Source organism: Scyliorhinus torazame, chromosome 4, assembly GCF_047496885.1.
Source record: "Scyliorhinus torazame isolate Kashiwa2021f chromosome 4, sScyTor2.1, whole genome shotgun sequence".
Lineage (NCBI taxonomy): Eukaryota > Metazoa > Chordata > Chondrichthyes > Carcharhiniformes > Scyliorhinidae > Scyliorhinus > Scyliorhinus torazame.
The window spans coordinates 65217496-65339139 of record NC_092710.1 but is presented as its reverse complement, the minus strand read 5'-3'; the positions used below and the strand labels follow the sequence as shown (position 1 = coordinate 65339139).

General features: G+C 44.2%; 1 pseudogene; it reads right to left on the bottom strand.

The window, feature by feature from the left end:
- Nucleotides 1-4338: 4338 nt before the first annotated feature.
- On the bottom strand, nucleotides 4339-98335 carry LOC140411379 (NACHT, LRR and PYD domains-containing protein 3-like; annotated as a pseudogene).
- Between the last annotated feature and the right edge of the window lie 23309 nt (nucleotides 98336-121644).

The window sequence follows — 121644 nt, the reverse complement described above, 5'->3', positions numbered from 1 at the left end:
AACAATGTTTATGCTATGAACTCAAGCTAACCTTTTTAAACCATACAGCTAACATCTTAGCAATCATTAATTCAAAAACAACCCCCAAAGACTACAACACTAAGTAAACCTTTAAGTTTTCCTTTTTAGCATCCATACGACTTAAAAACAAAACCTTTATTAGAAGCGCATCAGGTTAAAGTCATTACTGAAAACATTTATAATTCTGAATTCACCAAATGATCAAGAGATAGTCTTTTGATGGCAGAGAGAACAGCAGTACAGCTGCTTGGTCTGGCTTCAGCTCCAACACAGAAAACGAAACCAAAACACACCCTGCAGCCTACTCAAAAACGAAAGTAAAAGGCTGACAGACAGCACAGCTCCACCCACTCTCTGACATCACTGCAGTAGTAAACACCCATTATCTCACGACAGATATTTATATACACACCCATTTATAAACACCCATTTCTTAAAGGTACTCCACAATGACACAAGACGGAGGATTATGTGGCCTAAAACGTGATTCAAGGATGGTATGTTGCCTCCCTGGTGCCAGGGTCTGGAATGTCATGGACCTGCTCCGGGGAATTATGGGGAGGGTTGGTGAACAGCCAGTGGTCCTGGTACATATATGTACCAACAACATAGGTACACTAAGGGATGACGACCTGCAGAACGAATAAAGGAAGTTACGAAATAAACTAAAATGCAGGACCCCAAATGTAGTAATCTCAGGGTTGCTCCCAGTTCCACGCGCTAGAGAGAGCAGGATTAGGAGGATCAGATGACTGTGTGGCTGTGGAGATGGTGTCGCCAGGAGGGATTCAGTTTCTTGAGGCAGTGGGACCGGCTCTATGGCAATTGTGACCCAGACAAACCTGACAGGCTACCTCCGGGCACAGTTGAGGCCAATGATTGTGCAGGGGCTTTCGGTAGTTTTGTTGGGCATTATTTAAACTAGGGTGGCAAGGGGTAGGATCAGATACGTCAAACTCAGATCAGGAAAATGAAGGTAGAACATTAGTTAGTGAGGTAGAAGATCTCGTGGTAGATCTGGAACTGCAGGAGAAGCAAACTTCAGAAGTCCCCCGCAAGGGGTAATGGTGGGGTTAGACTGTTTATACTTCAATGCAAGGAGTGATACAAACACGAGACGATTTAAGGGAACAGGTAGGCAGACGGCAATAGGATGCCGTTGCTGCAACAGAATACCGGCTAAAGGAGGGGCAAAATTGACAACTCAATATCCCTGGACACAGAGTTTTCATGATGTGGAGATGCCGGCGTTGGACAGGGGTGAGCACAGTAAGAAGTCTTACAACACCAGGTTAAAGTCCAACAGGTTTGTTTTGATGTCACTAGCTTTCGGAGCGCTGCTCCTTCCTCCGGTGAATGCAGAGGTCTGTTCCAGAAACACGTATATAGACAAATTCAAAGATGCCAAACAATGCTAGGAATGCGAGCATTAGCAGGTGTTTAAATCTTTACAGATCCAGAAATGGGGTAACCCCAGTTTAAAGAGGTGTGAATTGTATCAAGCCAGGACAGTTGGTAGGATTTCGCAGGCCAGATGGTGGGGGATGAATGTAATGCGACATGAATCCCAGGTCCCGGTTGAGGCCGCACTCATGTGTGCGGAACTCGGCTATAAGTTTCTGCTCGGCGGTTCTGCGTTGTCGTGGGTCCTGAAGGCCGCCTTGGAGAACGCTTACCCGGAGATCAGAGGCTGAATGCCCTTGACTGCTGAAGTGTTCCCCGACTGGAAGGGAACATTCCTGCCTGGTGATTGTTGCGTGATGTCCGTTCATTCGTTGTCGCAGCGTCTGCATGGTCTCGCCAATGTACCACGCTTCGGGACATCCTTTCCTGCAGCGTATGAGGTAGACAACGTTGGCCGAGTCGCACGAGCATGTACCGCGTACCTGGTGGGTGGTGTTCTCACGTGTAATAGTGGTATCCATGTCGCTGACCTGGCACGTCTTGCAGAGATTGCAATGACAGGGTTGTGTGGTGTCGTGGTCACTGCTCTGAAGACTGGGTAGTTTGCTGCAAACAATGGTTCGTTTGAGGTTGCGCGGTTGTTTGAAGGCAAGTAGTGGGGGTGTGGGGATGACTTTGGCAAGATGTTCATCGTCATCAATGACGTGTTGAAGGCTGTGAAGAAGATGACGTAGTTTCTCCGCTCCGGGGAAGTACTGGACGACGAAGGGTATTCTGTCGGTTGTGTCCCATGTTTGTCTTCTGAGGAGGTCGGTCCGGTTTTTCGCTGTGGCGCGTTGGAACTGTCGATCGATGAGTCGAGTGCCATATCCCGTTCGTACGAGGGCATCTTTCAACGTCTGTAGATGTCTGTTACGCTCCTCCTCGTCTGAGCAGATCCTGTATATACGGAGCGCTTGTCCATAGGGGATGGCTTCTTTAATGTGTTTAGGGTGGAAGCTGGAGAAGTGGAGCATCATGAGGTTATCCGTGGGTTTGCGGTAAAGCGAAGTGCTGAGGTGACCGTCCTTGATGGAGACGAGTGTGTCCAAGAATGCAACTGATTTTGCAGAGTAGTCCATGGTGAGTCTGATGGTTGGATGGAACTTATTAATGTCATCGTGTAGTCGTTTCAGTGATTCTTCGCCGTGGGTCCAAAGGAAAAAAATGTCATCGATGTATCTGGTGTATAGCGTCGGTTGAAGGTCCTGTGCGGTGAGTAGGTCCTGTTCAAACTTGTGCATGAAGATGTTGGCGTATTGGGGTGCGAATTTGATCCCCATGGCTGTTCCGTGCGTCTGGATGAAGAACTTGTTGTCGAAGGTGAAGACGTTGTGATCCAGAATGAAGCGGATGAGTTGCAGAATTGCGTCTGGAGATTGGCAGTTGTCGGTGTTGAGTACTGAGGCTGTTGCAGCAATGCCATCGTCATGGGGGATGCTGGTGTAGAGTGCCGAGACGTCTATTGTGACGAGGAATGTTCCTGGTTCAACTGGTCCATGGGTGCTGAGTTTCTGTAGGAAGACCGTCGTGTCGCGACAGAAGCTGGGTGTACCTTGTACGATGGGTTTCAAGATGCCCTCGATGTAGCCAGAGAGGTTCTCACATAGGGTCCCATTGCCTGAAACGATAGGGCGGCCTGGTGTGTTGGCCTTATGTATTTTCGGGAGGCAGTAGAGATCTCCAATGCGGGGAGTACGTGGGATAAGAGCACGTATGGTGCTCTGAAGATCTGGATCCAAGGTCTTGATCAGTCTGTTAAGTTGGCGGATGTGTTCCTTGGTCGGATCTGCGGGTAACTGCCTGTAGTGTTCTTGGTTGTTCAGTTGTCGGTATACTTCTTTGCAGTAGTCCGTTCTGTTCAGTACGACAGTGCCCCCCCCCCCCTTGTCTGCTGGTTTGATGACGATGCTGCGGTTGGTCTTGAGAGCGCGGATGGCATTGCGTTGTACTTGGGTGACGTTCGGGGCTGTCTTGTAAATGTGACTGATGAATCTGGCATTGATGCGACTCCTGACGGCTTGAGCATACATGTCGAGTCTAAGGCAGCGGCCTTCCGGAGGGGTCCAATCCGAAAGCTAGTGACATCGAAACAAACCTGTTGGACTTTAACCTGGTGTTGTAAGACTTCGCACAGAGTTTTCAGGCAGGATAGAGTGGAAGATAAGGGATGGGGAGCAACACTAATGTTTAAAGAATCAATTCCAGTTGTGAGAAGGGATGATATCTAAACGAATCATCAAACGAGGGTTTATGGATTCCACTCGGAAATAGATAAGGAGCTGTCACACTAGTAGGTGTATAATACAGTGTGGCTGTGGAGATGGTGTCGAAACGAAGAGAGAAGATCAAATGCGCAGACAAATATCTACCACTAAGATAAAGAGGACAATAATATTAGGAGACTTTAACTGCAACAATATTAACTGGAGGACAGAAAACACAAGGGGAACTGAGGGGGGACATCATGCAGTATGTCCGGGAAAGTCTTTTCAACCAATTCGTGACAAACCAACGAAAGCAAATGCAATTCTCGACCTAGTCTTGCAGAATGAAGAAGGGCAAGTGGATGAAGTGATGGTTGGCGACCAGATCGGGGACAGTGATCACACTTCAGTTAGATTGAGTATTACCATGGAAAAGGACAGAGATAAAGCAGGAATAAAAATGTTGAACTGGGGGAAGGCAAATTTTGCAAAAATTGAGAAGGAATCTGGCTAAGGTGGGCTGGCCAGCATGGCCAGAGAATAAATCAGTGAAAACCCAGTAGGAAGCACTAAAAGGAGAGATCCTAAAAGTACAAAGTAGAATGTCCCCTCCAGAGATAAGAGTGGAACTGCCAAATCTAGATCTCCCCTGGCTGTCTAGAGGCATTCAGGGAAGATCATACCGTAACAGAAAGCGGATGATAGGCACAAAGAACGAAGACTGCAGATAGCCTAGACGAATACAGGACTGCAGAAACGAAGTCAAAATGAAATATGGAAATAAAAGACGGGGCACAAAAAACGATTAGCAGCTAAAGTTAAAGAAAACACGAAGATTAATGGTAAACGATTAGTAAAGAACAAAGTGGGAACTATCAGAGTTGAAGATGGGAACTTGTGTGTAGTTGCACAGGCTGTGGGAAGGTTGTAACTGAATATTGTGTCTCTGTGTTTACAAAGGAAATAGAATATACAGGTATTGTAATCCAGGCGGAACACTCTGAGATATTGGATGGGATCAGCATAACGAGAGCGGAAGTATTGGAAGAATTGGAATCCTTGAACGTTGATCAGTCGCTAGGGCCAGATGGATTGTTTCCGAGGCTTCTGAAAGTGGTGAGGGAGGAGATAGTAGACGCTCTGAGGATGATTCTCCAATCCTCATGAGATACGGGGAGGTATTGGCGAACTGGAGAAATGTAATCGTGGTCCCATTGTTCAAAGAGGGATCGAAGAAAATGCCAAACAATTATAGGCCAGTTCGTCATACGTCAGTAGTGGGAAAATTACGAGAATAAGTCCTGAGAGATGGGATAAACTGTCACGTAGAAACTCGTGGATTTGTTAAAGGCAGATCTTGCCTCACGAATTTGATTGGATTATTTGATGAAGTGACAAGAAGAGTTGATGAAGTAAGTTTAGTAGGTGTTGTATAAATGGATTTTCGCAACGCGTTTCACACATTCCCACATGGAAGATTTGTCAAGCACGTGAAATCCCATGGGATACAGGGCAATGTGTTCAACTGCATAAAAGGTTGGCTCAATAACAAGAAACATGGTGTCACGGCCGATGGCTGTCCTTGCAAGTGGTGTTCCAAAGGGATCAATGTTGAGGCCCTGAAAGTTTGTGTTGCATATTAACGATTTGGACGGGAGCACAATTTGGAAATTTGCAAATGACGCAATGATTGGCCCAGTAGTGGAGAGTGGAGAGGATAGCTATAATCCCCAGAATGATATAGACGGATTGGTGGGGTGGGTGTTAAAGTGGCAGATGGAATTAACACGGAGTAGTGTGAGGTCATGCATTCAGGGAGGTCAAAAAGTTATAGGAAGTACACAATAAATGGGAATACACTAAGAGGGATAGACGAAGTGAGAGATCTTGACGTACAAGTGCGCAGGTCCTTAAAGGCAGCAGTTTGAGTAGACGGGGTTAAGAAAACATATGTAGTGCTCCCTTTTACTGGCAGAGGTATAGGATATTAAAGTAAGGATATAATGTTGGAAGTGTATAAGACACCGGTGAGGTGGAGTTCTAGTTACCATATTCCAGGAAGGATGTAAATGATCGGGAGAGAGTGCAGAGGAGATTTGCAAGAATGTTACCAGGGTTGGAACGGTGTAGGTAAGAGGAGAGATTAGATAGGATGGGGTAATTTTACTTGGAACGAAGAAGACTGGGTGGTGACATCATTGAGATGTAAAGAAACATGAGGGAAGGGATAGTGTGGACCGGATACAATCGTTTCCCTTGGTGTAGAATTCTAGAACCAGGGGACATTGATTGAAGATAAGAGGGAGAAGGTGCAGAGGGGACACGAGGAAGAACTGTTTTACGCAGAGGGTCCCGTACCAGCCTACCCGAACAGGCGCGGGAATGTGGCGACTAGGGGCTTTTCACAGGAACTTCATTTGAGGCCTACTTGTGACTATAAGCGATTTTCATTTCATTTATTTTCACCGTGGTTGTCTGGAATTCGCTACACGAGTTGGTGCTGGAGGCAGAGACCCTAAACTCTTCTAAAAAGGACCTGAGCCTGAACCTTGCATTCTAAGCTTTAGAGCTATTGAATGAGTGTAGGAAGGTGGGATTAGAAAGGGCATCTGTCTGTCCTCGGTCTGGCATGGACAAGATGCTGAATGGCCTACTCTATGCTGTAACATTTTAGGATTCTATGAGACACAGAGTCGACGGAGCTCTTGAGGAGAGGCCATGTATTTCGGAAGGGGAGTACAGCATGTAAGAATAGTAGCTGTGACAATAACAGGGCAAACAACATTACCCAACCTCTCTTTATTCGGAAACCAATTAATCAAAGCTGAGGTGTTTGTGATTTGAAAACCCCACCTGAGAACGCCATTGCTGCAAACCCCCAAATCTTAAAGGGAATACTTGAACAAACCAGCCATAACTTCAGTTGACTGTTCCAGGATGGAAAGGGATCCTATATCTATAAACACATTTGTCGTTAATGCATGATATTTTCTATCCAGACTCTGCTTGATTCTTGACCATATTTCTGAAACTTGTCTACCCTGCGGAGTTGTAATTCTTTTTGCGTGCCTGCGAGCGTTATGTGCTTTGTTGTTTCTGCACTATTTGGTAGCTGGATATTTGTGAACATTTCAAACATTTAATAATGAAGTCTGCATCATCACCTGACTGTTTTGTATGCAATTAACCTAATACTTTAGCTGTAATCTAACGAGTCTGGCTAGAATATTATTTTCACTGAACTACGTACTGGCAAAATACATATTAAACTGGCAACTCAACTCACTTTTCAATCCAACAGTGCTACAACGAACATAAGAATTCGACACAGAAGGGAGCGTTTCCCTGGCTGACCTGGCCGCAACTTTGTTCTTTGATCTTCAGTGGATCTCAGTGTTGCAGGTGCTTTCAACTGAGATTCAATCTTTGCATTCCAAAGATGCCGTTGGTGGATTTCTCCAGCGTGTAATTGGTGCCACTGAGGAGACAATTTTAGGGTCCATTTTCTTGTTTGGTAACGAAGGCAATCACAAAAAAGTTCCTTCAGTGAAAACAGGAGAAACATTGCCGTGGATTTCCTCAAGATTCCAGCCCCTAAACGATTCGTAGAAGCCGATTGATGAAATTATTAATAAAGACTAGATTGATCGAGATTAGTGACAAATATGGGCGATAAAATGAAAATAATATCGCCGCCCTCTTTACAGGCTTAAAAGCAATGAATTATTTTAGAAATGTATGCATTGATAGATTGCAGCCCCCAATACTGCTACTGTGGCGACCCAAGCATCTCAGTAATCGAATAAAAAATAGTGACGATCTATCAGTAGCCCCTGGCCTGAAGTACTAACTTTGCTTCCCCTTGATACGTTTGTACCATAAATAAGGAACAACTCATTTTAGTGGCAGAAGAGTCGGGCACAAAGAAAGCACGAGAGATTAATTGATTGGCTAGAAAACAAGCAAATGTGACATTCAGAAACATATCTTCTAAAGTAACTGATTTGTTATTGGGAATGTGGTGTCGGGAAGGCAAATGAAAAGAAAAATAAAATAAAATTATCCCAAGGAAAACTGGTTAAAAAATTGGAAGGAATAACTTAACTTGGCACTGGAAAAATAATGAAGAGGCGAATGTAAATTGATAAGGGTACCAAAAAAAAAATCAGAGTCAAGACGAGAGAACTATCAGTCTTCTGTTTTGTCTCATTATATGAGGTTGAGATTGCAAAGTGAATGAGCCGGACTTCATATATTAAAAGTTTGTTTAGCTGCTTATTTCTTTCACTGCATTCAATCGATTGAAGCAAAGGGGATTTGGTATTTACAAGACTCGAGCCCAGGCTTTTGTTTAGGTCTATACCTCGATAGTCTTTGAGATTCTTATTTGCATTATAGTAAATTTTCTATCGGGCCATGTTTCAGACTATAAACGGTCAAACGTATTAATTAAACATCAATGAGTCTTTATTTCAGTACCTTAGCTATTTATTTCTCTTGGATATTCGGCGGGGTGGGGGGAGGGGGGAATGAACAGTCTCAAAACCTGCATGAGTACCTCGCAAGCTACTGTAGTGGCGTCATTTTGATTGCCCTACTTAATGGTCCCTCTCTCTGATGGTATCGGAAGGAAAGCAAAAGTCAAGCACCCATGTGGGTTCCATTTATGAGTGGTATAAGAACATTCAATATGGTGCTTGGTGAGAAAAATACGGAAAAAATAGAAGGCAAGGAAATCCATGAAATGTACAAAGTGTTTTGCCGGTTCTCAACCCAGCAATGAAGAACGTTGGGGTGAGGGGGGGGGGTGACTCCCTTTTCGGTGGAGTTGCATAATGGTGCAATGATTATGGAATTATCTGCTTTGGAAGTTTTAGTGAAAATAAGACGGAACAATACATCATAGAAATTGATTATTTGAAGAAATACGCTTCAGTCAGTTGGAATACAATGTGTTCCAGGTGGATTTGAATCAAAGATTTGTAGCAATAATAGTGATTAGACAGTGAAAGGCCGACAACACAGCAGACAATTCTGTTACAGGGTAGTCTGCTTCCAAAGACGGAGAAAGGAAGGGCGTCCAAAGAGGAAACCCCCAAGATAACTCAATATGTCGAAGTTAAAATGAGACAAAAAAGATGACGACAAATGTAAGGCTGAGAGCACGATAGAACCAGTACGAACACGGGTCGCACACAGGAGACCTAAAACATATGAAAGTTTCACATGAAAGGGAACATAATCATATTTTACAGTTATATAAATAGGAATAGGATAGTCAAAGCAAGGGTGCAAACAAGTAAGGAAAAAAGTAAGACGCTTTTGTGGAGGCGCAGGTACTAGATAATTTATTTGACTGTGTCTGCTCTGAAGAGTGAGGGGAAATGTGCCAGTATCGATATGAGTGGCGGTAATTCGAGATCGAATAAGTAAAGGTACTAGAAATGTTACGAGCGAAATCAGCCCCCAACTAGGCTGATCACCTGGAATGTTCGCGTGTTAAATGGGCCTGTCAAGAGGGCACGTGTGTTCGCGCATCTTAGGGGACTGAAGGCGGACGTGGTAATGTTGCAGGAGACGCACCTGAGAGTAACTGACCAGATTAGATTGACGAAAGGCTGGGTCAGTCAGCTCTTTCACTCGGGACTGGATTCAAAGACTAGAGGAGTTGTGCTCCTGATTAATAAGCGGGTGGTGTTTGAGGCGGGTGGAATAGTTTCGGAAGGGTGGTCGGCACATTATGGTCAGTCAGAAACTGGATGAGGTGCAGGTGGTAATGGTAAATGGGTATGCGCCAAATTGGGATGATGTCGAGTTTATAAAGAGGACGCTGGGGAAGATACCGGACCTGGACTCGCACAGGTTGGTCATGGGAGCGGACTTCAACACAGTTATTGACCCTGGTTTAGACCAGTCAAGCTCGAAAACAGGCAGGGTGCCAGCAATGGCAAAGAAACTAAAAGGGTCCTTGGAGCAGATGGGGAGGGTGGATCCATGGAGATTTGGGCAGCCGAGGGTGAAGGAGTTCTCCGCTACACACACGTGCATAAAGTGTCCTGCGGGATCGATTTTCTCATTTTGAGCAGGGCCTTACTGGCAAGGGGAGTGGACATGGGGTACTCGGCGATCACACTCTCAGACCATGCTCCACACTGGGTTGACCTGCAGGTTAGTAAGGACAGTAACCAGCGCCCGCAATGAAGGTTAGATGTGGGACTTTTGGCTGACGAAGGGGGTGTGCGAGCGGCTGAGGAAATGTATTCAGAACTACCTGCAGGTCAACGAAATAGGGAAATTTCAGCAGCGATGGTCTGGGAAGCACTGAAGGCGGTGGTCAGACGGGAGCTGATCTCGATATGGGCTCACACGGAGAAGGTGGACAGGGCAGAGACCGACCGACGGGTTAAGGAGATACTACAGATCGTCAGGAGGTATGCAGAGACCCCAGAGGCAGGGCTCTTAAGGGAACGGCGGAGGCAACATGCGGAGTTCGGCTTGGGAACCACAGGGAGGGCGGTGGAGCAGCTGAGAAAGGCGAGGGAGGCGATCAATGAGTATGGAGAGAAGGTCAGCAGAAAGCTTGCACAGTAGCTTAGAAACAGGGAGGCAGACAGGGAGTCAGGGAAAGTAAATGATGGAGATGGGAAGCTGGTTGGAGATCCAGCAGGGGTGAATAAGGCGTTTAAGGATTTCTACAGTAGGCTGCATAGGTCGGCACCCCTACGAGGCCAGAGGGGATGAGGCACTGCTTGGGGGGGGGGGGGGGGGGAGCTGAATTTTCCAAAGGTGGGCGGGGAGCTGGTAGAAGGGCTGGGGGCCCCGTTCGAGTTGGAAGAGATAGTGGAGGATCTGAAGACCAAGCTGTCGGGTAAAGCCCCGGGACTGGACGGGTACCCAGTGGAGTTTTATAAACATTTCTCTGGGACAGTGGGGCTGGTGTTGATGAGGATGTTCAATTACGCAAGGGAAAGAGGGGCGCTGCCCCCGACGATGGCACAGGCCACGATTTCGCTGATTCTGAAGCGGGACAAGAACCCGGAGCTGTGTGCGTCCAACAGGCCGATATCCCTGTTGAATGTGGACGCCAAACTGCTGGCCAAAAGGTTGTCCTCCAGGATTGAGGATTGAGTTCCGGACGTTATTGGGGAGGGCCAGACGGGATTTGTTAAGGGTAGGCAGTTGGTGGTCAATGTTAGAAGGCTGTTGAATGTGATCATGATGCCTCCGGAAGATAGGGAGGTGGAGGTAGTGCTCGCAATGGATGCGGAAAAGGCTTTTGATCGCGTAGAATGGGATTATCTGTGGGAGGTACTGGGACGGGTCAGATATGGGTGGGGCTTTATTTACTGGGTCAGGTTACTGTATCGGGCTCCTGTGGCAACTGTACGGACGAATAGGACAGCATCGGACTATTTTAGACTGCACCGGGGAACGAGACAGGGATGCCCCCTCGCCCCACTGTTGTTTGCACTAGCTATAGAGCCGTTGGCACTTGCTCTGGGAGCCTCACGGGCCTGCAAGTGGCTGGTACGGGTGGTCGGGGGTGGAGGGGGGTGGGGGCGTTGTTGGTGGAGCATAGAATCAACTCTAGTTAGAGGGGATGGAAGAAATCATGAGGATTCCAGGCGAATGTGGCCGGTTTTCGTGGTATAAGCTAAATGTGGGGAAAAGTGAGATATTTGCGATCAGGCGAAGGGACAGGAGAGGCGACTGGAGGAGCTGCCGTTTAGATCAGTAGGGGGGAGATTTAGGTACCTAGGCATTCAAGTAGCGCGGGAATGGGACCGGCTGCATAAATTAAACCTTGCCCGGCTGGTGGTCCAAATGAAGGACAATTTTCGGAGAGGGGATGCACTCCCGTTGTCATTAGCTGGGAGGGTACAGACGATGAAGTTGACGGGCCTCCCGAGATTCCTGTTCGTGTTTCAATGTCTCCCCATCATTATTCCGTGGTCCTTTTTTAAACGGGTCAACAAAGTGCTCTCCGGCTTTGTTTGGGCGGACAAGACTCCACGGGTAAGGAAGGTAATGCTTGAGTGGAGTTGGGGAGAGGGTGGGCTGTCGCTGCCAAATTTTAGTAACGATTACTGAGCGGCGAATAAAGCCATGATCAGGAAGTAGGTGGTGGGGGAGGGGTCGGCATGGGAGCGTTTTCAGGCGGCTTCATGCAAGGGCACCACTTTGGGGGCGTTGGTAACTACGCCTCTGCCGTTCCCGCCGGCACGGTACTCCACCAGCCCCATGGTGGTGGCCGCCCGTAGAGTCTGGGGGCAATGGAGGGGCAAGCATCCTACCACTGTTACACTCTGTCTTCTACGACGGAGCTAGTTCTGCATCCGTTTTGCCATGTCACCTCTGATCCCGTATGATTTCACATTCTGTACTAGTCTGTCATGAGGGAACTTGTCAACGGCATTACTGAAGTCCATGTAGACAGCATCCATTTCCCTGCCTTCGTGTATCATTTTCGTCACTCCTCGAAAACCTCGATCAAGTTAGTGACACACAAACTCCCCTTCACAGAACCATGCTGCCTCTCGCTAATCAGTTCAGTTCCTTCCAAATGGGACAAATCCTGTCCAAAATAATCCACTCCAATAATGTCCCTGCCACTGATGTCAGGCTCGTCGGCCTGTAATTTTCTGGATTATCCTTGTGACTCTTCTTAAACAAAGGAACGACATTACCTAGTTTCCAGTACTCTGGGCCCTCACCTGCAGCAAGTGAGGATACAGAGATATCTGGAGGCAGATGATATGAAGATTAAATCAATTTTGCAAACACGGAATAAAGCACCTGGATTGACAATCCAATATAAAGAGAACCGCGTTGATCAATATTACAATTTAATGGTAATGCTTAAAGAAGAGCTTTGAATTATTCTCAGCAATTACTGGGAGAAAGGGAAGGGATTGGTTGATTTATGTTGCCGCACATTATACAGGAAAGAGAGAGGACGCATCAATGTTCGAAATATTTAATGAAGACAGACCTATTTACACCACATACACGTTGCGGTTCACATAATCCAAATGTTTCTCCTGTTATGGGCGATGCGTTTTCAGAACCGCAAAATGTATCATGGAGTTCAACCAACCTCACCCTTTAATGTATTTGTTGATTTTCCGAGCACACAGGTTTTTCCCTAGGTATGGGATTACAATTGTGGACACGTGGGTATTTAAACACAAAACACTGTTTATTCCATGAACTCAACTTAACATCTTAAATACACATTGTATCTCTTAACACTCCTTACTTCAAAGATAACTCAGAAAATATTGCAACAGTAAATAACTCCTTAAAATGTTCCTTCAAACTTCCAAGAGACTTAACACCTTTAAGCAGTATCACATCAGGCCAGAGGATATATAATTTTTCGATAGAATGGCAGAGACATATTAGCTTGGGTGACTTCAGCTCAAGCACCTTGCTTTCTTCATTCAGCTCTCTGGAAACCCACATACACACCCACACTGCTTTCTGAAACCTGGCTTTTTCTCTTCTAAGCAGATCACAGCAAACCAGAACTTCTCGAGCTGCTGTCTCACACTGGCTTTCTACTTTTAAACTGCTCTCAGCAAAACCAGCCAGGCAATTTTTAAACTTCAAAACCAAATTGCAAAATGGCTAAACTGAGCTGAGCTCCACCCGCTCTATGATATCACTGTTTTCTTAAAGGTACATTGCTTAAACATCCAGCTCTTAAAGGCACTCTCGCATGACACCTCCCCCTAAAAAAAAAACCATCAACTTCAAGATGGTTTCATTTTTCACTTTTGCACCATCCACTAAGAAATGCACACAGTAAATATACCTTCTCGTTTTTTAAAAAAGAACACATGCAAACAGGTAGAATAATATAGTCCATTTTTCTTTGTTCTTCTTCCTCCAACCGAAATCCTTCTCGATTGGCAGTCTCTTTGAACAAAGTCTCTGCACGATCCATCCATTCCTCTACTCCTCGGCATTTCTCTTCAAATTAGATAATTAGTTCAATTTGACCACAAAGACTCTTGCAATGCTCCAATACAGGAACATTGGTGACCACAGCTTTCAGGCAGTCAAATGTCTGTTGGAAATCCGTAGTCCATTGAAATGTTTTACGTTTCTTCAGCAATTCCATCAGTGGAGTAATCACGCCACAAAACTTTTGCACAGCTGTTCGATCAAATCCACTCATGCTAAGAAATCGCATTATTTCCAGTCGTCTTAAGGGTATCGGAAGTTGCTCAAGGAAAGTGATTCAGGCTTCTCCAAATTCACTTTCGGCTAGGTTCATCACCAAACCCGCCTCCTGAAGTCGATCGATGAACTCGATACGATGTTTTAAATGTTCTTTCCATGTCTGGATGTTGGAAATAAAAGCAGATTGTCCCACTTTCTCGATGCAATCTTCAATGGTGGGATAGGTTAAGAGTCCGTTCTTGTAATTGCATTCACCCTTCGATAGTCCACACACAACCGTTAGGTACCGTCTGGTTTAGGTACCATCACTATGGGTGAGCTTCATTAGCTACAACCCACTTCGATTATGCCAATCTTCAGCATACTCTCAATCTCTCTGTTAACCTGTGGCAATTTTAAAGGATTAAGTCAATTTGGATGTTGTTTGACAGGAACAGCATGTCCCACATCTACATCATGTATAGCCGTTTTAGTACTTCCAATTTATCTCTACAAACTTGCCCATGTGATATGAATAACGCTTTCAGGTCAGTTCGTTTTTCCTCTGGAAAGTAACTTAACAAGGGGCTGGTTTAGCACACTGGGCTAAATCGCTGGCTTTGAAAGCAGACCAAAGCAGGCCAGCAGCGCGGTTCAATTCCCGTACCAGCCTCCCCGAACAGGCGCCGGAATGTGGCGACTAGGGGTTTTTCACAGTAACTTCATTGAAGCCTACTTGTGACAATAAGCAATTTTCATTTCAATTTTTCATTTTCATTTCAATTCATCCCAATTTTTAAGAATATCCTCATTTTCCAATTTAATTTGAGGTACGTCAAATTCACAGTCATCTGGATTTGGTTCGTCACTTTGAGTTAGCATCATTAAAACCTCCTTTTTCTCTCCTTCCCTTTCAAAGTACCTTTTAAGCTTATTCACATGACACACTCGGTGAGTCTTCCTTCTATCTGGTGTTTTTACCACGTAATTCACCTCACTTAATTTCCTTTCAATCTGATACGGTCCACAACACCTAGCTTTTGAAGGCTCCCCTGCCACTGGTCACAATACGTTATCCTCACTGGCAAAACTATGAATTTTTGCTTTCTTGTCCGCTACCGTTTCATCACATTTTGTGCAACTTTCGAATGTTGTCTAGCCAATACACCTGCTCTATTTAATCGTTCTCTAAAATTTGACACGTAATCCAATAGTCTAATTTCCGATTTCTCACCCACCAATTTTTCCTTAATCAATTTAAGTGGTCCTCTTACCTCATGACCAAAAATTAGTTCAAAAGGACTAAATTTGGGAGACTCATTAGGTGCATCCCTAATTGCAAACAATACGAATGGGGTTCCTTTGTCCCAATCCTCTGGATAATCTTGACAATACGCCCTCAACATTGTCTTTAATGTCTGATGCCACCTTTCTAACGCTCCCTGCGATTCTGGATGTACGCCGTTGATTTAAATTGTTTCATTCCTAAGCTATCCATAACTTCTTTGAATACGTTTGAAGTAAAATTCTTTGCTTGATCCGATTCAATTTCTGTGGGTAGCCCATATCTAGCAAAGAATTGAAGTAACTCATCCACAATCCTTTTAGCTGTAATATTACATACTGGAATGGCCTCTGGAAACCTAGTAGACACGTCCATTGTAGTCAAAAGATATTGATTCCCACTTTTTGTTTTAGGAAGCGGTCCTACACAATCGATTATGACCCTTGTAAAAGGTTCCTCAAATGCTGGAATGGGTATTAAAAGCGCTGGTTTATTCACTGCTTGAGGTTTCCCTATCACTTGACATGTGATAGATCGAAGCTTCAGGGATGTAGTTACACGGAAGAATAAAGATAGATGTGTGACTGTGAGAGGGGCTGGGAGGAAGCAGTCAGTACAGGGATCCCCTGTGGTCGTTCCCCTTAGTAACAAGTATACGGCTTTGGATACTGTGTGTGGGGGGGGGGGGGGGGATTACCAAGGGAAAGCCATTGGGTACAGGTCTCTGGCGCAGAGTCTGTCCATGTTGCTCAGAAGGGAAGGGGGGAGAGGAGTAGAACATTAGTCATTGGAGACCCCGTAGTGAGGGGGATAGATAGGAGATTCTGTGGGAAAGAGAGAGACTCGCGGTTGGTGTGTTGCCTCCCAGGTGCCAGGGTCCATGCTGTCTCGGATCGTGTTTTCGGGATCCTTAAGGGGGAGGGGGAGCAGCCACAAGTCGTGGTCCACATAGGTACCAATGACATAGGTAGGAAAAGGGATAGAGATGTAAGGCGGGAATTCTGGGAGCTCGGGTGGAAACTTAGATCTAGGACAAACAGAATTATTATCTCTGGGTTATTACCCGTGCCACGTGCTAGCGAGACGAGGAATAGGGAGAGTGGAGTTGAACACGTGGCTACAGGGATGGTGCAGGAGGGAGGGTTTCAGATTTGTGGATAATTGGAGCTCATTCTGGGGTCGGCGGGACCTCTACAAACGGCATGGTCTACACCTGGACCGGAGGGGTAACAATATACTGGGGGGGGGGGGAGGGGGGGGGGGAGAGGAGGGGGGGGGGGGATTTGCTAATGCACTTCGGGAGAGTTGAATTTAGTTCAGCAGGGGCTTGGGAACCTGAATTGTAGCTCCAGTATACAGGAGGTTGAGAGTAGTGAGTTCATGAGTAAGGTTTCAAAGTTGCAGGAGTTTACCGGCAGGCAGGAAGATGGTTGAAAGTGTGTCTTATTCAATGCCAGGAGCATCCGGAATAAGGTGGGTGGGTTTGTACCTGGGACTTCGATGTTGTGGCCATTTCGGAGACATGGATAGAGCAGGGATAGGAATGGCTGTTGCAGGTGCCGGGGTTTAGATATTTCAGTAAGCTCAGGGAAGGTGGTAAGAGGGGGGGGGGGGGGGGGGGGGGAGGGGCGGCATTGTTAGTCAAGGACAGTATTACGGAGGCAGAAAGGACGTTTGCTGAGGACTCGTCGATTGAGGTAGTATGGGCTGAGGTTAGAAACAGGAAAGGAGAGGTCACCCTGTTCGGGGTTTTCTATAAGCCTCCGAAAAGTTCCAGAGATGAAGGGCAAAGAATTGCAAAGCTGATTCTGGATAGGAGCGAAATAACCAGGGTAGTTGTTATGAAGGACTTTAAGTTTCCAAATGTTGACTGGAAACGCTATAGTTCGAGTACTTTAGATGGGTCCGTTTTTGTCCAATGTGTGCAGGAGGGTTTCCTGGCACAGTATGAAGATACGCCAACGAGAGGCGAGGCCATATTGGATTTGAACCAGGACAGGTGTTAGAGTTGGAGGTAGGTGAGCACTTTGGTGATAGTGACCGCAATTCGATTAGGTTTACTTTAGTGATGGAAAGGGATAGGTATATAACGCAGGGCAAGAGTTATATCTGGGGGAAAATCAATTATGATGCGATGAGGCAAGACTTAGGATGCATCGGATGGAGAGAAAAACTGCAGGGGATGGGCACAATGGAAATGTGGAGCTTGTTCAAGGAATAGCTACTGCTTGTCCTTGATAAGTATGTACCTGTCAGGCCGGGAGGAAGTGGTCGTGCAAGGGAACCGTGGTTTACTAAAGCAGTCGAAACACTTGTCAAGAGGAAAAAGGAGGCTTATGTAAAGATGTGACATCAAGGTTCAGTTAGGGCGCTTGAGAGTGACAAGTTAGCAAGGAAGGACCGAACGAGAGAGCTAAGAAGAGCCAGGAGAGGATATGAGAAGTCTTTGGCTTTCTATAGGTCTGCCAGGAATAAAATAATGACTAGGGTAAGAGTAGGGCCAGTCAAGGACAGTAGTTGGAAGTTGTGCGTGGAGTCCGAGGAGATAAGAGAGGTGCTAAATGAATAGTTTTCGTTCGTATTCACACAGGAAAAAGACAATGTTGTCGAGGAGAATACTGAGATTCAGGCTACTAGACTAAAGGGGTTTGAGGTTCATAAGGAGGAGGTGTTAGCAATTCTGGAAAGTGTAAAAATAGGTAAGTCCCCTGGGCCGGATATGATTTATCCTAGGATTCTCTGGGAAGCTAGGGAGGAGATTGCTGAGCCTTTGGCTTTGATCTTTAAGTCATTTTTGTCTACAGGAATAGTGCCAGAAGACTGGAGGATAGCAAATGTTGTTCCCTTGTTCAAGTAGGGGAGTAGAGACAACCCCGGTAACTGTAGACCAGTGAATCTTACGTCTGTTGAGGGCAAACACTTGGAAAGGTTTACAAGAGATAGGATGTATAATCATCTGGAAAGGAATAATTTGATTAGAGATAGTCAACACGGTTTTGTGAAGGGTAGGTCGTGCCTCACAAACCGTATTGAGTTCTTTGGGCAGGTCACCAAACAGGTGGATGAGGGTAAAGCAGGTGATGTGGTGTATATGGATTTCAGTAAAGTGTTTGATAAGGTTCCGCACGGTAGGCTCCTGCAGAAAATACGGATGCATGGGATTCAGGGTGATTTAGCAGTTTGGATCAGAAATTGGCTAGCTGGAAGAAGACAAAGGGTGATGGTTGATGGGAAATGTTCAGACTGGAGTCCAGTTACTAGTAGTGTACCACGAGGATCTTTTTGGGGCCACTGCTGTTTGTCATTTTTATAAATGACCTGCAAAAGGGGGTAGAAGGATGGGTGAGTAAATATGCAGATGACACTAAAGTCGGTGGAGTTGTGGACAGTGCGGAAGGATGTGACAAGTTACAGAGGGACATAGATAAGCTGCAGCCCTGGCCTGAGAAGTGGCAAATGGAGTTTAATGCAGAAAAGTGTGAGGGGATTCATTTTGGAAGGAATAACAGGAAGACAGAGTACTGGGCTAATGGTAATAGTCTTGGTAGTGTGGATGGGCAGAGGTCTCGGTGTCCATGTACATAGATCCCTGAACGTTGCCACCCAGGTTCAGAGGATTGTTAAGAAGGCTTACGGTGTGTTAGCTTTTATTGGTAGAGGGATTGAGTTTCGGAGCCATGAGGTCATGTTGCAGCTGTACAAAACTCTGGTGCGGCCGCATTTGGAGTATTGCGTGCAATTCTGGTCTCCGCATTATAGAAAGAATGTGGAAGCATTGGAAAGGGTGCAGAGAAGATTTACCAGAATGTTGCCTGGTATGGAGTGAAGATCGTATGAGGGAAGGCTGAGGGACTTGAGGCTGTTTTCGTTGGAGAGAAGAAGGTTAAGAGGTGACTTAATTGAGGCATACAAGATGATCAGAGGATTAGATAGGGTGGACAGTGAAAGCCTTTTTCCTAGTATGGTGATGTCTAGCACGAGGGGCCATAGCTTGAAAGTGAGGGGAGATAGATGTACGATAGATGTCAGAGGTAGGTTCATTACTCAGAGAGTAGTAAGGGCGTGGAATGCCCTGCCTGCAACAGTAGTGGACTCGCCAACGCTAAAGGCATTCAAATGATCATTCGATAGACATATGGACGATAAGGGAATAGTGTAGATGGGCTTTAGAGGGGTTTCGCAGGTCGGCGCAACATCGAGGGCCAAAGGACCTGTACTGCGCTGTAATGTTCTATGTTCTATGTGTGACATGATTGACCAAATGTGACTATATCTTTATGTAGTCCAGGCCAATAAAAATGTTTCTGGATTTTAGCTGGAGTTTTCCTTCTTCCAAAATGACCTCCCACTGGTATCTCATGTGCAACTCGCAACACCTACTTTCTAAACCCAACCGGTAATACTACTTGATGAACTTCTGCCCACTTTTCATCCGCCTGCATATGTACAGGTCTCCATTTTCTCATCAAGACATCATTTTTACGGTAATAACACTCTGGTATACTCTCAGATTCCTCTTCCGTATATGCTTTCTGATATATCCGTTTTATTTCTACATCTTTCTGTTGTAACTCCGCCAACTTTACTGAACTAAAAATATCCGCCTCATATTCCAACTGGTCTTGTTCTTTTTCAACCATCTGATCAAAAATCGTTTCTGATAATTGCACTTCAACTTCATCTTCACTTTTTGATTTCTCCTCTTGTCTTAAGCTGTGACATTGCGACCTTGTTACTACACAATCCGGAAAAATTCCAGGATACTCGTCCTTCAACACTTCAGTTGACTGACTTTCCACTGGCTTATCAACCACAGTAGGCATCACTCACACCTGCGATCCAGCTATATCATTACCCAAGATAAACTGTATTCCTGGACAATATAGTTCATCTATTACTCCTACTACCACTTCACCACTCTTCACTGGACTTTCCAACATTACCTGATTTAATGGAACGCTACTCCTCTCACACTGAATTCCACATATCACCACCTTTTCTGGCAACATTCTTCCCAAACTACATAATTCCTCATCTCTTATCATTAAAGATTGACTAGCCCCTGTATCTCTTAAAATTGGGACTTCTTTACCTGCTCCTCCATATACACATGAGTAAACCTTACCCAGACAAGTAAATTCTTTCAATACATCTGGCACCATCATAACAATTACTTCTTGTACAGGCTGTACAATCGTTTGCACTCCTTCGCTTCCCTTGGGCTTTCCTTTGCCACTCTAACAAACTCCACTCTCTTGTCCTGTTTAACCACATAAGCCTTCCCAGTGCTTTTCTTCAACCACCAACACTGTGACTTTACATGGCCTAGTTTATTTCAGTGAAAACATCTGAAACTTTTCACTTTTTTCCACCCTCCTGGATTTCTTGTTTAAGCTGGGATACACTATCTTTATTGTCTCCCATCAGATCACCTTTACCTTTACCACTTGAATATTTCTCATGTCCCCAGTTTCTATCCCTCATCGGCTGAAACTGATGTCGGAAACCAATCTTTGATTTATGAACTAATTCATAATCATCTGCCATTTCCGCTGCTAATCTCGCAGTTTTAACCCTCCGTTCTTCCGAATGAGTTCTCACTGCATCAGGAATTGAATTTTTAAACTCCTACAAAAGTATAATTTCTCTGAGAGTTTCATACGTTTAATCTATTTTCAAAGCTCTTATCCACCTATCAAAATTATTCTGTTTGAGCCTTTCAAACTCCATGTATGTTTGACCAAATTATTTCCTTAAATTTCGAAACCTTTGTCTGTGAGCTTCAGGCACTAGCTCATATGCACTTAAGATGGATTTCTTCACCTCCTCATACGTTCCAGATACCTCTATCGGTAGTGATGCAAACACTTCAATAGCTCTACCTTCCTTCTTTGTTTGAATCAGTAACACCGACATGTCCTGTGTCCATTTCATTTGTTTAGCTACCGTCTCAAATGAAATGAAAAAGGCTTCCACTTCCTTCTCGTCAAAGCTTGACAATGCTTGGACATATTTAAATAGATTCCCACCAAGCCTTCGACTATGACGCTTTTTCTCACTATCCTCATCTCTAGCATCCAACTGTACGTTTCCCTTTACGTTTGCCAATTGAACTGATTGTCATGTTTCATGCCCATTGTCTGAAGTTCAAACTCCTTCTCTTTATCTTTTTCCCTGCTCTGTATCCCCTTTCTTTTTCTTTTTGTGCTGCTAGGGCTATTCTTTCTTTTCTCCTTTCTTCTCTCTCCTTTTCTTTTTCCTCTCTCTCTCTTTCTCTTTCATTTTCCTCTTTCTCACTCTCGAATGCCAGCCGCTTTAATTCTTTCTCATGTTCCATTTGTTTAATTTGCAACTGATTTTTTGCCATTTCCAATGAGTCAAACTCTATCTCAGGCAACTTTACATGCATAACCACCGCCATAATTACCTCATCTTTTCGCATTTTGTCAGGAAATGTTAACTGCAATGTTCTTGCCAAATCTAACAGTCTGTGTTTCGTTTTTATCCGTAAAGTACTACGTGTGTCATTCTCCACTCCCAAAAACTTCTGAGTCTCTGAAATAGCCATTGTTCACAACACTCTCCCCACTTAATCTAAAATACCACACCGGAAAAGCAACAATCCTTCACTGTCTTTAAGTTCACAAAAGCCAATCCAATAGATAAACTTTTACCCCCCCTCGAGCCCCCAGTTGTTATGGGAGACGCTTTTTCAGAACACCAAAAAGTATCATGAGTTCAACCAACCTCTCCCTTTAATGGATTTGTTGCTTTTCCTGGCACACGACATTTTGCCTAGGTGTGGGATTATGGACACGTGGGTTTTTAAACACAAAACACTGTTTATTCCATTAACTCAACTTAACCTCTTAAATAAACATTGGATCTCTTAACACCCCTTACTTCAAAGATAATTCAGAAAATATTGCAACAGTAAGTAACGCCTTAAAATGTTCCTTCAAACCTCTAAGCGACTTAACACCTTTAAACAGTATCACATCAGGTTAAAGGATATACATTTTTTCTGTAGAATGGCAGAGATATATTAGCTTGGGTGACTTCAGCTCCAGCACCTTGCTTTCTTCATGCAGCTCTCTGGAAACCCACAGCCACACCCACGCTGCTTTATCAAACCTGGCTTTCTTCTAAGCAGATCACAGCAAACCAGAACTTCTCAAGCTGCTGTCTCAAACTGGCTTTCAACTTTTAAACTGCTCTCAGCAAAACCAGCCAGACACTTTTCAAACTGCAAAACCAAACTGCAAAATGGCTGAACTGAGCTGAGCTCTATGACAACACTGTTTTCTTAAAGGTACATTGCTTAAACATCCAGTTCTTAAAGGCACTCTGGCATGACACTCCGAATGTGCTTTCCTGCTTTCAAAGGGATGGCAGTATATTTTCCCACAACAAATATCCTGCAAAATAATTTGCATCTCAAACTCTGCCTGTTTTTATCTTCCTATTGATACTTCTGTAACTTAATATGTAGCGGAAATATATGCAATCTCCTAAGCATTGAAATACAGTGCAGACTAATATTTTGAATTCGCACAGTCATACACCTTATGATAAATGAACAAGAAAACTATTGAAGCACAATCTTGGGAAACATAAGGACATAGCAATGAGGAGCAGAAGTAGGCAATACTTCCCTTGAAGCCTGTTCTGCCATGCAAACATATCATGGCTGATCTCATCCTGGTTTCATATCCACCTCCCTCCCTCCCTGGTTTCATATCCACCTCCCCCCCCCCCCCCCTCCCTATTCTCCATAACCCTTTAATCCGTTTTACTAACGGAAACATATATATATATCCTTTCTCTAACGATTTAATGACTCAGATTCCACCGTGCTATGGGGGAGCGAATTCCACAAATTCGCCACCCTCTGCGAGAAGTAGTTCCTCCTCTTCTCAATTGAAAACCTGCCGCCTCTCAATTTAAGCCTTGGACCTCTAATTTTAGGTTGCCTTACAAAGGGGAGTATTTCCTCTATGTTTACTGTATCAATCCCTTTTAATACATACTACACCTCGATTAGCTCCGCTCTTGTTCTTATAAACTCCAGCGAGTACAGGCCCAAACTGCTAAATATCGCATCAAAATGAAACCTGGACGCAATACGCCAGATGAGGTCTCACCAACAAACTATAAAATTCAAAACTTTGCATTCCAAGCTTCGGTCTTAAGTTGTTGCCGGGCTGCTGGTTAAGGTGACTGTTTGGTAAATATGGGATCCTATGTTCAAATTTCAGCCGTGTCTTTATCAATGCAAAGTAACATCCCAGAAATGTTACTTTTTCGGGAGCTGGTAAAAGTTCTGGATATACACGGGATTCAAGATGCCGCGTTTTTAATCTAATGGGTCCCAATGCAGCCCCTTTCTAACAGGACGCCCTTCATTTGCTCTGGAGCTTTTCGTTCACAGAACGATATCCTTCGTTCTGCTATTAACACATTCTGCTACCCATCTGCCACGATTAACACATTCTTCACTTTTTAACATTCTTCTTTATTTTTTAACACTTGCATCAAAACTCCCATTGTCATGTGATCAATGACTTATTTGTGAGATATGTCGAACGCCTATCTGTCGCTGAACTTTAACTGAGCTCACCTACTTCACTACTGTGAATAATGTTGGAAATTCTGATATATTGTATTGTATGTATTTTGTGCAGTAAGTGTTAAAAGCCTGAGTTAGTGTGTGATTGCTGCAGTCATGTTTTTATAACAAATCCTACATTGATAGACAATACGTCTTGGAGCTAGGGGTGCAATTAAATCATCGGAAAAAGCTCGGGCTAATGGACTATTCTTTGGATTAAGAGGATTCCCTGTCGAACGAATTCGATTTCAGCTTGGTAAGATTAGATAATTGCAGGGAGGAGCCATGATATCAAGCATGCTGTTTAGCACAGGGCTAAATTGCTGGCTTTGAAAGCAGACCAACGCAGGCCAGCAACACGGTTCAATTCCCGTAACAGCCTCCCGATCAGGCGCCGGAATGTGGCGACTAGGGGCTTTTGACAGTAACTTCATTTGAAGTCTACTTGTGACAATAAGCGATTTTCATTTCATTTCATTTCAAGGCAGTGTTGGCTGCGAGTCAGTTGGTGGTGTGAGCAGAAGTGAAGTATCTCAGTTCATCTAAAATATATGTCTGTGGATAGATTGACAATTAATTTCCAGGCATGTCAGAACAGTGTGGTTAGAACGTGAGCTAAAGCAGTTTCTGAAGAAATAAAGCCAAAGTTCCTGCATTGTTCTGACAGGATTCAGGCATTTTCATTGAAACAGTCTACAAGGTCATCTCAGCAAAGTAGGTATTCCTCAGTCCTAACTGTATTTGGATTGTTGTTGAGCAGAAATAAAGTTGGCATTGAAGGTTACTGTATTAACTGTTTGAATTAACATTTTTAACGGGTAATTGTAAGTTATTTTCTGGTGTGATTTAAAGATATTTATATACTGTGCTAGGAATAAAGTTTGTTTTAATTTACCATATCCCGCTTTTTTTCATGAAGTAACTCCTGGAGCAAGGAATTCTTTCTGCATCGTCTTACACAATTAAAATAAAATATTGGGGCTTCTATCCAGTATCCTAGCCCCAGTAGAATTCTGTACCGGGATCATTATACCTCCTCTAAAACAGTACAAAGACCATCACATTTCTCCCTCCCTTTCACTCTGAAGAAGAGTCACGCGGACTCCATAAGTTAATTCTGATTCTCGATCAACAGATATCGCCAGTCTTGCTGAGATCCTTTTCTCGCACGTTATGCATTTATTTCGGATTTCTGTACCCGTCCTTTGCTTTAATTGCAGGGTAAGATTTGCCTCTGAAAATGCAAACATTTTGAACTTTTGCCAGCAGTAAATGTGAGCAAGAATCGAATGAATTGTGTCACTGCACGTTGGCCAGGAAATAATCGGGAAGGATAAATAGTGGAGCTTTTCGAATGAAGTCGTTGGGCTGACCGGTCAATTTCCACCACGACACTTTGTGATTCGGACAATTTAGAACTCTACCGAATAAGGTTTTGTGTGTTCAGACTCTGCCGCAAAAAAACACCAGGTGAACCTCTGTACCCACTCGCAAAATACATCTCTGTGTCTGTAGCCTCCTTGCAATATCTTCTCGAAATAAATACAGTCTTCAGAGCTTTGAAGGCACTGTGCAAATGCCTCAGTAACAACAGTTGTCCCGTCACACGCCATTGGAAAGTAGCCAGCAGTTGGCGCATGTTGGAAGACGTGTGAATTGGATCCAAACGGCCGTTGCCGGCCTGCCTGTGAAGAAAATGCACTGCAGAGATATATTGCAAAAGAAGGAAAGACGAAAATAGAAGACGGGCCATGATTTCAGTAGTGTAGTAAATGCAGCCATGGGGTTCGGCTGTATGGAAACCGGATAGCGCAGTTGTTAGCGTATCAGGCTGCTGATATGAAGGCACCAGGTTCTGCCTGGACGTTGCTTTCAGCGCAGTATTTCGATTCTTATGAAACGGCAAAAATAATAGCAATTTATTCTGAATGCCCTTTATGTGTTACATAAGTGAAGGGACTGTTTCATAAATGTGTTGAAGTTGCAATTTTCGATACATCAGCCGCCATGGTCAGGTTCCAGAATTGTTTCTATATTTCTTGCCCGCCTTGTGTGGAAAGTGCTTCCAGACTTTTCTCTTGATTGGCCGAGTTCCGATCACTGTGCGTCAGGTGCACGAATTAACCCCATTCCATTTTTACCTCCAGGGGTATCTGTTTCTCTGAGTTTCACCTAACAATATATTTGAACAAGATAGAAACCTGGATCAGATCACCCTTCATTCTTCTATACTCAAGAGAACAGAGGAAACCGTGAAAAGGAATAATGCACAGGGAACCAGGGAGAAGCCTGAGGAGTGATACTGTGTGAATTGTTCCTTCAGAATACCAGCACAAATAACAAATGCTGAACGGCCTTGTTCAGTGTTGTACCCATTTTGTGATGAGTACAGGACTTGATCCTCCAATGTGGGTGTTTATTGAGCAGGGTCTGCAACATACTGCCGCTGTCCAGGACCTTGACAAGGCGACATCTGCAATGTCTCGCTCAGAGAGTCGTTAGTCTATGGAATTCCCTCTCCTCCTGCGAAATCATTGGGGGCGGGGTCACTGAATTTATTCAATCTTGAGTTGCATAGATTCTCGATAACAAGAGAGTCAACGGTTCTGGAGGACAGATACACCATGGAGTTAAATCAACAAACAGATCAGCCAAGATCATCTCGAATGGTGGGGCAGGCTCGAGGTGCTGAAAAGTCCACCCCGGCTCCTGTCCTCTGTTCCTATGATCATTTGTATTCCTATGTTTCCCGTAATAATTCCACCCGGATCAAATAACTTATTCAGTCATGAGGAAGGTTATTATTGAATGGGTATTCGGTGACTTAAATGTACTGAGCTCCGGCCGAATGTGTGGAATTGCGGATACTTTAAAGAGAGTTCAAGAGGTAAAGCAATTTTCAGAGGACGAAAAACTGAAAGGTCTGTGAGGACAAAGAGGAAGCAACTGGTTTAGAGTTCGAACAACTTTCTACCAAGGAATTGCTGATTAGAACAGCCGTACAAAATAGAAATGAAAGACACTCATGATGTTTACTTACTCATTCGTGACATATGTTTTTTCCTGATGCATGGTGGTCTAATGTTCTGTTGGGTAAAGCCTCGAACTTCATGTGCGTATCGTCATGTTACCAGACGGTTTTCATGGTCGAGTCTTGTTGCCATAGTCTTACGCAGATATATTTGATCCAACTGAATGAAACCGAAACGCCTTTAATGCCCAAATATGTAGCGTGCTTTTCATTACAACCTTTCAAATGTATTTGCTGAGGACAGGTGAGCAACGTTATCGACAAGAATCCTCGATGAGATCGAACAGCAGATGTTAAATTCTAGATTGATCCCAAAGATTTTATTATCTGCTTCCCGATTTAAAACCCCAACCATGATTATCGAACAAATATCGAATTATCAAAATGTATGTACATGTCGCTGAATGTCTCACTGCCCTATCTACAGCACAAATTCATTGACAGTGTATTGACTTTCCATATTAGTCCTCCATAAATTCTTAATGTCACTTCCTACTTCCAAGTGTTGAGTTTTCTTTATTTGTCTATGGTTTCATGTGTTCGTCTTACTTTCTAGATTCCTTTCAGAACGGAACTTTGTTTCTCGATACCTTTTTCGCGTCGGCAGTTTCAAGATATGAAGAGAAAGAATTCTGAGCCATATCTCTACCTTGTATTCTCTATATGTAATTCTTTGAATGTACCATTGTCTCACTGTTTCAGTATCTTTGATCTCTCTGTGTGATAAAGATTCCTATAATCGGGTTGAGGAATTAACGTAGGATTTGTCCAAAAAGGTTAAGTTGGGTTACTAGGTTAGGTGGCTAGGGTGGAGGCGTGGGCTTGAGGAGGGTTCTCTTTGCATAGGCCGGTTCAGACTCAATGGGCCGAATGGCTTCCTTTAGCACTGTGAATTCTATGATTCTATCTCCTCGGTGTTCAATAATCTCTGGATCACAGCTTTGAATATATTGAGCGCTCCAACCCTCTGCGGTAGAGAATAACAAATATTCAGAAACACCTGAACAAATAAATCTCCCCTCATTACTGATTGTTCTACACGCCATAAAGTATACACTCATTTTACTCAATCAATCTTGATAACCCTTTATTTCTGTTACACCGTCTCATACGGAGCTTTTCCACCTGCACTTAAAATGTCCACAGCGACACTTACCTACTAATTTCCACTGAGAAGGCTGCCTAGAAGAGAGAGAGGAAGAGAGAGGGAGATGTCAACCAATGGAGCACGAGTGTTTTGTAATCTTAATTTATTCCGAATGGAAAATCTGTAATGTTTTCAAATATAAACAGGTATGGCCCAAGTACCAAATCCTGTAAAAGCAGGAAACTCAATTAAAAACCGAATTGTTCTGTAAAAGGCAGAAAGAAGCAAATATAACAATCTGAATGAAAACAGAAATGTTTGAACTGCCATCAACTTCCTGGCACTATCAGAGGCCGACGATCCTCCAGACCTTGGATATAAAACGAGCAATATGATCGTGGTGTTTTAACACAGACGGTGCTGGGTGTGCAAACGAGACAGTGGGACTGGATCGTTGCACGACATTCGAGAGAATAGTTCAAGTCCCTAAAATAATTAACATTTGACCATCTCGAAATTGGGATGTTTAAATTATTTTTTGTACATTATAAGTCAGTTTTTGACTTGGAGACCAATTTCTATTTGCTCCCCTGCTCCATGGCCCCTTGTTTCCCGCCACTGAGAAACTATTCTGCCAGTTTCTCACCTGTTGCCTGCAAGATATGCTCTTTGTGTAACTCACATATTCTTACTGGCGACTGTTCGCTACCCTTGCCTTCAAGCCCGTGTGTCCTGTACACCCACCGTTCCAGGAAGTATTTTAATTCCGTTCAGCCAATCCAATTTTTCAGCCTATTTTATTGGAAAAGAGCACAGGTAGCCTTTTCGCCCCTCGAGCCTGTCCCGACATTCAATAAAATCATGGCCGATCTGTGGCTGTTGAGTTGCACATTCCCCGTCTAACATCGATAATCTTTAACTCACTTGCCCAACAAGAATATACCTACCTCAACCTCCAAAATATTCAGTGACCAGTTTCCACCGGCCTCTGAAGAAGAGAGCTTCAAAGTCGCTTTAACCCACTGAAAGAGAAATATATCATCATCTCTGCTATATGAGGGCGTCCCTTAATTAGAAAACAGTGCCCCCTAGTTCTGGACTCACCCACACGAGGAAACGTCTTTCAACGTCCACTCTGCCAATACTTTTCTGGATCTTACATACTTCAATAAAGTCAGGCATCAATCTTCTAAACTCGAGTGCATACAAACGCAGGAAGTCCGACCTAACTCCATAAGACAACCCTGTAATTTCAGGTCTGAATGTAGTTACGTTTGTCTGAACTGCCTACAACATATTTAATGTTTCATTAAATACAATATTCGAGTTATCGTCTCGTCAATGTGTTGTATCACTGAAGCATAATATCCTTTTATCTTCAATTCCTCTCATAATATATTCACTTTCTTGATATGTTATGTGAAAAATAGTGTGAAATTTGCAAATGGATTCTGGATGAATAGTGTCTTATTCTGCACAGTGGCAGAGTGGTTAGCTCTGCTGCCTCACAGCGCCAGGGACCCAGGTTCGATTCCCACCTCGCGTAACTGTCCGTGTGGAGTTTGCACTTTCTCCGCATAGTCCAAGGATGTGCAGGTTAGGTGGATTGGCTGTGCTAAATTGTACTAGATGGAGTTACGGGGATTGTGTGGCATTTGGGCCGAGGTAGCGTGCTCTTTTAAAGGCTCGGTTCAGACTCGAAGGGCCGAATGGCCTCCATCTGCGCAGTAGGGATTCTATGTGTGTCTCAATCTTTTTGTGTTTTAGGAATATTCAAATACAGAAGGAAATTCATGGGGCGCGAAAATACTTTTTCAAATGAAATCTCATCCAGCGAGGAATAGAGATGCAATGAAGTTAATGTGCACGCAATAGGCTTGAAATTAATTTACATCCATCACACAAGAGCAATACGATCTCTAAATTCCTTCTTGTAAATTCATTTATATTTATAATGTTCGCTTAAAGCCCCTGATTATTCGTTAGCAGTTAATATTTGGTGCTTTCACACTTGCCGCTCGGGTTCGATCGCGAGTCAGGGAAGTACATTTTACACTATTTGAGATCAATGCCAATTGTCAGGTTAGACCCAGAGAAACTGTCCCATGGTGGGAAGAGTGGATTCGAATTTTAATAAAGTTTTGCCGCTGATCCACAACTAAACTGCCAGCCGAACGATAATTCTGGAAACACTTTAAACAGGATTAGATAGAAAGCCATAAAGAATTGTTGATATGATTTTGATAACAGTACAGTTTAAGATGTAAATGTTCACAAACAGAATAAGCCCCTTCACTTCACTGGAGAGAGTGAGAATATTCAACGTTTTTGTTCTTTTTCCGAAATTGAATAACTGGAGCCAAAAGCAGAGCCTTCTCATAGCCATGACCACCTGAATTATATGATCATTTACCATAGTCATACAGTACAGAAATAGGCCATTCGCCCATCGTGTCTCTGCCAGCCATCAAACACAATTTAGTTCTCCAGCACTTTGTCCGAACATTGAGTGCGATAGAAATTCAAACACTCATCTAAATGATTCTTAAATGTTATGAGGTTACCTGTCTCCAGCACCTTACCTGCAGTGAGTTCCAGGTTCCCACCACTCTCTGGATGAAAAATGTTTTTCCTCAAATACCCTCTTAATCTCCTGGCTCTGACCTTAAATTGATTTCCCTCTCTAATACTGGGAAATGTTCTACCTATCTACCCCATGCCCGTCATAATTTTGTACAGATCGATGAAGTTCCCCTCCGTCTTCACTGCTCTAAGGGAAACATCCCCGGCACATCCAACCTCTCTTCATAGCTGAGCAGTTTTCCTATAACTTCCATCAGTGTATTCCTTAAACCATATATGTATTTGCAATGTCCTCTCTTCCTAAATTCCTGCTGGACATGCTGACTCTTTCTAGCGACCACAACTGCACACAATACTCAAGCTGTCGGGTGACGAGCATTTTGCACAGCTCCACAATAAGCCTCCCTGTTTATATTTTATGTCTCTGCTATTAACTCGCACCTTTTGGGGTTAAATCCTTCAACTGATTCGATTTCCACTGTCATTTCCCCTGACATTAGAATGAGTCTCTATTCGCACCATAACTGTGCAGACCAGACCGTTTGAGAGGCCCCGCGGGAACAGACCAGTTTTATCTATTAAACCCCGTGAACTGTTTATTGATTTTGGTTACGATGAGCACAAAGTCTTGCCTTTAGGATGTAATTCAACAGGGGCCTTAGGCACCTTTAATCAAAAACAAAGTTTATTCCACGAATTTAGTTAACATTTTTATAAACACACAGTAAGCATTTTTCTCAACTACCAACATATATACATCACACAGCTGCAGTACTCTATGTATAAACCTTAATAAATTCCCAGTTTAGTTGTTCCAATTTAATAACAAGATCCCATAAACCACAAACCCTTTTCAAAGGGGTGGCCCAGCACATATCACTTAAGAAGTGGTATGGATGCTCCTGTATCCTTTGTAAAACAGCAGGTTTGAATTTCTTCCAGAAAAAACGCATTTATTTTCAAGTTATCCAGCAGTCTGGAACCAGCATTTAAAATGCAGTTGGAGAAAAACTCTTCTTTCAACCTGTGCAGAACAAAACCCGTTCAAACTCAAAGCAAAAGTAAAACCAACTCTCAGAGCCACAGCCCAGCTCCACCAACACAATGACATAACTGAAGCCATGTGATAAAACAGAGACATTTCTTAAAGGGTCATTCCCATGATATTCGAAAGGCCTACAATGATTTGTTTTTTGAGGATATTTTGCCTGATTTTGAACCACTGAAGGGCATCTTTATAATGAGATTTTCCAAGAGATATTGGAATTAGAAAAGGTTATACAATAAAACATGTTTTGTGCGCAGCCACGGATGTTATGCATCGCCTGTCAGTAGCTCAGTAATGAATAAACGTCCCGCATTTAGGCAATTTATTTCGTTCCAGCTGTGTCTCACTATCATTAGTAACAAATTAGGGTACCCTCAAATGTTTTTGGCCTAGCCAACGCTTGACTTCCTGATAAGAAATTTGCAGATGATTTACTGAAATACGCGGAATTTGCGTAAAATTGTTGGAGACGGTAATTAATTTGTGTACCATTGAACGCCTACAGTACAGAAGGAGACAGATAGGCCCACTGAGTTTGCACTGACACTCTGAAAGAGCAGCCTACCTGGGCTCACTTCCCCGTCCTATACCTACAACCCCACCAAACCCGTAAGCTAAAACGCAATTTCATCATGGTTAGTCCACCTAATCTGTTCATCTATGGGTCATCTGGACACGAAACATTAGCTGTTTTCTCTCCCTACAGATGCTGCCAGACCTGCTCAGATTTTCCTGCATTTCCTTTTTGGCTTCTGCTCATCTTTGGTCTGTGGGAGGAATTCGGAGCAGCTGTTGGAAACCTACGCGGACACGGGGGAAACGTGTGAATTTCACACAGGTAATCAAGTAAGGCTGGTGAGGCAGGCGTGTTAACCACTGTGTCTCCGTGCAACGCCCCATTAGAGCACTGTTGATCGCTTGAACGCAGTGTTGTACTGTTGGTTGCAAGTTTGTCGAGGGTGAATTTGCCTGAAGCATTTCAGTAAACGAGAGGAATCAGCACAGTTGAGAGCGAGGTCACTTCTCTTCTGCAAATGCTCCTCTTGTCGAGCAGCGAAGCGATGATCACAAGTTAACTGTGGCCTCTTAGCACATAACTAGGTAAATTGATGCCACTTGAATGGTTTTAATTTCATGTAATAATGAATCAACATATATGATTCTCATTGAACGTAGAGTGAATTTTCGTTCGAACATGAATTTTCTTTGTTTTATTTGACATGACGTTTCACCTTGGTATATTTGACAGAACATCGCTGTCTATGGACGAGTTCAGCATGGATGTAACCTTCAAGGTTGAATTGGCAGACCACATTTGTTAGTAGTAAAACGGTGAGCGCTAATTTATGGGCGAGGGAGGAAATATAACAACTGACGTTCCTTACATTAGTTTAGCTCATACATCGTTAGAAATTCCCTTTAACTTTGTACTAGAGTTAAGCGTTGTGACAGTATGTGATTAATTTTAATAGTACAATTATTTAGACCTATATTTCATACAATATGTATTAGCTGCATGTATAAGGAAACTGGCTTAGAATGTCACGTTTTAAACAGTGCGTATTGCTCTACACTTATACTGTTCACTCACTCTGTATGAATCCAGGTGCACTTTGCATTGTAACATTCCCAGTTAATATCTTCTGGTATTTCTATTACATATATATAGTTTTAAATTGTAAACAACTTTACCACTTTAGTCTTTGTTCAAACATTAAAGTGACAGTCCAATTCTCAACACTGAAGACAAAGGACAGGGCGTCTAAAGCAGTCAGTGAGAACGATTTGATTTAATCAGGAGCCTGCACCAATTGAGCAAATCCCATGACGATGAGCCTCAGGCATAATTCAAAAACGTAAGATAACATGGTTCCCCTATCCTGCATAATGGGCAAGGAAGGTACCAAAGGACATGATTTGATCTTAGCAGGAAGTGACAAAAACAAACTTTTATGAGGGGCTGGTCCCACGAGTAACTGAGACCTAAGAGGGTCAGTCAGAGGACAATGGGAAATCACATCAATGGATTATCATCACCCTCAGGAAACCAATTAGAAACAGATAACGCCCGCTTAGTCCTATCATAGATTAATCATGCGCCCTTTAGTCAATGGATAATTAGCCTTGCCTTATTCAGTGCAATCAAGAAACAAAAACATAATTGATCACGCTGTGGGTCGTGGCTTGGAAAAGGTTAATTGACAGCAGCTGCCAATGAGCAAGGCGCGCACCACGTTTGAAGGTTATGTTTGCAAGGTCCAGTGGAGAGCATAAGACCCACGCAGGTTACGGGAGAGAACAGGAGCCGCTTGTTACCCTACTCGCGAAGCTGAACGGTAAATGACGAGCCGTAGTACCACCGTCAATTCGCTGCCCTGCTTTTTTGAAACATTAATGTATAACTTAAGTAGAGTCTCCTGAGTTACTTCATCGGCATGACTCCTCTTGCCTCATTGTTGAATGGCTCAAATGAACGAAATTGAATTTACTTTCCAATAATCAAAAAAGTTACAAAATCAATTCTGAAAGATATTATTGAATCTGCTTCCACCATATTTTCAGGCAGTGAATTCCAGATCATAACAATCCACTGAACCAAAGAAACATTTAATTTTCGCCTTTGATTATTTTGTCAATATTCTATCTTCTGATTGCCACCTCTTCTCTCAATGTAAACAGATTATTCTCATTTCCTTTTGCATGTCTTCAGAACTTTGCACAGCTCTATTAAACTTCCTTTACCTTCCTCCGCTGCAAGAACAGCACAGCAACTTCCTACTCTTTCCACACAGCTGCAATACCTCATCTCTGGTATTATTCTATTAAATCTCCTCTGCACTATCTCTTGAACCCTGTCATCTTTCTGAAGTATGGCGCCCTGTATGGGTGAGAATACTCCAGTTGGGCTCTGATTAGCCATTCAGACTGGTTCGGCATATCTCCCTGCTTTCGTATTGCAGTCCCGTTTCTGGATTCTATCTGAGTGCAAACAGTGATCTTTGAAGCCAGCGGGTTTGACATTGATGACAGATTTAGATTTTACATTCGTTATCCACACTTAATTTACCAGGCACGAACTGCTCCCAGTTCTCAATCTGATTCCAATTATGTTTACCGCCGTAAATGAAAATCAACCTTCGCCATGTCAAGTTGTTGAACCCCGATCGCCCGCGTCATAGACGGGGAGATGGACCACTACACTAACCGGGGACGGCACTTCCCAAGCCGTACTCATTATTCAAAGCTGCAATCCAAAAAAAACACATTATCTGTTAATGACCATAATAAATTGCGGATTGTAAAGGAAAAACAGACAGTCCAATTGCAGACGAAATCTGTCGTTTCTGCTGATATCTCACTCCAAGAGAACTGAAGAAATCCGAGGCCCCTCCAGTCACACTGGTAATGAGTAATTCCTGAATGGATTCTGTTAGATAATCGAAATGTATCCTCTGTTTCTCTCTGCAAAGATGATGCCAGAATGTCCGAATTTAACCAGCATTTTCTATTTAACTTGACACGTCCCTACAATCATCAAGTACTTATCAAATTCATTGAGTGGAGAATTCAGCATTGTTCTTTGATGACTAAATGCACGCAAGCTGGAACCTTAAAAGACTGATTTTCGTTTACGAGTTCAAAGCTTCAATTTACCACCGGGCTGCGGGATTTGTTTTTCCCTGGACCGGTCTGAATGTTTCCAACTACACGAAGCTGCTCAGCAATGGTTACGCCGTCTTTCATATGAAAATCCAGTTATCTGAAAAGATGCGCATTTGAAGCTTTCTTTAAAATCCTGGAAACATACACTCGAACCTGCGCGAAGGAGCCCCATCTGATTTCAAATCCAATGCCTGAAACACGTGGCCATCACAGCTGCAGCAATCAATCGCTTTCCAACTTGAATTCTGACAGGTAACCAAACATTCCGAGTTTCCACTGCCGGAACCAAGACTGGAAATTAATTAACGTGTAGACAGATGAATCTTCCTCGGTACAGGAAAATAGGTTAAACTTTCAGGTCGAAAGTTTTCCTCAAAATATGAAGGCCCATGTCGCTGCCTCGGTGCACTGGATCTCGAGAATGATCCTCTTGTTGCCTCGAAGAAACTTGAGGATAATCTGAGCGAGCTGCTCCATTAGCCTGTTCGTGAAAAAGCCTTTCGGTGGTCGTGTTCGTGGATTTGGAATGCGCTGTCGAAGAGATCTTAATGAGTTCCGGCAAAGCATCTTGTAAATGGGACATACGGCCACAGAAATGGGCAGCACGGTAGCATAGTGGTTAGCACAGTTGCTTCACAGCTCCAGGGTCCCTGGTTCGATTGCTGGCTTGGTCACTGTCTGTGCGGAGTTTGCTCGTCCTCCCCGTGTCTGCGTGGATTTTCTCCGGGTGCTCCGGTTTCTTCCCACAGTCCAAAGATGTGAGGGTCAGGAGGATTGGCCATGCTAAATTGCCCTTAGTGTGCAAACAATGTTAAGTGGCGGAGACTGGGTTACGGGGATAGATACGTGGACTTCAGGACGGTGCTCTTTGTTAGGGCCACTGCACCCTCGGTGGCCTCATTCTGCACTGTAAATTCTATGATTCTAAATGTTGGCACAATTGCTAAAGCTGTTAGGATATTGTCCCTCTGTCCTGTATTCTCTTTTAATGCCAGTCCTGCTGCCTGTTCTGATATACATTTCTCGGGGTTAGCTGCTACAAACTTACTGCAGCCTTTGGGATTTATCTTTAAATTGTAGTCTTTGGACACTAAAATTACCCCGTTCCCCTCTCCCTCTATTCTGATGAGCTGGCCCGAAAATACCCCCTTCAGTCTCGGTGGCAGAATCCGTGGCTTCGTGTGATAGACTAGGCAAGAAGCCAATTAGTGTATACAGGATTTTCAACCAGCTCCTATTAGGGCCGGTGATTGGTGAAGCCAGTCAGTAACTTTCAGGGAAGCTGGTGGTTGTACTAGAGAGTGCCTTCGTTTGTTCGGTTCTGTTAAGCAGCCAGCCTGTAAGGACCCTGAATACACCCTCTCTTCATCTCTCTCTGTGCTGGACGATTTTAAGCAACATTCAAGCCAAACCTGTGAAGACCTTCCTGTTTAAAGGGCCACGTACAGCCAAAAGAACTGGGAAAGCGAGCTTGAGTGTGATGGTACAACTTCCGAAAGGTCAGTAACCTTCGAACTGTCTATGTCAGGTGCTAGGAAGAGCTGAAGAATGGAAGCTCTATGTGGAAGCATTTGTGATAAACCGCCAGTCTTGTACAGGAATCAGGCCAGTAAAAGGCTGCTAATTCTGAGATCAGAGTCGTATTGTTCTCACAGGTAGGTGAAAGCTCTGACCTGACCACCATCTAGTGGCCGGCGTCGAAAATTGCACTGATCGCAATACCCCGGACCCAGTTCCTTTTGGTGGCCGAAGAGCGGAAGCGCACCGACCAGGAATTCTTAGGTGAAACGCGGAACTGCGCCAACCTGTACATCTCGAGCAAATCTATTTCCCAGAGACTGCAATCACTAGTGAAGACTCATTTCAGACATACCCCATTGATCCCTGTCCGTTTTTTAAAATTCCTCACCGCCTCTTACTTTGTGTCTGACTTTTGTATGTTTGGGTCGAAGGTGGGATGGGGTCATCGGACTAGGTAGTCTGGGAGACGGTTATCCTGTTATTTATTTATATGTTCATCTTTTGTCATTTTAATAATACATTGTTTGTTAATGTTAACGTTTTACTCCTAAATCTTGGGTATGTACCTCATTGGAGCATTCAAGGGTTAAAAATCTTTGGGAAATACGAAATATTGGTTAATTCACTTATGTTAGGACTCTGGGGCCTGTACGGCTGGAAATGTACATGCACTCGCCCAGGGTGGCGGAAACAAGAATGTCCTGGATGCTGTCGAGCTTCGTGAGTGTGAGATCAGGAGGTCGACTTGCTTGCCGTAGGATTGTGAACCTCTGGCCTGCTTTGTAGCCTCAGGGGTCAATACTCAGACCTGCTTAATTTTGTGCCAGGGCATCTAAACATCAAAATCCTATTTGGTAACTTGCACCTACAGTCAGGCAGTTTGTTTTGCAGTCTCTATGTATTCACATGAATGCAATTTAATCCTAACTTAGACTAAATGCATTCCCTCTTCTTCTGGTTAGTTCCATTTGCGAAGCATGTTGGCAATGCAGACCCATAACTGTGATAATGTTGGACGAGATCACGACTGTACTTATTTTGATGTCTGACCAGGTCAGACAAAGAATGTTACAACATGATGGTGTACCTGGTCACTGGTTCAGGATGATCTCTGCTGATGGCTTGTTTAAGGACTGAACCTGAAATTAATGACACCATCAACAAACAAAAAACAACACGTTTCAAGCAGTTTGAAATCACCCCCTTTTCTCGCCTATACGACCACGAAATCGACTTCCCAACAGATCGCCGCTACCACACCCGCAGGCGACAAATAGATCCTTAAATAGAAACATTAGAGCCTCCATCGTACATATAACCCATTTTCTGACCCTCTGAGCGAACTTAATCTTCAATGTTACAATTTCTACCAAATTACCCCAGCCACGCCTCTATCTTCGTGGCAGTGTTGACCTCCAGCCCAGTGAGATTCGCCGCTCAGCAATCAGAAAGGCGAAGGCCACGACGTCGCCTTTTCCCATGCCCACGTCTCTCTTCTCTGGCAGCCGGCAGCTTCCAAACAGCGAAAATCGCCATCATTCCTGACATGATCTGGAACCGATGATCAGATTCCCCCCAATGTCGGGCACGCCCAAAACATATGGGCGTTTATTGCAGGCACCCATCAGCATCTCTCCACACAGTATTCACACAGGAAAGATACAATGTTGTCGAAGAGAATACTGAGATTCAGGCTACTAGATTAGAAGGGCTTGAGGTTCATAAGGAGGAGGTGTTAGCAATTCTGGAAAGTGTGAAAATAGATAAGTCACCGAGGCCAGACGGGATTTATCCTAGGATTTAGTGGGTGCATAATTTCACTGCAGCTCCGCCCCCACCCCCGGTCTACCCCCCCCCCTCCCAAAAAACATCCAAGCTCTATCCCCAGTTCCTCTGTAAATGTCCACTATCTTTAAATGACCTGCAAATGTCCACTATCTTTCCTTCCCATAGGTCATCCTGAGTTAACATTTTATCACTTAAGGTATCCTTTGGTAGCGAAGCCAACGATGAAACGTCCTCACGTACGAAATCTCGGATCTGCAAGGACTGAAATTCACTGTCACATGGCAACTAGAACTTGCCCTGCAATTGCTCTAGCCGTGCGAACCTCCTCTCTACGAATAGGTACCTTATTCGGTCTACTCTACCTTGTGCAGCACCTGTCGCGTCTATCTCTGTTGGTTTATACCTACTATTTCCACTTATTGAGGCCAGGACCGACATACCAGCTACAGCAAAGTGCCACCTCAGATGATTTCATATCGAGAGAGATGGCACAATGACGGAACTGCTAGCGTATCGACCCGGGGAGCATTGAAGGGGGCCGTCAGCAGGGCACTTAAGCTCGCCCCCGCACAAGAGGCCTCCTCCCATTCCAACTTCCCTCTCCACCCCACCGGGTTCTTTACTGTCCACTTTTGCCGCGCAATAATAATACAGCTGGTTTGGGAGCACCAAACGACCAGCCCCCGCCCTGCCCCCACCCGCCGACGTCTCTGCAAAAAAGTCATCCAGATCCTAAGCGCCTTACCTGCCCATACAGGTTGAGAAATTAATTAATCCACCCTCTGGAAAAACGCCTCAGGAAGGAATATCGGAAGGGTCTGAAAAACCAATAAAACCTCGGCAAAATGTCCATTATTACGGCCTGTACCCTCCCCGCGAGGGAGTGCAACAGGGCATCCCACCTCTTCAAACTCTCGTTAATCCCACCTAGTGCTAAAAATCATCTTTATTCGTGACACAAGTAGGCTTGCATTAATATTGCAATGAAGGTACTGTGAAGATCCACTAGTCGCCACTCTACGGCTCCTGGTCGGGTACACTGTGGGAGAATTCAGAATGACCAATTCACCTATCAAGCACGCCGTTCGCGACTTGGGGTGGAAACCGGAACACCTGGAGGAATCCCACGCAGACATGGGGAGAACGTGCAGACTCCGCACAGACAGTGACACAAGCCAGGATTCGAACGCTGATCCCTGCCGCTGTGAAGCAACAGTGCTAACCACTTGAGCTACGGTGCCGCCCATCAAAATGGTTTGATCGATGATTCGTGGCCCAGTCATTAGCCAGCTGAATAACCAGGTACAGAAGCCTCAGCTTGTCCAACTGGAATGGCAAGGACCCAAATTCGCATTATTCGCCATGGCATGAATCGGGAATACCTCACGTTTTCCCACATTCAGTTTGTACCCAGACATTAAGACTACGGAGGTTATGCTGCAACTGTATAAGGTGTTAGTGAGGCCACACCTGGAGTAGTGTGTTCAGTTTTGGTCTCCTTACCTGATAGAAGATGAGGGTGTACAGATAGGATTCACGAGGTTAATCGCAGAGTTGAGGGAGTTAGATTACGAGGTTGAGTAGACTGGGACTTTACTCGCTAGAATTTAGAGGGAGGCGGGGGATCTTAGCGAAATATATAAAATTATGAAAGGAACAGATATGGTGGATGCGGGGAGTTGTTTCCACTGGCGGGTGAAAGCAGAACTAGGGGGCATAGCCTCAAAATAAGGGGAAGTAGATTTAGGACTGAGTTTAGGAGGAACTTCTTCACCCAAAGGGTTGTCAATCTATGGAATTCCCTGCCAAGTGAAGCAGTTAAAGCTCCTGCATTAATCGTTTTCAAGATAAAGATAGATAGGTTTTTGAAGAATAAAGGAAGAAAGGGTTATGGTGTTCGGACGGGAAAGTGGAGCTGAGTCCACAAAAGATCTGCCATGATCTAATTAAATGGCGGAGCAGGCTCGAAGGGCCAGGCGGCCTACTCCTGCTCCTAGTTCTTATGCTCTTACTTTCCTCCCACACGTTCACAATCTCTCGTGTCATTGAATGCCGCTGATGGGCGAGCAGCCGAGCAGCCTTCTCCCTTTATAGAACACCCCCCTCGTTCCCGAAGGTGAACCACCACCTCCCCTGTCGTCGCAAGGTCAAACTCCCCTTGCAGTTTCCTCCAATCTGCCAACAACTCCTTCGTTGTGGTCAGAGAACACCGTCGATCACTTTCACAATGGCTTCCCAACCTCTGTCTCGCCATTCTCTGAATTTGTCCCAGTGTGCATATTAAGATGTCAGCTCCCAGCACCTCCGCGGACCACCATATTTAATGGCATCCAAAACGTGGAGGGAGAAATATCCTGTTCCGGTTATGCTCCACATGGTCCTTTATCACCAAAATCACATTCTTGCAGAACGTTTTATCTGCCAGGTACCCTGAATCGAACCTCCACCCAAGTTGATGTGCCCTGCGCGTTTCAAATTTGCATCTACGTAATTAGACGTGCGGTCTGGAATCACTACCGCTGCATATTTCGCCCCCCCCGCCCCCCACCATCCCCGAGAGAACGCACTTCCCTACCACAAAAAATCAATCCGATAGTATACCAGATATAACTCGGAGAAGAAGAAATGCACCCGCAATTTCAGATGCCGACACATCCATGGATGCACCCCTACCCCAATCTAGTCCACTAATACTCCCTACTCCTTCAACATACCAGACTTGGTCATTGACTTGGGGATTGACTTACCAATGCTGAGTTGAACATGTAATTACAATACCTCCTCCCGCATTATCAGCGAATGCAAGTTCAAGTCGGGGATGGTCGCAAACACCTTTTTGACAAAGTCCGAATTAGCCCACTTGGGCGCATATACATTTACTAAAATAACCGACGCCCCAGCCAAGATCCCACTCACCATCAATAACCATCCACCCGTTCCTCCCTGGCCACCACAAATACCATATATTTGACCGAACAGAACTGCAAATCCCTTCGACTTGGTGTCAAACCCAGAATTGAAAGTCTGCCCCACCCATCCCTTTCTTAGCTGCGTCTTACCCTTCACCCACAGGTGTGTCTCCTGAAGCAAGACCATATTTGTTCTCAAACTTTTTATGTGCGCGAACTTCCAGGACAGTTTAACCAGACAATTTGCCCCCCCCCCCCCCCCCACGCCCGTTCCATGTCAGTGAGTTTCTGAACCCCCATCTATTACCGTGCACCAACCCCTCCTGAAGCGGATCTTGTCCAACTACCCGGCACCTCTCTAGCTTGACCCACCCAAAATGGCCGCCTCCTTGATCATCTTAGAATCCGAAGCAAAAATCGCCAGTATCACTAGAAACGTCACCTCCACCCACCTCCTCCCACCTCCCCTGGACTTTCATTCAAATCCCTCCCCCCTTACCTTCTGAACACTCCACCTGCCGCATCCCCCACCCACACACCTCTGCTGCCTAAACACTCCCGCATGTACGACTCCCCACCTCAGCCCCCTACCCTACACTGCAGATCTTGGGTCAAAACGTTAACCGACATTTGCCGGTGTGGTAAGCAGCTTACATTCTACTTTGTAGGAAAAGCCATCTCATCCACGTAGTCTGGAATTTTTGCAAGAAAATTGTCCAATAACCGGCGGAAAGGGCCACAACCGAATTATCTAAGAAGGAGCCACCCTGTGTGCCACGGATGAACTCATGGCCGCCACCAGAAGTCCGTGATTTGGAAATTCTGAAACCACAAATGGCAATGGGCGGCACCGTGACACAGTGGTTATCACTGTGGCCTCACAGCACCAGGAACCAGAGTTCCATGGGTGTCTGTCTATTGGGAGCTCGCACATCCTCCCCGTTTCTGCGTCGGTTCCGTCCAGGTGCTCCGGTTTACTCCCACAGTCTGAAGATGTTCAGGTTAGGTGGATTGGCTATGCTAAATTTGACCCCCAGTGTCCAATAGTTAGATAAGGTTCCAACGACAGAGCCTAGGTCGGGTATTCGTTCAGAGGGCAGTTGCAGATTTAATTTGCCGAATGGACTCCTTTTATACCGTGGGGATTCTGTGTAAAACGTAATTATTAACACTAAGAAACAAACCTGAATTAATTTTGAATGGAAGATAAGTTGAGCTGTGAATTGTTTATAGTTCAACTCTCGCATTCATTTTGGAAGCAAGAAGTCCAGTAACTGCTTGGCTTGGCAGCCTAGAGCTTCCCATTGACTCGTTTAAGAAATAAGTAAATTCTGATGGCTGAGAATAGAACCTGGGAAGCAGCAATGCTCACCACAGCACCACCATCGCTGGCTGACAAATGTGTTTGGACTATTTGTCTGTATTTTGGACTTTTCCTTGTTAGTTTCTGGTATTTTTAATAACATCACCAGGAATGCATTCCGGGTGCATCGAACACAATATTGATTCACCTGGTCTTGGACTGAAGAGACAGTCTGATACTTGCAACGGTTGATACGATGTAAATGGACGTCCTTGAAATTCACAAAGCCATTCGGTAGAGATAGAGCGCAATTGACATTGTAATATCACGACTCAGACCGAGGTATTTTAATATTCCACTCCCTGGTCAATGATGCATGCCCCATTTTGTAGCTGTTGTTTAGGAATCTGTCTGTCCCGCTACAATGACTGAATATTAACACGTTTTCCATCGTGCAACGCCTTTGCAAATAGCGTGCAATCTTGGGACAAAGATTACGAAAGCACAAGAATTACTATAACGCTGTTTTGGATTGCTGTATGTTAACCCCAGTTCTGTGTGGTGCAATTGAGGAGCGATGTGTCGATATTGAAAGACAAAGTCACCATCGTCCCAGGGGACAATGGGTGGATTTCCCTTTTCAGGGGGAGAGCTGGCTGGCGGTGATTTAACTTGAGGATCATCCTATATCAGCCTGTATGGGAATGCTGCTGGCTTTTGATTTGCACCATGAACCAAATATCTAGCCAAGTGAGCTAAACCGGCCACCGATATTAGAAAGAATGCAAGTAAAAGAATCAGAAATCGAGGAACATTAGCCATAAAGGTAGATTGGATAAGTTGGGACTATCCATCTCGGAGAAGAGAAGATTAAGTGGAGATTTGATTGAGGTTAGCAACATCAGGGGCCGTCTGGATAGAGTGGATAATGAGAATCTTCTGGAAGGATTGAGAAAAAGAGTGCACAGATTTAACCTAATTAACGAAAGAAGCAAAGCCGACTTGCGCAGAAACATTTCTGCACAAATTATAAACTAGAATGCATCACCTGCAGTGTAGTGACTGCAACTTCAATCATGACTTTCAAAAGAGGAACTTCTGGTGACGGGGATGCACAAACGTTGGTTTTCCTCCTGGAAACATGAAATTAGGCACTTTTAGTCAAAATAAAGACCGCTAAATCTTGGAAGAAACCCCACCCTCCTCCAACACTAGTACAATGAACGAGGCACCCTACTGAGTATGTGGCACAAGTGATGGGAAAACTTGTTCGAGGGGACAGCTACCCAAGCCCCCAGTTGTGTTCACAATTGAATCGCAATTGAGAACACTCTAGCTTCCTACTCTTTCCATTTAACTGTAGTCCCACGTCTCTGGTATTATTATAGTAAATCGCCTCGACAACATATCTAATACTTTGATATATATCCTCATAGATCTCATAGAATATTCGGTGAAGAAGGCCATTCGGCCGATCGAGCCTTCACCGGCCTTTGGAAAGAGCACCCTACCGAAGCCCACACCTCCACCCAATCCCCGTAACCAGCAACCCAACCTAACCTTTTTTGGACACTAAGGACAAATTAGCATGGCCAATCCATCTAACCTCCGCATCTTTGGACTGGGAGGAGACCAGAGAACCCGGATGGAACGCAGGCAGACACGGGGAGAGCGTGCAGATTCCGCAGAAAGTGACCCAAGCCGCGAAATTAACCTGAGACCATGGAGCTGTGAAACAACTGTGCTAACCACTGTGCCACAGCACTGCCCCTCCTATGTGTGATGACCGGAATGGGTGATAATACTCCAGCTGGGCTCTGATCAGTCATTCAGAAAGATTCAGCATACCTCCCTTCGCCTCGTATGTCAGTCGCGTTTCTGGATTCTAACTCAGTGTGGGCTCTGAACTTTGAATCCAGCGAATTTGACATTGCTGACGTTTTCTGACTCTGCCTGTCAATGATACGCATTCGGTAGCCACACACAATTTACCTCGCACGGATTTCAACACTAAGTCGGATGTCAATCGTGTTTGCCGTTGTTGATAAAAAATCATTTTTTGCGTGGTCACCTAATTGAACCCCGATCGAATGGTTGGTAAATGAGCATATTAACCACTCTGTTACCGAGGCCCTATGCTAACAACGAGCGGCTAGTTATCAACCTATACTGATTAATGAATGCTGCAATCCATCATTCATGATATTGTGGATCATGAGTTGAATAACTTGCAGATTGGAATTGAAGCACAGTCAATATAATTAGGGACGGCATCCTGTCATTCTTGCTGATATGTCACTGCGAAATAATAGAAGGAAGGTCTGAGATCCTGCAGTCCCAGAGTTCATGAGTCATTTTGTTTCTTTCTCCACATGTGATGCCAGATGATCTGAAATTTCCAGCATCTTTAATTTGATTTGGAACTTCCCTGCAGTGATCAAGTAGTTTTCAAATACTTTGAGTGGAGAATTTCGCATTCTTCTTTGCTGACTGAATGCGCACAAACTGAACGTTTGGTTTTGAAAATTTTAAACTTGAGGTCACAAGCGAGCTCTCGGGATTTTTAATTCCTTCAGATCAGCCTTGAGTGTTGCCATCTTTAGAAAGCTGTTCAGCAACAATTCCATCCGGTTAGTGGTTAGCACTGGTGCCTCGCGGCGCCGAAGACCTCGGTTAGATCCCTTCTCCGTGCCTGCCTGCGTCTCACCCTCACAAACCAAAATGTGTAGGGTATGTAGATTGGCCATGTTGCTCCTTAGTTCAAAAAAGTATTTGGGTACTCTAAATTTATTTTAAAAACAACTACGTCCTCCTTTAAATGCAAGTTGAGTTCTGTGGAAGAATTAACATTTGAAGCTTTCTTTAAAATAAAGAAGAACCACATTTGGGTTCAAGTCCAAAGGCTGAACCACTCGACCAACACAGTGACATACCTGCATCGGCTTACAACTTGAAATCCATTCGGTAAGCTAAACGTTGGGAGTTCATATTGCTGGAACCGAGAATGGAAAATAATTTAAATATGGGCAGGGCAAGCAACCTATGATCAGGGAAAAATTAACCCTTAGGTCAATAACCTTTCATTAAACTATAAATTATAATTTCGCTGGCCCCGTGCGTTTAGCCTCGGCAATGATCCATTGTTACTTAAAATATGGTTGAGTGTTGGCCTTAATGAGCTGCTCCATCAGCCTGCTGGTAAAAATCCTTCAGATGGTAGTGTTCGTGAGTTTGGAATTTGCTGACGAAGTAACCTTGATGTGTTCCTGCAGATTATCTTTTAGATGGTACAGACGGCTGCACAAATGCTCATGTGTGGTGGTGGGGAATGACGCGATTGTTCCTGGATGCGGGAATGAATAACGTTTCTCCTGGATGATGTTGAACTCATTGACTGTCGTTGGAGCTGCACTCACACACATATGTGGAGAGCATTCGATCCACCCTAACTTATTCCTTGTGGATGGCTTTGTGGCGTAAGGAGAGGATTTACTTGTTGCAGGATTCCTAACCTATGACCTCCTCTTACAGCCATTGTAGTTAAGGCACAGTGTTGCCCAAGTTTGAGGCACATCAATAAAACATCACATTCCCATTTGTATACCTGCACCTACAGTTGGCCAATTGGTTTAACAAACACCATGTCTAATCATGCATGCAATGTTTTCCTAATTTAGACCAACTTCCTGATTTTCTGGTTAATTGCATCCTTCCATCAGGGATGCACGTTGGCATTTCAGTCCCAGAACTTTGCTAAATCAGATGATTTAATCTGCTGCACTTAGTTTGATGCCTGAACAAGACGATTCTAATCACAGGGGCTGCTTTAGCACAGTGGGCTAAACAGCTGACTTGTAATGCAGAACAAGGCCAGCAGCGCGGGATCAATACCCTGCCTCCTCGAACAGGCGCCGGAATGTGGCGACGAGGGGCTTTTCACAGTAACTTCATTGAAGCCTACTTGTGACAATAAGCTATTATTATTATTAGGAAGTGTTTTATAAGTACCATATTCGAGGTTGTTCCTGGTACGTGGTGCAGGATGAGTTTTCGTGATGTTTTGTTTTGATGATGGTGTCCGGTTTGGAACCACAAGTCTAATGGTGGAGAACTCCTGCCCACCTCTCACTTAATTCCCACAAAATTGCTCACTATTTCTTTTACCAATGATATATTGTTTCACCCATAATTTCTGCAGCTAGTTTTTCGTGCCAAATGTTGTCTTCTGGTTCCCATTCTTCTGCCCAGATGGTTTATATCGTCCCCAATGAACGGAAGAAAGAACATAGAGCAAAAGCAAAGCACATAGAACAAATAACACAGAAAGAAATAACAAAGAACAATACAGCACAGGAACAGGCCATTCCGCCCTCCACGCCTGCGCCGACCATGGTACCTGCCTAAACTAAAACCGGATGCACTAATGGAGGCCTATCCTTCTATTCCCACCCTATGCATATATTTGTCAAGGTGCTCCTTAAATGACCTCCACCACCTCGCCTGGCAGCCCGTTCCATATATTTCCCACCCTCTGTGTAAAAGACCTGCCTCGCACATCTTTTCTAAACTTTTCCCCACGCACTTTAACCATATGTCCCCGAGTACTAGACTCTCTGAACCGAGGAAAGAGCATCTGACTATCCACTCTCTCCATGCCACTCATAATCATGTCAACCTCTATCAGGTCGCTTCTCAACTTTTGTTTTTCCAGAGAGAACAGACCGAGTTTGTCTAACCGCTCCTCATAGCTAATGAACTCCATACCAGGGAACATCCTAGTAAACCGTTTCTGTACACTCTCCAAAGCATCCATATCCTTCTGGAAGTATGGAGACCAGATCCAGGAATCTAATGAGCTGCTTCCTGACCCATCTGGTCAATCACGTTATCAGCTGCAGTATTTCTATTCTCACTCGCACATGCCATTGTCATGTGAGACATAGCATGACATTTAGGACATGGATGTTTAAGCAATGTACCTTTAAGAAAACAGCGATGTCATAGAGCGGGTGGAGCTCAGCTCAGGTCAGCCATTTTGCAGTTTAGTTTTTGTTTTGCAGTTTGAATGTGCCTGGCTGGTTTTGCTGAGAGCAGTTTAAAAGAAGAAAGCTAGTTTTTGAGACAGCAGCTTGAGAAGTTCTGTTTTGCAGTGATCTGCTTAGAAGGGAGAAAGCCAGGTTTGTGAAAGCAGTGTGGGTGTGTCTATGAGTTTACAGAGAGCTGTATGTAGAAAGAAAGGTGCTAGAGCTGAAGTCACCCAAGCTAATATATCTCTGCCATTCTACAGAATATATATACATCCTTTCACCTGATGTGATAGTGTCTAAAGGTGTTAAGTCTCTTGGAAGTTTGAAGGAACATTTTAAGGAGTTATTTACTGTTGCAATATTTTCTGAGTTATCGTTGAAGTATGGGGTGTTAAGAGATCTAATGGTTACTTAAGATGTTAAGTTGAGTTCATGGAATAAACAGTGTTCTGTGTTTAAAAACCCACGTGGCCATAATTGTAATGGCACACCTCGGGAAAAAGCCGTCTGCTGGGAAAAGCAACACAACCATTAAAGGGGGAGGTTGGCTGAACTCCATGATACATTTTGGGGTTCTGAAAACGCCTCGCCCATAACAATTGGGGACTTGAGGGGGATAAAATTCTATCTATTGAATTGGCTTTTGTGAACTTAAAGACAGTGAAGGATTGCTGCTTTTCCGGTGTGGTATTTCATTTTAAGTGGGGAGAGTGTTGTGAACAATGGCTCTTTCAGAGGCGCAGGAGATTTTGGGGGTGGAGAATGTCACACGTAGTACCATACGGACAGAACTGAAAAGCAGACTGTTCGATCTGGCAAGAAGATTGCACTTAACATTACCTGACAAAATGCAAAAATATGAGGTAATTATGGCAGTGGTTAAGCATTTAAAGTTGCCTGAGATACAGTTTGACGCATTGGAAATTGCAAAAATTCAGTTGCATTAAACAAATGGAACATGGGAAAGAACTAAAGCGGCTGGCATACGAGAGCGAGAGAGAGGAAAAAGATAGAGAGAGAGAAAAGGACAGAAAAGAAAGGAGAAAAGAAAGAATAGCCCTAGCAGAACAAAAAAAGAAAAGAAAGGGAGATATAGATCAGGGAAAAAGATAAAGAGAGGGAATTTGAACTTCAGAAAATGGCCATGAAGCATGACAATCAGTTAAAATTGGCAGACATAAAGGGAAACGTACAGTTGGATGATAGTGATGAGGATAGTGAGAAAGAGAGTCATAGTCGAAGACGTGGTGAGGATATATTTAAATATGTGCAAGCATTGCCAAGGTTTGACGAGAAGCAAGTGGTAGCCTTTTCATTTCATTTGAGAAGGTAGCTAAACAAATGAAATAGCCACAGGCCATGTGGGTGTTACTGATTCAAGCAAAACTAGTAGGTAGAGCTTGTGAAGTGTCTGCATCACTACCGGAGGAGGTATCTGGAACATATGAGGAGGTGAAGAAATCCATCTTAAGTGCACATGAGCTAGTGCCTGAAGCTTACAGACAAAGGTTTAGAAATTTAAGGAAAGAATTTGGTCAAACATACATGGCGTTAGAAAGGCTTAAACAGAGTAATTTTGATTGGGGAATAAGAGCTTTGAAAATAGACCAAAAATATGAAGCTCTCAGAGAAATTATACTTTTTGAGGAGTTTAAAAATTCAATTCCTGATGGAATGAGAACTCATGCGGAAGAACAGAGGGTTAAAACTGCGAGATAGCAATGGAAATGGCGGATGATTATGAATTAGTTCATAAATCAAAGATTGGTTTCCGACATCAGTTTCAGCCGGTGAGGGATAGAAACTGGGGACATGAGAAATACTCAAGTGGTAAAGGTAAAGGTGATCTGATGGGAGACAATAAAGAGAGTGTACCTCAGATTAAAAAAGAAATCCAGGAGGGTGGAAAAGACATGAAGAGTTTCAAATGTTTTCATTGAGATAAACTAGGCCGTGTGAAGTCACAGTGTTGGTGGTTGAAGAAAAGCACTGGGAAGGCAGATGTGGTAAAACAGGATAAGACATGGGGTTTGTTAGAATGGGAAAGGGAAGCGAAGGAGGTGCAAACGATTGTACAGCCTGTTCAAGAAGTAATTGTTATGAAGGTGCAAGGTGTCTTTGAAGAATTTACTTGTGTGGGTAAAGCTTACTCATGTGTATCAGGAGGAGCAGGTAAAGAAGTCACAATTTTAAGAGATACAGGGGCTAGTCAATCTTTAACGATAAGAGATGAGAAATTACGTAGTTTGGGAAGAATGTTGCCAAAAAAGGTGGTGACATGTGGAATTCAGAGTGAGAGGAGTAGTGTTCCATTATATAAGCTAAGGTTGGAAAGTCCAGTGAAGAGTGGTAAAGTGGTAGTAGGGGTAATAGATACACTATCTTGTCCAGGAATACAGTTTATCTTGGGTAATGATATAGTTGGATCGCAGGTGGGAGTGATGCCTACTGTGGTTGATAAGCCAGTGTAAAATCAGACAACTGAAGGGTAGAAGGACGAATATCCTGGGATTTTTTCGGATTGTGTAGTAACAAGATCACAAAGTCAAAGGTTAAGGCAAGAGGAGAAATCAAAGAGTGAAGATGAAGTTGAAGTGCAATTATCAGAAACGAATTTTGATCAGATGGTTGAAAAGAATAAGAACAGGTGGAGGATGAGGCGGATATTTTTAGTTCAGGAGAATTGGCGGAGTTACAACAGAAGATATAGAAATAAAACGGATATATCAGAAAGCATATATGGAAGAGGAATCTGAGAGTATACTAGAGTGTTATTGCCGTAAAAGTGATGTCTTGATAAGAAAATGGAGACCTGTAAATACGCAGGCATATGAAAAGTGGGCAGAGGTTCATCAAGTAGTATTGCCGGTAGGGGATAGGAAGGAGTGTTGCGAGTTGCACATGAGGTACCAGTTGGAGGTCATTTGGGAATAAGGAAAACTCAAGCTAAAACCCAGAAATATTTTTATTGGCCTGGATTACATAAAGATGTAGTTACATTTTGTCAATCATGTCACACATGTCAAATGATAGGGAAACCTCAAGCAGTGATAAAACCAGCGCCCTTAAAACCCATTCCAGCATTTGAGGAACCTTTTACGAGGGTCCTAATTGATTGTGTAGGACCGCTTCCTCAAAAAAAAAGTGGGAATCAATATTTTTGACTATAATGGATGTGTCTACTAGGCTTCCAGAGGCCATTCCAGTACGTAATATTACAGCTAAAAGGATTGTGGAGGAATTAGTTAAATTCTTTACTGGATATGGTATACCTACAGAAATTCAATCGGATCAAGGATCAAATTGTACTTCAAAGCTATTCAAAGCAGTTATGGATAGCTTAGGAATAAAACAATTTAAATCAACTGCGTACCATCCAGAAACGCAGGGAGCGTTAGAAAGGTGGCATCAGACATTAAAGACAATGTTGAGGGCGTATTGTCAAGATTATCCAGAGGATTGTGATAAAGGAATCCCATTCGTATTGTTTGCAATTCGGGGTGCACCCAATCAGTCTACCAAATGTAGTCCTTTGAACTAGTTTTTGGCCATGAGGTACGAGGACCACTTAAATTGATTAAGGAAAAGTTGGTGGGTGAGAAATCGGAAATTACACAAATGGATTACGTGTCAAATTTTAAGGAACGATTAAATAGAGCAGGTGAATTGACTAGACAACATTTGAAAGTTGCACAAAATGTGATGAAACGGGTAGCGGACAAGAAATCCGAAGTTCGTAGTTTTGCCAGTGGGGATAAAGCTTTAATGTTGTTACCAGTGGTAGGCGAGCCTTTAAAAGCTCGGTTTTGTGGACCGTATCAGATTGAAAGGAAATTAAATGAGGTGAATCATGTGGTAAAAGCACCAGATAGAAGGAAGACTCACCGAGTGTGCCATGTGAATATGCTTAAAAGGTACTTTGAAAGTAAAGGAGAGAACAATTAGGTTTTAATTATTCTAACTCGAAGTGACGAACCAAATGCAGATGACTGTGAATTTGACATACCTCAAATTAAATTGGAAAATGAGGATGTTCTTAGAAATTGGGATGAATTATTAAGTTACCTTCCAGAGGAAAAACGAACTGACCTGAAAGAGTTATTGATATCACATGGGCAAGTTTGTAAAGATAAATTGGTAAGTACTAAAATGGCTATACATGATGTAGATGTGGGAAATGCTGTTCCTATCAAACAACATCCATATAGACGTAATCCTTTAAAATTGGCAAAGGTTAACAGAGAGATTGAGAGCATGCTTAAAAATGGCATAATTCAAGTGGGTTGCGGCCAACGGAGCTCAGCCATAGTGATGGTACCTAAACCAGACGATACCCAACGGTTGTGTGTGGACTATCGAAATGCAGTTACAAGAACGGACTCTTACCCTATCCCACGTTTGAAGGATTCCAATGTGAAAGTGGGACAATTTGCTTTTATTTCCAACTTCCAGACATGGAAAGAACATTTCAAACATCGTATGGAGTTCTTCGATCGACTTCAGGAGATGAGTTTGGTGATAAGACGAGCCGAAAGTGAATTTGGAGAAGCCCGAATCACTTTCCTTGCGGAGTTGCCGATGCCCTGAAGACGAAGGGAAAGGATGCGATTTCTTAGCATGAGTGGATTTGATCGAACATTTGTGCAAAGGTTTAGTGGCATGATTACTCCACTGTTGGACTTGCTAAAGAAACGTCAAAAGTTTCAATGGCCAGCGGACTTCCAACAGGCATTTGAGTGCCTGAAAGCCGTGGTATCCAATCTTCCTGTATTGGAGAATTGCAAGGGGCTCTGTGGTCAGATTGAACTAAAGTATCTGATTCTAAAGTGAAATGCCGAGCAGTAGAGGAATGGATGGATCGTGCAGAGACTTTCTTGTTCAACGAGACTGTCAATCGAGAAGGATTTCGGTAGGAGGACGAAGATAAAAAAAAATGGACTATATTATTCTACCTGTTTGCGTGTGTTGTTTTTTTTAAAAACGAATAGGTATATTTACCGTGGGCATTTCTTAGTGTGTGGTGCAAAAGTGAAAAATCAAACCACCTTGAAGTTGATGGTTTATTTTTTTCTTGGGGGAGGTGTCGTCTGAGAGTACCTTTAAGAAATGGATATTTAAGCAATGTACTTTTAAGAAAACAGTGATGTCAGAGAGTGGGTGGAGCTGAGCTCAGTTCAGCTATTTTGTCGTTTCAGTTTCAAAAAGAGCTTGGGTGTGTGTCTGTGTTTGCAGTGAACTGGTTCTGCTGTGATCTCCGCCATGAAAGACTATCTCTGGATCATTTGGGTAATTTAAACTCATAATAGCAAAGGCTTTAACCTGATGTGTTTCTGTTTAAAGGTGTTAAGTCTCATGGATGTTGAAAGGAATAATTGAAGGATCATTTAGTGTTGTAATATTTTCGTGGTTATCTTTGAAGTAAGGTGTGTTAAGAGATTCAATGTTTATTTAAGAGGTTAAGTTGAGTTCATGGAATAAACATTGTTTTGTGTTTAAAAACCCACGTGTCCATAATTGTAATATCACAGCTGGAGAACAAGCTGTGTGCTTGGAAAAGCAACAATAGCATTACAGGGGGAGGTTGGTTGAACTCCATGATACATTTTGGGGTTCTGAAAACATCTCGCCCATAACAGGCCCCTCGAGCCTGCTCCGCCATTCAATGAGATCATGGCTGATCTTTTGTGGACTCAGCTCCACTTTCCGGCCCGAACACCCTTTATCCCTTAATTCTTCAAAAAACTCTCCATCTTTATCTTAAAAACGTTTAATGAAGGAGCCCTAACTGCGTCACTGGGCAAGGAATTCCACAACCCTTTGGTTGAATATGTTTCTCCTAGGGAGCAAGGAGCCTTGTGATTAATGCTGGTCACCTCTCTTCAGCAAACACGTGACAGAAGTTGCTTACTGGGAGGTTTTCAAGGATGAAATTGTTCAGTTATGAGGAATGGTTAGGGAAGTTCTGGTCGCAGACATTAGGACATAGAAGATGTGAAGATAACTGGATAGTGGATTTCCAGATGATGCAAGGTTTGGCGAGAGTAAACAGGAAAAATATCCCCTCTGTGTATAAGTCACTAACTGGAGGTCGTGGATTCTAGTCATTGACAGAACATAAATAGAGGACGGAAGTAGAGACATCATTTTCACTCTGTGTTTGTGGGAACTGGAAAGCTCCACCTGAAAAGATGGTAGCACATAATTTCAATAATAATGTTAAAAATGGACTAGAAAAGTATTTGAAGACGAGTGTCTAGCCGACACACAATAAAGAAAATCAACAATCTAGGAATAAACAAAAACCAACGTACACAGGTAAAAGCACAGACTCACAGACCACCATGCAAAAATGCGCACACACATATGTAATTGCACATAGAATGACTTAGACAAAGGGAGAGATGGCCAGAACGACGTTTGTCACTAATTTGGTGGATTTTGCTGGAACTATAACTGACATTATGTCAATGATAATCCGGGTCAACTGCTTGGAAGTCAGTTATGCTCATGACCATAGCACCATCGCTAAAATGTGCATCTTCGATATAGCAAAATAATCCTGGGCAGTTACCAAGAAGCTTACCATTAAAAATATAACAAATGTGATGCTGAATCACAGAGGAGATATTAGGTGAGGTGAGAAAAGCTCGACCCATCGATTCTGCACCGCTGCATGGAAAACATCTGATCTGCCAATCCTAAACCCATTTACCAGCACGTGGACATAGCCGCGAATGTCAAGACACGCCAAGTGCTCATCCAGGCACTTATGAAAGGCCGCGAGGCAACCCGCATCTACCTCCCTCCCAGGCACTGCGTTGCAGACCGTAAATACCTTCTGGGTAAAACAGCTTTATCTCAATTCCTCCTGAACCTCCTGCCCCTCACTTTGGACGTGTGTCCCCTCGTAACTGACCCCTAAACTAAGGAAACAGCTGTTCCCTATCCACCCGGTCCATGCCGCCCATAATCTTGTACACCTCGATTAGGCCGCCCCTCAGTCTGCTCCAGCGAAAACAACCCAGGCCTATCCAACCTCTATTCATAACTTAAATGTTCCATCCCAGGCAACATGTTGGTGAATCGCCTCAGCTCCCCCTCCAGTGCAATCACAACCTTCGGGGCAGCAGTCAGTGCAGGCCAGCATCACAAGAATCAGCGTTGATTGTCCCAAAACCCACACAGCAACAGGATTATGCTGCACAGAAGGAGGCCATTCTGTCCACCTTTTCCGCGCGGTCACTCTGAAATAAATTTTCAATTGGCCCCACTTCTCTTTCCTTTCGGGGGAAATAGTGGAAGCAGATATGATAGTTACTTTTACGGGGCACCTTGACAAATACATGAATAGGATGAGAATAGAGGGTTATGGTCCCCAGAAGGGTATGGGGTTTTTGTTCAGGCGGGCAGCACGGTCGGTGCAGGCTGGAGGGTCGAAGGGCCTGCTCCTGTGCTGTAATTTCCTTTGCTCTTTTCTATTCTTACGGTCAGAAAGATGGGAATATATAATGGGCAACAAAGAAATGGTTTCCGAACTGTTTTGTTCAAGGAGCAGCCACATAGGAAGTGTAAGGAACAAACGATGTATGACAATAACACAAGCACTCTAAGTACATTGGTCCCAGAAGGGACCACCTGTGCCCAGCCTACACTCGGGCTGGTGTTTGTATATCCTGATTTGCTATCCCGCTGATTAGAGAGCGCCATCCGCTCAGCAGAGAAGCTTGTGTTCCACGAGACTCACGGGGAGCATAATCAGCCCGGTCCCATAGGTCTTGTCCAAGTAACAAACCAGCTAAGTCCATAAATTGGTTCTGACTTCACAAAGGAGGGGCGACTAACCTACTGGAAACGTTGGGAAACATTGGGTTCAGTGCGAGGGAGGAAACAGAGTAAATCAGTATTAGTAGGCAAATGGTGTGGGGGAAATTGATGGGATTGAAAGCCCAGGACCTGATAATGTACATCCCAGAGTACTTATGGAATTGGCCCTTGAATTAATGGATGCATTGTTGGTCATCTTGCAAGATTCCGCATACTCTGAAACATTTCCCACAATTGGAGGATAGCTAATGTAACACCATGATTTAAAAAGACAGGTATCGAGCAGCACGGTGGCACAGTGGTTCGTGCTGCTGCTTCCCAACGCTGAGGTCCCAGGTTCGAGTCTGAGTTAATGATCCGTGTTGAGTGTGCACGCTCTCCTCGTGTTTGCATGGGTTTCGCGTCCTAAACCCAAAAGATGTGCATGGTAGGTGAATTGCCACACTGAATTGGGAACTTATAATTTTAAAGAAATAGAAAGGAAGGGACAAAGAAAATATGGAATTATGGGCCAGTGAGCCTGACGTCACTTGTGGGAAAAATGCCAGAGTCCATTATAAAATATTTAATAGCACAGCACGTGGTTAAACAAAGCCAGGATTGGAGGAAGTCAGCATGGATTTAAGAAAGGGAAATCATGCTCGACAAATATATTAGAATTCTTTGAAGTTGTAACTGGTAGAATTGATGAAGGTAGGGGGCAGTAGGTGTAATTTAATTGGACTTTCAGAAAGCTTTCGACAAAGTCCCACATGAGAGATTAGCGTGTTAGATTAAAGAGCGTGCGATTGGATAGTGTGTTGAGATGCATAGATAATTGGTCCACATACAGGAACGTGTAGGGATAAACGGGTCTTTTTCCATATGGAATGCATGAACATAGAACATACAGTGCAGAAGAAGGCCATTCTGCCCATTGAGTCTGCCCGGACACACTTAAGCCCTCACTTCCACCCTATCCCCGTAACCCAATAACCCCTCCTAACCTTTTTTTATTGGTCACTAAGGGCAATTTATCGTGGCCAATCCTTCTAACCTGCACGTCCTTGGACTGTGTGGAAACCGGAGCACCCGGAGGAAACCCGCGCAGACATGGGGACAACGTGCAGACCCCTCATAGACAGTCACCCAGCGGGGAATCGAACCTGGGACCCTGGCACTGTGAAGTCACAGCGCTATCCATTTGTGCTACCGTGCTGACTTGTGGGGTCCCACAGGAATCAATATGGACCCCAGCTATTCACAATGCGTATTAATGATTGAGATGAGGGAACTAAATGTAATATCTCAAAATTTGCTGATGACAAATAGCTGGCGATAGGGTGAGCCAGGAGGAGGATGCAGACATGCGTTATTGTAACTTGGACAAGTTGAGTGAGTGAGCAAATGCATGGCAGATGCAGTATACTGTGGATACGTGTGAAGGTATCCACTTCGATAGCAAAAACAGGAAGACAAATTATTATCTAAATGGCTATAGCGTGAGAGGGGGCGTGATCGTTCAGCAGTTGCTGAAAGTAAAGTAAGCAAGCAAATGCAGCAGGTGGTGAAGGAAATTATATATTGGCATTCATATCGAGAGGATTCGAGTACAGGAACAGGGTTGGCTTGCTGTAAATATACAGGGCCCTGGCGAGACTGCACCAAGAATATTGTGCGCAATTTTGGTCTCCTTACGTGAAGAAGGATGTTTGTTTTGGAGTGCAGCGTCGTATACCAAACTGAATCCTGCGATTATGGGACTGTTTAGAAGGGGGTAGATGCGGGGGGAGGGGGGGGGGGGGTCTCTAAGACATCTAAAAAATTCTAACAGCAGCAAAAAGGGTAGATGCACTAAGTATGTTCCCGATGGTGGGGGAACTCCAGAACAAGGTTCACAGTCTGAAAAAACGGGATAAACCATTTCGGACTAAGATTAGGAAACATTTATTTACTCAGAGAGTAGTAAGCCTGTGAAATTCTCTATCAGAGAAAGCAATTGGGCCAAACCTTGTATTGCTTTTAAGAGTGGGTTAGATATAGCTTTGCAGCTAAAGGGATCAAAGGATATTTGGGAAATCGGAACATGTTACTCCATTTGATGATCAACCATAATCATCAACGTGAGCAGCACGGTAGCACAGTGGTTAGCACAGTTGCTTCACAGCTCCAGGGTCTCAGGTTCGATTCCATGCTTGGGTCACCGTCTGTACGGATATTCTCCCTGTGTCTGCGTGGGTTTTCTTCGCTGCTCTGCCTTCCTCCCACAATCCAAAGATGTGCAGGATAGGTGAATTGGCGATGCTACATTGCCTTTAGAGTCCAAAAAGATTAGTCGGAGTTACTGGGTTATGGGGATAGATTGGAAGTGTGGGCCTAAATGGGGTGGGCCTATATACAGGTGGCTCTGCACTGTTGGATGGTCAGTATGGAGGGAGTGCTATACAGTCAATATGGGAACCTTAAGGGAGTGATACACTGTCAGAGAGTTAATATTGAGAGAGTACTGTTCTACCAGAGGATTATTACTGAGGGAGTGTAGTGAGATAGGAGACGGGTTGGTTTTAATCTCCCATAACTCCTGAGTTCCGGGAAGGTCCCGTAAGATTGGAAGATAACAAATATAACTCCATTATTCAGAAATGGATGTAGACAGAAAGTGGAAAATACAGGTCAGTTAGCTTAAGATCTATCATTCGGGAAATATTGGAAAGTATTGTTCAAGAAGTCATAGCAAGGCACTTGGATAAGCTCACGGTAATTAGGCAGACTCAACCGGGTTTTATGTAAAAGAAATCACGTTTAACCTCAGGTTGGCATGATTTACCAAGTGGTGTGTCACTGGGGTCAGTGCTGGGACCTCAACTGTTTACAATATATATATAAATGATTTGGATGAAGGGATGGATTATGCGGTAGTGAGATTTGCTGATGACACAAAGATAGGAAGACAAATAAGTTGTGATGAGGCCATAAGGAGCCTACAAAGTGACAACCAGGTTGAGTGGGAAAAGATCTGGAAATGGAATATAATGTGTGAAAATGTGAAATTGCAAAGCTCTGGGATGTTGAGGGATCTGGGTGCCTTAGGCATTAATTGCAAATGGCAAGTATACAGTTTAGCAAGTAATTCGTCATTTCTTGTGAGACAATAAATATAGTAGGGAGGTTATGCTTAGTTATAGAACACGAGTGGGACAATATCAGGACTACTGTGGACAGTAGCGTTCACCTTATTTAAGAAAGCATACACATGCATTAGAAGCAGTTTGAAGATATGCCAGACAGATGCTTGGGTAGGTTGTTTTATGAGAAAAGGTTGTACAGACTAGATTTTCATCCGTTGGAGTTCAGAAGAGTAAGAGGCGAATTGACTAAAACATAAGATCCTGAGGGGTCTTGACAGGATGAATGTGGAAAGGATGGGAAATTTAAAAATGTGAGGTTGCCGATTCAAAATGTAGTTGAGGCGAAATGTTTTCTCTGAGAGCATTGGGAATCTTTGGAACTCTCACTGAAAAGGCAGTGGAATCAGAGTCTTCAAGTATTTTTAAGGCAGAGCTAGATTCTTGTTAGCAAAGAAATGTGTTTGCAATAGGAACATGACCAATTGGGCCAGTGGGCCGATGAATGACAGATGGAGTTTAATTTGGATAAATATGAGGTAATGGATTTTGGAGATCAAATCATGACAGTTAACCGTAGGCAGTTGGGGAGACTTACAGAACAAATATATAGGAGTACAGGTTCATAGCTCCTTGAAGGTGGAATCGCAGGTGGACAGAGTGGTGAAGAAGGCATTCAGCATGCTAGGGTTTATTGGTCAGAATATTGAATACAGGAGTTGGATGTCTTGTGGAAGTTGTACAGACATTAGTAAGACCACACTTGAAATACTGTGTTCAGTTCTGGTCACCATATTATAGGTAGGATATTGTTAAACTAGAAAGAGTGCAGAAGAGATTTACGAGGATGCTATCACGACGTGCTGGTCCAAGTTATAAGGAGAGACTGGATAGGCTAGGACAATTTTCCCTGGAGCGTAGGAGGCTTAGGGGTTAACTTATAGTGGTCTTTAAAATAATGAGGAGCATCGATAAGGTAGACAGTCGACATCCTTTCCCAAAGGTAGAGGTGACTAGAACTAGAGGGCATAGATTTAACGTGAGAGGAGAGAGATACAAAAGGGACCAGAGAGTAAACATCTTCACGCGGAGGGTGGTGAGCATCTGGAACGGGCTGCCAGAGTCAGTGGTAGAGGCGGGTACAATTTGGTCCATTAAAAAGAAGTTAGACAGTTACAGGGGCAGAGTGGGTATAAAGAGATATGGCCAAATGCAGACAAGTGGGACTAGCTTAGTGATAGAATCTGGGCGACATGGACCAGCTGGGCCGATGGACCTGTTTCCATGCTGTAAACACCTACATGACGTTATCGTGAGTAGGTAGGATGTAGATTTTAGGTTAAAATCAGATGAGCCATGATCTTATTTAGTGGATGGAGCAAGTTCAAGGGATCAAATGGACTTTCAGATGATCAGTACAGAGGGGATTCTGTACTGATGGAGGGTTAGCACTGAGGGAATGCTGAACTGTCTCAGGAGCGCCGTCTGAGGGGCAGTATCGAGTAACACTTGCACTGTTGGAGGGTAATTACTTAGGGAGCGGACAGAGGGGAAGTATTAAGGGGCAGCAGCACTGTTGGAGGTGCAGTACCGAGAAAGTGTTGCACTCAAATGGGTAGTATTGAGGGAGTAAACGAGTCAAGAGATGCAGTGGTAGAGCTCACTGGTCTCACTGTACATGTGAAAACTAATGCAGTGTCTTCGGATGATGTTGCTAAGGGGCAGCATGTAGATAAGAAATAGGAAATCTTCGCAGATAGATCCTTAAGGAACACCAGAGGTAATGATTCAGGAGCCGGAAGGGAAGCAATTGCAAGTGCTTCTGTGGTTATGATCAGATAATTAAGAATGGAACCATGCGACAGCAGTACCACCCAGCTGGACAATAGTGGAGAGGCATTGGAGGAGGACGTGCCAGGAAGGAAACATGGGTGGCACAATGCACAGTGGTTAGCACTGCTGCCTTCCAGCTCCAGGGACCCGGCTTCAATGATGGCCTTGTGTGACTATGTAGAGTTTTCACTTTCTCAACATGTTTGAGTGGGTTTCCTCCGGGTGCTCCAGTTTCCTCCCAGTCCAAAGATGATCAGGTTCAGACATTGGTCATGATCAATTGCCCCTTAAGTGTCCAAAAGGTTAGACGTTAGGTTAGGTGGGTTACTGGGTAAAGGGGGCAGGGTGGGGGTCTGAACCCGTAGGGTACCCTTTCAGGGGGCCATGCAGACAAATGGCCTCCTTCTGCACATTAGTGATTCTATGATTGTAGAGTTTCAGAGATGACCTGCCTGGAAAGATGGAATTTGAGAAGTAACAGCACATTAAGAGGAAAGGAAGGGTAGTTATTGGTTCATAGCTTGAAATGAAAGTTTGATGATTACTGTTTATAGGACAGAATTGATGGAAGATTTAAGGGAGAGAAGGTCAACACCTGAAGAGAGAGTGGTCTATTAGCCAACATGGGAATTAATTGGGGACGTTTGTAATTCGCACTTTAGTGGGAATAGGGATTAAGGGAGCCAGAAGTTGGTTCCATGGAAAAAGGAAAACAAAAAATAGGCCAGTTAGCTTAACATCTGTCATTGGGAAATGTTCAATTCTATTTTAAATGTAGTAGCAGAACATTTAGAAATACATAATATAATCAAGCAGAGTCAGCATGTTTTCATGAAGGGGAAAGTCATGCCTGAAACATTTATGAGAATTCTGAGGTGGTCATGAACCGGATAGATCAAGGGGAACTTGTTGACATAATTTACTTGGTTTTCCAAACTGCATTTGACAAGATACCACACAGAAGTCTACTTACTAAATGTTGCACGCAGAATATTAGCATGGATAGAAGTTTGGCTAACTCAGGGTTTTCCACATTTTGAGCTATGGAACTCCGAATGAGCTCTCAAGTGCACTGGGGAATCCCAAGCATTCTCACAACGTTTATGACCCTTTTTTGCCACAAAATAGATGCAAACACAAATCAAATGGAAACAAGTATTTTCCAGCTTTATCAATGCATTTATTTGGAAATAGGAAGAGGCACAGTCACAAATATATTTACCAGCTACATAGCCCCCTCATGTAAACAACAGGCCGAGCAACGCTCACATGGCCCCTGAAGATTAACCCCTGGAGGTAGTACCAACCTTATGTGTTGGTAATCTAAAAAGTTCTATTTAACCACATGCAAGTCATTGGGACATTTTAAATGGGAGGAGCGATGCTGGAAAGATCAGGACTCGGGGTGGGTTGTAACTTAAAAAGAAGTTTGGTCTGGTGGGCGACTCGAAATGGGTGACTCAAACGAGGCCGCTGATCAGATTGTCTCAATCTGAGTGACAACGAGGTTCACGAGTTCCTTGCATTTGTTCTTGGGGGCGGGGGCGGGAAGTGGTGGAGACATCTGTGAGGGGTTTGCTGTAGAGAAACTGCCTCAACCAGAGTGACAAGGAGGTATATGAGTTCCTTGCAGTTGTTCTTGGGGGCGAGGGTGGCAGAGACATCGGTGAGGGATTTGTTGTAGAGAAAATGAGCTGGGGATTTACCCTCATCAGTGTTCTTATTATCTGCAGCGATCAGAGCACTGACTGTCACACTGATCAAATACTGGTGTGGTCAGGCCTCAGCCAAGAAGCTGGGTATTTTATTATGGGGGGAATTGAATAAAAAATAGGGAAGTTACCTTCAGTTGTAGAGGGCATTGGTGACACCTCACCTGGAGTACTGTGCAGTATCGATCTCCATATTTAAGGAAATATATATGTCCTGAGAAAGCTTACTGGACTAACACCAGATTGGACAGGTTGTCTTTTGAGCAAAGGTTTGACTTGATCGCAACCTTTAAGACCCTTAAAGGTATTGACAGGGTGGATGTTGAGAGGACGTTTCCTCTTGTCAAAGAATCTAGAACTAGGGGGTCATTGTTGAAAAATAATGAATCTCTCATTTAAAATGGAGGTTCGGGGAAATCATTTCTCTCAGAAAGTGAAACAGAATCGAAGACAGAGCTGGATAGATTCTTGATTATCAAGTGGGTGAAAGGCATTCAGGAGAAGACAGGAATGTGGGGTGAAGTTACAATCAGTTCAGCCATGATCTTATTGAACGGTGGAGCAGACTTGAGGGTCAAGTGACCTACTCCTGCTCCTAACTTGTATATTTGTACACAAGAGACTTGCTGAAATTAAGCTTCAGGAAGATCAAGTTATGGGCCAGGGCTGCATTTTCCATCAACATTGACATCCTCGCTCTGGAGAATGTCGAAGCATCACATAACTTGCATCAACAAATACCAGCAATCTGTCCCTTGCGTGGACCAACAGTAGACTAACTGAAAATACCTGGCCTGTATTCTCAGCGTCTTCTTTTGCAGGAGCGAAACATAGACCAATAATGCTCGCCAAGAAAGACATCTGAACTGCTTCCACCTCTGCTGTCTCCAACAGGTATTGGACATCTTCTGGCAGTAAAGAATGCTAAATATGAAAACATTCCGGCGTGCAGGAATCCCCAGCATGTTTGCCTTCTCAAATCAGCGGAGAGGCTGGGTCTTGTGTGCCAAATGGATGATGTACACATTCCCAAGGCAATGCTCTATGGTGAGCTTGCTATTGACCCGATACCAACAGGTCATCCAAGTCTGTGATACAGGGACATCGGGAAGCAATCCCGCATCACAGTTTATGCACGAGAAGTCCTTGCTGCTGACCAGAGGGCCTGCAGACAAGCAGTCAGGATGGATGTGGAGAAAATAAAGGACAAAAGAAATGTCCTGATGTCAGAAAAGAGAATCAGGCGGAACGGGGAAAAACTTGCCAACTAAAGACTATTCAACTGTGTAAGGGACTGCAACTCAGGAGATAGCCTCTACAGCCATAACAGGTGATATTCGATCCAGTGATCGAGAAGTGACATTCACCCCGGGCAATCCAGAAGTGAAATTCACCCCATGGGGCATAGTCCACCGTTTCCTGAGAGAGACAGATGTCTACTACTTCCTCAAATTACAATGCTTATTTATCCTCACTGACGTTTCTCTCATGGAAATTACTTCTGATCCATACTCAGCTCTTTGTGGTTCTGGCCAAAACTGTCTGAAACATTAAGTTGATACGACAACCTGAATTGTGCCTGTTAAGACAATTTTAGGAACTAACAAATTCACATCAGTATTCAAAGAATAGAGTTTTTTACAAAATTTTATTTTAATTCAATATTACAAAATAACAATTTCCATCAGTATTCATGGAATAAAACTCAAAATTCGTCGTGCAATTTACAAAATTCATAATATAATTTACAAAACTCAAGAGGCAGGTAAAGTTTAACAAATTTAGAAATGTTTGCAAGTGTAAATCATTTTACAAAGCAATGTGGACCTGGCTAACACGTCCATTCATCGTTTTGCTCAGAATATCCGTTTGAGATGATTCGGCATTTTCAGAATCTCATTTTGGAGGTCACAATCTGCCCAATAGTATACACTCCATAGGACACAAGAGCCAATGGCTGTTTGACATGGAGACTCATCCCAGTTGATTATATCCTGTCTCCATTCTGTCCAGACACAGACTAAATTTCGAACAGTCACTCGCTTGAAACCCTGATCAATGTTCTGCCCAACCCCAGGAATACGCAGTGTATTTGTCAGTGACCCACTGCAGCCCACCCTGGTATCTTCCTATATGAACAATTCCCCAGTGGCACATTGGGGAACATTCAGCCCAGTATCTCCTGCAGAACAGCGCTGTGGGACCGGGAGGTGGAGTCTGGTGAGCCTGTTGCTGGGCCTCTGACGTCATAATGGGATGTGACACTCACTCAGCTCGAGGTGGAAACGACCAATAGGATTTCAATCTGGAGCCCGGCTGGTTAAAGGGGAGGGACAGGGAACCAGAAAGAAATGTTCACAGAATGAGAGCAGCAATGTTTGTAAGTTAACTTGTCACCTCCACACTCAGTCCGTGTCTTATATGCTGGAGTGACTTCAGTTGATTTTCTCCATTTGAACTGAACCGACTTGAGTATAAGAATTGGCAAGTCATATTGCAGCTGTATAGAACCTTAGTTAGGCCACACTTGGAGTATAGTGTTCAATTCTGGTCGCCACACTACCAGAAGGATGTGGAGGCTTTAGAGAGGGTGCAGAAGAGATTTACCAGAATGTTGCCTGGTATGGAGGGCATAAGCTATGAGGAGCGGTTGAATAAACTCGGTTTGTTCTCACTGGAACGAAGGAGGTTGAGGGGCGACCTGATAGAGGTATACAAAATTATGAGGGGCATAGACAGAGTGGATAGTCAGAGGCTTTTCCCCAGGGTAGAGGGGTCAATTACTAGGGGGCATAGGTTTAAGGTGAGAGGGTCAAGGTTTAGAGTAGATGTACGAGGCAAGTTTTTTACGCAGAGGGTAGTGGGTGCCTGGAACTCACTACCGGAGGAGGTAGTGGAAGCAGGGACGATAGGGACATTTAAGGGGCATCTTGACAAATATATGAATAGGATGGGAATAGAAGGATACGGACCCAGGAAGTGTAGAAGATTGTAGTTTAGTCGGGCAGTATGGTCGGCACGGGCTTGGAGGGCCGAAGGGCCTGTTCCTGTGCTGTACCTTTCTTTGTTGTTCTTTGACTGTCCCACAGTCTGTAAGATAATTTATATTAAACAAGGTCCAACAGGTTGAACAAGAATAAAAATAAAGGGAAACTGGGATATTTTAATGACAATTATTCAAATATTTCACAAAGTAGAGACTCAATCCCATTAATATTTTAGCAATTAATTTAATCATTGTTATAACCTGCCTACTAACCATTGGCTGGGGACTAATGACAATCCCACAATCCTGTGGGAGTATGAGCTTCCCCAATGAGGGGGGGGTGGGGTGGGCGGAGAAACCATTAGTAAACTCCAAGTATAAACAAAGCTGGTCAGTTTGGAAACAGCAGGAAGGAGTGTGCAGCAAGGGAAGTTGCTGCTGCTGTTATATATATGTTATTGTAAATAAATGTTATTACTTTGTAGCCTTAAAACTCGTGCTGGATTCTTCGTGGCCCTCACAAAACTGGCGACGATGGTTAAAGTGAATAGCTGTCTGCACTGCTGAAGCCACCTCCCTGGATTTTTGTTGGATACAGGTTGGAAGTTGTTATCTATTATACCATGCCTCTGTACGGACGTTTGGATGTTTTTGATGCTGCGCTGGAAAGCTGGAACCAGTACACACAACGGATGTGTTACTATTTCCGGGCCAAAAATATCACCGAAAACGAGCGCCAGGTGGTCATATTGCTCACCGGCTGCGGACCACATACGTTTGGGGTGATTAGGAGCCTTTCGTACCCAGCTGCGCCGGACACCAAAACGATTGATGAACTTGTGAATATAGTGTGGCAACATTTTAATCCAACCCCGTCCACGATAGTCCAGCGTTACCGGTTTAATACTGCTGAGAGGACCCCTGGAGAATCCCTTGCCGATTTCCTATCCAGGCTACGCAGGATTGCGGAGTACTGTGACTATGGCGAGACCTTGTCAGAAATGTTACGCGACCGTTTGGTTTGCGGTATTAACAAAGCGGCCACCCAGAGAAAGTTGTTAGCTGAGCCAACATTGACTTTTCAACAGGCCATTCAAATAGTATTGCCCCGAGAGAGCGCAGAACGAGGAGTGCAGGAGCTACAGGGAATGGAAGTGCATGCCTTGGGGCGCAACCCCTTCCGTCCGAAAACGTCCCCCTGCACTCCTGCGGTACCTTGGGCGAGGCAACGTCCGGACCGACGCCAATGGCCGTCGGACATTCCTGCCCGAAGGGAGCCTTCTCCAGAACCAATGCATGAGGAGCCATGTCCGTGTCAGACTTGGAGGCGCCGACCCCGTCGCGGTCGGCGGTCCTGGGGGCGCCAGAGGCGCCGTCGTTCCGACCGAAACTGGCACCAGCCCAGGGGCTTAACTGGGATCAGCCCAGCGGCCGTACCTTAATGTGGATGAACCTGCGGCGACTACTCCTGAGGATGTGGAGACGGAGGACGACTGCCTGCAGCTGCATTGTGTGGCAGCTCCCCGTGTGGCCCCCATTCAGGTGACAGTACGGATCAATGGCCACCCGCTTGAGATGGAGTTGGATACTGGCGCAGCGGTCTCCGGGATCGCCCAGAGGACATTCGACCGCATCAAGCAGGGTATACAGACCCTTACATTAAACGACTCACAGACCAGGTTGGCCACCTACACGGGGGAACCACTGGACATTGCAGGAACAACAATGACCCCTGTTGTTTATGGACGCAAGGAGGGGCATTTCACACTTATCGTGGTGCGCGGCCATGGGCCCAGCCTGTTGGGTCAGGACTGGTTACGCCATTTGCGGTTGCAATGGCAGCACATCCTCCAAACAGTTTCTGAAGGGTTGACTGAGGTGCTACGACGACACCCAGATGTATTCCAGCCTGGTTTGGGGAAAATAAAAGGGGCCGTAGCCTGTATCCAAGTCGAACCAGGAGCCACGCCGCGCTATTTCTGGGCGTGCCCGGTGCCTTACGCCTTGCTCGAGAATGTAGAACGGGAGCTCACTCGTTTGGAGAGTTTGGGTATTATCAGGCCCGTCCGTTTTGCTGACTGGGCAGCACCAATTGTACCTGTAATGAAGCCAGATGCCACAGTTCGCTTGTGTGGCGACTATAAACTTACAGTGAATACGGCTTCCCGACTCGACCGATATCCAATGCCTCGCATAGAGGATCTCTACGCGAAGCTTGTAGGTGGACTCTCGTTCACAAAATTATATATGAGTCACACCTACCTGCAGTTGGAGCTGGACCCTGCCTCCCGAAAATTAATACACACCGGGGCCTGTATGAATATACATGGTTGCCCTTTGGAGTATCCTCTGCCTGCGCAATTTTTCAACGTGTTATGGAGGGCATTTTGAGAGGTTTACCACGTGTTGCTGTCTACTTAGATGACGTTTTGATTACAGGGACGTTACAGGGAGCAGGAACATTTGGAAAATCTGGAGGCTGTCCTTAGACGCTTTTCGGAGGCTGGAGTCCGTTTACGTCGCACAAAGTGCGTATTTCAGGCAAAGGAAGTAGTCTACCTGGGTTATCGGGTGGACCGCGAAGGTTTGCACCCCGTCGCAGAGAAGGTGCGTGCAATTCAACAGGCCCCCGCCCCGACTGACACTTCGCATCTTCGTTCTTTTCTCGGTCTCGTAAACTATTACGGGAAGTCCCTCCCCAATCTGGCAACTACGCTGGCCCCTTTGCACTTTCTGCTAAAGAGAAATCACACCTGGGTTTGGGGTCAGCCGCAAGAAACCGCTTTCCGGCGGGTAAAGCAACAATTGTCGTCGTCTGGGTTACTAACCCACTATGATCCTGGAAAGCCTTTGCTCGTCACATGTGATGCATCCCCGTATGGTATTGGGGCCGTCCTGTCCCACACGATGGAGAACGGGGCCGAGCGACCAAAAGCTTTCGCCTCCTGCACATTGACTGCAGCGGAGTAAAAGTACGCGCAGATCGAGAAGGAGGACCTGGCAGTCGTTTTTGCGGTGAAACGCTTCCACCAGTACGTGTATGGCTGCCATTTCATTATCGTGACTGATCATAAGCCTCTGCTGGGACTTTTCAGAGAGGATAAGCCAATATCTCCCATTGCTTCAGCACGGATCCAGCGCTGGGCTTTGTTGCTTGCTGCATACGAGTATTCTCTGGAGCACAAACCAGGTACGCAGATAGCAAATGCTGACGCACTGAGCCGATTGCCTTTATCGACCGGCCCCATGTCGACCCCCACGACCGGCGAGGTCGTTGCAACCCTAACTTTTACGGATACTTTGCCTGTCACGGCATCACAGATCCGTGAGTGGACCCAGATGGAGCCAGTCCTGTCAAAGGTTCGGCACATAGTCCTGTATGGTGGGCAGCATAGACAGCTCCCAGGCGAGTTGAGTGCATTTTCAAAAGAGGCCTAAAGAAGCAGTCTTCCGGATCAATGGACACGAGACTGGCTCGCTTTTTGTTTATGTATAGGACTACCCCCCATGCGGTGACTGGGGTAGCTCCTGCAGAACTCCTAATGTGCCGGAGACTTCGCGCCCGCCTTAGTATGGTTTTCCCGGACATTGGCGCAAAAGTACACCGCACACAAGAACGGCAGGGACAGGGATTTTCTCGGCATCGGCCGATTCGGCAGTTTGCGCCCGGTGACCCAGTATTCGTTCGGAATTTTGCTAGTGGTGCCCAGTGTGTTCCTGGTGTAATCTTTCGCCAAACGGGCCCTATATCTTACCAGGTGCAAGCCCAGGGTCGTCTCCAGCGCAACCATGTAGACCACGTTCGGTCCAGAAGACTATCCCCTCAAATGATTCCCCGCCCCCGGAGCTCATTTCTACAGCTGCAGAGACCAGAGACAAGGGAAGGTAGTCCTCACAATCTTCCACTGGTGCCTCACTCGAAGTCTGCACAGATCGTTACAGAACCGAATGGAGATAGAGGCGCTGACATGACGGAGGCAGCAGACTCTGACTCCGAGATGGAGACATAGGATGCATCAGAGGGGGAATCTTCGGGTCCATGGGCCGTGGATGTACAACCGTTGCGCCATTCATCAAGGAAGCGCCGGTTTCCATCTTTTTACACGCTGCCTGATCCAGCGCCGCATGCAAATGGTGTCCTGCTTGCGGCAAAATGAGTCCGACGCCCTCCTTCGCCAGGGTCTTCGGTGGATTCCTTGGAATTTGGGGTGGGGGGGTGGGGGGTGGAGGGGTTGAGGGATGTTATAACCTGCCTACTTACCATTGGCTGGGGACTAATGCCAATCCCACAATCCTGTGGGAGTATGAGCTTCCCCAATGAGGGGGGCAGAGAAACCATTAGTAAACTCCAGGCATAAATAAAGCTGGCCAGTTTGGAAACAGCAGGAAGGAGTGTGCAGCAAGGGAAGTTGCTGCTGTTATATATATATATGTTATTGTAAATAAATGTTATTACTTTGTATCCTTAAAACTCGTTCTGGATTCTTCGTGGCCCTCACAAAAATCATCAATAAAAGACACTCACTCGATCCGCTCCAGACTGCTACAGTTTCTTATGAGTTGGGTAGCATCGGGATGGATCGGTCTGTGAAGGCGTTTAACTCCAGGTTTAAGCCCTGTCACTGATTGGTTTGAACTGACAGCAGAGACGAGATCAGTGATACACGCATCTGGGAGACGAGTATCACCCCGCCTAGGGAGGAGAAACGAGAAAAAATAGGAAATAAAATAAATCCCAAACGTCTGTTCACAACACTATAATTCTAATTAATAATGATGTATAACATGATTACCGGTACTAAAAGAGAGGCAGGTAATTATATTCATTGAGTGATTTTCAAGCCCTGTAGACACCCCAAAGCGCTTTACCGTTTTTGAAATACACTGTGTAGTCACTGTTATACAATAGCAAACTCTACAACCAAATTGTACACAACCTTCCCATATACACCAATGTGACAATGACCAGGTTTTCTGTTCTAAGAGAACATAGAACATAGAACATACAGTGAGAAGGAGGCCATTCGGCCCATCGAGTCTGCACCAACCCACTTAAGCCCCCACTTCCACCCTATCCTTGTAAAGCCTCCTAACCTTTTTGGACACTAAGGGTAATTTAGCACGGCAATCCACTTAACCTGCACGTCTTTGGACTGCGGGAGGAAACCGGAGCACCCGTAGAAAACCGCCGCAGACACGGGGAGAACGTGCAGACTCTGCACAGACAGTGCTCAGGCAGTGCCCCAACGAGGAATCGAACCCTGGGCCCTGGCGCTGTGAAGCGACAGTGCTAGCCACTTGCGCTACCGTGCTGCCCAATACTTTCTCCTTGATTTGTCCTGTCACTTTCAAAGTAAATACATTCTCTGTTGGCCTTGAAATCCCATACACATTATTGATCCCCACTAATATCTGCAGAGATTAAATTAATCTCAATTTCAAGCCATGCGAAATAAACCAGCACGTCAGTACAGTGGTTGGCACTGTGGCTTCAAAGCGCCAGGGTCCCAGGCTCGATTCCCGGCTTGGGTCACTGTCTGTGTGGAGACTGACACGTTCTCCCTTTGCCTGTGTGGGTTTCCTCCGGGTTCTCCGGTTTCCTCCCACAACTCCCGAAAGATGTGCGGTAATTTTGACATTCTGAATTCTCCCTCTGTGCCCTCGAACAGGCGCCAGGATGTGGCAACAAGGGGCTTTTCACAGTAACTTCATTGCAATGTAAACCTACTTGTGACAATGTAGATTATTATTGTATTATAAACCATTCCATTCTCTCACTATGATGGACCCAAAGGACATGTAAGGAATGTAGGCTTGAAAGCATATGGTAGACAGCTGGATTAATAATCCACTGCCGGCACGTGGAGAGAGCTGGAGAGAGAGAGTGATGACAGGGGCCACCGCGGATGTCCCAAGAACAAAGAAAAACCCTACATGCAGGGGCACGTCCATGAGGTACGGCTGATCCCACAGGAGGAAGGGGACAGAGACGAGCCCATCAGGATAGTCACTTGGAATGCGAGGAGACTCAAAGGCCAATGAAAAGATCCACCCATCTCAAAAGGCCTGAGAGCGGACATTGTCTTCCCACAAGAGACACATTTAAGATAGAAAGACCGACTGAGGCCGAAGAAAATCTGGGTGGGACAACGTATCAGATGTGCTTTGACTGAAGGACAAGGGGGGTGGGCATATCATTTAGCAGAAAGTAGCGTTCACGGCAACGAACACTGTGACGGACCCGTGGAAATTATTCGTAATGATTAGCGGGATCCAGGAAGGGGCCCCACTGGTTCAGGTAAATATTTACGACCCAAATTGGGATGACACTGAATTCCTGAAGAAAACAATGGCAGAAATCACCGACCCAAACTCCCATCGACTCATCATGGGGTTCGGATGGGGGTTGCTTGGCTTCAACTATGTGCCAGACCTAAAATCAGAGAGGTCCAACGCCAAGAAGGGGGCCATATCAGGATTGGCATGAGAACTAAACAGCTTTATTGAGCTGAAAGGGGAGCAGACCATGAAGGTTCAGCCACCCAAGAGAGGAGTTCCTGTTTCCCCAAAGCCTATTCACGCATTGACTTCTTCGTGGGGAGAACGATGCTTCCAAGGGTAGTGTCGACGAAATACCATGTGACAATAATCACGGACCACAATTCACACTACATGGACGAGGTTGGAGACGGGTCGGGCCCAGCACTCCCATGGAGACTGGACACAGCTCTCCTTGCCAACAAGAGGGATTTTGTAAAATAATACCTCTTGGGTGGCTGAATCATCATGGGTCTGCCCCCTTTCTGCTCAGGAAAGGCGTGGGGAGGACGCCAGAAGTGATCGTCTGCCTGGATGCTGAGAAAGCCTTCGATCGAGTAAAATATAGGTGCCTCCTCGAGATGTTTTAACGGTTTGGGTTTGGACCAGGCTTCACATCATGGATAAAACTACTGTACAACGCTCCCATGGCAAGCGTTATGGAGGACAACCACGAGTTCTTAATATTTCTGGCTGCACACAGGCACGAGGCAGGGATAGATGTTTTCCCCGCTGCTGTTGCCACTGGCAATTGATACACTGGCCATCACCCTCAGATCAGCGAAGGGGTGGATGGGCATCCGGAGAGGGGGTAGGGATCACAGAGTTTCAATCTATATGCATTAACTGCTGCTCTATGTCTTGAGCCCCCTGGCCAGCACGGGCAAAATAACAGAATACTTGAGAGAGTTTGGAGCATACTCAGGCTACAAACTCAACCTAAGCAAGAGTGGTCTTCCCGCTAAACACCCAAGGAGGAGGAGCAGATCTGGAGGCGCTACCGTAAAACTGGCCCAAACCAAATTCGGGTGCCTGGAAATACAGGTAGCTCACGACTGGACGGCTCCATAAGTCGCAGCTGTCCTGCCTGGTGGAGGATGTGAAGAGGGACCTCTGGATATGGGACTCATTCCCAGTATCTCTGGCGGGAAGGGTGCAAATGACTAAAATGAAATACTGCTAAGGCTCCTCTTCCTATTCAGATCACTCCCGATTATCATTCCAAAATCTTTATTCACCAGGGCTCACAAACTCATCATGGCCTTCGGCTGGGTGGGAAAGAACCGTTGGATACGGAAAACCATCCCACAAAGAGTGCGACAGATGGGAGGCCTGGCTCTGCCGAACCTGCTGCTCTACCATTGGGCGGCAAACGCAGTGAGAGGGTGGGGTGGCTGCCAGTGCCAAGGCAGAATGGTTTCAGATGGAGGAAGCCTGCTATACAGGGACATCCCTCAGGGCACTGACCACTGCCTCACTCACAGCACCCCAATTATCTACTCAATGAGCCCGATGATAGTAGCCATATTAAGGACCTCGGACCAGTTCAGTCATCACTTCATACTCAAAGGTATGTCGGTTGCAGCCCCCATCTGCAGGAGCCATAAATTAATACCATGAAAATATTCGCCACTTTCTAGACGTGGAGAGTACGGAGGGGTATTGATGGTGAGAGACATATATGTGGACGGTAGAGTAGCAACTCTGGGGAAACTAACAGAGAATCTGCAACTCCCAAAAGGGAATGAGCTCTGGTATTTGCAAGTGCGAAGCCTCCTCCGCAAGGAGACCATGACATCCCCGCAGACACCTGGACACACCCTGTTGGACAGACATCCTGCACCAGACTTGCTCGGGGGTAAATGTGGCGACATGTACTAATGACTGTTAAATAGTAAAGGCCCACTGGATGCGATGTGACAGAAAATGGGAGGAGCTGGGCATGGAGATAGGGGGCGGACCCTGGATCTAAGCGCTGCACAGGATCAACTCCAACTTCCCATGCGCAGGGCTGAGCCTAACGCAGCTAAAAGTGGTGAAGAGAGCACACCTAACGCGGATGCACAAAGGGCAAGTTTTTTCTGGAAGAGGAAAATAGGTGCAAGCGGTGGCAAGAGGGTCCACCCACAGGTTCTTTTCCTCTCCCAGACTCAATGGGCTTTGGACCACCTTTCTCAACACTAAGTCCTGGGTGGTTGGTGTAAGAATGGACCCATGCCAATTACTGGCGTTCTTCGGAGTATCAGAATACCCAAAGCTCTTCACACGGAGAGGGGACGACAGCCTGGCCTTCGCCTCCGTGATTGGTCGATGGAGACTTCTGCTCGGACCAAAGTCGGCTGTACCACCAAGACCCTCAGGCTGACTCTGCGACCGAGCAGAGTTCCTAAAATTGGAAAATATAACATTAGCTATTAGGGGGGGATCAGGTGACGGAATCAACCATATATGGGAAAACAATCAACAGACTCGTTGAAGACATGTTTGTGACAAGCAACGAGGGGAGAGGGGCGAGGTAGCTCAGAAAAGGGAGGAGGTGGGCAGCACTACGGCTCAATGAGGAAAGGGGGAAACGGGTTCCACGTGCTGTGGGGCGCAGGTGCCCACGCACGGAAGAGCCGAATGCTATGAGAATTGTATCTGCACCCCAAAACACAAAGAAACGGAAGGTGCCTCAGAGAACTCGGCCATCTACATGCATTTGCACTAAAATCAGACAATACAATGTAAATAGACAACAAGTCACTCTTTGGTGCATCTGTAATGATATTTGTGCTTTAGCCGGCTAACATATTTCACACGTTTTTCTCTTTTCTGTTATTTATATACACTAATGTAAATAATGAAACGCCAATAAAAACACTTTTTAAACCGATTCCAGGATCACCCTGAAATGCAAAGATGAAGCCTGACTGTCTTCAGCCACTCACCTGTCTGTTCCACCCTCACCTCCAACAGGTGTATGGAGCCACGGACGACTCTGTCACCAAGACGGAGAACAGCCAGTAAGCTGACTGTGCTGCGCTCCTCATCTCTGTTAGTCCAACTGGAGGAACATCCTTTAAGGCTCCTCACTGTTCTAACGCTCTCCAACCTTATCTGATGCCAGTTCTGAGCTAATCTAGACAATGTGACGTACCTCCTGTTCCCGCAATCGATGCCCACTAAACTGCTGATTACTCAGGGCAAGGCTGTGGCATCGTGATATTGTCACTGGAATGATGATCCAGAGACCCAGGGTAATCCTCGGAGGACCTGGACTCGAATGCCGCCACGGTCGATGATGGATGTTGTATCGAATCAATATCTGGAATTAAAAGTCTAATGATGATCATAGAACCATTGTCGAGTGTCAGAAAAAAGCCCTGCTGGCTCACTGAGATGGAAATCTGCAGTCCTCATCAGATATGGTCTAGATTCACGGCACTGTGGTTGACTCTTAAATGCCATCTGAATGGCTTAGCCAGTTGTATCAAACCGCTACAAGGTCAATAAAAAGGAAAGAAACCGAACGTACTACCCAGCATCGAACTAGGCACCAACAGGTGTTGACCCTACAAAGACGTCCTTACTAACATTTGGCGACTTTGGCCAAAATTAGAGAGCTGTCTCACAGACAAGTTAAGCAGCAGCCTGATAGAGTCCGTCTGACAGACAGAATGATATCCAAGTTCCAGACACCAAGCCTGAGCATGGCCTGTTTCACCGGCAGGTCAGACCCAGCAGAGGTGCTGGTATACCATTGAGAGGGAGTTTCCCTGGAAGTCCTCACCATCGAATCTGGACCCCATGAGGTCTCATGGGTTCAGGTCAATATGGACAAGGAAACCTCTTGCTGATTACTATGTACCGCCCACATTCAGCTGGTGTCTACCACCACCTGGAGAAAGCACTGAGGGTGGCACTGAGGACTTCAATGTCTATCACCAAGAGTGGCTCGGTGACACCACTACCCCGAATGAGCAGGCCGAGTGCTAAAGAACATAACTGCTACACTGGGTCTGCGGCAGTGGTGAAGGAACCAGAAAGAGGGACCAATATGCATGCAGTAGATGCATCTGTCGATGATCATATCTGGAGGAGTGACAACCTCATAGCCCTTGTGGAGACAAAGTCCTGTCTTCCCATCGAGAATGCCACGCGTTGCGTTGTGTGGCACTATCAAAGAAAAAAGAAAAGTACAGCGGAGGAACAGGCCCTTCGGCCTCCAAGTCTGTGCCGACCATGCTGCCCATCTAAACTAAAAACTTCTGCTCATCCGGGGTCCGTATCCCTCTATTCCCATGCTATTTATCTATTTGTCAAGCTGCCCCTTAAACGTCACTATCCACCCTGCTTCCACCACCTCCTCCGGCAGCAGGTTCCAGGCACCCACTACCCTCTGTGTAAAAAAACTTGCCTCTTACATCTCCTCTAAATCTTGCCCCTCGCACTTTAAACCAATGCCCCCTAGTAATTGACTCCTCTACCCTGGGAAAAATCCTCTGACTATCCACTCTGTCTATGCCCCTCATAATTTTGTCGGCCTCTACCAGGTAGCCCCTCAACCTCCGTCATTCCAGTGAGAACAAACCGAATTTAATCAACCTCTCCTCATAGCTAATGCCCTCCATACCAGGCAACATCCTGGTAAATCTCTTCTGCACCCTTTCTAAAGCCTCCACATCCTTCTGGCAGTGTGGCGACCAGAATTGAACACTGTACTCCAAGTGTGGCCGAACTAAGGTTCTATACAGCTGCAACAAGACTTGACAATTTTTATACTCAATGCCCCGGCCAATGAAGGCAAGCATGCTGTATGCCTTCTTGACTACCTTCTCCACCTGTGTTGCCCCTTTCAGTAACCTGTGGACCGTACACCTAGATCTCTCTGACTGTCAATACTCTTGAGGGTTCTACCACAGGAATGAGTGCTGGGACCTTTGCTGTTCGTAGTATAGAAAGGGGCTGTTTAGCACAGGGCTAAATCGCTGGCTCTGAAAGCAGACCAAGGCAGGTCAGCAGCACGGTTCAATTCCAGTAACAGGCGCCGGAATGTGGCGACTAGGGGCTTTTCACAGTAACTTCATTTGAAGCCTACTTGTGACAATAATTTCATTTTTCATTTCTAATTGATTTCGAGGAAAAATTAACGAGTCTGAATAGTAAGTTTGCAGATGATACAAAGGTTGGTGGAATTGCAGATAGCGAAGAGGACTGTTGGAAGATAGGATTTAGATCGTTTGGAGACATGGGCGGAGAGACGGCAGATGGAGTTTAATCCGGCCAAATGTGAGGTAATGCACTGTATATTCCCTATCTACATTAGACCTTCCAAAGTGCATTATCTCACATTTGTCCGGATTAAACTCCATCTGCCGTCTCTCCGCCCAAGCCTCCAAACGATCTAAATCCTGCTGTATCCTCCGACAGTCCTCATCACTATCCGCAATTCCACCAACCTTTGTATCATCTGCAAACTTACTATTCAGACCAGTTACGTTTTCCTCGAAATCATTTATATATACTACGAACAGCAAAGGTCCCAGCACTGATCCCTGCGGAACACCACTAGTCACAGCCATCCAATCAGAAAAGCACCCTTCCATTGCTACTCTCTGCCTTCTATGACCTAGCCAGTTCCGTATACATCTTGCCAGCTCACTCCTGATCCCGTGTGCCTTCACCTTTTGTACCAGTCTGCCATGAGGGACCTTGTCAAAGGCATTCCTGAAGTCCATGTAGACAACACCCACTGTCCTACTTGCATCAATCATCTTTGTGGCCTCCTTGAAAAACACTATCAAGTTAGTGAGACACGACCTCCCCTTCACAAAACCGTGCTGCCTCTCACTAATACTTCTATTTGCTTCCAAATGGGAGTAGATCCTGTCTCGAAGAATTCTCTCCAGTAATTCTCCTAACACTGACGTAAGGCTCACCGGCCTATAGTTCCCTGGATTATCCTTGCTAACCTTCTTAAACAAAGGAACAACATTGGCTAGTCTCCAATCCTCCGGGACATCACCTGAAGACAGTGCGGATCCAAGGATTTCTGTCAAGGCCTCAGCAATTTCCTCTCTTGCCTCCTTCAGTATTCTAGGGCAGATCCCATCAGGCCCTGGGGACTCATCTACCTTAATATTTTTTAAGTCGCCCAACACCTCGCGTTTTTGGATCTCAATGTGACCCAGACTATCTGCACACACTTCTCTAAGTTCAACATCCACCACTTCCTTCTCTTTCGTGAATACTGATGCAAAGTATTCATTTAGTACCTCGCCCATTTCCTCTGGCTCCACACATAGATTCCCTCGCCTGTCCTTCAGTGGGTCAACGCTTTCCCGTGCTACCCTCTTGCTTTTTATGTAAAAAGCCTTGGGATTTTCCTTAAGGCTATTTGCCAGTGACGTTCTGTGACCTCTTTTAGCCCTCCTGACTCCTTGCTTAATTTGCTTCCTACTTTCCTTATATTCCACACAGGCTTCGTCTGTTCGCAGCCGTCGAGCCCTGACAAATGCCCCCTTTTTCTTTTTGACGAGGCCTACACTATCTCTCGTTATCCAAGGTTCTTGAAATTGGCCGTATTTATCCTTCTTCCGCACAGGAACATGCCGGTGCTGAATTCCTTTCTACTGACATTTGAAAGCCTCCCACATGTCAGATGTTAATTTGCCCTCAAACATCCGCCCCAATGTAGGTTCTTCAGTTCCTGCCTAATATTATTATAATTAATACGCAAAATGGGATAGGTTCAGGAACGATCTAGCTACTCAACATTAGGCGTCTATGAGGAGCTGTGGGGCATCAGAAGAAGCAAAACTGTACTCAGTCAGAATCTCGAAGCTCATGATCTCGAAGCTCATTTAGGGCAGAGATGAGGAGACATTTCTTCACCCAAAGAGTGATGAGCCTGTGGAACTCATTACCGTAGGAAGTAGTTGAGGCAAAGGCACCGCAGACACTCAAGATATTGTACTTGACGCGAGCAGGATCAAAGGTTATCGGGAAAAAGCAGGATTAGGCTTTTGAGTTGGACGATCAGCGATATTTCTTGTGGGGCATTCTAGAATGAGATATGTCCGTCTCAGGATAAGGGGTAGCAAATTTAAAACAGATTTGAGGAGAAAATACTTCCCCCAAAGGGTTGTGAATCTGTGGAATTCGCTATCCCAGAATGCTGTGGATGCCGGGACACTGAGTAATGTTAAGGTGGAGTTACGACAGATTTTTAAATTAGTAATGGGTTGAAGGGTGAAATAGAATAGGTACGACGGTGTAGTTGATGAAATCAGCCATGATTGTATTGAACGGTGGAGCAGGTTCGAGAGGCTAAATTGCCTACTCATGCTCCTAGTTCTGCTAAGAACTATTCTGTCTAATTCCACCTTCCAGCTCTTGGTCTGTCGCCCTGCTAACAGCACCTCAAGTATAAATTTGGTGTTCTTTTTTAATAAGTGGATTTATTGATTAATAAGGAGATCAGGGGTTATGGAGAGAAGGCAGGAGAGTGGGAATGAGGAGCATATCAGCCATGACTGAATTATAGAGCAGTCTTGATGGACCCAGTGGCCTAATTTGCCCCTATATCATATGGTATTATGTAAGAACCTGAGCTGACTTGGTAGGATGGATACTTGATGGGATGACATTTTAAAACTCCCTTCCTGAAAAGGTGGTGGAAGCAGAGACTTTGAATATTCTTAAGGCAATAGTTAATACATTCTTGGTAAACAAAGGATTGATAGATTATAGGGGTGTAGGCAGGGTGCAAATTGGAGGTTACTATCCGTTGAGCCATGTTCTTATTAAAATGGCAGAGCAGGCTCAAAGGGCCTGAATGGCCTACTCCTCACTCTTATACCTGGAGATGATTCTGCTTGTGGGGAGACTAAAATTAGGGAGCATTCCTTGAAAAGAAGAAGTTTTCCTTTAAGAGAGGTGAGAAGAATTTCTTCCCCCCCCCCCCCCCCCGCCCAAGGTCATTAGTGTGTGGAATTGTTTTCCCGCAGACAGTAGAAGTTGGGTTGTTTAATTTATTCAAAGCCGCGTTAGACAGATCGTTGTTAGGCAAGGAAGTCAAAGGTTCTGAAGGGCAGACAGGAACGTGGAGCTCAGTCAGACCACCAGCAGATCAGCTGTGATCTTCTGAATAGTGGAGCAGGCTCAAAGGGCCAAATGACCTACTCCTGCTCCAATGTTCTGATGTAAAGTGTCATCCAAAACACAACAATTGTGACCATGCAGCACTCTCTCAATACTGCACTGGAGTATCAGCCTATGCATTTCTGCTCAAGTACACAGAGTTACACGTCAACCCACAATGTTCTGCCTCAGCAGCGAGATCCATGGCTCGCACTTAGATTTTGACAGAAGGTGTACAGTGTCAAGCAGTTAATGAAAGCAGCCTTACACACAGCAAGATGCTGACCGCAGTTTCTGTATTTTCCAGTCCTGGTTCTTCAGAGCTTCCGACAGATGCTTCACTCCTGAATCACGCAATTTATTTTCACCCAGGTCCAACTCTGTCAATGACCGGTTTGTACTGAGAGCAGAGGCGAGATCCTGGATACTAGAAGCTGAGAAACCATTATCATACAGCCTGTGGACCAGAGTAATAAAGGTAAATTTAAAATGGGGAGACATATTAAAATGATGTACTTAGCAATAAAAAGATTACTGCTGTACAGTGTGCATTTGTGCGTGACTTTTCGAACACCCACAATAATGGTGTCAGTGAAGGGTGGGTCTCCAAATCCCTGTTACTTGTCAGGGTGCCAGCTCACCATTGCCAAGTCATTTTGAATGCAGCCAAGTTATATGTGACAGCTACTACAAGTAGCAGGTAGCCAATGAAACGTCTAAAAGTGCACATAAAGGCTCCTCTCCTGTTGCCGAGGGGACAGTTCCAGTCAGCAGAAGGACCCTCTGCAGAGGTCAGGATATGGCCAATGAATGGAGGAAGCTTCCCAGTAGTATACTTGGGGTGTAGGCCAGCACTCCATTAACCAGTTTCACCCCGCCAGCACTCCATGAACCAGTTTCTCCCCACCACCCCCTCAATCTGACCTCCCCACCATGATTGATCCTCTTTCTGCCGCAAATTTCCCTGTTAAGATAACGTCCCTCCACAAAGAGATACTGGTAGCTACGGTCTCTCTCTCTCTTTTTAAACTTTCGGCAAGTTTTCAGAGGGCAGCTTTGTCTCTCCCAAGTGCATCGCTAGTTCACACCTCTGATAATGCGGTTAATGATGTGTCAGCGCTGGAAAGCAATCAATTGCCTGACCGTCACCATTAATTGATTGGGGCTCCAAGACCCACTTAATTGGTGGCCTCTTCTAAAATAGTATCCAATGTCTCGGAGCCAGCAGTTCCATATTTCCAACATGGAATTCAGCTCGGTGTTGGAATAAGGATCCTGGAAAGAAAATCAACCTCAAAAGTGTACATTAGTAAAGTAGATATTAAACACCATTTATACTGTGATGAAATACATTCATTCTGTGTGGCTGCATACTAAGGTAGCAGACTCTGGGGATTGTAATATTTAGGTTCAGGGTGTTGCATGACCTGTTAAATTTGTTCTTGCCAGTAATAGGGGATTGTATTGTTGTGATATGTCACCGAATCAGTCCGAATGTCAGTGAACAGCACTTTGTGGGGGTCAATTTCGGTTAGTCAATCTGTCAGCCAAGAAATGTCCCTGTATAAGGGACAAAGAAAAGAAGTCCCAGTTAAGCATGAAAAGAGTTACAGTTATTAGACTTTACCGTGGCCGAAGAGAAGCCTGGAAGCTGCATGAAGGCAAACGAGTTAATGCGCGAGTGTACTTGGACATCTATGCAACACAATCTCAGAAAGTGAGCTTGAAACCCTGTGTGGTGAGTCATTGCTGAAACTTCCGAATTGGAGTGACTTGAAAGAGAATTCAAAGGTGAGATCTTTGATGGTGATGGTGGAAAACATTGAGAGATGGATGGCGTTTCAGTGAGATTGATTGGCTCACAGTATGTCTAATATATGGATGGCTTGCTCAGTAATCCCTGGAATCCATTTTTGCTACACCTGTGATTTATTGTGTAGTGTGGTGCATTTGAATATTTTCCTGTTAATTCAAGTGTACCTCATATTTACCCAGAACATAATAAGATAGATATTGAGAATTATTTTATCTTCTGAACTTGTATAGTAAGTTTATATGTGTTTGTTCCAAACCAATGGAATCTTGTGACCTCATTCCTTTAGCAGGAGTCTGTAATCTCAAATTCTACACGGGATTTTCCAGCTTCCCCTCTGCGGCACGTTTGCCGGTGGCAATGGTGTTCGCCATTGGCGACCGGTGGGATCTTCCAGATCCGCTGCAGTCTACGATGTTTTGCGGAGCTTGCCTGTCCCGCTGTCAGGGATCCCGACACAGGGGGTCAGCTTTGGAGGAACCGAAGATCCCGCTGGCAGGAAGAGCCGAACAACCCGCCCTTTACTTACTTTAATCAAAACTTTATCGGACGGGACTGGGCTCTGCCTATGAAGATATGTTGCTTCCAGCATGAGTTAAGCCACATTGCGAACTGGATTGACAAACTTCAATTGGTTGTCAGTGCAAGTCTTGCCACACTTGGGATTTAAGATGATCAGTCAGGCTCACGTATGCTTGTTAGAAACTGCATCCATTCATAGGCAGAGCCCAGACCTCTGGAGGTTCAAGGAATTTGCCGAAGCACTTAACCTTTCCAATTAAACACCTGCTCGGAGTCATTGTTCCTCGGTACATTCTCCATTTAACACCTCGACAAGAGTCAATGGCCTTTTAATAATTTAAACAAATTACTGTTCCTGGTGCATTCACCTTGTCAATGTCTACTAGAATCTGCTGTTAAACCTTGCAGCACCTTGTTTCTGAAGCAGTAGAAATTATCGTTCCCTTGGAAATTTTCCATTCGTGTTCCTTTTCTGAAGAGGGCAAGACAAAAAGTGGCATCACCTTGTCTTCTTTAGGAATACTCAAGTGCTACAATACCAAGTTACTCTTCATAGATGCTCTATTGAAATAGTTATTTCATAGAATCTACAGTGCAGAAGGAGGCAATTCGGCCCATCGAGTTTTCACCGGCCCTTGGAAAGAGCACCCTACCCAAGCCCACACCCCGACCCTCCCCATAACCCACTCAATAGTTATGAACACGAAGGTCAATTTAGCATGGCCAATCTGTCTAACCTGCACATCTTTGGACAGTGGGCGTAAACCGGTGCACTCGGAGGAAACCCATGCAGACACGGGGATAACATGCAGGCTCTGCACAGACAGTGACACAAGCCGGGAAACGAACCTGGGATCTTGGAACTGTAAAGCAACTGTGCTAACCACTATGCTACCGTGCTGCCCAGACTGCGTTTGTTTATGAATAGATGTCTGCTAATAATGTAGTATTTATAAATAATATTTTTACTGATTTAATGAAATCATAATGACAGACATCCCGTTATTATAAACACAATCATGTACTCACTCCAGTTATTGTATTTTGCAGTCCGGCTTCCTCAGTGCCTCACACAGTAGTTTCACTCCTGAATCTCCCAGTTTGCTCCTACTCAGGTTCAGTTCAATCAGTGACTGGTTTGTCTTGAGAATGCAGACAAGAGCTTCTGCACAAGAACCTGTGAGACAGACATCAGCCAGCCTGGAAATCAGAGACAATATGAATCGGGAGGAATCCCGGTTCTTATTAACAATGCTCTGATTGATTGTAATGTTAATGCACAGTGTCAGGCATCCTGTTATTATCAACACAATCTCACACAGATTGATACCTACCCCAGTTTCTGAATTTTGTAATCCGGATTCCTCCGACCCACAGACAGTGGGCTCACTGCAGAATCGCCCAGTTTATTATTACTCAGGTTCAGATCCTTCAGTGACTGGTTTGTACAGAGATCGAAGGCGTGATGCTCAGCAGAAGAAGCTGTCAACCTGTTTTCCTCCAGCCTGAGGGGGGAGAGGGATGGTTGGTTCGGGATTGGTTGATGGAGAAGAAGCAACATCAATCAGGCTAACAGAAGGGGAAAAAAATCAGGAGTTGGAGTGGTCCACAAGCTCCCGAACAGAAACCACACCGCAAGGCAAAATATACGTGAAGAAATACTGGATGCTTGTGATAAAGGAACGGCAAAAATCATGGATGACATTCTCCACGTAAACTGGAAAAATCAGACTGGCAGCAGTATCCTGGATGAGGAGTTATTAGTACTCTTTTGAGAGTTTCTCAGTGAGCATGTTCTGGAACCAACCAGGCAGCAGGCTGTTTTAGATTTAACACTGCAATGTGAAAGGATAAATGAATGACCTCAGAGTAAAGGCAGGCAGCAACAACCACAATATAAGTGAATTTTACATCCAATTTGAAGGGCCATTGGGTTAAAGACTAGGATTTTAAAGTAAAGTAACTGTAACTATATGGGCAAGAAAGTTGAGCTAGGTGAAGTGAACTAGGACACTAGGCTAGGGAATTGATTAATAGAAAAACAGTGGATGACATTTAAGGGGATATTTTTATCGCCTCTAAAAGGATCTAGTACTTACAGTGAACTAAGAAGTTAAGGAATCCACCATTCTTAAGGGGAAAAAATATACAACTGCGTAAAGATGAGTAGCAAGACAGGTGATTGGTCAGAATCTAAAGGGCTAGAGAGAATGACTAAAAGGTTAACCGGGGAAAGCAATTAGAAAGTGGAAGTGAGTGAGAAATGTTTAAAAAAAAGAATGTGAGAGTTTGCAGATACACGTGAAGAATCAGTAAAAAGCGAGTGTTGGTTTACTGGAGACTGAGAACGGGGAGCTAATAGTAGATGATAAGTAAATGGTGCATGAAACAAACAGTTATTTTGCTTCTGCCTTCACCATACAGGATGCAAGAAACATTCCAGTAATGGCCGTAAATCAGTAGGTGGAGAGGACAGAGGGAGGTGGAAGAGAGAGAGAAGAACTTGGTTGAATTATAATTACTGGGGAAGCAGTGGCCAAAGGTAGCCGGACCATGGGTTACAAGGGGAATTAGAGATAGTATTCGATTTAAGGAAGCAGCATGCAAAGAGCCAGGAAAAAACAGACCTCAGGATTGGGAGCAGTTTGGAAGGCAGCAAAGGAGGACCAAAGGATTGATTAAGAAGGAGAAAATAGTCAGAGAGTAAACTTGCAGAGAACATAAAAACGGACTGTAAGAGTTTCTAGAGGTACGTGAAGAAAAAAAGATTGGTGAAGCCAAATGGGAATACATAATGGTCAACTAAGAAACGGCTGACTAAATAATGCATACTTTGGTTCTGTCTTCAAAAAGAACACAAATAATATCCCAGAAAGGTTGTGGAAGACAGGGTTTCCAGAGAGGAAAGAATTGAAGGAGATCAGTAATAGCAGAAATTAATGGGACTGAGCGTCGATAAATCCCCAGGGCCCAATATTCTACATCCCATAGTACTTAAGGAAGTGCCCCTAGAAATACTGGAGGCATTGGTCGTCATCTTCCAAGATTCTATAGATTCTGGAACAGTTACTACAGATTGGAGAGTAGCTAATGTAACCCCACTATTTAAAAAGGGAGGTAGAGAGAAAACAGGGAATTATAGACCAGTTAGCCTCATATATGTAGAGGGAAAATTCAAGAATAAATTATCAAACATTTTATAGCAGAGCACTAGGAAAACATTGGCAGGATCAGACAGGGTCAGCATAGATTTATGAAAGGGAACTCATGCCTGACAAATCAACTGAAATTCTTTGAGGATGTAAATTGTGAACACTTGTGGGCCCAACACTGAATCCTGAGGGACACCACTAGCTACTGATTGCCAACCAGAGAAACACCCATTAATCCGCACTCTTTGCTTTCTCTTAATTAACCAATCCTCTATGCATGCTACTACTTTGCCCTTAATGCCATGCATCTTTATCTTATGCAGCAATCTTTTGTGTGGCACCTTGTCAAAAGCTTTCTGGAAATCCAGATATACCGCATCCATTGGCTCCCAGTTATCTCCCGCACTGGTAATGCCCTCAAAGAATTCCACTAAATTAGTTAGGCACGACCTGCCCTTTATGAACCCATGCTGCGTCTGCTCAATGGGACAATTTCCATCCAGATGCTTCGCTATTTCTTCCTTGATGATAGATTCTAGCATCTTCACTACTACCGAAGTTAAGCTAACTGGCCTATAATTACCCGCTTTCTGCCTACCTCCTTTTTAAATAGCGATGTCACGTTTGCTAATTTCCAATCAGCTTCGACCACCCCAGAGTCTAGTGAATTTTGGTAAATTCTCACCAGTGCATTTGCAATTTCCCTAGCCATCCCTTTTAGCACACTGGGATGCATTCCATCAGGGCCAGGAGACGTGTCTACCTTTAGCCCCATTAGCTTGCAAATCACTACTTCTTTAGTGATAACAATCATCTCAAGGTCCTCAACTGTCATAGCCTAATTTCCATCAGTCACTGGCATTTTATTTGTGTCTTCCACTCTGAAGGCCGACCCAAATAACCTGTTCAGTTCCTCAGCCATGTCCTCATCTCCCATTATTAAATCTCCCTTCCCATCCTCTAAAGGACCAATATTTACCTTAGCCACTCTTTTTTGTTTTATATATTTGTAGAAACATTCTCTGTCTGTTTTTATATTCTGAGCAAGTTTACACTCATAAACTATCTTATTCGTCTTTATAGCGTTTTTAGTAGCTTTCTGTTGCCCCCTAAAGATTTCCCAGTCCTCTAGTCTCCCACTAATCTTTGCAACTGTATATGCTTCTTCCTTCAATTTGATACTCTCCCTTATTTCCTTCGATAACCACTGTCGGTTTTCCCTCTTTCTACTGTCCTTCCTTTTTGTTGGTATGAATATTTGCTGAGCACTGTAAAAAATCGCTTGGAAGGTTCTCCACTGTTCCTCAACTGTTTCACGATAACGTCTTTGCTCCCAGTCTACCTGAGCTAGCTCTTCTCTCATCCCATTGTAATCTCATTTCTTTAAGCACAAAACACTAGTATTTGATTTTTCCTTCTCACCCTCCATCTGTATTTTAAATTCCACCATATTATGATCGCTCCTTCCGAGAGGATTCCTAACTATGAGATAATTAATTAATCCTGTCTCATTACACAGGACCAGATCAAGGACCGCTTGTTCCCTCGTACATTCCATTACATACTGTTCTAGGAAACTATCGCGGATACATTCTATGAACTCCTCCTCAAGGCTACCTTGACCGACCTATTTAAACCAATCGACATGTAGATTAAAATCCCCCATGATAACTGCTGTACCATTTCTACATGTATCAGTTATTTCTTTGTTTATACAGACGACTCCGATCAGTGACTTTTTCGCCTTACTATTCCTGATTTCCACCCAAATGGATTCAACCTTATCCTCCATAGCACCGATATCATCCCTTACTATTGCCCGGATGTCATACTTAGAAAAACAGAGCTACACCACCTCCTTTACCATCCACTCTGTCCTTCCGAATAGTTTGATACCGTTGGATATTTAACTCCCAGTCGTGACCATCCTTTAACCATGTATCAGTAATGGGCACTAAATCATTGTCATTCACGATGATTTGCGCCATCAACTCATTTACCGTATTCCGAATACTATGAGCATTCAGGTAAAGCACACTTATGTTGGCTTTTATACTCTGTTTTGAATCTTAAAACCTTGATCAGTAGCCTCTGTAAGTTATTTTTCCTCTTAACGTTTTGCCTAATTTTCCTTGTCGTTGAACCCATATCTTCATGTAACAATCTGCCTTGTCACTTTCCATTTATGTTTTTACTTCCCGTTTTATTCGTTTTAGTATTACTGGGCCTATTCACTGACCTCCCCTCAGTCTCTGTACCTCGTACTGTCGCCTTTTTTGATTTCTGACTATGGCATCTCTGCCTTACATTTCCCCCCTTACTGCCTTTTGTTTCTGCCCTTGTTTAACTACCTTGCGACTTCCTGCATCGTTTCCGATCCCCCTGCCACATTAGTTTAAACACTCCCCAACCGATCTAGAAAATACCCCCCCCATCCCGCCCCCCCTAAGACATCAGTTCCAGTCCTGCCCAGGTGTCACCTGCCCAGTTTGTACAGGTCCCACCTCCCCCAGAAACGGTCCCAATGCCACAGGAATCTGAAACCTTCGCCTTGGCACCATCCCTTCAGCCACGTATTTATCCTATATATCCTGTCATTTCTACGCTGACTAGAACGTGGCAGCGGTAGTAATCCTGCGATCACTACCTTCGAGGTCCGATTTCTTAACTTCCTTCCCAGCTCCCTGTATTCTGCATTTAGAACGTCATCACTTTTTTACCTATGTCGTTTGTACCGATGTGTACCACGCCCACTGGCTGTTCACCCTCCCCCTCCAGAATGTCCTGTGTCCGCTCCGAGACATCATTGACCCTAGCACCAGGGAGGCAACATTACATCCTGGAGTCTCGTCCGGCTACCGAAACGCCTGTTAAGGTGTTCTTGGATATGAGTCACAAAACGTTAGCCAGCAGGTGTAGCTTGGAACCAAGGCAACTAATGGAATAGTATCCTTCTATAAGAGAAGAATTGAACATAAAAGGATGTTATGGTTCAGTCATACAGGACATTGGTGAGACCGCAACTCGAATGCGGTGTGCAGTATTGGTCTCCTTGTTTAAGTAAGGGTGTAAATGCATTGGGAACTGGTTCAGTGGCGGTTTCTGACATTCAATAACTGGAATGAGCGGCTTATCTCATGAGGAGAGTTTGGACAGGCTGAATTTGCATCCACTTGAATTTAAAAATGACAGTATTGACAAGATCGATGTTGAAAGGGTGTTTCCTCTTCTGGCTGATTCCAGGACAAGAAAATTAAAGGTCACCCATTTAGGACAGGGAAGATATTTTTTAACTCAGAGGTTTGTGCGAGTTTCGAACTCTCTGCCTAAGAGGGCAGTGGAAGGGGATCACGGAATATTTTTAAGGTAGATGTAAATATATTCCTGCTGCGCAAGGGAATCAAGGTTGTCAGAGGCTGATGGGGAATGTGGAACTCAAAAAGGTCAGACATGATCTTACTGAGTGATTCAAGGGGCCGAATGGCCGATTTCTGTTCCTATTACGCATGTCTGTATTTACCCATACAGTATGTTTGTCTGTACCCATACATTATTATTACAATAGCACTAATAATGTACTGTTATTAGTGTGTAATGAGGCAGGATTGATTAAGGATCTCATAGTTCGGAACCTCTTGGAAGGAGCGACCACAATATGGTGGAATTTAAAATACAGTTGGAGGATGACAAGGTAAAATCAAACACTAGTGTTTTGTGCTTAAACAAAGGCGATTACAATGGGATGAGAGAAGAACTAGCTAAGGTAGACAGGGAGCATCCCAGAGTGTTAAAAGAGAGGGCTAGGGAAATTGTAAACGCACTCGTGATAATTTATCAAAATTCACTCGACTCTGGGGTAGTCCCAGAGGATTGGAAAGTAGCAAACGTGACACCGCTGTTAAAAAAGGAGGTCGGCAGAAAGTGGGTAATTATAGGCCGGTAAGCCTAACTTTGGTTGTAGGGAGAATGCTGGAATCTATCATTAAGGCCGTAACATTTCCCGTAACAGCCTCCCCGAACAGGCGCCGGGATGTGGCGACTAAGGGCTTTTCACAGTAACTTCATTTGAAGCCTACTTGTGACAATAAGCGATTTTCATTTCATTTTTCATAAGGAGGAAATAGCGGGGCATCTGGAGGAAAATTGTCCCATTGGGCAGACGCAGCATGGGTTCACAAAGGGTAGGTCGTGTCTGACTAATTTGGTAGAATTTTTTGAGGTCGTTACCAGTGCAGTAGATAACGGGGCGCCAATGGATGTGGTATATCTGGATTTCCACAAAGTTTTTGACAAGGTACCACACAAAAGGTTGCTGCATAAACTAAAGATGCAAGGCATTGAGGGTAAAGTGGTAGCATGGGTAGAGGATTGGTTAACTAACAGAAAGCAGAGTGTGGGGATAAATGGGTGTTTCTCTGGTTGGCAACCTGTAACTAGTGGGGTCCCTCAAGGATCAGTGTTGGGGCCGCAGTTGTTCACAATTTACATAGACGATTTGGAGTTGGGGACCAAGTGCAATGTGTCAAAGTTTGCAGACGACACTAAGATGAGTGGTAAAGCAAAAAGGGCAGAGGATACCGGACGTCTGCAGAAGGATTTGGATAGGTTAGTTGAATGGGCTAGGGTCTGGCAGATGGAATTCAATGTTGCCAAGTGTGAGGCTATCCATTTTGGGAGGAATAACGGCAGAATGGATTATTATTTAAACGGTAAGGTGTTAAAACATGCTGCTGTGCAGAGGGACCTGGGTGTGCTGGTGCACGAGTCGCAAAAAGTTGGTGTGCAGGTGCAACAGGTGATTAAGAAGGCTAATCGAGTTTTGTCTTTCATTGCTAGAGGGATGGAGTTCAAGGCTAGGGAGGTTATGCTGCAATTGTATAGGGTGTTGGTGAGTCCGCATCTGGAGTATTGTGTTCAGTTTTGGTCTCCTTACCTGATAATGGACATATTGGTACTGGACGGAGTGCAGAGGAAATTCACTAGGTTGATCCCAGAGTTGAGGGGATTAGATTATGACGAGAAGTTGAGTAGACTGGGACTGTACTCATTGGAGTTTAGAAAGATGCGGGGGGGATCTTATTGAGACATATAAAATTATGAAGGGAATAGATAGGATAGATGCGGGCAGGTTGTTTCCACTGGTCGGGGAAAGCAGAACTAGGGGGCATAGCCTCAAAATCAGGGGAGGTAGATTTAGTGCAGGAGGAACTTCTTCACCCAAAGGGTTGTGAATCTCTGGAATTCCTTGCCCAGCGAAGCAGTTGAGGCTCCTTCTTTAAACGTTTTTTAAGAAAAAGATAGATGCCTTTCTAAAGAATAAAGGGATTCGGGGATATGGTGTACGGGCCGGAGAGTGGAGCTGAGTCCACAAAGATCAGCCATGATCTCATTAAATGGCAGAGCAGGCTCGAGGGGCCAGATGGCCTACTCCTGTTCCTCGTTCTTATGTTCTCATGTTATGATGTACCATGGCAGGTATCAAGATTTTTTTTTCTTTTGGGTTTGTAAATTTAGAGTGTCCAATTCCTATTTGCAAATAAGGGGCAATTTAGTGTGGCCAATCCACCTGTCCTGCACATCTTTTTGGGTTGTGGGTGTGAAACCCATGCAAACACGGGAGAATGTGCAAACTCCACACGGACAGTGACCGAGGGCCGGGATCGAACCTGGGACCTCGGCGCCGTGAGGCAACCATGCTAACCACTTGCGCCACCGTGCTGCCCAGTTATCAAGATTTTAATAAACAAAATCTCTGACAATCTGTTACTTACCAAAGTTCCTGTATTTTTCAGTTCGTTGTCCTCAGAACTGCAGACAGCAGTTTCACTCCTGAATCCCCCAGCTTATTCATCCCAAATCTGAACACAGAGTTAGAACCAAATTGAAAAAAACACTGGTTAAAAAAAATTCTTTCGCATGTTACCAAATGTTTTGAAAATACTTCAGGAAATTAATGCGCAGATTTGGCAATGAATTTCACTCTATTCTACGTTCATATATTCACAGGTTGTCAGGAAATACCTTTTTAAATAAAGTGTGGTCTCTAAGAATCCTACAGTTATGCCTCGGTCCAGTTTAATTTTCAAATGATCAAAATCCATCTCCTCGATCTTGAGCAGACGTGAGGAATCTTGTCTGGTTCCTGATCCTCCAGAAATCTCAGATTACTTGCAATAGACTATAAGGTTTATAAGAATTCATTTTAGATTTTAGATTCTCCATTCCTAAGGAAGTTACTAACTGATTGTCTCATTGTTCATCACTTTACTACCAAATCTGCTTCTCTCTGGTTTAATTTATCTATATTTCCTTCACCCAGAGCAAAAATTAAATCGACAGTTCCACAATTTGCTGAACAATTAGAAATAAATCGTTACCCAACCACATGACACTTGTTCAGAACGGGTTCTAACCGCTGGAGTCCTTCGTACTGAATGTAACAGTTCTGCAGATCGAGGTGTTGTATTGCATTACAGAATCCAATAATATGAGACAAGATCACACAGTCAATTGGCGTCAGACTCAATCCAAAAAACGTAAGTGCTTGAACAGATCCCACTGTGTTCTGAGCCAGTGCTTTATTTTGAGACTCAAACAGGTAGTGGAATGCGTTCAAGAGGTTCCTTTTACCAGATTCCCTCTCTGTGTTTCCAATCTGTCCTTCAACATTCGCCTTCACCCAGACAATCACTCCGCAGGTTGTTTGATGATGAAATGGACCCAGCAACTCCTCCAGGGGCCGAGCTGCCTGTAGGGAGGAGAGACCAGCAGCAAAATGGAGAAATATCTCAAAGCGTCCATCTTCCTCGCAATGGGCTTCACTGAGGACCTTCCCAATGTCTCCGGGATCTGGAGTCAGGAATTGTGCGAGTGCAGCTACAAACTCTTGGATAGTGAGGTGTGGGAATGTGTAAACCAGATTCTGGGCAGAATCATCTCTCTCCAAAAGTTCCATCAGGAACCCAGACAGGAACTGGGAAGGTTGCTGATTGTAATGGATCAAATCTCCATTTCCAAACACAATCTTCTTCTCGGAGACTCCAGCAAAGGCAATCTCACCAAGTTTCAGTAACACATCACGGGGGTTTTCAATCTCTCGACCATGGTTTTTCAGAATGTCATAAATATATAGGAATATAGCTGGGTGATGGTCTTCGGAACATGCTGCTGTTTCCTGTTTCTTTGTGTAAAGAAGGGACCCAGTGACAGACCGAGGATCCAGCAGTAGGAAGGGTTATAGCACATGGAGTACAGGATCTCGTTCTCCTCCACACATTTGAAAACAGCTGTTGCAACCGTCTGATATTCAAAAAACTTGTTGAAATTTTCCTCCCGTTCATCATCAACAAATCCAAGGATTTCAGCCCAGACACTGATCTCAGCCTTTTCCAATATATGTAATGCAGTGGGACGGCTGACGACTAGCACTGAACATCCTGGGAGTAGCTTGTACTGTATTAAACTGTACACAATGTCAGACACCTCACACCAGCCTTCGGGATCTGTGCACATGGACTGAGGTTCTGTATTTCTACGATTGTCAGAAAAATCAATCCTGTCATTGAATTCAACCAAACCATCGAATATAAACAACAGTCCCTCTGGGTTCTTCCAGAGTTCTCCCAGAACATTCGCAAAGTAAGGATATTGATCCAGCATCAGATTGCTCAGGTTCATTCAAGATTTATTGGAGTTCAAATCCCGGAATTTAAAACTGAAAACAAATTGAAAGTGTGGGTATATTTTCCCAATGGCCCAGTCATAAACAATCTTTTGTACCATTGTTGTTTTTCCAATTCCCGGGATTCCACTCACTGCTGCTGAACTCCCGGAATTGGATTGCCAAACAAAACTCTTTATTTTCTTCAAAAAGAAGCCTGCCCAGGAAAAGCTGCTGTGGAACAATTGATCAGTTCGGATTTTTTCCAGTTCTCTCCGGAGATATTTCTTTCTCCACTCTTCATGGCCTCGGCCTCTTGCCAGCAGTTCATGTTCTACAAGTGTCCGATCTCGAACAGTAGAAATGATCGTTAGCTCAGCGTATCGATCAACCAGCTGGAAAATCTTAACCTTCTCCTTTATTAGGATAGAGTTCACTCTTAGTGTTTCAGTTGGTGCCAGGAGTGTCTCCTTGTGTTTCTGCTGAACATCTTCAATTAAGACAGACAGAAAATGGTTCTCAATGTTACTTGTACTGGAATAGAAATAACTCAATCCCATTTCACTAGATTTGGAATTAAAACCATAGATTAACGTTAAAGAAGAGACTCACAATGAATGCAATTATTTAAAAATGGATAAACTGAAATTATGTCGTGGGACTGAGAAGGAAATTCAGGATATTTTTCATCCAAAGCACAATTAGGTGGGAGTTAGTTGCCAAGAAAGACAATAAATGGACAGTGCAAGTAGTGTCTAAGAACAGTGGAACATGTTTCTACAAATATGACTGGTGGTGACTAGGTGGGTTAACTCGAACAGCAGCAGGCTTAGTTAGGACAATGGATAGCATTGCTGCCTCTGAGCGCCAGGGGCCCGGGTTCAATTCCAGCCTTGGGTGACTCACACTGTCTGCATGAACTTCCTCCGGGTGCTCCGGTTTTCTCCAACGGCCCAAAGATGTGCAGGTTAGGTAAATTGGCCATGCTAAATTGTCCCTTTGTGTGCAAAGATTAGGTGGGCTTACACGGATAAGGTGGGGGAGTAAGCCTGCGTAGGGTGCTCTTTCAGAGGGTCGGTGCAGATTCGATGAGCCGAATAGCCTCCTTCTTCACTGTAGGCATCCTAGTGGTCTTTTTCTGTCCAAAACATTCTCCAGTTATCTTCTGCTTTCAATACTTTCAACAGGTTTTTCAGTTGCTTCATACATATAACTCCTTTCCGAATACTGATTAGAATCAAAAGTAAAACAACTGCACACTTCATTCAATATAACTTTTAAAATAGAAAGCCGTAACCATTAATTTCAATCTGTCTCATCATTCTAGTAAACAACTTCGTACTGCGTATTCTCCAATGCAGTGCTGGAAATTAGAAAATATGATTCCAATAAGCATTGAATTGATCTATCAGGTATATCAGGGATCAGGATCCTGCCAGGGGTTTACGGGCTTTCACAGTACATCAGAATCTTGCCAGGTGTTTACAGGGTTAGACAGCGCATCAGGATCCTGCCAGGTCTGTACAGGATTTCACAGTGTATCAGGATCCTGCCAGGTGTGTGCAGGTTGTCACAGTGTATCAGGATCCTGCCAGGTGTGTACAGAATTTCACAGTGTATTAGGATCCTGCCGGGTGTGTACAAGGTTTCACAGTGGACCTGGATTATGTGTGTAAAATTAATAAGTAATGGCAATCAGCAGTTTTATTTGGTGACAAAAAATGCAACATTCGTATAATTGCAGCATACATAGAAATCGTAAGTATTGTAATTTGAATCGATGCAGGATAGTTGAGGAATGAAGATGAATCGTAACAATTTTGAATGAGCTTCCCGCCTCTGCATCCAATTCCCAGATTTGGGAACTCAAATGGTTCCATCCAAATATTCTGAAGTGAAATTTAGCAGGTTGAAATCTCCATGTCATCTCTTACCCTTCAGCGTAGTAGGGAGTTCGGGTGAGTCTCGGAGAATGTTCATAAAATCAAATTGTTCGGAATCTGCTTAAATAACTTGAGATTTCATGAAATATGAGCTGTTTGATATTATAATATATACAGTGACTCTGATACTGAATTCCTTGTGTAATTTTACCGTACCAAGTTCCTGTATTTCCTTCAGTATGTTGTCGAACTTTAGGACCCTGTGGCGCATTTTCAATAGTGATGTCCACATCACTTTACGGGCCGGAGATCCTTTCCCCATCGCCAGTTTTAGGAGAAATTTGGAACTGGCCGCCGGTTTCCCTTCTCCACGAACTCAGTGACTTTCTGTAAAGAATAATAATTAGCATCATATTGAAGAGTAGAGTAAAAGGTAAACACTGAGAACGAGAAGGAAAGTATCTGCTCAGTGATGGGATTTTCTAGTTCTTTGGTGCACGGAAAACATTCGACCAGAAACTGATCAATTCTGAACATGAGCTGAATATTCCACAGACATCTTAGGATAGAGACTAGAAGTCGGCCATTCAGACTGTTGGATTCAACAATTATAGAGGGGGTCCTATTAAGAGAATTAGCTAAAATATACTGGAAAATAAAATGATTCTTGAAAATTATGGAATCTGCAAAAATATAATCAAGTTATAAAATTGGTTAAACTTTTGAATCCTGACCATGACTGTCTCAAATATTGCAAAAGATGCACTGTAGAAAAGCGATAATAGGGTACATTCAACAAATGTGAAACAATATCGTCAGCGAGACCAGACATGACGTTCGGAGATTGATAGTGGAACAGGAGGCATGAGAATCATACAATTTCAAAGAAAGGATAATTAATTGGGAGTAACTGATTAATGTATAATTAACCAATCGCCTATTAAGGGACTGACACTGTCCTGAACGAACCAAGAATTAGACCAATGGAAATTAGGAAGGGGCTGAACCACAGGTAAAGATTCCCTGAAGAACGTGATCCGCATGACTGATTAGTAAGAAAAACTTTAGTCTTCGGAGATTCTTGAAGCTTTCTTAAAAATTACATTTTTAAAAGTATTTGATGAAATTACTTTTATTTTAGTAAATCTGGAGTTTCTTGAAGCTTTTTGATTTCACTCTTCAGTGTCTCAAGGACTTTTCAATGTACTCTCAAAAGTTTTCTCGATTTAAATTCGTGCAACTGTACCAAGTAAACTAATAAAAATAAAGAGTGTTTGGACACCTCAAACCGGACTGAATATATTATCCTCTGCAGATAAGAGGATCTTTCACAGACCCTAGAGCCTGTTTTGCCCTTCAGACATAATGGCCCTTCTTCAACAAAACACTTCACCAGTTGGAACCATTCCTTGTGCAAAGGAACATGGTTGTCATTTAGGAGGACAGCTCACTCAGCCAGAGGCAATTACTGCAAGAGCTTCTTGCGGTTGTGACCCAGGATCAACCCTCCTCAACCATGTGCAACAAGACCGAGATTGTCAAATTAGATCCACAATGGCTGAAGATAAAACTCAGACACAACTGGTTTCTTTACTGGAGACAGTTTATTGATTTAATTCAAAGTCAACGCTAGCCCAGTGTCCCAGCTATCTCCATCCATATGTGTACAAATAACCATCACCTGCTTAATGTAATTGCCACTACACCGTAACCATGTAATCAATAAGACATTGACAGATTACATTTTCCTCTTTTAGGTTAAAACATCTTGAAAACACAAGAACAATCTTTCAAACCAATTGCAAAGAAACAAAACTGAATGCAGTTTTCCATTTGTCTCATATTAGAATATCACCGACCATTAACAAATCCCACATTTCCCCTCTTGTTTAAACATTTTCCTTTTCTTTACCACGTATAAATAATTACAAAGCAATCAAACAAAATATTGGTTTTCCATGTCCTCATTGTAACACGTACACCTAATAATGTATAGACCAAGTATCTCTCTTTGTAAAACAGTCTGTCCTCTGATGACTTCCATCCACTCATTTTATTTGGAAACCTCTCTTCTTTGCAACATTTATTTTATGCCACGAGGTCAATTCTCAACCTTTTTTTTCAGTGACAGCCTTGCTCAACAAGACTATGTCCCAAATTTCCATGCAGCATTCGAAGGACAAACCTCATATTTCTCCTTGTATAGTATTTCCTTCAGTATATTAGGTAATTTATTGCTTCTATTCAGTGTCTCAGCAGCTACGGTGCTTTTAACGACCTTTATTGTTTTCTTCACTTTCAAGGCTAAAGGACAAATGTATTACTCCTTCCCCCCACGATTAACCCCGCTGTATTATAATATATATCTTGAAGACTGGCTTCTGAAGCATTGTTAAGAGACAGCCCTCTTATTTTCTGCATCACCCAAGGCTGGAAAATTGAGTATTCAATAAATGATGTCCTAGCAGCGACACCCTCATCCAGCAAATGAATAAAAAGAAAACTAGCAATCGCCCAAATGCACAGCTGGCACAACTGTCCAGTCAAAACTTCTTAATTGGTCTATTTCTTACTTTTATGCATTATTCTATTTTGTGTGACGACCTACCTGATTTATTGGGCTGTAAATGATGTTTTCAAAATAAGACTTGTCGATTCAAGATTTCTTCCAACTTAATCTGCTTAATGTCTCACCCTATATTTTTAAAGAGCCCAAAGCTCAACTGCCAACCATAAATGTCTCTTTTGTTTCCTCCATCACCCATTGCTCAAATTCTGCAGGGCCTCACCATAGATAGTCATCAACATGCATTATAAAGATTCCTGCAGGTTTCTCCTTGTGATACCAATAGAACTTCGCTTATCTGCCTTTAGCTGAAAACAACACGTTCTCAACAGGATCAAGCAACTGAGAAATACTATACCCTTGACGGATCACTCAGCTCATAACACACACTTGTTCAACTTCCCCACTTTCTCTTCGATATCACCAGATTCCTTGAGTACTTTTGAAAATACTTTACTTTGAAACTTCTCACTCTGCAAAAATACACCTTTTGTATGAATTGCTTAACATTCCCAAAAATATGTTGCAAAAGGAGCAAAGAAAATCTTCAAACTCACTTTCGGTGGTGGGGGAGTTCACTCTTACATTTTGATCACCAAGTCGTTCTTTGAAACCCCGAGCTACTTGTCTAGTTTTAGCCTTGTACGCGCCCTCAGGAAATACCGTTTATGTCTTTATCCAATTGTGCGATAAGACTGGCTGTACACTGTCAAGCATTTCAGAGTCTGAATCAAATTATTTTCAATTCTTGTTTGGCATCTTCATTGGATTAATCTTCTGATTTGTTAGTCATCTCAATCATAAGGACTTTTACTTCTCGTGGTATTTCTGGGCTGCTCTATGGTCCTTGTAAAGTCAAATTATGACGTCTATTCACCTTCCTTTCTCTTACTGGACCAGAGCTCCACAATCTCTCCCTCCGATACGAGTCCCTTTCGCAAATCAGTTATCTTTTCCTCGGTCTGTGACCACTTTCAGCGCTCATCTGGCATTTTCTGGCCTTCCATAACTTTTCCCAATCTCTGATTCTTACCTGTCGTCCCTTATCTTGCATATTCAGCCACTGTTTGTATTTGTCGGTGGCTTTTCCAGCTCTCCCTATAATCACAGCACCCTCCACAAACCAGTCCCTACTAGCATACATGTTAATCTCGACTTAAGTGCCAACTTTGGATAGTTTCCTTTGGGTAAATGTCCTCATCCTCCTGTCTTTCAGCATCCCTTTGTTCATATTCAGTTCTCCATTTATCTGCGCAAACTGCTCCTCATAATTGTCTAAAATACACCAATGTGAAGTGCATGTCGCTTCTCCACTCTTTGTGTCCTGTTCAGAATCAGTTATAGTATAGTCAGTTCCAAATACGCTCAAGGAATGTACCCTAACACTTTGGTTCCAGTGTTGGAAAAATTATTCTTTTGCCATCATTTCCTATCCCCTTATCCAAGCCTTTCACTTCCTTCACTCCTTTTATACCATATACCCTGGATCAAACTGAATTCCTGATGGCCTTATGTGATGCTGTAAGACTCTGAACTTTCTCCCAAACCTCAGCCTTTCGAATTGCCTTTCTCCCTCCGTGTAGGACATTCAAAAGCTCAGAAACAAATTCTAAAAATCACAGTTTTTACCAAGACCAGGGAATTATCGCACATCACTGAAGATCTCTATTTATTTCTGGTGCTGGATATTAATGCTGGCCATATGCAGGATCTCACTCCACACCCCACCCTCGAGTCCCAGCTCTAATCTCCACTTCTCCCTCCCCTTTCAGTGATGGTTTCCCCATCTCCAGCAAACCGTCATGTCTCTAGGAGATCTTACCTTGCCCCCATCACATCCCGTGACAGCATCCTATCTATCAGTGTGTTTCTCGGCAACCGAGGAAACGAGGACAACTCTTTATGCATAAAATTCCTCACGTGCAATGCATAAATGCACTCGCATTTCTCCTCCATCTCTTCTAAATTCGCAAACCTACCTTCCACAAACAAATCCCCGAACCTCTCAGCCCCTCTTCTCCATATTATGTCATTGCGTCCGGCCGTGAGGGTGCAAACCTACGATTGTCACAGATTTGTGCCAGTAAAGACATGCCCCCGAGTCCAAAATGTTGTCTAAATTGGTTCCAAACCCTTAAAGATGCCACTGCTACCTGGCTCGTTGAGAAGCCGGGGAGAACGGAAAAGGAGCCGTAGCCAACGCCCTTAGACAAGACCCTACTTAAAAGGTCTCCTCCATCTGACCCCACCGAGCACCCGGCTCCTCAAACATTTTCACACTTCCCAAATGTTCGCCGCCCAGTAATAGAGCATCTGGTTTGGCAGCACCAACCCACCTGATTGTCTCCATCGCTGCAGGCAAGCATCTCAAATCCGAGGGGTCTTTCCATCCCAACAAAGGCAGAGATTAGTCTATCGACTCGAGCGAAAAAGGATTGTGGGAGGAACATCGGAAGACTCTGGAACACGAAGAGAAACCTCGGTACGACATTCATTTTAACGGTTTGTATTCCACCAGCCAAGGTTAGTGGGAGGTCATCCCGCCTCTTGCGGTCCCCTTCACCTGCTCCACCAGATTGGTCAAGTTCAACTTGTCCAACAGAGTCCAATCGTTCGTCATTTGAATCCCTAAATATCTAAACTTTGTCTTGGCCAGCTGAAAAGACAGCAGTTCCAGATCTGTCCACTTCCTCAGGGAATATACCGGAAACATCTCTCTCTTGTTCATATTCAATCTATACCCTGAAAAGGAACCAAAATTTGTTAACAATTCCAGAATTTCCCCCATACATGTGAAAGGATCAGGAACGTACAAAAATTGTCCGTGTAAAGGGGCATTGTGTTCCCTAAGCACCCCCTTCCCCCCAATACCTTTCCATTACTTGCAATGGTCAATGATTAAATTGCTAGCACGAACAATACTGGAGGTAACTGGCATTCCTGTCTCGTGTTCCTGGAGAGTCGGATATATCCTGAGCTCACAGAATTGATCCGGACACTAGCCTGGGGGCAGTATATAGGAGTTTCACCCAGGAAATAAATGTAAGACCAAACCCAAAACCATCCCAAATCCTCGAAGAGGTAGCTGCACTCCACACAGTCCATAGCCTTCGCTGCATCCATGGAGGTGTTTCCCTTCGGCACCTGCTCCACAGAAGGCGACATGACCACATTTAAAAGCCTGCTGATGCTGAACTGCAATTGGCGGCCCCTTACAAATCCTGTCTGGTCCCCAGAGATCACTTCTGGTAGGCATCCCTCCAAAGGTTTCGCCCAGAACCTTCACGAGTATTTTCGCATCCGTGTTTAATAGTGAAACACTCAATGGGATCTTAACCTTTTTCGGGACTAGGGAAATCTAGGGCTCCGTCAGCGAGGCAGGCAGCTCCCCGCTCAGCAAAGTCGTTGGACGTTCCCAATAAGTTCGGCGCTAACAAGGCCGCAAACTGTTTTGTAAAATTCGTCCAGAAAACAATCCTGCGCCGGTGCTTTCGCCGATTGCATAGAATCAATACAGTCTATTGCTTCTTCCAACCCCAACGGCGCCTCCAGTCCCTCCCTCTTCATCCTTTCTACCCCTGGGAAGTCCAACCTGTGATTAGGAAGGCATATGGCATGCTTGCCTTCATCATGCGGTGCATTGGGTACAGGAGTTGGGAATTCTTGTTGTAGCTATATAAAACCTTGGTTGGGCCGCATTTGGATTATTGCCTGCAGTTCTGGTCACTAACTTATCAGAAGGCTGTGGAAGCATTCGAGAGAGTGCAAAGAAGGTTCACTGGGATGGTGCCAGGGCTCGAGGGTGTTGGCTATGAGGTGAGAGTGAATGAACTAGGATTGTTTTCACTCGAAAGACTGAGGGGAGACCTGATAGAGGTCTACAAAATTATGAAAGACATAGACGAAGTGGATAGTCAGAGGCTTTTTCCAAGAGCACAAGTGTCAATTACAAGGGGGCACAGTTTCAAGGTCAGGAGGGGAAAATTTAAGGGAGATTTGTGGAGTACATTTTGCATGCATAGAGTGGTAGATGCCTGGCACGCGCTGCCACAGGATGTGGTGGAAGCAGGCACATTAGCAACATTTAATAGACACCTGGATGAGACATCAATAGGGAATAGGGGGATACGAACCGAGTAAGGGCAGAAGGTTTTTTTCAGTTAGGGCATCATGATCAGACCGGAGGGTCTGTTCCTGTGCTGTACTTACCTTTGTTCTTCTGTTTTAAAACATTGCTGGTCACTACTTTACGTCACAGTGGAATGGCACCAAAGCTATCTGCTCAAAATAATCATTTTCGATCAGGCCATTGGGTTCCTGGAGATATATTTCCAAAATGTGATCAGGAGGTTAACACACTTTTCCAGAACCTACAAGGATCTCGTGCATTAAAACAGCCCTCCAGACAGATATGGGCCTTCAAGCGTTTGTGCTAGAGTCGCACAGAACGGAAAGCGAGGAGTAGAAGATAGTGGAAAAGTGGGAAGTTAATTATGTGGATCAGACAGATGTCCCGGATGTTCAGAGAGGTGATCAGGACTAGCGAAAAACTTTCGGGTGTTACGAGAGTGCCATCAACCTAAATGATGATCTGATGCAGACAATTGTCAGCGGCGTCTTTCTAACCTGCAAGGAATGGATGGTCGCGAAATAAATTTCAACTTCCCGTGGGAAATATACATCGCAGGCACAGCCGCGATTGGTCCAAACGTATCGCTACGTACGGATTCACGTCACCCATTCACTGAGCCTTGCTCCTTCACACTTCATCCATCTTTTTCTTTTTCACCATTAGTGAACTAATTGAACTGAGTGATAGAACTAGATCCCGCATTGTCCTACCTGCAACACCGCCGTCCCACCGCCCCTCGCCCCCCAACTCCCCCCCCCCAACACCCCCACCCCCACCCCACCCACCCCCGCCCTCCACCCCATCCCCCACGTCCCCGAACTCCTCTTCCAACACAAGATGGGTGGAATCCTGTTTGGCATTGGTAGAGTTTGGAACACCAAAGGAAATGACAGCGTATGGGGCCTGGCTGCTTGAGCTCTGGAATGACGAATAAGCTTTAAAGGTGACTGGTTAAGTTGGAAGTGACTGAAATTAATAAATGAAAACTATTTACAATTACAGCATTGGGACTTTTTTATTCTTGCAATTTTTGAATCGTGCTCTTGAACATTGCAATTCGATATATATGGTTATTGAGTACAGTATACATGAAGAACAGCATTACAGACTTGAAACTCACAAATGTCCTCTAGTGAAGTATGGTTGAGGATTGTAAAGTGTTACAGTTCTGATATTTGTATCCTTGGTCAATAAACATCTAAAAATGTATGAAAACAACCAGATGCGTGTATATTTTTCATTCTTTCGACCTAGATGCCATGCATTTCTCAATTGCAGGAACATATAAAATCAGTAGCTCCAACACATATTGCTTATGCTACAGAAACAATAATAGTTTTCCTCACTGAAAAAGCTGTTTCCCATCATGCTCACATTTTCCACAAGGGCTGGTACAAGTAATAAACGCTGTTTCTATGGTACAGCATTCTAATATGTTGATGATGGCTCCGTCGTACAGTGGTTAGCACTGCTGCCTCCCATCGCCAGGGATCCGGGTTCAATTCATGTCTTGGCTGACAGGGTGGAGTTTTCATGTCCTCCCCCGTCTGCATAGGTTTTCTACGTGTGCTCCGGTTTCCTCCCACAGTGCAAAGCTGTGCAGATTAGATGTATGGACGTGATAAATTGTCCCTTAGTGTCCAAAGATGTGCATGTTAGGTAAGGGGTTGTTCAGATAAGACGGGGGAATGGGCTTGGTAGTGTTCTTTCAGAGTGTCGGTGCAAATTCGACGGACCGAAGGTCCTCTTTCTCCACTGAGGGATTCTCTAATTCTATGCTCAGTTATGATTTTATAAAAATACCTATGAGGAAATATGCCAATTGTTACGCTGCCAGTTAGTATTTAATCTACCTTCGTCATGAGAAACCTGTTCGGAATAAGGCTTGTGATGTAGTATTCAATAGAATGTCTACGTGTACAATGGGAAAGTACAGTGCGGGGTCTGATCAAGAGACCAACGCCTGCAGCATTGACATCAAGACTCCAGTTGAATAACAAAAAGTACGATTCGAACGGACTTTAGTGCTTTGACAGTAAGTTTGAGCCATCAGATTCACTTCGACTTTTTTTTTCCTCATTTGATTCTAAAGAATCTCCAAGGATGAGTCATTAGCTTCTTAAGCTCTTCTCTGAATTTAGTTTGCGTAGCCGCATAGATACAGGTGTTTGTACAGGAGCTCAAATACATAAGCAGATATCCAGTTTCCGTGGCGATATATTCAGGAGCTGCATAATCACCTCTATAATGGGCCGTGTTTGACAGCTGGGTGGTTAGAAAGCTGACCGCTGACGTCAACCACAAAAGAATGAAACTGCCCGACACCGTGAACAGTAAAATCATAGACTTCCTTCGGTTCTCCATCTCTGCGTCGGTCTTTTTCTCACTGCTCTGAGTCCGAAGTCTCTTGCGGGATCGACTAACCACTAAAATACGCCTAACTGTCAGAAAGTTGAACAATACTATTAAAATAAAAGGAAGACATGGAATTAAAACAGTTTGCAACCACAAATATGCAACACCTGCAGGCGATGCAAAGAATTCCACTCTGGGGTGACATCCCCAATGAACGTTGTTTATTATCCATTCAGGCTTATATATGAAGAGAAACGGTAAGGTTTGAAAACAAAACAAGGCAGTGATTACTGTTATAATAGCAGCTGCAGTTCTCACAGTGCAATAGTTTGTTTTAAACTTCTCACAACATATTGCTACAAACCGGTCGCATGTGAAAGACACAGTAAACCAAACTGATATACGCAGAGTGACAGAATTCATGTACAAACTAAATTTACAAAATGAAGTGTGGGAAAGGAAGGAATCTGGAAAGTGATATACGAAAATCTGATAAACGATTACATTGAAAACCAAGACCATTAGATCTGCTGTTGCCATGGCGATCATGTAAAGAGAGATACATTTGGAAAGACCACAATTTCCGTTGGAGAGAATCACGATTGTAAACGTGTTTGCTGTAAGACAGAGGGATATGAGGTAACTAACGCAGGCAGTGGGATAAACTTAATTGTATTTTGCAAGTAAACTTTGACACGTTTTCCGATTTGGGTTCATGAGTCTTTTTTGTACATCTATGGTAAATGAATGATACTACTGTCAAACAAGACAAACATTTGAACGGTCAGTATGCAAAGGGTGAAGGCTCACTCTCCTTTCACAACGCTGCAGCCGAAATTTGCCAAGGTGATGAGGGAATTGTTACTTGGAATCATGACCTCGCCACCCGTGGACACAGAGACACGAGTGACTGACTGCAGGAGAGAACGGACTTGGGCGGAATCGCAAATTCGCTGTCATAATTTCGGCCGAGAATCACATATCTCTGTCAATTTAACTTCCAGGATCAGCGCTTCAGCAACAGATTGAAGCTACGTGTATACGAATATGCTTTACAGGCCAAGACATGTATCGTTGAAAATAAGTATTTTTAAAGGGAGACTTAAATAGGTTCTATACATCGATGATTCTCTCATATGCAGACGCATGCGTCCACTTACATAAATTTCAGCAAATATTTCATCAGAGTGCTGAACGCTACAGGTATTGCGCATGAGACTTGCACCATTTGAGCCAACAACATAATGTTATGCCTGACCATTAAAGCCCTGTGGGCTTCAGATGGACCGTATTTTTCCCATTTAGTACCTTTGCTTGAACTAAAGACGGTGATATTTACAGCAGGACCGTAAGTCAATAGTGTTGCATATAATTTTCATGAAAGAACATGAAAGCTATGAATTCAAATAAAACACACAAATGTGAAAGAAAACATTAATGTGTTTAACACGCTACATTTTTCTTATTTATAATGTCACAGAAGGAGCTATTTTGGAACTGGGCGGGAGCTGTTGGAACTTCAAATATTGTTTGCATCCCTGGTTTTAACAACTTACAGTAGAAAAGGAATTAAGATGCCAGTGAAGTGATTGCCATGGGAAGAAGCTAAATGCCCTTTAATGTATTATGTCCAGTTTTAGGGACGAAAATCCGCACCGATCTCCTTCAGTATGGGCGGCACGGTAGCACAGTGGTTAGCACAGTTGCTTCACAGCACCAGAGTCGCAGGTTCGTTTCCCGGCTTGGGTCACTGTCTGTGCGGAGTCTGCACGTTCTCCCCGTGTCTGCGTGGGTTTTCTCCAGGTGTTCCGGTTTCCTCCCACAACCCAAAGATGTGCAGGATTGGCCACGCGAAATTGCCTTTAGGTTAGTGGGATTATGGGGACAGGGAGGAGGTGTGGGCTTAAGTTGGGTATTCTTTGCAAGAGCTGATGCAGGGTTGTTGGGCTGAATGGCCTCCTTCTGCAATGTAAATTCTATGATTCAATGAGTATGGACTAAGACCGTGAATTGTCAAGAGGGCACAATGTATCAGCCAGAACAGCGACTCACCCACCAGTTGCTTAAATTGATGCGAATCTAGCTGACATTCATTAATATCTGCTGGTGGATAAGTGACATTTAGGACATCCCCGAAATGTTTCCAGAGACAGTTTTTACCAGAAGTAGCTAAGAGTTAGTAGATAACAAACTATACTTACTTACCAGGAACGCCAAAGGCGGTGAGAATAGGGTAGTAAATATCCCGTAGCTGTAGAATCAATGGCTGCAGCATAGTTAGAAAACTGTGTAAATTCTGCACAACGTTATGGTTCCAACACTCGTTGATGTAATGTCGTTAGCGTTCCCTCTTTATACAACATTCAGTACCCCGTGGGGAAAATAGGGTGAGAGAATAATTGGCATCAGCTACAGTCACTTAACAAGGAGAGGCTTTCAGCATCAGCGCATCCTAAACCCCAATGGAACAAAATGTCCATCACTGCCTATGAAAATCTTGTTTATGAAATTGATCACAGAAAACCACCTCTGTGGGAAGATGCGCTGTGCTCTCCCACACCCCACCCCCCCACCCCCCCACCCCCCCCGCCCGCGCCCGCCCAGCACTCTGAAGCGAACATTCCTTCTGAAACCTGCGTTAGATTCTCGAGCCTCATAAAAATTTACTAAATTTAACTGTCATTCAAGTTGTTCATTTAGTATCCTTTTCTGAACAATACTACGAATGTAACTGAGGATGAATCTACCCCAGCAATACTATTGCCGTTGGGGGCGATGATTTAATATTGTTAGTGGTTACCTCACGCAACAGTACTTTGATTAATGAGTACTAAACTTTACTGTTATTTGCCAGGGCACTACTCTACCGCTGCTTCTGGTGATCTTGTCGTTACATTACTGTTGGTTATGCTTCGGTAAGTTTACTAGTGGCGCCTTTACTTCGTCACTACTGGGAAAAACTCAATTCGAACATGATTAGGACCATAGTTGAAGATCACTTGTGATAACCCTATTCAGTGCTGCCCTGGATAAATATAGGCATCATTCGAGCCATCATTCATGTGCTCACCTTTTTCTAACATAAATTGTCGTGAAAATATTTGTACACGTTAGTGGTCATTCTACTCTTGCATTATTTGTGCTGATACACCATTGTTATTAGTGACAATGCCATGACTCAAACATTAACAATAGTAGTTTGATGTAAACTTACTGAGTTCGAACTGCACCAAACACTAAAATTCCAAGTTTTCCCCGCGTTGTAATTACAGCTGCATGGTCTCTGAAATAGAAATGCTGGTTACGATAACAGCATTGTTTTTGCTAATTGTTACGTGAACATAGCACATACATTAATGGTGGCAACGGTGCTCTTATATTGTTGACATAATCATTTTCTAATATTCTAATATAACCTACGCAAAGCATTTATTGGTACCGTGGTCAAATAGTCATGCTGTTAAACATACTCTAACAGCAGTAATAACGAAAATACTCTAAATATAATCATGTTACCCCCATTGTAAAATAGTTACTCAGGCTGTAAACTTAACATGACGAGTGTGCCTCTTTACCATTCCCTCTGATTATCTGATTCCAATATTATCGATGGAAGTTTATATTGTCGCTGAGGACGTCTGATTAACATTACTGTTTTGTAAGTTCTTGCAATAGTTCCTGCTTACAACGCTGCTCCAAAGTGAGAGGTAAGTACCAAACACCAAGATAAGTGGTAATGGCCAATGCAGACGTTGATGATTTTATGCTCGTGTTAATAGTAATTATCTGAATCGAAAATGCTGAGAACTAAAAATCGATAATACTTTCTGTTGAAGCCTTAATATTGACATTATGGCGATCCTTCCTATCATTACTACCGTTTACCTTTCATTTGTTAATTCCATTGTTCCGAACCTGACATTGATTGTTGGCCCTTCTCTCAGCTTTTCCATTGTTACATGGAGTAGGCACAAAGCTGGTTATTCAGCTTCAGTTCTGGATATGGCGTATGGCTTTCTACGCATCTTCCTGCAGCTAATTCTCCCAATCTATTCAGGCTGGGGACTTGAAGCAATTCGAAAATAATAATTTACGCTAGCTAGGTTGTATTTACTTCATTTATTGCCAATCGCAACATGCCCTCAGAAGGTAGTCCTAAGATGCCATCTTGAATTCCAATAATCCCTGAGATGTAGATACACCCACAGTTCTGTTAGGGCGAGAATTTCACGATTTTGACCCAGCGACAGTGAAGCAACGGCGATATATTGCCAAGTCAGGACGGTAAGTGAATTGGAGGGGAAATCACATATGGTGGTGCTCGCAGGTATCTGCTACCTTTGTCCTGTTAGTGATAGTGATCGTGGGTTTGGAAGCTGCTGCCTTGGAAACCTTCGTGGATTTCTGTGTGCATCTTATAAATGGTCACACTGCTGTCACAGTTCGAAGATGGTGGAGGGATTGAACGTTTCTGGAAGAGGGAGCCTGCTATCGGCAGGTTTTGCCTTAGATGCTGTCGAGATTTTTGAGTGGTTTTGGAGCTGCAGTCATCCACGCAAGGGGGAGTATGCTGTCACACCCCAGACCTGTGCCCTGCAAATGATGGGCAGGCTAGGAGGAGTCAGGAGCAGTTACTCGCCGCAGGTTATTCAGCCTATGCACTAATTTAGTAGCCATAGTATTTATATGGCAAGTTAATTTCATGTTTTCATCAATGGCACCCCCCCTCCCCCCACCCCGAGGATGTTGATAGTCGGGGACCCAGCAATTTTAATACCATTGAATGTCAAAACGTGATGTTTAGATCCTCTCTTGTTGGAGATGGCAATTGCCTGGCAGTTCTGTGGTGCGAATGCTAGTTTTACATTTTACCCCGGATACACTCCACGTCTTGCTGCATTTAGACATGGCCTGCTCCAGTATCTGATGAGTCGTACGTGACTGATGCAGGACATTGTGAAATGATTGGCGAACATCCCCACTTTAGACCTTATGATGGATGGGACATCATTTATGAAGCAGCTGACGAATATTACACCGTGGGCACTACCCTGAAGAAGTCCTGCAGTGATGTCTTGGAACTGAGATGATGCAGCTCTAGCCACCACAACATGTGCCAGGTATGACTCCACCCAGTGGTGGTTTTCGTCCTTCTTCCCTTTGACCCCAGTTTTGCTAGGGCTCCCTGAAACCACGCTTGGTCAAGTGCCGCCTTGAGGTCAATGGCAGTCACTCGCACCTCAGCTCTGAGACTCTGAGCGCTGGTGCTCGAATCCCCAGTTTCAGGAAACGTATCTCCAACATTTACCCCGTGAAGACCCATTAAATATGTTAGACTTATGTCAAATCACGTTCGTTTCTTCTCGACTCCCGAGTATAGGGTATTAAACACAAACATTCATATCCAACGTTCTTTACTTATGGAGACCAGAAGAGTTTTAGTGTTAGCTCGATAGATCTTAATTGAGATGTTTTCTTGTCCCAAAAGGGAAACAAAGAAAGATAATGAAAGAACCAGGCAGGAGCGAATGAATTGAGCGTCGAAACACGATGGCTCTGGATCAGTGTCAAAAACACCTGAAGCGGAATCAGAAATAAAATGGCTTTCAACCACTGTCACGAAAAGAGCGAAATCAAAACTTAAGAACGGTACAGCTTGTCAACGAAAGTTTGTTTGATTGGTGTAACGGTGGTCTGCAGGAGAGAATCCAATCGACAACAACCCATTGAAGCAGATGGACTGTGGTTTGTCAGCACCTTGGTAGCCGTGTGACATTTAATGTGAGGTTGGGGGCGACTAGTCAGAGAGAGAGGAAGGCCAATCCCACGGCCGGAGACTGGCAGCTGCAGACGTTCTGGAGGGCAATGCAATTGGGTTAATCATACATAACTCCTGCATCACCGATGCTCAAGTGAAAAACGCTGCTCAAACGGCTTGATATCGTAGTTTGAGACAAAGGCAAAACAAAATTCGAGGTTTGATTTGGTTGCAGAAGTTGCCATGAATTAGATATGTTGAGCCATCAACCTGCCTTTGGGATCCAGCTCAAATTTTTTAAATAGGGTTTGCACCAATAGATAGGCTTTCAATATCCCGAGGTACCGCATGACAGAGGAGCAGTTTGCCCAGACCTGGGTGTCTGATTCAGCACCACAAGATATGAGTCTCACACTGCATGCCTGATGACCCAACCACTCTGCACTTCCCTGAAGCTTTAGTCTGGGAATGTGAGGGAACCAGTTCCCATGTTTACTGTGAAGAGGCTGAGCTGGGAACTTGCTGATGAAGAAGCCAGGCACTTACAGAAGGAGATTTACACAATTGGTTCCCTTCTTCCAATAACTACAAGGCAGCAGTTTCGGTTGAAAATGAGACACAATATAGGGCACAAATGCAAAACAAAACCTAAATGTCCACCCACACATTATGCTCATTAAAGCTACCAGTTGGACACACTGATTTTGAGTAAAATGCAAAAAACAGATGCACCATGAACCTACATCTAAGCCATTGGTAATATATTAAATACACGAATGGAAATTTCCTCTGTCCTCATCAATAGAACTGGAAGTTGAAATCTCACTGTGTGAAGCTAGATATTCTGTGATTACTTTACACGTTGTGTTGTGAAAGCCACAGGTATCTGAAGCCGATGGGCAATATCGTTCATATGTACCTTATAATTGTATTTTTATTGATCGACAATACGAAATGCAGAATGCTTCGGCATCCATTTCCAAATTTCGCTAATCCTTGAATATTCCCGCCAGCTGTCTGAGAATTGTGTCTTCCATAAGACCATAAGACATAGGGCCGCACGTTAGCATTGTGGATAGCACAATTGCTTCACAGCTCCAGGGTCCCAGGTTCGATTCCGGCTTGGGGCACTGTCTGTGCGGAGTCTGCACACCCTCCCCGTGTGGGCGTGGGTTTCCTCCGGGTGCTCCGGTTTCCTCCGACAATCCAAAGATGTGCAGGTTAGGTAGATTGGCCATGATAAATTGCCCTTAGTGTCCAAAATTGCCCTTAGTGTTGGGTGGGGTTACTGGGTTATGGGGATAGGGTGGAGGTGTTGACCTTAGGTAGGGTGCTCTTTCCAAGAGCCAGTGCAGGCTTGATGGGCCGAATGGCCTCCTTCTGCACTGTAAATTCTATGAAATGAAATAGGAGCAGAATTGGGGCAAACGGCCCATCGAGTGTGCTCCGCCATTCAATCATGGCTGATATTTTCTCATCCCCATTCTCCTGCCTTCTCCCCATGAACCTTGATCCCCTTATTAATCAAGAACATATCTATCTCTGTCTTAAAGACACGCAGTGAATTGGCCTCCACAGTCTTCTGCGGCTAAGTGTTCCACAGATTCACCAACCTCTGGCTGAAGAAATTCCTCCTCATCTCTGTTTTAAAGGATCGTCCCTTTCGCCTGAGATCGTGTCCCCTGGTTCAAGTTTTTCCTACAAGTGGAAACATCCTCTCCACGTCCACTCTATCCAGGCCTCGCAGTATCTTGTAAGTGTCAATAAGATCCCCTCTAATCCTTCTAAATTCCAACGAATACAGGCCCAGAGTACTCAAACGTTCCTCATACGACAAGGTCATCATTCCGGGGATCATTCTTGTGAACCTCCTCTGGACCCTTTCCAATGGCAGTACAACCTTCCTTAGATATGGGGCCCAAACCTGCTCACAGTAGTCCAAATGGGGTCTGACCAGAGCCTTATACAGCCTCAGAAGTACATCCCTGCTCTTGTATGCCAGCCCTCTTGACATGAATACTAACATTGCATTTGCCTTCTTAATTGCCGACTGAATCTGCGCATTAACCTTGAGAGAATTATGAACAAGGACTCCCAAGTCCCTTTGTGCTTCTGCTTTCCGAAGCATTTCCCCATTTAGAAAATAGTATATGCCTAAATTCCTCCTTCCAAAGTGCATAACCTCATACTTTTCCACATTGTATTTTATTTCCCACTTCATTACCCACTCTCCTAGCTTGTCCAAGACGTTCTGCAACCCCTTTGCTTCCTCAATACTACTTGTCCTTATACAGATCTTTGTATCATCTATCTTCTTAGCAACAGTGCCTTCAGTACCTTCTTCCAGATCATTAATGTATCTTGTAAAACGTTGTGGCCCCAGCACAGACCACTGAAGCACATGGATAAAAGCAAATTACTGCGAATGCCGGCATCTGAAACTAAAGAGAAAATGCTGGAAATTCTCAGCAGGTCTGGCAGCATCTGTAGGGAGAGAAAAGATCTAACGTTTCTAGTCCGATGACTGGGCAAAGTGTCATTGGACTCGAAAGGTTAGCTCTTTTCTCTCCCTACAGATGCTGCCAGACCTGCTGAGATTTTCCAGCATTTTCTCTATCGCCCCTGAGGCACATCACTCGTCACCGGCTGTCATCCTGAAAAAAAACCTTTATCCCCACTCGCTGCCTTCTGCCAGTCAACCAATCCTCTATCCATGCCAGAATCTTACCCTGAACACCAAGAGCTCTTTACTTATTTAACAGTCTCCTTTGCGGTACCTTGTCAAAGGCCTTTTGGAAATCTAAATAAATCACGTGCACCGATTCTGCTTTGTCTAACTTCCTTGTTACCTTCTCAAAGACCTCTAACAGATCTGTCAGACACGACCTCCCTTTGACAAAGCAATGCTGACCCAGTCTTATTTTATCATGCACCTCCAAGTCTTCGCGATCTCATCTTTAATAACAGACTCTAAAATCTTACCAATGACCGAGGTCAGGCTAACTGGCCTATAGTTTCCCGTCTTCTGCCTCCCTCCCTTCTTAAACAGTGGTGTTACATTAGCAACCTTCCAGTCCTCTGGGACCCTTCCTGCCTCCAATGATTGCTGAAAGATCATCACTAATGCCTCCATAATTTCCTCAGCTATCACTTTTAGGACCCTGGGTGTAGTCCATCCTGTCCAATTCTGCTAGTCCTAGTAAGCTGTGGCAGCCGATCTTAACCATAGTTATCTGTGCCCAGCTTTGCTCTCCTTCTGGTTGCCTGCCGATATGTAATGGTTCCCGGTTACCGGTCAGAGTCATAACCTGAAGAATTTCCAATAACGCCACCTTCTGGAAAGATCATTTTAAGATTGATGCGGTTGTTGAAACTGGAAACACGTCAAAGGATGTGCAGGTTAGGTGGATTGGCTATGCAAAATTTCTGCCGGGTGGAATTATGGGGATAAGGTGGGAGCATGGGCCGGTGTAGAGTGCTCTTTTGGAGAGTCGGAGCAAACTCCATGGACTCAATGACCTCCTTCTGCTCCATAAGGATTCAATGATTCCATGAAACACGCTGTCTAAACGAACCTTTTCCGTTCCCAGAATTGGAATGTTGCTTCGTGGATGCGGCGTCAGCAGCTTTCCATCTAAATGTGTCCGAAAGAGAGTGACCTCATTTCCAAAATCCAGGAAAGGAAATTCACAAGCACAAACTGCAGTACTTTTTAAAAGTATAGTGGGTATTTATTCCCTTTGAAATATATGACGATGACAGCTGAAACATTTGATGAAGTGAATGCAGAGGACTCGGTATTTCACTATCTCCTTAACATTTTCTTTCACCTGAGGCCAGTTTGGTATTCACATGGTGTCCAGGTTATCAGGATCACTTAATACATCAAACATCTCTTGCCACGTGAGTAACATTTGCGTCTGCGTGCAGAGGCTGCTCAGAGTGTGAACACAATTGTCCTTCACCAACACAGACGGCCTTGTAAAAGTTTCTGACAAGTAATCGATCAGGAATAGCCGCGTCCAAAAGGCACATACCGAACTACTCTACCACTAGATAAATGCATCAATGATTCCAAAATTTGAAATGACTATGGCTCACTTGGTTTTGTTTTTGTCTTTGTGTGATAGGTGCAAATTAATTTCCTGAAATTCATATCATGGAAACCTAGAGGAAATTGAGGGAACGGTTTAGATCGATGGCTTTTACTCAGAACCGAACAACATATCATTATAACAGATTTTAAAGCAATGGGGCGCGGGAGCGGCCAGTATGTACAGAAGTGAACCTCGATTGACGAGGACGAAAGGAGAGAAAATGCTTCATGATGAAAAATGCACCCAGAGTTGTAATGTTTATTTTAAAGCAGCAAAAGATATGTCCAGATGAGGTTGTGATTGGCATGACAACCGTCCCAATGAAAGAATAAAGAAAGAAAAGCGGCAAAGGCAAACCAGCAAATACAGCAAGAAACAACATGAAGAAAGAACAAAGATCAAAGAAAGGTACAGCATAGGTAGAGGCCCTTCGGTCCTCCAAGCCTACACCGACCATACTGCTCTTCTAACCGAAAACCTTCCACACATCCTTCCACACATCTGTATCCCTTTATTCCCATCCTATTCCTGTATTTGTCAAGATATCCCTGAAACGTCACTATGGCATCTGCTTCCACTACCTCCACCGGCAGCAAGTTCCAAGCACCCACTAGTCTCTGTGTAAAAAACCTTCTCGCTCATCTCATCCACACTTTGCACCTCGCACCTTAAACCTATATACCCTAGTAACTGACTCACCCACCCACTGAAAAAGCTTCTGATATCCAGGCTGTCCATACCCTACATCATTTTGTAGACAACTAACATGTCGCCCCTCAACCTCCGTCAATCAGTTAAGAACATACCGAATTTATCCAGCTTCCCCTCATAGATAATGCCCTCCAAACCAGGCAACATCCTTCTAAACCTCTTCTATACTCTCTCCAAAGCCTCCACATCCTTCTCGCAGTGCGGCGACCAGAATTGAACACAAAATTGAAATGTCGCCGAACTAAAGTTCCATACAAATTACAAAGAACAAAGTAAAGTACAGCACAGGACCAGGTCCTTCGACCCTCCAAGCCTGCGCCGACCATGCTGCCGGTCTAAACTAAAATCTTCTAGACTTCGGGTTCCGTATCCTTCTATTCCTATCCTATACATGTATTTGTCAAGATGGCCCTGAAACGTCACTATCGCCCCTGCTTCCACCACCTCCTCCAATAGCGAGTTCCACGCATGCACTACCCTCTGTGTACAAAACTTACCACGTACATCTCCTCTAAACATTGCCCCTCGCACCTTTAACCTATGCTCCACAGTAATTGACCCCTCTACCCTGGGGAAAACTCTCTGGCTATCCACTCTGTCTATGCCCCTCTAACGCTGTAGACCTCTATCAGGTCGCCCCTTAACCTCCTTCGTTCCAGTGAGAATAAACCAAGTGTATTCATCCTCTCCTCACAGCCACAGCATGACTTGCCAATTTTTATACTCAATGTCGATGAAGGCAAGGATGCCGTATGCCTTCTTGATTACATTCTCCACCTGCATTGCCACAGTCATTGACGTGTGGACCTGTACACCCAGTTTCTTCTGCCTGACAATACTCTTAAGGTTCTGCCCTTTATTGTCTATTTCCCACCTGTGTTAGACCCTCCAAAACGCATTACCTAAGATTTGTCCGGATTAAACTCCATCTGCAATCCCTCCGCTCAAATATCCAACCGACCTTCATCCTGCTGTATCCTCCTGCATTACTCATTTCTATGCAGAATTCCACCAACCACTGTGTCCTCCGAAAACTTAAGAATCAGACCAGTTACATAATCCTCCAAATTATTAATATATATATACTACAAATAGCAAAGGTCCCAGCACTGATCCCTGCGGAACACCACCTGTCATGGCACTACATTCCGAAAAGCACACTACCACTGCTACCCTCTGTCTTCTACGACGGAGTTAGTTCTGCATCCGTTTTGCCAGATCAGCTCTGATCCCGTGTGACTTCACCTTCTGTACTAGTCTGTCATGGGGGAACTTGTCAAATGCATTACTGAAGGCATCACTGAAGCACCCACTTCCCTACCTTCGTGTATCATCTTCGACACTCCTCGAAAACCTCGATCACGTTAGTGACACACAAACTCCCCTACACAAACCTGTTGCTGCCTCTCGCTAATCAGTTCAGTTCCTTCCAAATCGGATGAAATCCTGTCCCAAATAATCCACTCCAATAATTTCCCTGCCACTGATGTCAGGCTCGTCGGCCTATAATTTTCTGGATTATCCTTGTCACCCTTCTTAAACAAAGGAACGACATTACCTAATTTCCAGTACTCTGGGACTTCACCTGCAGAAGATACAAAGATTTCTGGAGACAGATGATATGAAGATTAAATTAATTTAACAAACACGGAATAAAGCATCTGGATTGACAATCCAATATAAAGAGAACATCGTGGATCCATATTACATTTGAAGGTTAATGCTTAAAGAAGAGCTTTGAATTATTCTCAGCAATAACTGAGAGAAAGGGAAGGGACTGGTTGATTTCTGTTACTGCACATTATACAGAAAAGAGTGAGGACGCATCAATGGTGGACATATTTAATGAAGACAGGCCTATTTACACGACATTCGCGTTGCGATTCACATAATACAAATGTCACTCCGAATGTGCTTTCCTGCTTTCAAGGGGATGGTAGCATATGTTCCCACAGTAAACATCATGTTCAATCGTTTCCAACTCAAACTTTGCCTGTTTCTATCTTCCTACTGATATTTCTGTAACTTACTATCTTACAGAAATATGTGCAAGCTCCTAAGCATTGAAAGCCCAGTGCTGACTAATACTTTGAATTCGCACAGTTTTAGCACACTGGCTAAATCGCTGGCTTTTAAAGCAGACCAAGGCAGGCCAGCAGCACGGTTCAATTCCCGGACCAGCCTCCCTGAACAGGCGCCGGAATGTGGCGACTAGTGGGTTTTCACAGTAACTTCATTTGAAGCCTACTTGTGACAATAAGCGATTTTCATTTCATTCATTTCATTCATACACCCTATGATAAATGAACAAGAAAAATATTGAAGCAAAATCTTGGGGAACATAGGGACATAGGAATGAGGCGCAGAAGTAGGCAATACTGCCCTTGAAGCCTGTTCTGCCATTCAATCATATCATGGCTGATCTCTTCCTGGTTTCACATCCACCTCCCTCCCGGTTCTCCATAACCATTGAACCCGTTTTATTAACGGAAATATATATGCATCCTTCCTGAAGCTATTTAATGACTCAGATTCCACCGTGCTGTGGCGCAGCGAATTCCACAAATTCACCACCCTCTGCGAGAAGTAGTTCCTCCTCTTCCCAGTTCAAAACCTGTCGCCTCTCAACTTATGCCTGGGACCTCTATTTCTAAGTTGCCTTACAAAGGGGAGCATTTCCTCTATGTTTACTTTATCAATCCCTTTTAATATGTTCTACACCTCGATCAGTTCCCCTCTTGTTCTTCTAAACTCCAGAAAGTAAAGGCCCAAACTGCTGAATCTCTCCACAAAATCAAAACTGGACGCAATACTCCAGGTGAGATCTCACCAACAACCTATACAATTCAAAACGTTGTATTCCAAGCGTCGTTCTTACGTTGTTGCCGTCCAGTTGGTTAAGGTGACTGTTTAGTAAATATGGGATCCTATGTTCAAATTTCAGACGTGTCTTTATCAATGCATAGTAACATCGAGCAGTAATGTTGCTCTTTCGGGAGCTGGTGAAAGTTCTGGATATACATGGTATTCAAGTTGCCGCATTTTGAATCTAATGGGTCCCAATGCAGCCCCTTTCTCACAGGAACGTCTATTATTTGCTCTGAGGCTTTTCGTTCACAGAACGATGTCCTTCGTTCTGCTATTAACATATTCTGCTACCCATATGCCAGCTTTAACACCTCCTTCAGTTTTTAACATTCTTCTTTATTTTTTAACACTAGCATCAAAACTCCCATTGTCTTGTGATCAATGATTTATTTGTCAAATATGTCGAACGCGTGTCTATTACTGAACTTTAACTTAGCTCACCTACCTCACCCCTGTGAATAATGTAGGAAATTCTGATGAATTGTATTGCATGTATTTTGTGCAGTAAGTGTTAAAAGCTTGACTTAGTGTGTGACTGCTGCTGTCATGTTTTTATAACAAATCCTAGATTGATAGACAATACGTCTTGGAGCCACAGGTGCAATTAAATCTTAGGAAAAAGCTCGGGCTAATGGAATGTTGGTTGGATTAAGAGGATTCCCAGTCAAGCTAATTCGATTTCAGCTTGGTAAGATTATGTAATTACAAGGAGGAGCCATGATATCAAGCATTTTACAGAAAGGCCGTGTTGGCAGCGAGTCAGTTGGAGATGTGAGCAGAAGTGAAGCATCTCAGTTCATCTAAAATGTATGTCTGTGGATAGATTGACAGTTCATTTCCAGACAGTTCAGAACAGTGTGTTTAGAACGTGAGCTGAAGCAGTTTATGAAGAAATACAGCAAAGGTTTCTGCATTGTTCTGACAGGATTCAGGTATTTTCATTGAAACAGTCTCAAAGATCATCTCAGTAAAGCAGGTATTCTTCAGTCCTAACTATATTTAACAGTGGATTGAGAGTTGAGATGGTTTGCTTGTTGTTTGAGCACCAATAAACATGGCATTAATGGTTACTGTATTAACCGTATTAATTAGCATTTTTAACGGGTAATTGTAAGCTATTTTTTGGTGTGATTCAAAGATATTTTAATACTGTGTTTGGAATAAAGTTTGTTTTACTATACCATATCCCGATTTTTTTTCATGAAGTAACTCCTGGAGCAAGAAATTCTTTCCGCATTGTCTTACAAAAGTAAAATAAAATATTGGTCCTTCTAAAAATCACCAGGTGAACCTCTGTACCCACTTGCAAAATACATCTCTGTGTCTGTAGCGTCCCACCAGTATCTTCTCGAAATAAATACAGTCTTCAAAGCTTTGAACGCACTGTGCAAATGCCAAAGTAACAACAGTTGGCCCGTCACACGCCATTGGAAAGGAGCCAGCAGTTGGTGCATGTTGGAAGACGTGTGAATTGGATCCAAACGGGTGTTGCCGGTCTGTCTGTGAAGGAAATGCACTGCAGAGATGTTTTGCAAAAGAAGGAAAGACGAAAATAGAAGACGGGCCATGATTTCAGTAGTGTAGTAAATGTAGCCATGGGGTTCAGCTGTATGGAAACCGGATAGCGCAGTCGTTAGCGTATCAGGCTGCTAATATGAAGGCACCAGGTTCTGCCTGGGCGTTGCTTTCAGCGCAGTATTTCGATTCTTATGAAACGGTAAAAATAATAGCAATTTATTCTGAATGCCCTTTATGTGTTACATAAGTGAAGGGAGTGTTTCATAAATGTGTTGAAATTCCAATTTTCGATACATCAGCCGCCATGGTCAGGTTCCAGAATTGTTCTATATTTCTTGCTCGCCGTGTATGAAAAGTGCTTCCAGACTTTTCTCTTGATTGGCCGAGTTACGGTCACTGTGAGTCAGGTGCACGAATTAACCCCATTCCATTTTTACATCCAGGTGCATCTGTTTCTCTGAGTTTCACCTAACAATATATTTGAACAAGACAGAAACCTGGATCAGATCACCCTTCATTCTTCTATACTCAAGAGAACAGAGAAACCCGTTAAAAGGAATAATGCACAGGGAACCAGGGAGAAGCCTGAGGAGTGATACTGTGTGAATTGTTCCTTCAGAATACCAGCACAAATAACAAAGGCTGAACGGCCTCGTTCAGTGTTGTACCCATTCTGTGATGAGTACAGAACTTTATCCTCTAATTTGGGTGTTTATTGAGCAGGGTCTGCAACATACTGCCGCTGTCCAGGACCTTGACAAGGCGACATCTGCAATGTCTCGCTCAGAGAGTCGTTAGTCTATGGAATTCCCTCTCCTCCTGCGAAATCATTTGGGGCGGGGGTCACTGAATTTATTCAATCTTGAGTTGCATAGATTCTCGATAACAAGAGAGTCAACGGTTCTGGAAGACAGATACCCCATGGAGTTAAATCAACAAATAGATCAGCCAAGATCATCTCGAATGGTGGGGCAGACTCGAGGTGCTGAAAAGTCCACTCCGGCTCCTGTCCTCTGTTCCTATGATCATTTGTATTCCTATGTTTCCCGTAATAATTCCACCCGGATCAAATAACTCATTCAGTCATGAGGAAGGTTATTATTCAATGGGTATTCGGTGACTTAAATGTACTGAGCTCCGGCCGAATGTGTGGAATTGCGGATACTTTAAAGAGAGTTCAAGAGGTAAAGCAATTTTCAGAGGACGAAAAACTGAAACGTTTGTGAGGACAAATAGGAAGCAATTGGTTTACAGTTCGAACAACTTTCTTCCAAGGAATTGATGATTAGAACAGCCGTACAAAATGAAATGAAAGATTCTCATGATGTTTACATACTCATTCGTGACATATGTTTTTTCCTGATGCATGGTGGTCTAATGTTCTGTTGGGTAAAGCCTCGAACTTCATGTGCGTATCGTCATGTCACCAGACGGTTTTCGGTGTCGAGTCTTGTTACCATAGTCTTACGCAGATACATTTGATCCAACTGAATGAAACCGAAACGCCTTTAATGCCCAAAAATGTAGCGTGCGTTTCATTACAACCTTTCAAATGTCTTTGCTGAGGACAGGTGAGCAACGTTATCTACAAGAATCCTCGATGAGATCGAACAACAGATGTTAAATTCTAGATTGATCCCAAAGGTTTTATTATCTGCTACCCGATTAAAAAACCAAAGCATGATTATGGAACTATATGACGAAATGTATGTACATGTAGATGAATGTCTCACTGCCCTATCTACAGCACAAAAATCTTGCATTAACAGTGTACTGACTTTCCACATTAGTTCTCCATAAGTTCTTAATTTCTCTTCCTACTTCCAGGTGTTGAGCTTTGTCTATTTTAACGTGTCGTTTTATGTGTTCATCTTACTTTCTAGATTCCTTTCAGAACGGAACTTTGTTTCTCTATACCTTTTTCGCGTCGGCAGTTTCAAGCAATGAAGAGAAACAATTCTCAGCCATATCTCTACCTTGTATTCTCTATATGTAATTAGTTGAATGCACGATTGTCTCACTGTTTGAGTATCCTTGATCTCTGTGTGATAAATATTCCTATAATCGGGTTGAGGAACTAACGTAGGATTTGTCCAAAATGGTTGTTGGGTTACTGGGTTAGGCGGATAGGGTGGAGGCGTGGGCTTGAGTAGGGTTCTCTTTCCATAGGCAGGTGCAGACTCAATGGGCCAAATGGTTTCCTTCAGCACTGTCAATTCTATGATTCTATCTCCTCGGTGTTCAATAATCTCTGGATCACAGCTTTGAATATATTGAGCGCTCCAACCCTCTGCGGTAGAGAACGTCAAATATTCAGAAACACCTGAACAAATAAATATCCTCTCATTACTGATTGTTCTGCACGCCATAACTCATACACTCATTTTACTCAATCACTCCTGATAACCCATTATTCGTGTTACACCGTCTCATATGGAGAATTTCCACCAAAATTTAAAACGTCCACAGCGACACTTACCTATTTATTTCCACTGCAAAGGCTGCCCAAAAGAGAGAGAATAAGAGAGAGGGAGATGTCAACCAATGGAGGACTGGTGTTTTGTGTCGTGTTAAGCACAGTAAGATTACACGGGCTGCAACTGGATGCAGCTTTACCTGAGAGATACTCCACACCTTGAAGTTAGTTCAATATGTTTTATTGAACCTGTCATACAGTTAGCTCAATCACCTGTGAGTTCGACTCTCTGCTAACCTAGTGTGATTAATCTGTCTGACTGAACCAGACTAGCTCTTAGACACGTGCTGCAGGAGTTATATGATATGTACACCCTGACTCACACTGTAGGTGTCACCAGTGGGAAAGAGGCGGGGTGTGAGTGCCTCGTGCCTTTTATAGTGGGAAACCAAGTGTTCTGTCTGTTGATTGGTTATGCCCTGTTCTCTCTATTCATTAGCTGGCTGTTTGTATCTCGTTATGTGCATGTCTGCATATCACGACATTTTGTAATCTTAATTTATTCCGAATGGAAAATCTGTAATGTTTTCAAATGTCA